This window comes from Adelges cooleyi, unplaced genomic scaffold (genome assembly GCF_023614345.1).
Source record: "Adelges cooleyi isolate 19-005CV unplaced genomic scaffold, UGA_ACOO_1.1 ACOO_flye_CR_arks_rails_tigmint_CR_PRNA_23, whole genome shotgun sequence".
Classification (NCBI taxonomy): Eukaryota; Metazoa; Arthropoda; class Insecta; order Hemiptera; family Adelgidae; genus Adelges; species Adelges cooleyi.
The window spans coordinates 3,021,855-3,166,033 of NW_026095893.1; the positions used below are offsets into that span (position 1 = coordinate 3,021,855).

At 34.0% G+C, this 144,179-nt stretch overlaps 3 protein-coding genes across 5 annotated transcripts in view; 1 reads left to right on the plus strand and 2 right to left on the minus strand.

Annotated features, from left to right (window-relative positions):
• Window positions 1-44,566: 44,566 nt before the first annotated feature.
• LOC126835963 (uncharacterized) lies at window positions 44,567-46,762 on the minus strand. Of its 2 annotated transcripts, XM_050568868.1 has the most exons (6): window positions 46,576-46,762; window positions 46,375-46,410; window positions 45,866-45,910; window positions 45,560-45,652; window positions 44,937-45,005; window positions 44,567-44,750 (listed from the first exon to the last, which is right to left on the minus strand). In XM_050568868.1, exons 1-6 carry the CDS (start codon window positions 46,669-46,671, stop codon window positions 44,637-44,639), a joined length of 453 nt encoding a protein of 150 aa, XP_050424825.1. In that variant the 5' UTR covers window positions 46,672-46,762; the 3' UTR covers window positions 44,567-44,636. The 2 variants fall into 2 exon arrangements, with proteins under 2 accessions (XP_050424825.1, XP_050424826.1); XM_050568869.1 differs by lacking the exon at window positions 44,937-45,005.
• Window positions 46,763-56,464: 9,702 nt separating this feature from the next.
• Window positions 56,465-120,295, minus strand: LOC126835397 (histone-lysine N-methyltransferase PRDM16-like). Of its 2 annotated transcripts, none has more exons than XM_050567965.1 (7): window positions 120,233-120,295; window positions 75,911-76,254; window positions 66,160-66,285; window positions 65,926-66,058; window positions 60,198-60,327; window positions 59,060-59,381; window positions 56,465-58,720 (listed from the first exon to the last, which is right to left on the minus strand). In XM_050567965.1, exons 1-7 carry the CDS (start codon window positions 120,267-120,269, stop codon window positions 57,194-57,196), a joined length of 2,619 nt encoding a protein of 872 aa, XP_050423922.1. In that variant the 5' UTR covers window positions 120,270-120,295; the 3' UTR covers window positions 56,465-57,193. The 2 variants fall into 2 exon arrangements, with proteins under 2 accessions (XP_050423922.1, XP_050423923.1); XM_050567966.1 differs by lacking the exon at window positions 120,233-120,295 and adding an exon at window positions 81,361-81,801.
• A 22,968-nt stretch (window positions 120,296-143,263) lies between these two features.
• The window catches only part of LOC126836169 (chromosome transmission fidelity protein 8 homolog), a 26,883-nt gene continuing 25,967 nt past the window's right edge, over window positions 143,264-144,179 (plus strand). Inside the window, exon 1 of the mRNA XM_050569343.1 lies at window positions 143,264-143,713. The gene's annotated coding sequence lies outside the window, so the exon portion shown is untranslated. The remainder of the gene's footprint in view (window positions 143,714-144,179) is intronic.

The window sequence follows — 144,179 nt, forward strand, 5'->3', positions numbered from 1 at the left end:
CAGGTCACCGAGTATTGGGCATGCGTTTATAATCATTAAATAATAATTTTAATAATGTTTAGAAAAGTCAATTGATGATTCTAATAATATTTTTAAACAATAGACAATATTTTCATAAAATTATCTGGATAATAATCATATCTAATTTTGTATATGCAAAGTAAGTTTACATTTTTATTATTACTATTTTTAAGAACTTATTATAGTAGTCATTACAATATTTATAAAATGTATGTCTAGTGTTGCTGTCAAACGACAAACGTGTCATCCACGTATCTTAACCATTTCTTTGGTTTGTGTGTTAATGTTAAGACAGCTTCTTGTTCAAACCACTGCATAGCGATGTTTGCAAAGACTGATGCCTACCTTGATCCCATCGCCATGCCATCCGTCTGTTCGTACGCTTGCGATTTGTAAGTAAATATTGTTGATTTTGTACACTGGGCAAGTAGGTCCATAAGATCGTCCTCTAACCAACCTTTTGATTTAATAATGTCCAACGTTTTGGACACTGGCACCATTGTGAATAGCGAGACTACGTCGAAACTCACCAACATTTCTCCATCAAACCATCGCATTGTTCTCGGCTTATTCACAAAACTCGCCGAATCCTTAACAAACGTGTCTGTTTTCCCAATCTCGTTCTGAAGCTTACTTGACAAATACCCTTCTAAATTGTACGTGCGACTATTGATTGCACTTACTATTGGTCTTAGCGGCACCTCCTTCTTTGTGTATCTTCGGAACGCGAAAATAAAGTTTTTAAGGTGCCTATTAATGGGTTCTCCGCCCGTGTTTAAAGTGGTAATGCCGATACTAATCACTATGTACCGGCCCTCGTAGACACATGCTATAATAATATAATATGAGTGTATATTATAGTGAACGTATTATAGAAAATACCGGTAGCGGAATATTTACAGGAGTAAGTAGACATTCACCGCCGACGTCTTAGCTTGAGTTTATTAACGACAAAAAAAAAATCGCAACGATAATAATTATATATAATGAAGTAAGGAAACCTATAGCTAAATAATATGTGCCGTTATAGTATTAGCATAATAAACCAATAATTACTTTAAAAAACTGGAGTTTAATTCATAGTGAAATATTAAAATTGAAGAATAATTATACAGCAGCCAGGAATTATCTATAAAAGTTGCCACATCAATTTTACCCTTGACACGCTGGTGGCGTGCTGATAGACTCATTGCCACGGCAAATGTTTCATTATTTATATATATGTATGTGTGTATTTAGTATATCATATATATATAGATTTATATATGTATATCAGTATATACATGACTTTAAATGATTTCCGACAGGATTTTAAGTTTTAATAGCTTTCAGTAGAGTATTGAATATTTTAATGCCCCGGGGGATATTTTTAGCATTCCTTTTTCAAAATTAGACTGCAAAAAGATAAAAATCCTACATAGAAAAAATATAGGTATACACATGTTATAAAAGATCAGCATAGAATCAGATAAACTATCACCTATAATTGTTCAAAGTTGTTGTAGTGAAATTTATTTTTTTCATGTAGTACCACTATATTTCACCAAGCACCATAGTTTTTTTTCGCTTTATTTGAACCTCATTATAAGCAAACAAGTATAGCTCACCACGAAAAGCCTAAGTTAAGATATAGTACATTCAATAACAAAATATTAAGAGCAGGTTTTTGGGCCTGGTTTCGACGTAGAAAAGGAAAACTGGCGAAGATTTAAAATATCTTATCGGCGATATTAGATCAACTCCTGCTATTTTGAATTTGTTATTAGATACGACATCATTTCACATTTTTTCACAATTAAATGAAATTTGTTTTTAAATTGTTTAACTTACGTCTAAGACTGAGTAGTGAAATCACTTATTGAACAGTATCATATATTATATTTAATATCACTCGTCTTTAATATAATATATTCTAAACTTGTTAAAGGTTCGAAAAATGCTGATTATTAAATAAATATGCTTTTCATAACTTAGTAATTGTTTTATAACACGATAAATATTTTAATCATTCATAACAATATAATGAATGACTTTTGAACAAGCATTTGCTGCTAAGGATGCAGTCTTAATGATGATCAGATAGTCGAAATGATGGAGAGGGGAGCTTCCTGCTTCTCCACTAGAAAAATAGAACCAAATGGATTCACTAAACTAAACTACTTTACTATACAGTACAGTATAGTATACTACTTAATTTAATTGGTCTGTTTTCATACGATTAGCTAATAAAATACTTTTATACTTGACTATTTCCATTATTTAACGGAATGGTAACTTTCTAAATGGAACATTAATATATTTTTGTCATTCAAGTATTTTTAACATTTTCGCTTCCCAGCGGTTCCCTGGATAATTGTTTTATTAAAATATAATATATATTGGAATAGAAATATAAGACCAATGTGTATTGCAATCGAAAATGGAACACTTTTGCATTCTGTCCGTGAATGTGTGTTCCTTCTCGTCTGTACAATTCGTATGTCCTTCAATAGCTACTTTGCAAGTTAAAATGTTCCCCTAAAATTTTACTAGCATATTTGTCCGGTTTTCTAGATCAACTGATTACAATTTAGTGGTGATTGGAAATTTTTTTTTTGTGACATTCTGAACATAGATAATTGAAATTTGCAGAGTTTATATAGTTGATTGAACTCGACATAATATGTTAAAAATGTCGGCTTAAACTTTTAGACCTTTTAAAGAGATTTTTTTGTTGGTTATGTTACTCTGGCAACCTGTTTTTTCGTTTGGTTTTATTGTGATTTAATTTCTAATATATGTAGAATTCGCTTTTGAGGAAGTTATTTTCCAATGATTTTTTTTTGGAAGTCTGCTTTTTTACATTTTAAACGGCGATTATGTGCATTATTTAAACATTGTTGAGTTTTCGATATTAAATAATTATTAAACATGTATATTAGTCAAGTGTTTAATCAAGACAAGTATTTTATCATTAGTTATAAATTTTACTAATAATATTTTACAACTTTTTAATCTAATCAATATTACTATTAAAAACAAAAAGGCGAAGCTTAGTATAAATAATAATGTACATTTATTTGTACAAAATAATACAAATTTCTTGTTGTGTGCAGCATACTATTATCATCCCTATACTCGATGTTTGTAGATAAAATACCGATTATAAAAATATATAATGCGCACAGCTGAAGCCGTGTCCGTATATCTGTATTTAATTATTGTTTACAAATAGTACCAAATAATTATACTTTTATTATTTCATATACTGTCGCGGTAATATTTTTGGTAGGTCTATATAATTATTATAGAATATAGTTTTCGCCGAATCGAGTGCTCGGAGGTATTTGTAGCGGCAAATTTAATTACTATACGGTTGATACATAAGTACCTCGATTTCGGGTGGTCCATGTATGTATATATGTATTTGGTAATACATTTGAAATGATAAATCACGTATACGTTACGGACGATTTACGGTTAATGTATACATTAACAAACTTTGCGATTATAATTTATTCACCGAAAATTTGTTAACAAATTAGTTACATAAAATTGCTTCCGGACATTATGAGTGTAATTAGTGTTCAATCACTTTCATATTTCTATGATTCATATTAACCTTCAAATAAGCGACTACCTGAAGTCTCCGTCGGCTGTAACTTTGGCGTGTACTAATATAATTATACAAGTAGTAATTGTTAAGTATTTTTTTTTTTTTTTTTTGTAATCATATCAATGTACCTATTTGTTTTTTTTTTATGCTATGGATTCTAATTGAATAATATATGTTTGTCGATCGTGAGTGTTGTGTAAACTTTTATAAGCACGTGCGGTAAAGAGACGTTGTCCGCGTTCGTCGACTAGACTTGGTTATTATTTTATTTTGTTCATTCGACTTCTTGGCTGTCATCGGTACCGCAATAATTAATCGGCGTTACCATCGACATTCTTAGTACGACAATCGAGATTTTCCACACACAAACACACACGCCAGCTGTTGACCAAGGGACAACACGGCACCATGACTAACGTACAACGGTACAGTATAGAAGAGATTAGGTCACGACGACTCCGGGGAGCGATCATAAATCATTTCAATACTCCTGTAATTGAGCCGATTGCTCGGAAACGATATTGACAGAACTGTCACATCGACCTTTTGCACCGTCGCCGCGAATATCCTTGATACGCAATACCAATGGCCTCCGGACGAAACGAAAAAAACCTAAATAAATACCTACATACATTAAATTGAGAGATAGTGATATCCCCTGAGAGTTCTGTCAGGCGCTGGACACTGATAAAAATTAACACGGGGGCATACTTATCACACAAAAACGCGGCGGCCATCATCTTAAGGCTACACACTATAATATTATATTAGTGATGGGAAATGAATCCGGATTTTCTTAAAATCCGGTTTTCGGTTTTCGAAGTTCAATGAAAAAAATCCGGATTTTACGAAGAATCCGGATTTCACGCAGAATACGGGTTTAATGACAAATCCGGATTTCAAAATTTGAACTTAAGAAACCGTAACCTGGGTTTAAATAAAAAGCCAAATTACCGATTTTAAAATTCATAAAGCCATTTTGTAATTACTAATTCAAGAGTACAAGATGACCATACTGTTCAAATTAGTTGACTTTTAATCCTCTATGAAATGCTATTATCGGACCCCTTCTACTAAATTACCCTAAGTTATATGTTTCTAATGAACTTTAAGTTTCATATATGTAATCTAGCTTAAATACGAAGTAAGTATGCTATATTATTTGTGATATATTGAAAACAATTACCTATTTAAAAATTGTAAGCTATATTTGAGTAGTTTTTACATGCTTTTCTTTAACTCGCTAACACGTACGTACGTCTGTACGTTTGTACGGATATTTTTCAAATCTTGCAAAATTAATTTAACCCATTTCCCGATGTCGTAGAAGGCTGAAACTCGGCACAGACACTTATCTCGGATGACACTATAATATAATGTTATCATGTTGTGAATGTGGGGGTCATTTCACTAAAATTTCATGTTTTTTTCAAATCTTCTAAAATTAATTTAAGCCACTTCCTGATATCATATAGGCTGAAATATAACCTAGCCACTCATTTTGGATGACAGTACAATGTTCCGTCAAAATATTGGGACCTAGACATCCAGGTCGCAAATGCCGGGGGGTCAAATATGGCGGTCATTTCACTAAAATTTAATTTTTTTTTTCAAATCTTCTAAAATGAATTTAGTAATCTATTCACCAATTATTAAGTACCTTTAATAGGACTAAAAAGTAAAAAATAAAATAAATTAATTAATAAAACTTTGTTTTTAAAAACATGCTTTTCTAAAAAATAGCAAAAAGTGAACTAAAAAGTAAAAAATAATTTTATTACAAGAACAATTTACCAATCAACTGTAGCACATTTTATTTAAAATGGCAATTACTTTAAAAACAACTGAAAATAAACTACAATTTTATATAATGTAATTGGTTCTACTGCTTAACTATTTATATCAAAAAGTATTATTAGTATTATTATTATTTATTTAGATTTAAGACATATACAATTCCAGATTGACTTATTATTTTTCCTAATTTATATATATATATATATATATATTGTGTTGTGTATTTTTCATATAATTACAACTTATTGCTCTAATCTATTATAAAAGTGTCATTGACACTTGTAAATCGTGTTTATACATAATGTTCTTATAACTATAAAAACAGATACCTAATTTACCAATTCAATAATTAAATATTTTTTTGTACACTACATAAACGCGTTGTACATAATATAAAATAATTAACAAATATAATTTATTTATTATTGTAAAAAAATTGAAATCCAATCTACGAATTTATAATGAAAACTCCGAAATCCGGATTTATAACGAGAACTTCGAAATCCGGATTTCGAAGTTCGAATACTACAACTCCGGATTTCGAATTTCGAAGTTTAAAACTCCGGTTTTTTGAACTTCGCAAAATCCGGATTTTCCCATCACTATATTATATCCATACACATATTATTATTTGTTTTCTATATAGCTATGATATCTAATACTATAATACAGTCTGTCACAAAATGGCCGTCACTTTTTTGTTTACATTGATAGTGACCCTTCTGCTTTCATCTATTCTGTAGTTCTGCCTTGGACATAACTAGTATAATGTGCGTTTCTGTTATAAATACTGCAATAATATCAATATACGGGTGAACTCGTGTAATGTACCCTGAATACGTGAGTCGGTATAGTATAACAGGAGGACGGCAAATGAATCGACCGCGGCGTGACGAGACCCATGGCGCAAATATATACACACATAGGTGTGTACCGCGAGTTTATTGCCGCCTACCCGTCCCAAAGGCCCCGACGCCTATGGAATCTTTTTCATGATTTATCTGGTGCGTTTTACTCGGATTTACTTACAGCGGGTGCTCACGCACCACGACGCGTCTCGCAGCAAATTAATGGACGTTAAGTGCACGCGGCGCGACACGTTATAATATAATGTATGGACGGAAAACGCTACGACCTGTCTCTGACGAGAGGTTACAATATGTACATGAATAATATAAGTGTAAATACTCGACTTGTTATAATATTGTAACTATACAAATTATTATGTATTTATTTACAGCTTTTATTAGAAATATTACGGCTCAACGATTTCACAGATTAACGATAGTACGAGTATATACAAACTACAAGAAGAACTAAAAAATATACACAAAAATTATACATTGTTAAAATAGCTTTACTTAGATACCCAGCATTGAGGATGAATTTGAGGATAGATTGGACGATAGGAACTAAACGGGAGTTAAGAATATTAAAGGGGTTAGGGTCATTAATGCCCAAAGAAGATAGGAAGTTAAAGAGGATTATTCTATGGAGAGAGAGCGTGGGCAATGGGACAATAAAAAAGAAGATGAGAAAAATCACAAATGGCTGGTAAATCATGCAAGATGCAATGTGGAGAGGAGTTTAAAGAGACGAGGAAGAAGAAAGCGGGAAGAAGGTTGTTTCCAAATCATAAACGGCAAAAGGAAGAAATTTCTTTACGCGACAGATTGAGTCTATGAAACCAAGGCCGCGATGGATGATGGGGCAGGTTGAGTGATGTCAAGGGGAAAAGTTAGGAGGTAGAGAGGACCATTTGTCCTGCCAAGCCTGTAGTATAGTTTTATTAAAGCACGGTAGAAAGTCGGAAAAGGGGTGGTAAGTCCTTGAGGCAATATGAAAGAAGCGTTGGAGGTGGCTAGAGAATCGGCAGTATCTTTACCAATAATCCCAGAGTGCCATAGGAACCAAAATAACTGAACAGTTTTGCCAGAGAATGAGATACGGAACAGAAGAGATCTGATATTAAGAATAATGGTAGACATTATAGAGTTGAAGGGATTGGAGAAGAAAGCATGAAGGCAAGCTTGAGAATCGGCGCATATCAGGAAATTATTATAATTGGAAGAGGAGAGCATGGAAAATGGCAGAACATTCAGTGATAAAAGAAGAAGACAGAGGGTAGAGATTGGTATAAAAAGATATATTTAGGTCTGGAATGTAATAGGCGCAATCCGAAGCGGAAGCTAAATACGAACCATCAGTGAAAATCAAACGGGAGTCAGGGAAAAATGAGAAGAAATTGTTAGTTACTTGGGGTGGAAGAGATGTCAAATTAGAACGAAAGAAGCCTAACAAATTTGGGACTATATAAACAATTGAAGAGAAAATTAAGGCACTGTACGGACAATCATACATGGGAAACCAGGTATAAGATTGTAAAATAAGAAGGGATATGGAAGAGAGAGAATCACATATGGAGGCAAGGATGGGAAGAGTTATAGTGACATATCGCCATGAAGAATTGATTGAATAAAATAAATGAAAAATGGATGATGTAGGAGAGGACAAAGACTCGAGAAGAAATTTCCTAATTTCGATAGGCGGACATAAACATTAAACTTTCAGACTAGGAAGTAAAGTAGAAGGGAGAGCACCAATTATGCTACGTACACAGGATAAAAGCAGAGTTAAGTTTTTTGCGTTGACAATAGGACGTGGAAGAGTATAGAAGACCCATAGTCAACTTTTGGCACTTTGGAAGCATAGAGGACAATATCATCGGCGTAGAAAAGAGAGGAAAATCCGTGAGCTTCTTACGTTACACTGCAGGATGTTGAAGGGAGGTCTACAAGGTGAATTTTTTTTATCATGAGCCTCTCAATATGTCATAGGGTTTAATAAGAAATTGGAATTTTTTTTTCACATTGTATTTATACAACGTGATCTCAATTTTTCACAATTTTTTTTGCTTTTACCCCCCTCCCAACTTAGTTTTTTTGGTAGCAACTTTTGAAACTTAAATGGTAACGTATATATTTTATTAACTATTAAAATTGATAATAATTGACTAAAAAATTTTACTGGTCGATAACCAGTTTTGGATAACTATTTTTGAATTATTAAGGTTTCAATTTTAGGGCAGGAGGAAAGGTGGCGTGTAGCATTATTTTTATCTGCGCGCATTTCCCCTCCCATCCTAACTTTAAAACTCTTATAACTTTAAAAATAATTATCCGAAACTGGTTATCGTCAAAATTGTTAGTACATTATTATTAATTTAAAAAGTTAATAAAATGTATGCGTTACCATTTAAGTTTCAAAAGTTGCTTTTAAAAAACGTTGGGGGGGGAGGGGTAAAAACAAAAAAAATTATGAAAAATTGAGATCACATTGTATAAAAACAATATGAAAAAAAAATTGTAATTTCTTATTAAACCCTATGAGATATTGAGTGGCTCATAATAAAAAAATCACCTATTATTATAAAACTAAAAATTTCAAAGATTGAAATAGATTTCTTCTAAAACGCTGAACCGATTTCTTCATGTAGTAACTCTATAGATCAGAAATCGACCTAAAGGATACCTACTTTATAGGACCAAACATTTGGAAATGTCACTCTTTCCTCTTCAATAGTGAGAATAACACCAAAAAGAGTACATAGTTGCATCTTTCTAACGAAGAGCTACAATATTTAAAAAAAAAATCGAATTACTTACAAATTTGTATCGAATTTCTTTAAATACAGTACTATAGACTTGACAAACCAATAATATATCGAAAACTGTTTGCCCTCTTTTTTTGGTGTAGTCATGGGGGTTAAGGTCTTCAAATTAGACTGAAGGTATAAATATAAATAGATGTCCAGGAGTGAGGAGTCCAAAAATAATTGTATTATTACTACGATTGGGATTTATAAATGTACCTACATACCTAGAAAGTTATTATAATTTTTTACACAACACAATATTTGAATGCATGTTATTTATTTATTTTTTTATTAAACGTCGAACGCATTATATTAATATTATGACGGTTACGAGCAACCAAATGGCTCTTTTTGTGGCCATATCAGTGGATTTTTTTTCCGTGACCAGCGATATTCGCGTTGAGTATAAAATATTTTCTGAATTTAACGGATTATGTTTTTCCGGGTGCAGAAACGGTATTTTCTAAAAATTAACGGTGTGGCACCGCCGTCGGGCTTATTTGTTTATTTTTTTTTACAAGTCATCCCATGCACCGCCAATGTTAGATCCGTTAATACAGCTCTATTGACACACAACCGTACGATATTATAATATATAGTATAGACCCGTCGACGATGACAGACTGACTCCGAGGCTTAATTATTTATTATTGTTGTTACTAGCCGTAGTATATTAGACCACCAAATCCTTTGTGTCCGCAGTCTCCGTTGTTAATTAACTGGTCAGAGCCAAAAAAAAAAAATATGAAACCGTCATCGTAGTAGTCGCCAAAAAAAAAAAAAAAAACAAACGGCCGCATAGGTACGTAGGTATTGCCAATACCGTATTGGTTTATAGTATACCTGTATATATTATATAGTTTGGACAGTCGTACAAAAAATATGTAGCAGTGTAATATATATATATACCTATTAGTATATAGATAAATAGATAAATGAACTAATATAAAATATAAAACGTGTAAAAAAAAAAAAATTGTATGCGCGTCGCGTACACAACCTCGGGTTAAATTTCTCTGTCTTGCCGGTGAAAGTACGAGTAGGTACTCGAAATAGTTGCCAGTCTTTAATTACCCCGCGTGTAATATCTGGATCGGAATGCATTATAATACATACATAATATATATATATATATATTTATACATCATTCTATCCACTGATGCAGGATGCTGTTGCTGTCTATAATGCGACGGTGGCAAAGTTAAAATTATCCAAGTAGGTAATTATATTGGTTCGATCCGCAAAGATTGTGTACTTAAACATTCGTGTACGTTTTTGCACTTGAAGGTATACTTTAACAGTTCAACGCGATGAAAGTCGCCTCCTACGACAACCACGATTTGTATCGACGCGCTCGTGTTATTATTATTATTATTATTATTATTACTACTTATTTTATTATTATAGGTAAAGGTAATTACTATTTTTTCAACATCAGTTTTCTGTGCAAATACGTTATCGCACTGCTGATGTGTGTGGACGTAACGTGAGGTCCACATATGACGCTACACCTATACCCACGGGGTTAATGAGGCCATACGAGCGACGGTCAATATCATTATTTATAAAATTAACGATTATGTTGCACTCACCATTCGATTGTTAATATATTATATATATATATATATATATACCTACTTATTTAAAGATTAAAAAAGTCCTTATACAGCCTGGCAGTACTGGTTTAAAGTTACAGAGCAATTGTATAATCTTGTTTTTCTTTCTTTGCCGCACAAGTCGTTTAATGTGTGATCAAAATCAATTAACTCCTTCTAGAATGCGTCGTGATCACTGGAGTTAAAAAAAGTTATATTTTTGCTCCTAATATATTTTTTCTATGGATTTATCTTAGTATTAAGTACTTATAACTTATAAAAAACCAATTGAGTAAAGCATCAAACGCGTAATTTAAACAGTAATATATAACTCATACCACAAACAAATATTAATGTTTTCAAAATGTTGTCAAGTGCCAACGAGTTTGTTAACGTTTTACTAATCAGTAATCATGTTTTGGTAGGAGTTTAATTGTTTTAAAAATATTATTAACAAAATATTGTTAAGTATTATGAAAATAGAAGTTCTCTAACAGAAATTTAAAAGTTCTACGAAAAATCGTATTTTTAATTTCTCAACAAAACTGTTGAAAAAATTAAAGGTGAATCTACTAGACTTTGAATTTTTTTAAGGTTCTAACTTTAAAAAAAATAATAACTGTAGTATCATATTGTTATTATATTTTACGATACCACTCATTTTTTATTATCGAATGAAAAAAAAACTAATCTTAATTCTTAAATTGAATCCCTGATTTATTTACATAATTTAAATAAAAAACTCAACTGTGGTCAGTTGAAAATAAAATAATTAAAAAAAAGTATTCAAAAGTAATGTGACAGGAAAATAAAAATACACATTGTATAGAACTGTACGATATGTACATCGTGATAGAACTTACATTTATTACAGTTCTTAGATTTAACCATTTCTATGTACATATACACTTCTTTTTGTAAGCTACGTGTAGCGTTGACATATCTCAAATAAATTTGTGTGTAAAGTATAAATATAAACGAGAATTCTCCATCAAATGAAAAAAAATACATTATAGATGTTTTATGTTTAATAAAGAAATTGTCTGCTTTTCAATAATATATTTATCGAAAACACTAAGACATCGCGTGACTTGGAGCGCTTATAATTTTATTTCAGATTTATTTTTTAGGACTGATTGGGTTATCGGTTATTGGGTTATGTCTCTCAGCTCACTGCAGTTAATTACATATTTATGCGACGATCGTCGTGCAGACTATGATGAGATCAAATTATTAGTAAAAAATTTGAATATTGTAACTTTACTGCTAACATGTTTTGAACAGTTTTAACGAATACTATTAGTATAATTGTGCACGATTAACTAATTGCGTGTTTTTTTCAATAATAATTATAATAACAAAATATAACGCAAATTGTATTTTTAAATTTGCTAATTACCTATTAAAATTTAAAAAATATATAACCTATAAAAGTTTGATAATTATAAAATGTTTAGTTAACTTGTGTAAAAGTATTGTTTGAATTTATTTAAGTTTTTAAGTGAATATGTGTAAGATGGGTAAATAAAAAACTGGGCATGAGTGAAAAAACCACCTAGTCCTTTGTGTGCTGAGGTAGGTATATTATTTATAATGGTCAAGATATTTTTATTCAAGTATTTTATTCTTCATTATATAATTAAAATAGTGAAATGTCAGTTGGCGTCATAACACCATTTAGATGTAACGCGAAACGTGTCCTAGCATAAGCAAGTTTTTTGGATGGTTTATAGTATAAGTTAGGTATAACTTAACCGAAATCACAAATATATGTAAATACCCTTTATATTTATCTTTAATTTTTCTAATAGGCAAATATCCCTGAAACGTAAACAACCAGTGAAATATTTGGTACGGGAATAGGGGTTGACTGCATTATCAAAGTTGAAAAAAGTACTTTATACCAAAAACAATAGCGTGGAGTACCTGAAATGTTTTCAATAAGTACCCGGTAATTACATTTTTGATGCTGTTCTTATTTTCAAAAAAAAAAACGGTAAGCAAGAAAGTTTTTTGTGGAACAATAACAATGCTCGCTGTATAATAATATATAACATGCCGTCAATAGGCTCGGCGATCGCAACAGATACACTTGCATACGTGTGCCGTATATTATGTTACGCAACAGGCCTTTACGCCCACAACGCCCGTTGATAACGTGCCCGACAAATAGCAAATATAGTTATGTATATATGTATACGTTTATTATTTACATTTTTTATTTATTTTTTTTTTTGTCGCCGCGAACCAGTAAATCTCGACGATGCATGTTGCACACCGATATCATGTGATACGGAGTATAATATAAGACCTCCTCGGCCAGTTCGGAATCGTAGGAGGTTACAGCGAACCGCGCAAACCCTATTTGCCCCTTCGATCCGGTACACGGCTATATTATTATGCCAGTTTTTGTATGTGTGTGTATGTGTGCCCGGTCGCAGTAATAACATAATGTACGCAATAATAAAATACTCGTGTAAATGTGCGACCCGCACTGACCCGCCGACTCGGACCGTCGTGTTACAGTTGTTGTTTCGCCGGTTAAAAAGTCTACATACGTGTTATATACTTATATATACCTACATACATTTATATATAAATCGTCGCCAAACGCGCATAATTCAACCGGTCTGTAAGTTTTTCCCTATCCGCCACCGTCGCCACCTCTTCGCCTTTCCATAATTCCCTTGCGAGTATATTGTCATGACGTATAATATTATACTTGAAGCTGTACTGCCGCCACCGCCGTCGATGGCGGTGGTTCTTTTTTGCAACGATGTACTTATATATTATTATTATTATTATATGTACTGTAGTCTGTATGTATTACGGGCCGGAAAGTGCACAGTATAATAATAATATAATAATATACAGACTCGGTGTAATAAGCTTCTTTTTTTCTTTTTTGATAAATGTGTTGTTGATTAGAATTGGCAGTTAATCTTCGCAGTTTATAAGCGTATCCTCCTCGCGTCGTTTATTACACACTACACTATACTATATTATTACGTTGATACTAATATATATCATTATTGGCGGCAAATTTTATTTTTTTTTTTATTTTCATTCGATATCCTCGTCTAGACGCCATAGCAACATAAATGTTGTAATGATGTTTTAACCGGAATAACTCAATATAGAAGGTTCGCGAACGAAATCTTTGAAAAACTATACTACCGCACGGCAGACGATAGTCGACGAGACTTAACTACCGATTGTAATTTTATCTAAGGCCACCCGAGTACGCGTATAATAATACATTTACTGATAACTTAACCAAACGGTCACGTTCGTCCTAACGATTTTACTTATTCCAAATAATTTTTACTAAAAAATGGCCACGAAGAACTGGACGGGTTATTATAACGTACATCATTATATAAACGTAAGTTAGTAAATGATCCAGATGCTGATGGAGGAAAAGTTGTTTCTAGTTATGAATTGTAACGTGCAGTAATATTCGCAATAATCCAAGTTGTCCTGTACATAATACCTGGTACTAAAATACTGCAATCATAGCTAGATACTAGAATTATTTTCATTATATTCAAATTTCTATACATTTATAAGCCAAAAAATGTATGTTATTATTATTTTACACGCGTTAATTTGGTACTGTGCGCTGTTTACAAATCCCAAGATAAGTTGTATATTATAAACCACATTATATTATATGGTTTGGGAGCATAGTATAGCAGATTATACGATCTTGTCACCGTCGTTGTCTTTGTGTTATGCTTAGCTGCCGCCAGGTCGTCGACAACGTTAGTAATACTAACTCTTTCGCTGGTACCAACTGCAAGTGCAGAATTTAAATATAGGAAGATATATATATGCATACAAAAGTTTATAGAGTGCAAACCAGTAATGGTTTGACGTGTGGTGGTCTCGGCCACACTATATGGACGCCGGTAAATGCAAATAACGACATAGAGTATTAAAATTTATGTCGGTGTCGCTTACAAGATAGGTATGGTGGTACCTATGGACTTTGCTGCACGGGAATACTTATTGCTATGAAATTTCAAAACGTACTTGTACGCATTTCTGTAACTGCCATCAACCGCATGCAAATGGTTTTCGAAGTACATAAACTGGGCCGTTCAACACTAATAATCACTAATTTTTAATATCCAATAGAATTCAAGACAAAAGGACGTTGTAATGCCAATATTAAAGTTAAGTGTAGTGTTCCTATAGTATATGAGGTAATACAATATTCTATTAAGTCATCAAATATGACCATTTTTTACCGAGAATTATAAAATTAAAATAATGCTAATAATGTTAATACTAATATAGTAGCATATTAATGCAGTATTAGTCTTAATTTATTATATTCGTTTCGGTACTATTAACGCGGCACACATAACACATTTTACAAACTATACATTGACATTTATTTCTGACTTGGAAAAACGCAAGTACTAAGTTTAGTACAAAATCCTTTCTCGAGAGATTAACAATTCTGGGAAATTGGGTAGGTATAGTGTTTGACAGCTTTTACGCAATACCAAACGAAACAAGAAGATTTAAGTACACTTGACCAGCCCTCCCCCCTCCACTCTCTCCATACCGATAATAATCATTATTTTCATACCAATATTTAGTATGTAATTTGTATACATTTGAATGACAATTTTAAAAATGTGTACAACTTTGGTTTACAAGGAAAAACGAGAAAAATATTGGGGGAGCTGGAAAAACGTTTCTCTGCCCCCCTCCAATACAAATAACGAGATAATTACATTTCATTTATGCCGATAATTAGTACTCAATTTGTATAAATTTGTATGATAATTTTCAAATTTTTGTACGAATTTTGTTATTAAGTAAAAACGAGAAAATCATAGAAGGGCAGCAAAACCTATCTCCAGCCCCCTCCATAATATTCTCGTTTTTCCTTGTAAACGTCGTTACAAATTTTGAAAATTGTCTTACAAATGTATGCAAATTACATAGTAAACATTGGTATACAAATAATGGTTATTGTCGGTATCGGATGAGAGCTGTTGAAATGTACGTGGAAGATTTGATGTACTTAAAAATTAAGACGCCTAGTTATCGAAATTATTTTAGAACAATATTATTTTTGGAAAGCTGAGAACAAGTGTACAATTGGTTTAAAATAAACTATGCGGGATGAAGAAATATATAAGTAGACCTACATTTACCTATTTAACTATTTATAGTTTGATTTCAAATTTAGTTTCGGCTCATGTTATCTTTTAAATGCAATTTAATTTGTGTTTTTAGGCTGGGAGTCAATACAGAATTTGCGTCATCGTCACAAAAACTGTTACGTTTCTTATGTAACTTGGTAACCTGAATATTACTAGATTTCATTCGGTTATGCGTTGTATAGTATTTCTGTTTTTTGAAATAAAATGTTAAACTATAACTAAATGCTTACAGTTTGATAATATCATCATACAACATTGAATCGTGGTGGTCATGAAGGCTATCCATGATTGGACGTTTTACCGTAAGGCGGAGAAATTAGACGTTTTTCAATATTTGTTGTACAATGTTTTTTATTTAGTTGATATTGTGTTCCTCTGATTCTAGACCAACATCGTGTTGAACACAGTTATTATTTCTATACTTAAATAATGCGATACAAATTTTATGAGCTATTTAAAATAATTATCTTCAACAATTATAACTGACCCTCGAATTTGACTAACTCTTCGCTGCGTGTTTAGCTCAATTGATTTTCATACTATACTTATTTATACATACCATATCAGCGTTAATCATCTTTCTACATGTCTATCGTTTAAAGGGCGTACGTATAGTACAATATACATTTAAAATTTATCAGAGATTTGTCGGTGTGTGCTGTTCTCCCGAAAACCTGACCGCCGGCGATACGGAACGGCGTTAGATATCTCTTTGGCTTATTAGAAGACGATTGTGCGTACAGTTACGCGGGAATTATGACCAATAAGGGAACCTGTTATTTAGAGTAGATTAGGTGTATAATATGTAATACAATTTTAATCCTATTGATGATACCGCCGGGGCAATTGTATGATACGCACGGCGGCGACACCCAAATCCGAGCCACGCCGTTGTAATAATAAATATAGCGAAATGGGAGTACACTCACGTACACAGCACAATATTAATGTGAATATTTTATCCTATCTTGTAGCCACTGGCCGCCGCGTAATTACAAATGTGTTATTATAGTTATTTCATGTTCGTAGTGCCACCGCCACGGACTGAAGATCCGTTTAACAGTGTCAAAATATATAAATAATTTAAAAAAATGTTTATACGTCAAAACAGAACAGCGGCTATTTACGAGCTCTGCGAGAAATGACCAGTGCGCTGCTGTGTAATTTTTAATGCTTGGATTCAAATGGGAACGTATCGCAGGTGTAATTACTTATTTTCTCAATACGGAATTACAGTAATATTACCGAATCCTGCCTACTCACCATCGCGTTTTAAAATCTATGTTCGATATAACCATATTAAATTTATCAGGTTTTCAACTATGGTTGAACGTCCGGAGATCTTGAACAAGTTGTGGCCAAAATGTACGTTTACTCTTAAAAATTATAATTAATTTTTATAACAGTATAATGATGTGTTTTTCTTAATGGTTGGATCATTTATAAACAAACAAAAACAAATATTTGTACATTTTTAATCATTAGACCGATTTTTTTTTTTAAGTAAGTTTATATAACAGAAATCGTGCACTGAAAGTAATTTATGAAAACAAACAAAGTGTAATACTTTCCTTTTAAATTCGAGGAAAACTCCCTTTATAATTGACATATTTTTCTATTTTTAGTTACGACACACAATAACGTTTTAAAGTCTTAAGACCTATCTTCAGTAAAAAACATAAGCTACAACCTATGAGTGTGTCCTAAAGATGACCCTTTGTGTAATTAATATTATAGAGACTTGTAAGCAACGACATTTGGCAAGAAATTAGAATAGCACTAATTTATACATAATATAAATATATAAATTAACATCTTTCCCTTGAAGGAGAGACATTGTATCATGAACATAACATAGTTAAACAATAATCACTATTTAGGCAGGGAATATCAATTTCATCTTATTATCATCACCTTAATTATGTATTATATTCAAGATCATTATTGTCTATAATATAATATTATAATGGTTTTTATGTATATATTTTTCACAACCTACATTCCGCATCGAAGCGAATTTTATTATAAATATTTGAAGATAACTTTAACCATGAACATATCCTGTAACCCGAGAAGGCTATCGCTGCCTCCTCCAGTTATGAGGTTTTTTAGATGTATGCGTTTCCAGATCAGGTCTTTTTATACTTTAGTAAAAATACATTTTATTTATTTTCCATTGGCTTTGATCTCGAAACCCATAGTTTGTTGTGATGACCCTATATGGTCTTTAGCAACACTTTATTTGCTGTGTGTTGGTAGTGCACTACCAATCAACGGTAAATTAGGAGACACGTATGCGCCAAGTCAAGCAAACACTACCAATAACAATTTTAAGCAATAGTATTTTTCTGATTTTTGATAATTCGGTCCAAGATGGTCAAAAAAGACGATTAAAACTTATGGCCCTGGCTCTAATTAGTTACCGGTCATCGGCTTTTACTTTTTATACTTAATAATATTAAACAACACAATGTATACGTTTTATAGTTTTAATCGTGTTTTTAATTATACACATTACCCTATGTAAAATATTATTCGAATTAGATAAGCTAAAAATATTTGATTAAATTCAACTTTAAATGGAGTTTGTCATTAGTTTTAATTTGTCAATTACACATATATGGAACTACCAGCTAATTAAACTAGTCTCTCAATCTAACGATTCCCTTGTTTTTATAATATTAATATTTAATCTGTCAACACATCTTTCAGGTTTTTAATTTTTGTTTTAAGTAAATGTGTTCACCTGTTTTGACTACACTAACACGCTTACTCAACGGCCGTAGATCATAGTATAAAATGTATCTACCTTGTTGAATATATTATCACCTGTGAGCGTCACTAATAATCAATCAAGACGAAACACAGTTTAAAATATTCTTTACAAACGACAAAATTACCTGTTTCATATGCAAATCCTTGAACCATACAACTCAATCATACGAAATTAAATTTTAACAGATAAGAAAACACCTGTATACTTGATAATCAACCTAATAAAATCGAAACTATTTCACTCCCCGATAATGCATTAATTAAACAGCAAAATGTATATAATTATTTTGTAGTAATTATTAAAATATAGAAAACAGGATAGTCAATACTTCCGTATTAACGATGTTTGTCAATGTATTCTTTATTTTTGTTGTCAGTGAGGTCGACTACAAAAAGTAAGTCGGGTCGAACTACTTACATTGTAAGTCTTACGTGAAAACAAGACCGGTCATTAATGTGTTAACGCGTACGAGTTAAGTGAGGGAAAACTAATTTTAACTTTTAAACTATCAATTAAGTTTTTAAGTTAAAATGAATTTGACTTTATCTTATTTGGCTATTTCCACAAAACAGTTTTTCTCGAGTTACTTCTTAATCTTATACTGCTTACAAATTTTGAACTTATTATGTCTCATAGTATTATATTCTCATACTTATTATGGTCACTATACCTAACGCATTGTGATTTTCTCTATGTACGGTATATTTCGTTAGGAATTGAAGCCCGTATAATAGTTTGCAATAAATTCATTATACGTATAATACCAAAGCTAAAACTATACAAAATACCTAATAAGAAGTCTTCTATATTATATTTTATGACATTATTATTATTATTATGAGGCAATGCAGTTGATGACGGCCCGGGCATAAAATCACTGCGGGAACGCATACCTGCGGCTAGTGATTAATCGCAGGCGTGACGACAACCGAGTTCATGTTAGTGAAAACGTGAATCCCGCTAATACTATTATACCGTATGTGTAATTTATATTATTAAAAATGATTATAAAGTTGGCGGCGTAACACGCGGGGGTGTCTCGGTGCAGTGTCTCGGTGTAAATGCATTTTAATCGTCATCGCTATTATAACTGATTGCCGCGTTACGCGTTTGTCCTCCCCCCCCCTCGCCTTTCTCTACCTGTATTTATAATTTATAACACCTCAATGACGCTGTGCAAAAGGTACTTCCTAGGCACGATCGTCGCATAGTTAAACACAGCGTTATATAGTATGATAATAATTTTATATTGTTTTTGCTGTATTTCAGATGTACATGTATAATATGTGATTTATTATAAATATGGCGCAGAATCCTTTTGCCGAGAGATTTTATAAGAAATGCAAGTGACATATTTTCTCAATGGTGTACGCCATTATAGATCAGACGCTGACCGTTGTGCAGCAATGTCATTGTTTTTATTTTATTCATAAATGCAATAATTAATTGCCTTGTACCGCGTATAAAATCGTATGAAAAAGACTTGACTTTTTATTTGACCGGCCAGGGTAAAAACGTGCTTGTGGGTTTATTTTTAATACAGTGCCGACAATGATTTATAACACGACAATGTAGAATGTCGGTGCATTTAAGAGTATTCAGTATTGCACGTATGACTTAGGCAAAATTAAACGTAAAACCATATGATTAAACCAAACACGACCTCCTTGTTATTAATAATAATAACACCCAACATAATTGCTTCAAATTGGACGGGAAATTATCATTGTCCTGACCAAGAATGAACATACTATTGCCATGACGCTAATAATAATCGATGGTGTTCCCGGAACAAAGCTTTTTGGAAAGTTAACAATTATAACGTTTGCAACTATACTATTTTCAACTCGATTGCTTGCAACGCAGTGAATAGTAATTATGATTTTACATACACTTCGTAATAAGCCGCGACTGTTTTATAAATGATTTTGTATTTGTTTAGTTATTAGTTAGGCGGTTTATTAATGCTATCATTTAAAATACTAAACGTGGATTTCAATAATTCTTAATATCTCGAATTGGTTTTTTGACAAGAAATCTAGTAAGAGTTCTCTGGTCTGTAAACAGTTTAACACAGAATCTTATTGAAAATAAAAAACTTAAAAACCCGTTAGCCAAAAGTTAAACAAAGAGAAATGGTCCTGTGAGAATGAATGTATACATTAAAGAGAAAATATAATATGGTTAGTATAAATACTAAAGCGACAACCTTAGGTATTCATCGTACATTATATTTTACAATAATATATAATAACAGGAACTGATCAGACACTATCGCCGACTTGCGGGCCAGACACTTAATGTTAAACTTATTTCTCCGGACAGTACCAATAAGGTCGTTGACATGCGATTAGGAGGTATGTACCTACAACGGTGCCACCGTTTATTACGCCTAGGACATTTTGGATACTATGTACTATATTTGGTACGGGTCTGGCCGGAATAACGACTTCAACGCGATTGGTCTTGGGGTGATTTCCGTTTACGGGTTTATAGTATACTACACTTTGAATCGCTAATGGCTAATAATTATCGTGTCCCGTATATATAATATTACAATGAACGAGGCGAGGAAGCCGCCTATTGGGATACAATATTTTGTATTGTTGTTGTTGTTTTTTTTTTTTTTTTTAAATAATGTATATATATATATATTTTTTTTTTTCTGAGCATTTATGTGTGTTAACGACCGAATGTCTGTTTGCGATTCGCATCGGGTATTGCGTAAACGAATATTACGCGTCGCTATGCGTGGAAGGCGGTTTGGACAGCGGCAAGATCGAGCTACTATGTTGTAGCGGCTGTGTTGGGAATTTGATTTGGCGATTAGAAGGCTCTCCGACCTTGCCTGCTGTTTGGATACGGCCGGACATTATGGGCCCAGTTGCAGTCGACGACAATGGAGTTTCGCAAACACGCCTGCCTGTCAGATTCTGGTCGTTTTCCCAACTTTTTTTTTCCCCCCGAGATAATTCGAGGTTTTTCCGTTCTGCAGTGTCCGACACGGGTGTTTCGGATTACGTTAAGCGATGACGCCACGATCACAACCGAACGCACGTTTGTTCGGACACAATTATATTCTTTTCAATTTTTTTTTATCCTCATATTTTTGTCTTATCCTGTTACGGTACTGGACGACCCATTTAACGGAACTCGATCGTTTTCTCCAGATATAATTGTAATTTTGCAGTTTTTCTCTTCGGACACATTCAAGTCGACGCTATTTTGCCATATTAAACAATGTTTGAATTTTATATCAGTACTTTGAACTGTTGAAACTTGAACAGCGTATATTTGTTATTTCAACTGTTTAAATTAAGAAAGATTAATGAAAAATGTTGACTGGTCGATGACCATCTTTAAGTAATTATTTTTAAAGTTATTTATGTTTAAAATTTAGGACGGGAAAAAGCAAACAAGTGTGGAGTATAGTATTATTTTTATACGCGCACATTACCACCACACCTCTCGTTTTTCATTTTAATAACTTTAAAAGTATTTCAACAAATTATCCTTGTTTTATAAAGTTAATTTAATATAGTATACGTTACCTTTAAGTTCTAAAAGTTGATAAACGTTAGGAAAATACTAAACAAATATTTTTTTTTAAAGAGGAACTAAAAAACTTGCAAATTTAGAGAAAATGTGTTAAGCCCCAAAACCGCTTAACCCACAAAAAATTTAATTTCGTTTTGTTTTATTGCATTAAACATTGTAGAATAGTTTAATATTTCAAAGCTAAACTGACCCAACTCTAAAAAAAAATTATCCCGTAAATCACAGAACTTGATATGTTTGGAGCTGGCATTTAAATAATGGCATTCAAAAAATTTGAATAGGCTTTGTTTCGAAATAATGGATTTGTGGGTTAAATTAAACTGTTCACCGGGTTTGTAGCTGTTAACGATCAAAATCCGAAATGTACCTATGCGTGTTCTTGTATCACTCGGTGCGGATTATTGTGTTTTGAAGGCTGTTATAGTATCTACTATTATTATGCAGCCTATTTCATATAATACTATTAATAACAACGAATGCAGTAAACTTTATAATATCAATTAAACGCCCAACGATTATTTCTTCGACTATTTTGACTAATAATGTATAAGACATCAAAATAACATTCTTTCATTCTAGAAATAGTTTTTATCGAAGCATAGTATCGCGTTTTATCCTGAATAAACTCATAATAATTATAATTAGAAGAAAAAAATAATATTATGATCTTGTCAATACTGTCGACACACGGTTGAATTATGCATTATTAACATGTTCTTACTTGTATGGCGTTCATCGGTGGGTACTTGGTAATACTTTTATAGAACTGTGGTATCACGGAGTCGCGTCGGATGCTCGTGGGATATATTAAAAGGCGTTTTATGCATTTGACGTGTGCACGCGAATTAACATAGTGCCCATCGTATAAAATTATGTATAAATACTCTTCTATGCGTATGTGTATCGTGACAAATAAATAAATTAAAAAAAAAAAAATGAATAAACGTTATTTACGACTGCATGCAGACATTCAGTATTGAAATAAACCATTTAAATCAAATACACATGGTAATTTGTTTTATAGCTCATATACATATTGAATTAATTGCAAAATAGTGTATCAGAACAACTTTAATATACTCTAGTTTGTTAAGACCCCGTATTTATTGTAATTCTGATTTATAATTCGTTGGCACGTCTTGGCAGAGTAAAAAATAAACTATTTTTATGTATTTTTTTTTGTAAATTCTTGGTAAAAATTCATACGTACAATTTGGATAATGCGTGTATAGTGTATATTACACTTTATTATTTCGACTATTATAATATTGTAAATTAACTAGAGAGACTAGAAAACTTTATGTTATGTTAGACCGACATGACATAAACGATGGCTATGTAGACGAATTATAATATGATTCTCAACACGTCGCGGGCGTGCCTTGTTGTTTTTTCCTTCGTAACTTAAACGCTGAAAACTGTGCTCGATCTCCAAAGATAATACGGATAGACACCGTATATTAGACACGAATAAGCTCAGAGAGAAACCGCATAGGTAGAAATATTTTTGTTCAAACTCGGAGAGCTGTATTGCCTATGATTGGTCAGTTAATATACGTCTGCTAAGTGTATATTATATGTTGTAAAACTATAATACCATGTGGATTCGTGAATTGCTGTTTTTGTAAACCAGTTTTCAACATAATCTTTCGATCGTGAGATTGTAGTGTATTGATAGAATATATAATACATAGTAGGTATTCTAGTAGAGCAATACTATTTGTTAAGTTGTACGAAGCCCTGTCCAGAGTTCAAAAGATACAGTCCAATCTACATACAATTTATTAAATTACTATAATTATAATTTAAAAAATATATATAATTGTGTGTCATCGACAACGTTTCTTTAAGATAGTAAAAGAATACCATTTACTTTATGCGATGTTAGGTATTGTAATTTGATTAGCTATATTTTATAAGGGAAAAAATCTGTTTCTTAAATCAGTGGTATAATGTGTACCTATAATTATAGGTATACAAAAATAAAAGATCAGACCATAATGTAGTTTCGTCCTGGATAATTCAGTATTTGTCTTTATCTCATTTATGCAGTTAACACGAGTAAAACAATTTATTTTACTGTAAAATTATTCAGTTATTCACTGAAAAAATACTTGGTTGGGCCAACTAAAACTATGGTTAATATAGAGACACATTAAAAATGCCAATGTTAGTTGGAATAAAACTAAATAAATAATCGAGCCAACTAAATGTTTAGTTAAAGCATAATTTTAGTTGGTCCAACTATGTATTTTTTCTCGTGTTATTTTATTAAATTTGAATCATGATTGAGAATTGACTTTTTAAGTGTTTATACAATAGACCTATAAAGAAATGGACTTATAGTAGAGAGAGAGGTCCGAGGGTCGATATCGTTAAACAGAGATAGAGAGATTTGTTAGGTATCCCATGAAAAAAAAATAATATCAAGAAAAAATGGTATAATAATACCTACATAATTCGTTCTTGCAAAAATATGCAAACATATATAGTGTATTAGACCCTGGTTGCGAATCTGAAAAGGCATAACGGATATTAACTGTTGCACGAAAGATGGTGTCTGTAGCAAACGTACCCAGCTGCACTACTCCAAGAAACTAAAAGAGGAGAAGATGGTTATTCAAAATATTGAAGACGTTCGACTGACGATGGAGGTTTTAAAGTGAAAATCAAGTCAATTGACTTATTGTTAATTGACAATAGATGGGTAATTTCCTATAACCCTGTCTTATTACGTACTTTTAATGTTCATGTCATCAGCAAAACGGTAGCCAGAGAAAAAAAAAGCTGAAAAAAAACAGTTTTTTGCCCATTTCAACCCCTTAAAATCCAAAATGTTTCAAATCCTTTCTTATTGCATGCCTAGATTATAATTCAATCATACCCTGAAATTGTCAAGTCACTAGCTATCATAGTTTAGGCTGTTAGCTGATTATGAATCAGTCAGACAGGACTTCTTATTATATATAATATATATATATATATATATATATATATATATAGATAAACAACTTTATTATTCCATATCTTGTCAATTTGTATCCATGGGAAACCTAACAAATCGATCTATCTCTTTCTAACCATATTGACCCCGTGGCAGTATAGGAGAGGTGTGTGGTAGGCGCAGTCCATTTCTTTATAGGTCTATGGTTTATACCGACAATGTTATATAATTTTTGCTGTTACATAGAGACTTAAACGAATTGTGTAAACTAAAATATTGATTTAGGCGATCTGATTGTAAAAAAAAATAAATATCAATATTATATATTTATCCGAAACGATAAAAACATAAGATCTATTGAGGTTTTTTTTTGCGTGGGCAAACCGCTACAGTTTTGGATATTCAACCGTTGCAAGAAAATAGCGATCAAAGTTCAAGCACAAAAATTTGAGGCCGTAAACAAGAGTAATACATAATTTTCGCTTTTATATCTTATTTAACTGATCGCACGCATAATTGTTTGAGCCTCTGGCGGATTTCCGGCCACCCGAAAAATACTGTCTGCTTCTTGTAATAATTATATCGCTTGTCGTGATGTACATATTTAAACGAACCGCTCACAGTATAATGGCCAAAGAAATAATACGCAACCTGTGCCGTAACAGGGCAAAGATTCGTCGTATATACCAACTATATAAGACGTTGCTTCACGTTCACTGCTGTGTTTAAGTTAGCTATAACTTGTTTTCTCGCGCCTAAAAGGCTCTTTTAGTGAGACATTATAATAGTGCTGTTCAAGTACATAACATAATAATATAGTGTTTCAAGAAAAAAATAAACGATAAAGCGGTACTACAAACATCTGAAACGACCCTTTGCGGTAGCGGTGACAGCTTCGGCTATAATAACGTTTTGTTATTTATTTTTATTATTAAATAATTTTTTTTTCACTGACTGGTACAATAAAGCGTACAAGAAGTTGTCGGTTAATTTGCTCGGCCCACGCGGTCAATAGCCGCCGGAAGGTGCCAAAAACGACTGCGAAGGCGTTTTTTTCTGTATCTTCTAACCATGATATTATTGCCGTACCGCCACGATATCGGTCGTCTTTAAGCCGGCGACTATCGCACTCTGCCATCTTATCCGGTGCGAATTTCGTCTAATGTTAACGTCGGGTTCGTTTCTATTTTTTTTATTTACTTTATTTTTTTTTGCACGTATGCACATTAACTTCTTTGTCGGCCGCGTCGTTATGATACACCTCTGCGATTACTGATGTGCGACAATTATTGACGGCCGTCTCTCAAGTACAATAATATTATTTTACACCGCGCCGCTGCAACGGTCGTTACCACCACCAAAGTATATAGGCTGTGCGTGCTCGCGAGACGACCTCGGTAACACTGTAACACGACGTATCAAACCCACCCAGGGGTTTTTTTTTTTTTTAAAGAAGAACTTTCCACGTCCATTTACGGTCAAGTCTTGTCATTGGAGGCGTGCGCGCACACTCACACGGAGACAGCGCACTTCCTATACGGCGTGGGTGACACTGATCTATTTACGGGAGTGCGCGGCTTTTTATTTTTTAAACGGAATTCGCCGCTATAAGGTAAACGGCTGTGTTTGATTTATGTTCAGATCGCCTTTTCCTTCTCTCTTTTAGCTGTTGCCGTTCGGCAAACGACAGCGGCAATTAATTAACATTTGGCGTCCGATTCGTTGCTGCATCTCAAGGAGAATTACCTTGAGCGCCACCGCTGTGTTCTGGTATTCGCAGTACCCGTGGCTGAACCTATCCTTGGCATGCACACGTCGCCCCGTGTTACGCAGATATGCTAATAACCACGCGTTGTACTTGCAGTTTACAAAAAAAAATTCCTCTCGGTTCCGTCTTCGTCGACTTTCTACGGTTAAAGGTGGTGTTCATTTGTTTTCATGAGTATCCCAATGAAAAATATTAAAAAACCATTCGTTATAAAGCTTCTAAGTTAACCGCTCCGCTGGATAACGTTTAATCGTAGATATATATTTTCGCAGCAATGTACGGGCTCGCATAACCACCGCGATTCATTAAAAAAAAAATGATTATTATGGTAAAATGATATGATACGATTTGAATTCAGCCCCTAGGCTAAAACATATACACGTTAACGAGAACTGGTAGAAAAAGTTATCTGAAAAAACCGACAGCACAATTATTTTGTAGTTGAGTTTACTCAGTATAATAATAATTAATAAAGTAGTTTTAATGGAAAATTTAGTCAACATATCGCCACCCCGGTAGAACAATGACACAGCTGCAAAATTTGGTAAAATGTACTGTACTTAAATTAATGTTCGGTAGGGTCAACTATAAGGATATATAGATATCAGGACACACCCGTGTATTGATGTGAGTATCTGCATGAAGTGTAGATACTCTTAACTGATTTGTTGTTTATTTCATGATTACAATTGAATGATGAACGTAATCACGTGTTCGATGATTAATGATTACAATAATTGGAATCGTAATTACTGATTACTTTTACAAAATGATTAAATAGTTAATGATTAATTTAATCATGGTTACATTGTTTCAATCGATTACGTAATTTAATCATAAAGTAATCAATCCCGTCCAACATTGCTAAAATTCAACTAAAAAAATTAATTTAGTTCGTCATAATTTGCTTTATAATTGCATTCATAACATTATACAGTCAACAAAAATATAATTTTTTTAGCTTCGGTGTTGTTTTTACAATGATGTGATTTTTTTTTAGTTTTGTGTCTGGACCCACGATATCTCGTAAACCGCTGAACCAATTTCTTCATGTAGCAACTCTATAGATCAGATATCATACCTGAAAGGTACTTAAGAGGCCAACATTTTTAAAAAAAGTCACCCATTCCCCATCAAAATCGAGAAAAATACCCAAAAAAATTACAAATTTTTCAACCTAAAATTGCCATGCTCTATAACTTTTTAAAAATAGTCGAGATAGTTTCAAATTTATATGAATTGTTCTTCAAACATAGTACTGTCGATAAACATTAACAAACCAATAAAATATCATAAACCCTTTCCAAACAGTTTTAAGAATATTTACATTTGCGCATTTTTTAAAAATTAAAAAAATAAGTTTGACGGTTAATTAGGTTTTTACACCCGTCGCGAATTCGAGCTGATTTTTGTCGTGCAGTTCTCTTATTGACTCCCATAGCTGCTCTGTCTGCTGCTTCATTTCCTGCAATTCTAACATGCGACGGGATTCACATTAAATATATTTGTTAATTTTCTTGAATATTGCTTTGTATAATTACAAGTTAGTTACAGCTGTGTTTACTGTTGGATTGTAGGATATTGGTTTGTTTATACCTTGTATTGTCTACATATTATATCAGGTAAAAACTAAATTTAAAGTCTTCGTGTGAGGGAAAATTTAACAAACATAGACAAAATATTATTATGCATGCTGATAGACCTTCGAATTAATGAATACGGTTGTTTTTTTTTTTTTTGGTACGTCATTTTATAGCGCTATGTTGAAATCAAAATGAAAACAGTTCAAAAAGTTCATTATAATTGAAAAAACGCATTAGAAGTATCAAGTCTACTCCTCAGCTGTCCATTAGGTAGGTTAGGTATACGCGTCAAATTCAACATAGTAAGTAGTATCATTAGTCAAATAACGTATAAAATAATATAATAGCTATACTTACACACATTAAATCAGAATGTACACTGTAATGTTCGTAGGCGTTCTCTGTATAAACCGATGTCAGAGTTTATACTAAAAAGTAAACTAACACCATTGAAAGTTTACCGGCACATGTCTTAACCTAATTTTCTTTTTTTAAATGGTCCATTGTTTTACATCATTGTTCTGTTACGGGGTATCTACAGCTCGAGATTACACGCATGTTTACACAAGCATGTCGGTAATACCATCATACAGCGGCCTTGAATTTTAGAGGTCTACTAAACCAACACCATAATAATATAGTCTAATAAACCACTTATGTGTGTATATACGTACAGAAATTGTGGCAACACTAATTGTGTCTGCCGAAAGGTTAGCTGATTCCGTCATTTAGCCACTTGCATTGTACAATTGTACCTATTCATTAAAACTGTATCCCATTTCGTCGTTTAATTTATTAATGTTAGGTAACATTTAAATGTCTTACGCGGTACAATATTATATAGTAATACATCATAGTGATATTTGTTAAAATTATCTTTGAATAACATACACCTACAGTTTTGTGAATATTAAATAGATAAGCAATATAAAGTAAATTGTATGGTTCATATGCGATATCGATTGATGTAAAAAAATTACACTGAAGGTACCACTTATATAGCATTATAATTTCCATTTGGTTGATCGAATATTTAATTTTGAACAACTTGAAGAGTATTTTAATCAACGCCATCTATTGTATATTTGTGTTATTACTATGAAAACACCTACAGCTCTACAGGTAATCTTTTTAATATTAAGCATTTTCTAAAACACTTCATCAAAAAAACAATATATATATTTATAAAAATTATTTACTTATTAATCGTAATATAATTTACTTAATATTTATGTTTTTATTCAAGATATATAATGAGAGTCCACACCTAGAGTCCTACTCGATACCTAACACAGCAAAAAAAAAAATACGTAAATGCATTTAAATTAATGTATTTTGATTTTTTTTTTTAAATTTCATATAAAATACTTTCCCACGCCGATGATTTTGAAAACTTCGCATGAATATTATACTAACCGTTAATATTTTAAGTTTGTCTGGCATAAATTAAAACTGCACATAAATAGTTAGAAAACTACTTTAATGTGTTTTATTATACACTGCCACGATGAATAAAATATTAACATAATTTTGTATTTTTCAAGATTTCGATCGATGAAATGTGTGCAACGGATATGAATCTTAAACGCGCAATTTTGAATTTGTCAACAACCTAACGGCATAGAGCTTTTAATCGTTTTCACGGTGTTAAATGTTTCAATTAAATAACCGAAGATATTCATATTTTATTTATTCATTGAAAACAGCCGATTGACTAACTTCATTAAAGCGTCATATGAGTCACTATAGATATAAATATACGAAGTCAAATTAATGTAGCTTTTCGATTACTTCGGTTCAGCAACCGTTTTTAAAATGCAGGCAATAATAACAACTTGTATCGTTAGCCGTGGTTAGCATAATATGAAATGTGTACAAAACACAACAAGTACATAACCGAGACGTCGTGTTACATGGAACATAAAATTAATACGGGCGCGAAATAATTCGTCGCGCGATCGCGTTTGCTGTAGGTCGTGGACCGTTTTGCAATGGCTCACCTCACACACACACACTACACAGCTTGTAACAGCTGATGTTTTATACTTTATTATATTATTATTATTATTATCGTTATTATCGATGAGCGACACCGGCGACTGATCCTGCGGTCCGTGAAATCCGGCACTCGCATTCGCCTTACCTACTTACACGTCTACTTCTTACAATACAATAACAACAACAAAAATATTGGCAATCGGGATTTCGAATGATTTGGCGACCGTGTCAATGTAACGGCGGCGATTCGTCATGGACGCGTAATAATATGGAGAGAAAAAAATCAAAACCGATAGCTGCACAAGTCGAGCCTATTGCCCGCGATTTTCTTCCTCTGCCGCACCGTCTCGGTCCGCGACTCCCGACGGCGGGATGTCGACATCGACTATGTTTTCTTCGAGTACAAGAAGAATGAAAAAAAAAAAAACCTCCAGAATCACCACAGAGTACATACGGCGTTTTACCCAAACGAATGCTATCGATATACAATATTGTTATACTCGGCAGCGGCGCACACACATTATTATTGTGTAAAAAATACACAGACCTCTGTAATATCTACTACGGTCATAATAATAATAATATATATATAGCTGCAGGAGTAGTAGTAGCTGTAGTAGTAGTAGTAGCTGTCTATATTATTATAATTATACCTGGGTACGTGCGTGCGATAGGTATATGCCTATCTATACACCATAATATTCAGGCACTGTCGCTTTCCGTCGACAGCGTGACGATGGAAACGACGGCAGAGACGGTGGAGAAGGAGCGACGGGTTCAGTTTTTCTTTTCTTATTTTTTTTTTTTTTTTGGCGGAATCGCGATTATGACGCAATTCTCGTGGACCGAACAATGCGCGCCCGTCCAATAATTATTTACGGCGGCATGCGCTTATATTTTATAATAATAGGATGACCCAGATCGAAGAGCGGTAGCCGCGCGCCTCGGCCTCCGTTAGTACAAGCGATTGAAATTGGCCGGAAAATTCGATATTGGCTATTACGAAACGACTGTATCAATTTTTTTTTTTCATGGAAAAATCTCAGACCAGCCGCCACTGCGTTGGCAACTGGTTGCTACTGTCCGTGCAAATAAAACGAAAATTACCAATTCGTAAAGTTATGATCCTAACCGCTAGGCGCAAATATAAAATAAAAAAAGAGGGGCGCTCGGGGAATTTAGATCCTATTTGAAACGTTCTAACTAAAATTCGGATACCGAGAATATTTATAGCTTGAGTTTGCAATATGGAGCATATTTCGACACGATAAATCAACAACCGTAAAATCATTTAAAGCCAGCTATCCGGATGGATAAGAAAAACCTAACAAAAGCTGAGTGTACCGGAGATGAGAATATAAGTAGAATGTACTGCTGTAATGAGTAAAATTTAAAAATGTACAGTTAGCATATAGGACATAGATAGGTTAGTAGAGTAGACCTAGTGTATGTTGTGAAGATACAGAGCAACGAAGAACGAAATGTAATAGTGAAAACAAAGAAATAAAATTAGAGAAAGGCTTCGCCAAATGTGACTAATGGTGGTTGATAAATATTCGTTCGAATCAATCATTAAATATTCAGATTATCAATTAAAAACCAAAAGTTAAGTGTTGGTTATGCCACAATAGCCGGTTATGTCACGTAACTAATGTGTAACTTTAGGGTGTAATTACATTGTTTTCATCCGGTGTTAGGTTATTGTGCCACTATTGAGTTACGAACTAAGACCTACACTTAAGCCTTAACTGACTTAACTGAACTGTAAGTGCCAGTCAGTTATACTCGACACCCTGTGCATCTAGTCACCAGTTGTTGTAATTCGTCGTTTACTGCATAAGGCATTCAGGTCACTAGGTCGTCCATAAATGCGTCGATGTTGCTAGTACCTCTGGATTGGCACATAATTCCTGCTCAGTTCCTGTCAGCGTAAAACACAAGATCTTTTACTTATTAAATAATCGTTGTATTATTAAATCCTACACATCGGTAGAATAAAACAGTTGATAATACTATGCAATCATTTTACTCTTAGGTAGTCGAGACCATCCGAGTTCTCGAAGAGTAAATACAGTAAACATAGTAGTATAAATACTGTTACTAAATAAAGTAATATACCCAAGCAGACATTTACGAAGGGCGCAGTACTGGCAGAGTACTTGTAGTCTATACTGCGCCCGTTCTGGCATAACTGACAAATGATAACGCTTTTCTTATTGACTGCCAGTACTGGACCAGAATAATTGATCCAGATTTTATGCTGGTAGAATAATGGCACAGTAATGCTATAAAATAGCACTTTTTACAGTACTTTTAGTAACTTTTATAGTCCTGCCAGTATTCAATAGTACTGTACCTGTCGTTGATACTGGCATAGTCCAGACATTTCTGTTTGGGTACTGAAACAATGAATGTTTTGATTGTGTAATACCGTTTGTTATACAAGTGTGACATATTATGGATAACAACCGATTGGCATGCTTATGTTTTTTTTTTAAGTCCACCTACAAATTTTGCACTTACAAACATTTTAGTAAAAGCTTCGCTTTTCCAAAAAATATATATTATTACTCGGCGTCGAGTCGTTGACTAAACACCTTACTAATAACGTATAGGTATTACATGTATACGTCTGCACGGTGGAATCAAAGCCATTGTTCATCGACCAATCTAGGTCGAACGGTACTTATGTAAAATCAATTTAGATTATCTAAAACCCGCCGATAGGAAAAAAACCCAGCAAAATAGTACTAATGGAATAATAAATGGGAAAGTGCAGTAATTTATGCGCTTTTGAGATTAATGAACAAAAATCAATGATTGGTAGCATTCGAACAGACTTGGGCACACGTTAAAAAAACAATAACGGAAGAACGTGACTAACGTTACCGCATGTAAACCGGCATTACTTAGGTCTATCAATATATCGCGACCGATCGGCGACGGCGGCACAGTATCATTATGCATAATAAACGGTAGATGGCATTTCTATGGACGAAAGACGGCGAAGGAGAAAGCCTCAGCTAATCACATATAAACATCACGTTGTGAAGCATTTGACCGCTAAACAGTCTCGATCGTAATCTAAATCGATTATTATTGCTAGGGGGCTACAATAAGGCATTTGTAACGCGTGTGAGTGTCACTATATTATGTGCGTGTGTGTGTGTGTGTGATCGGCAACGACAAAAGAGCGCCTACAGAAAAATGTACCTATTTCTCGCGTTACGCGCTTTCAGGTGGTGATTTTTATTTATTGCTGTAAATGTTTGTAGAGAAAAAAAACTCACAATATCAGATACCTGCATACTTATTCGTTTTCGAAGTAGTTGTTGATTTGTGAAAAATCAAAAATTGACAATAATAATAATAATACATGACGTATAAGAAATCAATCCGAATAATATGTAATAATAAGTATAAATATCAGAGAGGTGCATACAAAATATGTATGATAACTTGAGAAAAATTACAATTTTCTACCTAAGATTATTCACTTATCTACAGAAAGAGCAACTAGCAAAAAGCATTTATAGAACTTATGATATGTACTAAGATAATTATTAGATAAAATGTCCGTGGTTTAATAACGAAGTTTTTCATTATTACCGTATAAAAATGGTAATGTTTCGTCGTTTATTTAGGCATTGATAATAGTATCATCATAATAAAATAAACAAAATTGCATTAAAACCAACGACGAATCTCGGCCACTGGCGGTTTGTTCCTCCGGGCGGGCAACTGTCTAGGGGAAGAAATGGCCACCTGCACCTCTCTATGAGGCCAACTTGTTTGAAAGCGTTAGGTCGGCAACCAGCTTTAAACCCAAAATTGCCAAAACTAAACCATCTGTGCTCCGATCGGTGGGAATACCGGACGTTAAACGTAAGAGAGTAGCATTAGCATAATATGTGATATGATTTTAGAAACCACCATTCGACGAAACTTGACGGGAATTTTATTTTATTTCCGATAATGCCAAGTTTCTAGACTTCTGTCTATTTGAATGATTAGATAGAGTTATGGTAGGTATCTGATATATGACTGTATACAGCGCATTCACATACTACGTACAGATCGTTGTGTGGGGTTTTGTTTGATAGATAGCAAGGAGAGCTATTAAGCTGAAAGTTTTGTTTTGGACCGTTTGTATGTTGTTAAGACGGATTAATTTTTTTTTTAAATCCGGATACCACTACCAACCCCTTGTAACAGCTATCCCTGAACCTCTTTATCATGTTTAACACTACCTGGGACCATACGATTGTTGCAGTTAAGAGTCGCACCGGTGATTTTCAGTGGTAAAAACATGTTTACACCAGCTGAAAATAACTCGCTTAATTTTAGTTTTACAGTTAAAGCACCCATTATAAAATTAAAAGAAAACAATGTTCCGGAGGGCAAGACGGTGCGTATTTTTAAAAAAAATCATTTTTTGAAAAGTTACAGTCATTTCAAAATGTTAAAATAGTCGTTATTTCTAATTTATGTATTGAGCGTTATACTTGGAATAATGAAACCGTCTTGCCCTCTGGAATATTGTTTTCTTTTAATTTTTAACAGGCGCTTTTACTCTAAAACCAAAATTGAAGACGTAGATGCAACAACCAGACATCTTCATTTTCTCAAAAATTTTTATTTTTTTTTTTAACATTTTAAATTCCAAAAAAAAATGTTTAGAAGTTCTTGAAAAAATTTGTTTTAAAATTAAAATTGTTTAAAAAAAAAAATGAAGAATTATTTTAAACATTTTTTTTGGATATTAAAACTTTAAAAAAAAATGTTTGAAAAAATGGAGATATCTGGTTATTGCACCCACGTCTTCAATTAAGCGAGTTATTTTCAGTCTGCGTGTACACGTGTAGAGATGAAAAAACATTTTTAAATCGCTTTCAAAGATGCTGTGATGTCCAAAAAATAAACCAACTACCAAAATATAGTCCTAGCTATTAAATTAATAATTACACTTCACAGTTTAACCTTTACATTAAATTTTTGTAAAAAAATTGCCTATACTTTACTTCTTAAAAATGGGCGGTGCGACGCCCTCTTAATGAAAATTAAATAAATTGACCCTTATATTATGATTTCGTTAATCTTGAATCTAAAGATAAACCTAACACGTGACATATTATCACGTGGTTTCATGATTCGTATTTTTACTATGTTACTAACTATACGTATACCCTAGTAAGTACGCAACAGGCCAATACATTGATGTGATGTAACTTTCTCGAGGAAAACAGCGGGAATTTACACATACCACGACGAATGTCCTACTATTATTATAACGGAGGGAAGAAAACTGTGTTCGCTTGTGTCGGTAAGACTGTCTACGATATGCCGTCCACCGAACCACGGCGGTCAGATCACGTGCCGTCTGTTGAGAGCATATTATTATTATAATAATATCAGAACACGAACATCTCGACGTTGAACTTTAATAAATTCTCGGTTACGAATCGATGACAACGGACGGTATATCAATAACAAAAACAACAGGTGCGAGGGGAGCGAGGTGGGCGAGGAAGACAGGTACGATAGTGGTAAAATGAAGATAAAATAAATAACAAAAATGAGAGAGAAAAGTCGATGGCTTGATGAACTCTTCTCCCGCGCGCGCGCCAGACAATAGAAAAACGGGTTGATGTATTATTTATGGTATTATTAGTTTTATATGAAACGAAATGAAAAAAAAGAAAAAACCGTTTTTTTTTTTCATTTACTATTTTATTATTTAGAATTTGTTACTATCCTGGCGTGTCTTACCGGCCGTCGTCGTCGGCCGTCGCATGTTTGATGATTATGTTATCTCAAAGATGTGCGGTCGACGTAGCGAGTGGAAGCATAATATATATATATATATAATATATTGCTCACCGATATAATATAGGACTGGGTAGATCGGCGCTACAGGGTGGTCTAATGTCATCCGCCAATTTATTGCAGTACGTCATATACTCACATACCGAACTATAACGGCCGTGCCAGTCACTCCGCAGCCTCGCCCTTTAAAGTTGAACACACACACCGCAGTCATTTCATAATGTCCGGTATAATTCCCTCAACGGACAACGGTTACCGTCAGCCGGACTCACGGTGACCCACGCTTGTTGTATATGTCCGCCAACTGATTAACCATTGTCGCCACCATTATAATATAGATACATTTAGTGTCGACAGTAGGTACTCAATATATTGCATCAGATGTATTAATTAGCTACAGTATAAAGTACCCAAATGGTTTTAAAAATTACTCTATAAATAAAAAAATTAATTCCCTCTTACTTTATTCCTAGACGGTGTATACCAAGTTATGGACACTAGAATATTAAAATTGATCACGCGACAATTTAATTTAAAAAAAAATCTAATTAAATTGCTGAGATTGTGACGATATTTTAATTAACCGTACATTGTGTACGTACGTACGTATGCATGGAATATAATTATTAATTACGACGAAAAGTCATATCAGACTTCAAAATTTACTACTTTCATTACACCGTAAGCACTTTAGAAATTACCTAGCAACAGTTGTCGTCCACGCCAGTCTCGACCAGATTATTGGATAAAAACTATATGACCCTTTTCACTTTTATCACTCGGCTCGTCTGATCTTCAAAATACAAACTCATTTTAAGTATTCGTATTTTAATCTGAAGTCGAGAAATAATTCCGGTCAAAATGTACTTTTTATCACTATATCAATGTTGAACTAATCCTCTTTTATCAGATAGTGGATTAGGCATATCAAATATATTTTTTGATGCCACAGACTTTTGCACGTGCACATACTTTATGCATTGTTCATTAACTAGTAAAATTTGATTTAGAATTTTAGTTTTCCTTTTCATACTTGGATTTTTTAAAATCATTAAGGTATAATAATTTGCATGACAAATTATTTTCGTAGCTAATGTCAGTATATCAGGGTGTTAACTTGTAAAGGTCCCGCCTCAAACCGTCGATTATGCTTGTCTCGTGTGAGTTATGTCACGCATATGAAAGAGAGTTTACAATATGATTGAAGTGAACGTATCAAAGAAGTGACCAAGATAAACTATTTTTATAAATCTAAACAATTCAATGCATAATTAAATTGTATTTATTAAAAGTATTACGCCTCCTTACAATCTCTATTTATTAAGGGATATAAAGGTAAGTGAATTTTGAAAATCAATTTATATTTTTTAGTCGAGTTGTTTTACGCTTGTCGAATGTAGTAGCAAAAAATATTGTATTTTTGTTATTCCATCAATTTGTGTTGCAATTTGTTTGCAAATATCAAAAGTTAGATCAAAATAACTCATGCACTTATCTTCTATAACTTATCACTAGCATGTTTTTATAATTGCGTTGCCCATAGTACACCACCGATGAACAAACACAACTAAGTTTAAAGATCTATTTCTACACATATGGTAACCCACTCAAGTCGATAACGCGTAAACGATTCTACGTGGACGGGCATTACACGCCAGCAGACAGTATGTTGTACTTGTATAAAGTATAAATTATGTATATACTAGAAGAAACTATATTGGTTTCTATAATAAAACACCGTTATTGGAGTACACAATTTCCTCTCCCACATGTTCATCTAGAAGTATTTTTTTTTTTTTTTACAACTCCCGTAAATCAGTTCATCGAAAGTCGTTGAACACAGTAATAGAGGAAGAGAGAGAGAGAACATCTTGTTGGGGACAGCGATGCTATATAATATAGTTTTACGCCTCAACTCCGAAGCGTTATATACATATATATATATATATATAATATATAATATGCACCTGACCGAGGAATGATTCATTTACCCTGCGGGCGTTTATCGGCCGGCCACATCGCTGTTGTGTATAACTCATATTGTGTCGCCTTACATATTATTATTATTATACATTCGGCCTATATAAGTAGCAGCTGCGGCCACCGGAAGTCGAGAGTCTCTACAGAGTCGTGCGGTGGCAGCAGTGGCCACACTACATAACTCACAAGGAATGAAATAATTTACGACTGTCTCCTTTTGCATCTTGCCCGACAATACAAATCGGTTACCCCTTGTTCCCGTTTAGTGTTTCTAAAGTCTTATTTATACAGTGCGTTCAATATTATTCAAGTCCCTGGAAAATAAACAATGCTGTTGTATTGACTTATAAAATACACAAGTAGAAGTTTTGAACTTAATTTCAATTTGGGTAACATTTGTTCAAATTAAGCGGCATAGATTAAAAATACAAAATAATTAAAATTTAAAAAAAAACTCCTGCATTTAACTTAAATATTTTTTAGTCCATGTTTTTCGTTCCAAAAATCACAACCAATGTATTAATATAGGTGCAATTGTATTGTGATAGTAATTTATATTTTAATTAATTATGTTGAATTTAAATTATGAAAAATATATAAGAAAATCAAAGCTGAGCAAGTTACTCCATTTAAGTAACTCGTTATAAGTTAGGTACTAATGGAGAAAAAGTAACATGCAAATTTACATAACTTTTGTAAATTGCAACAAATAAGTAAATATAATTTTTTAGTATGGACTTCCGGGTGTTAGCGTACATAAAATCACTTTCAGACCATCTTACCGCGAAAATCGCTTCCGCCGATGACTATAATGACGTTGGTCAGTCGATAATCGTTTAACTATACTGGTTACGGCACAATAATATGGTGTTTTTTAACCACTATTCTTTATTTACGGTCTGTGTAGTTTACCGAAGCGGCTCATTGCTGATATAATAAACCTAACTAACTGTCTAGTCTAGCCGGTAGAGGGTGCTTTAATAAAATAATATCGAATTAGATACACTTAGAAAAATAAGGACTCCGGCTGTAATATTATTATGACAAATACAATATGTGTATTTCATCATGACCATATAATATGTGTTATATTGAAAATTATTTTTGGCAGTGCTGAATGCGTCAGTTTGGATGTTTGGTATTTTATATAGACAAAGGATTGTTTTTTTTTATTAGTATGTACACTACAGTTTATGAATTCTTAAGTAAACATTAAACACGTAAATGTCAATGATTGTTATAATAATTGTACATAAAAAATTAAAAAACACGTAGCCAAGCTAATATGTCTTTATAATAGTAGGAAGTTGATTAATTAGTAATTAAAGTGCGTTGAATGACTCCACAAATACTTTATGCAAATTAATTATTAGCTTTGATGCGGATGTGATTTTACAAAAAAGTCTTTTTATTTTACTCTTTACTCCTTCTATAACGTTCTTTAAATTATTGAGCTAATTTCTTGATTTAGCAAGTCTGTTTTTAATTACATGAATCGCATTGTGTGGGAACGAGTGTTGACCAATATTTGGTCACATCAGTCATCACTATTCTTAGGTTCTATTTCGATGTGGTGACTTAGTCGGCGGTGTTTTGGTCTACTAATAATTGTTCCTCAATGTACTATGGCAGTGTGATCCCAATATCTAATATATCTAACTCATTGTGCTATTTCACTGTCTTTCCTTGTTTCGCAATGCTTAAACCGCTCCTCCAATGGGGTTTTTATTTTGTCGCTGAAAACACTTTCAAAGGCGATTAAAAGCGTCCGAGTGTAAGCGCGTACACCTCGGATGTATCGGGCGACGCGTGTGCGCGCAAGTATCGGCCGCCGTCGATATGCACACGGTCGCGTTTGGCCAGTGACCCCCTGCGGGTATCGCGACGACCGCGCGCATTCCGCCACGCGATTTCCGCGTGAACCGGAGCTCGCGGCACCACGCGCCATCAGGCCGATCAATCGGCCGCTCGCACACACGACCGTCGTTTTGTCACGCCCGACGCCGTGCTCGTACACCTCCGTCTGCGGCCGGGCCGCAGCCGTGTAATAATAATATGGTAATTAGCCGGTTGTCGGCCGTACACGGGAGAGCTCTACACAGGTAAGTTGACAGAGACAGACAGAGAGTGAGAGAGAGAGAGAGAGAGAAAACACCGCAGAGACCACGATGCTAATGAGGACCACGACGCGCGCGGAGATGAGGCCACTGTGATGGGTAAACACGGCAAGCCGGCCCGTTGCGGAAGCGGTTTCGTGTCGTCACGGTAGCGGCTCGACCGACACAATCGAGGGACGCAGATCTAAAAGTCGCGGGACGAACGGGCGACGCGACGACGACACGCAATTAACGATTATTCACACAAGCTTAAACGTCGCAGCAACGGCGTACACACGTTCCGTACATGATAACGTATAGGTACACACTCGGTACTTGGCAAGCTTGCGCATCGCGTCCACTCGCAGTTTATTGTCTGCATAGTTGACCTCGAATTATTGCACCCCGTCAAGAAGGATACTGTAATTCGGCAACTCACAACATTTAACTAGTGGTTGAAAATTATTAAAAACATGTTGATTAAAAAAGTCAGCTTTTTTGAAAATTTGAAAAAAATCGTAAAACACAAAATATTAACTTATGGTTCAGAACTTCAATGACCTAATATGTAAAAATACAATTTGTTTTCATTATTTATTATCACTACAGTTGTCTTCTTTACAATTCACAAATCTTTACAAGTCTTAAAAGTCTTTACAAGTCTTGTAATTATTTTTCCGAAATAAATTAAACCTACAACGACTGAAAATAATGTAATAATAATAATACTTCCTAAAAAATATATCTGAAGTCGATAAGAATTTTTTCGTTGCGATTTTATGTTTTTCCAATTTAAAACTGGCAATTTAACATCACAGAATTATAAAGGAAGAAAGAGTGAAGCTATTTTTATCCTAGCGCATTACTCCACCTCTCGTATTAAATTTAACAGTATTTCTTTTTAGGTGTATATTGAATGGCCATAAACGAACATTTTCTTAAAAAATTGTATACACGTTTGGCTAACATTATATATGCTAGCTAAACTAATATAACGTCAACGGTTAAAACGGTTCGGTGGGTAATCATCCCTAGAGCGGCGAATGTTGAGGTAGGTTAACGGCTGGCGACCATATTTTGATACACTCATCCGAAACACAATAGGATGGTTGGGTACTCATCCCACTTCTTTTCACTTCTCCCACCCTTATTGACAGCGGTGTGCGGTCGGATAGGTTAGATTAGGTCTAAAATACAATTTTAAGCACATTTATGTCTTCTCAATCCTTTTATCAATACCAATTTATATTTTACCATTTACAGTTATACAGACTGAGATGGTTAAAGCATTTCATGAGGAGAGAGTAATCGGAAGCAGTAAGAATGGCAATGAAAATAAACGCAGGAGAAAAGAGGGGAAGAGGAAGACGGAAAATGAGGTGGTTGGATGCAATGATATGAATGATAAGTCCTCCTATGCTTGAGTATAACGAGGATGATGTGGGAGATCGCATTAAGTGAAAGTTTCGGGCAAGGGTGTCCGACAGGCGACAGTTCACATCGAAGCGTTTATTTGAATGTAATTTTATCAGCCAATCATTAGTTTGCACTAATTTTTGTTTTAGATATGTGAATGAGATTGGTCAACGCTTTAGTGACTGTAATAATGTTATTGTCTTATTTTATTCCGTTTTTCATTTCTCTAACCCTAATTATTTTAATCACAATCGTTCCTATTTAAATACATTACTTAAAAACTATCGACATTTTAATTGAATAGTGTGTTCTATTGCTGCAATCTGAATTTTTTAAATCCGTTACAATCTTCATACCAAATCGTAATTTAAACCAAAGTGGTGAGTTACTTATTTTTTCTATTTCCAAAACTTTAAATTAAATTCCTTATGCTTTTCCAAAAACTAAAAATAATTACAGTAACCAACATCCAGTTATCGCTTGACAAAAGAGACATATACATATATATAATATATTTGTTGATTTTAATGGAAAAATGTAATGATGTTTTTTTTTTTTACTTATTTATTTAATATTTTGTTGTATTTTGTATACATACTGAAGTGCATTATTTTTTGCATCCCTCTTTCAAAAACTGAAATGGCACCACTGCTCGTAGGTTCTCATAACAGTAATCGTCGACTGTCGAGTTGGCTTACAACTTTAACTCTGCTTCTCAATTAGCCAACTATTAAATTATAATATCTTTTAGTGAATACATATTTTTAATTTTACATCAAAATATTTTTAACAAAGTGTGGCTATTATTATTACTCTGGTAAACATTTTGTTTTCAATTTTTCTTTTTCTCTAATTTGTTAATGTACTATATGCCACGGATAGATCGAAACAGTACGCCGAGTGAACTTGTTAATATGATAGAGGTACTCTGTACACGTTGTTATAATATACGTGGACGCATATATATATATATATATATATATATCATCGAAGTATATTATAGTGTACATGCAGTGTAGCTGTTTAGGTAGGTATGTGCACAGTGCACTTCAGGTACGACGCGCGGTTGTTGTGGGTTTTGCGTTGCAGCAAGCCGCAGCAGCTGTCGAGCGCGTGTCATTCCGCCGCTGTCGGGTCTGTGTTTTCCGTTCAAACAAATTATTATAATCCGTGTCGCCCCGGTTACATCGGAATCGTGATTGCATGCACACGCGAGCCTGCATTCGCCGTATATAGTACACACACACACACACAAGCAAGGCGCGCGCGCTTAGCTTAAGACGATGATGGGACCTCTCAGAGTTATGGTCGGGTCATGACGTCTGTTTATATATATATATATGTGTGTGTGATAATAATATAATGTCGTCCGTTCGTGCGTCGTCTCGTTGCGGTTCGCAACGACATTTACACGGTTGGGTATATTTATATATAATAATAATACGGACGTTTAATATATTATATTATAATATTATATATACTTATACAACATTTATGTTATATTATTATTGTATTTACAAAGTGGACGCCGAACATTCCACATGTAGCACGCGCGATCCGCCAACGAGACGGATGATACTTGGCCCCGATATTAACGCGCGCATTAGGTATACCGCTGAACCTCAAACATTGTGAACAAACTAAATAAGATGAAATGCATCAAGCCTCTATAATATTATTTCATTAATACGAAAAATACAAGTAAAATGTTTAACGAAATTTGATAATGTTCCATTCATAAAAGCTAGTCGGGTACTCAATCAAATTTCTTGTTTTACCAACCTATCGTTTTTTTTTTTATTGAAATGTTAACAAATTGTACTGTTTTTACTTACAATTTCATCGTATAAACAATGATGTTACAAAATGTATTAAATACATTTATTTAAGTGTTTTTATCAAAATAGGTATACATAATTAGGTAGTTTAAAAAATGACAAAAAATATTAGAGGGCACCAATATAATATACATTATATATAAAATAGATTGTGGTTTTTGGTAGAACGAGAGACATATTCGCGAATCAGTAAAACATATCATATCATGCTACGATGACTATAAATAGTTGACAAAAATTGACGTGATGGTATAGTGTCTTTTCATCATATTTGGATTAAATATGCCACAATATTAAATGTATTAATTATCTTTAATAGCACCGGCAATTTGGGAAGCTAATTGCAACTTCCCATTATTTTCCTTACAATAAGCTATCCCGCATAAGTTGAATAAGCTATCCTAAATATCACTGATGTCCATACTTTGGTTACGAGGAGTAGTGCTAACGCCGGGAAGACACCGGGAACTTTGAATTATCTACCCAACTTCCTTGTCTAATAATGTACATGATGTTTACCCGTCGTCGGTGGCCCTAAATACGCATAATAAAATATAGTCGGCTAGGGCCTATGAGAGAGAATATACATTCACAGAGAATACTTCTGTGTGTCACTTTCGAAAATAATATTATAATGAGCAATTACATGAAATACATTTTTGATTTATGGTGTTATCGAAACATTACTAACCAAATTACAGAGCTCCCCGGACAAAAAAGTTGTGACTAAAGGGAGAAAATAACAATTAGCACACAGGTTCTTTATATCATTATAGATTGTAGTTTGTTGCAGTATGCCTTGAGCGCCCCAAGTTTTTCATATCGTCATTTTTTAATTGCAGCACCATTATTAATTTGAATAACTGCAGTAATAAATTAGTTAATATAAGAAATGAAAACACATTTTATGTAATTATATATAACCATTGATTTTATTCAATTATATTCGTTAACGACTACAAATACTCAAGAAATTAAAGGTTTTTTGAAAATATTGTATTTATATTTCAACAAAAATCTGTCTGTGTGCCATACAACAACTGTTGCTCCGAATCGTTCTTATGAAATTCTTCTTCTGCCCCATTGTAGACCTCCTGTGTGACTTTCTTTTGGTAAAATGTCTGTAATAAAAATAAACCACTTCAACGTAAAATTTTTAAATGTTTTTATAAAGGTCAGCTATAATTAGCTGCATATGTATTGGTTTATAATTATTACAAGCTACGGTTATACTCTGACGAAATATCTGTAAACCATTATGACTGAACAATAATTCAAATTTAGTAACTTATACACTTTAATATCACCTGGTTTTCTTCAAACATTTGTACGTCATATGAACTCATTTTTTTAGATTCATTTTCTAAATATTGTGTCTACAAACAAAAATAATTAATAAACAGTTGGGACTCATATTCCTTATGTTTTTTTGGAAGACTGGATTACATACAAAATATAGTTAAACGTTATACTATAAAGTGATATTCAAATGCCATGACGATTTATCTAACTAAAATTGATTTTGAATAATAATAAAATGTTAAACTAGACTATTTTGTGTCTAGACTATAATACATGGATATGTATGTATTAGGTAATGTTAGTAGAATATCAGTATCAGTATGAGTTGTCGATTGTCGTCAGTAATACTGATATGGACTGTGTTTGATTCCATTTTTATGAGTTATAAACACTCTCGAAATTATAATTGAAATAATTAAGTGATACATTATGATGGAGGGATGGGTGGCTCTTTTTCACCGGACGACTGCTCGCCCAGCAAACGGAGCGCCCGTAACCGAGTGTCGAGCCAGCGGCAGTGAGCGCTAACACACTGCCGCCTTACCCACTCGGCCACTCCTCCTCCCTTATCACTTTTAAAATAATAACTGTAATTACTAAAATTAAATCTACTTGTTGTAATTATTACCGGTTGCTCCTCGACTGGTGCGTATTTATTTGACTCCGTAGTCAAGAAAAGGTTATTTCCTGTTTTTACATCTGTTAAGTCTTGACATTGTTCCTAAAAACAAAACAAAAATAGCAAGACCCAAGATTTTAGCATTTAATGTTGCATAATATAACATTAGCGTAATACAAATAATAGATGATTAACTCATAATTATCTTGCCAAATATTAAAAAAAAAAAAAGACATTAAAAGTCAACTGAAAAGGAGACATAAATTTAAATCTCTCTAATTTATATAGAAATTGATGTAAATATGTAATACTTACTATAAATGGTCCATGGTCTTGATTCTCGCTAATTTGTTCATTGGTCTAAAAAAAATGTACCTATTGATTTAACATGTGAAATTTCTTAAAGGATTCTATTGCTATTATTTCTTTATTAGTAGGCTTATTAGACAGACTATCGCCATAAATAGCTAATGTTTTTTTTTACAAAAACTTAAATATTTTATTCTTTATTGATATAAATAATATATTTATAATTTTTAATTAATAATCTAAAATTCGTATTATTATATTTGTAATGTTAAACTAATTTGTACTGGTTATGTTATTTCTATAAGTAAAACATGTTTGTAAAAATTATACTAATAAAATAAAAGCAACTGTTTATGACGTTGTGATGATGTAAATAAGAAAAAACAATTATTTTGAAACAGGTATATCTGATATTTTGATTATCTTACAAATAATATACTAATGTATTAGCGTCTCTTATGTTATTAAAAATAACATTATAACGGGTTTTCTACAGGATTATATTTTTTCCTTACCTGAACGTGTGCCTCCTCTTCAAATATATTGTTACCCTAGAAATAAATATTAACACTTTGACGACTAAGATATGTTAAAAAAAGGTGACATTTCTTTTTCTCAAAACTATAGTTTAATAAGACTATAATAATATGATTTGAATTCGTTTTTCTTGATTATTAAAAAAAAAAAAATTAATTATAATACACGTAAGCAGTTACCTTGATGGAATCTTCAATTTCATCAGGAACTTCTTTTTTAGTCTCACCAACGATTATACAAAATAACAAAAAAAATACTTTAATTTTTCCAGTCATAATTTCGTGGTTCGTTCCAAAATGTATAATATGTAGAAGTATAAGAAAGGAAAAAATTGTTTTTTTTAGTTTTACAGTTAAAGCTCTTGACTTAAAGGCGAGCACAAAATATAAAAGATGTCTGTTATGCACAAAAATATTTAATTATTTAAACAACTACTGAACAATCACAGAACATATTTTTATGTGAGGTATTACAAATATTTGTATTGAATGATAGCTAACTCCACGGTCGTATTGTAATCATTTTTAACAAAGGTACAAAAAAACTTGTTTCCGTATTATTCGTTTATTATTCTAGTGTACTGACTCATTTCGTTATCCATAGAATCGCACCAATGCGAATTAAAAGCATAAGCTCATTTTAATATATAAGAATGTCGAATCCAATAACTGCCGAATCCCCTATTTGTATTTGCTAGTTTTTTTTTTAAATTATCATAATAATACATTCTATAGTACAATTATTGAATAGTACATCGTTAAACAAATAAGTTATGCTGTTTTTGAACTGTTGACAATATTGTACTATATTTTCTGATCGAGAAAATCAAAACTGGTTGATCATGCGGTCAGTTTACACTCTATGCAGCTAAATTAGTTGTTCAGTTTTTATTTTTTAATCTAGTTAATTAAAAGTAATCTGTATTGTGTATAGATTATAAACCCTATAGGTATATATTGTCGATAGGCCATATTGTCGATATGACCTAGATGTGTATAGAAAAACAATAACATATTTTATGCAGTGTACGTAGATTTTTTAAATCAGACTTAATAAATGTATGTTTACGACAAACTCAAACATAAAAGAGTTTCTATAATATGGCGAATCGAATATTTTCCTCATTCGTTTAAATCATTGTGGTACCAGTGATATGATCTATCATATTACCAATAAATGTATGTCCATTACTAAAAAAAAACACAGTTGTTTTATGTCGAATGTTCAACGTTTATAAATATTTTATGTACCTACAAACTAATAAAAACCAAACATGTTCCAAGTTCAAAGTACTCTCCGGGTAATGCATTTAAACTTAAACGTTTAACATGTTCGTTACCTATTCGAGTCCACCTGTGGAGTAGGTACGATTAAAAAAAAAAGGTTGGCAATAAACTAGCCAGGCATATTGTTATTATATTTTACACCCGGTTGCCTTCTGTAGAGTATAGACTGTATAGTTGAATAGATTTGCATCTCACGCCTACGCTATTCATATTGATGTACTTTTAATCACGCGTTACGTTTAAATCATTTTGTTAAACACACGGTCACCTACTTTTCATTAATTATCCTATTATCATATTGTGATGTTGTTGAGTACACGCATCGCACGGGCAGATTATCCTATTTGTATTGTAAATAATGACGGTCGACTGTAATTGATATTTCCTTGTGAATTTATATTATATAAGCCCGCAGAACTATTGCGAAAACACAATAGTAGGTTAACATTAATAACGTTCGGTAGGTGTCTTTATTATTTTGTCCGCGACAAGGAGTGCAAACGCATCGTACCAATTATTATATACCAAGTTGAATCCACATGAGTATAATGTCTTATTTCTGGCTACACGCGCTTTTATCACAAAACCCATCTTTGCACACATTTTCACGGATAAATCAATAATATAGGTATAAGGTACCTTTATATTATCTGTCTGGTAATCTAAAATTTATAATGACATACACTTGAAATAAATGTAGATTGTATTAATTTCATATTAAATTGTAAATTACTCTCAGTTCTAAAAATCCGTTTTATGTAAATTAGCATTTTTGCGGTAAATAATTTTTTTTTAAATTGCCACCACCATATAACAAATTAATCTTACTGGCGCTTATTTTCAGTTTAAAATAATAAATCTGTTGTAATTATCATAAAACCCATACTAAAATACTATTTTTCTTCGAAGATTATATCGATGGTTTTGGAATTTGCTATTCAAAGATAATACTAAAGAAAAGAAATTTCAAATAAAAATGTTCACAACGATGTAACAAACAAAAAGAAGGATTCCCTTTCAACATACAATATTTAAGTGCATACATAATACTATATAAATTAACCTTTTGAGTGCGCTATTAACTTTAATTTAAAAAATTAATCTAACAGTTTTTTAAAAACTGAAATATAGTAGTTTGACCGGAAAAATCTTATTTTGTCACCTATCACTTCATACATATATAGGTATTACAAACATACTAAAACTGAAATTGATATATTTGTTTCTAAACACCTAACTATGTTAATTTGTTAATTGTTTAAAAGACTCTTCTTTTTTTTTTTTTGTGATGTATTACAGCGCTACGAAGAAATTGTTTACAAGACTAGAATCAGGAATACAGGCGACGTTATACCACGTCACCATATCTAGTCTAGATTTGTTTCACCTATGTATTATGTATAAAGTTCTGAGTGAAATACAAACAAAAATGTCGACTAAAATATGTAACCATTCACACGTGGTTTTTCTTTTCTTTGGGAAACAAAAGAAATGGACAGGCTTATTGAATGCCATATGAATATGGCAATAAAATATATCGATATGTGTGAATAGTTATACTTAAAACTAAAAATCGTTTAAAAATCATACTGAAGTACTAACATGAATGGAACTTATGTAAATCGATTGGTCAAAAACGATTATTTTCAGACTTCAAAAAACATTTCTATTAAGGTACGTATAATATTATTTTGCGTACAAAGTATTAAGAACACATGCAGACGACGTGGCGGTAATACATAGATTTTAATCGTTCGCAGTGACGAACACTTTAGTTTTTATAGCTGTTGACTACATAAATGCTGGTGTTATTATAATATAGGTACTACGCTGGGTTACCGTGTGTTTAAGTGCTCATTGCTGTAAATAATTAATATTGTCTAAACTATAATGTTATTACATTATTAAATTACCGTGTATCGATTCACGGTTGCTTTCGATTTTCGAACGTCACACGCGTTCCTTTTCGAAATCGAATTTCCAACAGAACGTTGCGGTTTTTTTTTTTTTTGTTTATGCGTCGGTCAGACAGTATTCGTACCGCGAGTGTGAGCGCACGCATAAACGAGCAGGACACACAAAATAAACAGTGTAAAATATCGAAAAGAATGGGGCGGAAAAAAATGACATTATCCGATACACATGAGTGTTTATTGTCGGGACACTAAGGTACAGATAGTTGGTTGCATCACACATTTTCGCTGTGCTGCTCCATTTGTCGCGCCTCGCTCTGTAACGTCGGTGACAACGTCATTATGGCGTGACGTTACAGTAATAATATTATAATAACAATAATAATAATAATAATCTATAACAAAAATATAATAACGTTGTTTACAACAATGTTTGTGCGTTTTAAGCCTTCACACACTTGACAAAAAAGTTTAGCCACAAAACTTGTAATCAGTGTAAATACAATAGTAATATTATATTATTATAATATTACCACCGATTAAATAAAACCAGATAGTGCACCCTAAAAACAAACTTTAATAATCTCAGGTCAGTGTGACTAAACAAAGGACAAAATTATCCTTCCGTTGTACAGTGAGAGTAGTCTAAGCAATTTAATCAAACATCTGTAATGTTATCATCGCTTATCACCAACCATCGTTGATCCATAGACCATATATTACTAGACGCAGCATGCGTGTACGAGGGACGTCCGGAAAGTAAAGATAGAAGCCCCCCCCCCCCACGACCGTAGGAAATATTTTTTGCTATGTTGGCCACATTGCCGTGTAGCTTAACTTCTCCCTTCAAAACAAGACCAAAATGACTTCAGTACATTGAAAACTTTGGTTACAGGAATTTTTCTCGTGAAACATGTCGATCGAGTCTCCCGCCACCCCCTTCGTCCAAGTTCGAAATCCGTGAAATCGAGTGCAGACCTCCAAAGAGTTTTTAAAACGCTATGAACTGTAGGGTGATGATTTTCTCAAGTGTATTGCTACTGGAGATGAAACTTGGGTTGCACACTATACGCCTGAAACCAAGAGACAGTCCGAATAGTGGCGTCACACCACTTCACCATCAGCCAAAAAGTTCAAACCTCCATTTCTGTCAAACAAATCATGGCATCAGTGTTTTGGAACCACAAAGGCATCATATTGGTCGAATATTTGCCTCAGGAGGTGACCATCAACGCAGCAGGGTATTGGGAGACCCTAAAAAATTGAGAAGGGCTATTCAGAATAAAAGGGGGGGGGGTCTGCTGACAAAGGGAGTCTGCCTGCTGCACGACAACGCATGGCCCCACACGGCCAACGTCACGAAATAACTGTTGGACTCCTTTGGATGGGATGTTTTGAACCAACCCTCGCATTCCCCCGACCTGGCGCCTTCAGATTACCATCTGTTCACTTCCCTGAAGATGCACATGGGTGGGAAAAAATTTGCAACAGATGAGGAGGCGAAGGGGGTGGTCGACAAGTGGACGAAGGAAGTGACGGGAGACTCGATCGACATGTTTCACGAGAAAAATTCATGTGACCAAAGTTTTCAATGTACTGAACTCATTTTGGTTTTTTTTTTTAAAGGAAGAAGTTAAGTGGCCAACAAAGCAAAAAAATATTTCCTGCGGCCGTGGGTGGGGGGGGGCTTGTATCTTTACTATCCAGACGACCCTCGTAATTCCAGCGAGCCAATGTGCTGCGCTGACAGTGGCACTCGATGACGTCAAGAGGCGATCTGCTCATGCGCGTTTGAGTTCCCAACTTAAAAAATATGGTACACGGTTTAAAAATGATTGTATGATATGTCGCGACTTGTGACTGATAATACAATTTTCAATGCCGACAAAATCAAATTTCGAGTCGACAGCTATTTTTCGGTCATTAAAAATTTAACTTGTTAGTTTACTTTTGAATATATATATATCATTTTTTTAAATGGATACAATTCATTAAACAATAATTTATACTTCTCACAGTTGTATCACTGCTACGACAATAGTCGTGCTGGCACCACCTGCCCGCGTCCTACCCGGATGTCTAGTAGTATAAGGTTTATGCGTTGATCAACTACTTGTTATCAGTATTTCTTATCAGTTTACGTTGTTATTGTAAATAGTAGGTACAATATTTTCGCCATTATAATTTGGCTAATCAATGATCGTTATTTGAAAAACGATCGTTTTACTACTATGAAGTACGCTATCTGGTTTTATTTAACCTGTGATATTACTACGACGATGAGAATGATGACGACGGATTACGAATTATCACAACCTAACCGCCAGTGGTGTAGGTAGGCCCACGACCCACTTAAGTATAATAATAATAATAATATGTTAATTTGCAAGAGAGTTAAAGAATCGCCGCTGTTAGGTTTGTCAGCGCGAAGTGTGCGCAACATTTGTTATTCAGCGATTCCAATTTGGAAATTAAAATAATTACACACACGCAGAGTATGCTGTATGTTAGTACTATTAGGTATCTATTACATTAATTTATATGTATATAAATAATATTATGAAATTAATGGTATTGTATGGACGGGTAAGTGATTGATGGAAGCAGCGGTAATCGTCGTCGCGTCTATCATTTAATTATTACAAAACGCTCGGCTAGCTGGTCTACTGTTTTTCGCCGGACACGCATTTCCTAAGTGAAAGTATCTTATAATAATATAATGATAATACAGCGAAGAGACGATGAGAGCACACCACCATCCCGCAGGGGTCTTAGTAGCTATTTATCATTATAAAGAAGAATGATACATTTATATATATATATATATATATATAAATACAACGGGAGTGTGCAGGACAAAAGGAATTGCATCACTTTTTATTATTTTATTTTTTATTTTTTTGTTATAGTTTCGGACAACCGTTGCCGTCACAGCCCGCGGCCCCGTTACAATAGAGAAATCTGATATGTACATGTATATAGGCAAACGTGTGTAGGTATAAACAATATTTTAGCTTCTAATTAAATGATTCGCTAATGAATCGGAGATTAAACTTTGTTGTCTAAACAAACATATTGAACGCGGCTTTCTTATTAACCTCGTTTTTACCGGCGATTGTTCTCCGCCGGCGCCCTCGTATACAACAAATATATATCCTACTATTATTATTGTTATTATTATTATTATTATTATTATTATTATACTCTGCAAAGTACCAGCAACAGCTATTATTATTATAATCACGCCGCAGACCATCGGTTTATTGTAGTATAATATAGGTCCATAGTCGCGGCTAGCATAAAGTTGAGCCATTATTTGGATAACAAATAAATTCCGTCAACGGTTGTTGTTTACCTTTAAAATTAATTAACGAAGCCTAAAATGAACTCGATGACGATCTTTCGAACAATACCCTATAATTCAGTGTCATCTACAAGCAATAATAAATATGAAAAGTAGGTCAACGATTGAATCGATCGATTATAATATAATATTATATTAGAGCTGGGCCAGGCCTGTGGATGAACAGAGAAAGTGACTTTAACGTAATATTTCCTCAACTCGAAAATACAATTACAACAAATATTTTAAATTGTTCACTTTTGTAGAAAAATTATAGGACTTTTAATAATTTGTATCAAACGATATCACACACTCAACTAATAAATTCAATTATCTATTTTTTTTATACATTTTTGGACTTTTTGGTAGACTCTCTTCTTTTCTCAAAACATACTCAAAACCACTAAATTTACTCTCTCTTGCCTTATTTACGATCGGTACACCTAATCCTTTTTCTCTATATTTATCCACCCACAAGTTATCCTATATATATTATTATACTTCGCCTTTTTCGGCAGACCCCATGTAGTTGGGAGTGTAAGGCGAAGATAAAGAAGTTTATTAGTATACATCGCATTTCTCAAATTAATCATTATTCTGCTTTTTAGATCTTAAATACTTGTACTTATCAACTAAATTGTTACGACTCTCTTTGGACGTGACGCTTTTTGTCCGGTTTTCATAAAAGATGGTCTAGTTATCGACTATCTAGTCAAAGTATTGGCCATTAGGACTAATATAGCAATACTTATTTATATTAATTTGGACTACATAAACGTGAAGGCAATAGTAAAATTCAGAATTGAGAATTTTATGCTAACTAATCAAACAAAATAGCTATTCAAAAATTTATTTTAAAATAATAAATTCTACAAATTTTGGGTATCGAAAAGTATGACTTTCTTTCTGGAAAACATGGAAAAGTCGGCAAATTTTCAAATCTAAAAAGAAGGGTAACCTTGTTAAATGATGCCCAAGCAGTGGCAATTTTACTGAAAAACATGTAATATACTTCTTGAACTACACATACATATTATATCAAAAAAACTAACTAGAATGTTAGTAATGAACTAAAAAAAATATTTTAAAATGTAGTTATTAAATTTACACTTACACCTAGCTGTCTATTTTGTTGATTTTTTGTATTTTAGAAGAACCTATACTTTGTTCAAATTGTTCAAAACCTACTTTCTGTAAAATGATTTGAGTTCTAAAATTACACCTAAAAATTAAAACAACTTTCTCCTCCTAAAAATGAGTTACTATCATATATATGAACTAAAAAAATTCGTTATCGGGCTATTTTTAGATAGGACCATGCTTAATATATTAAGTCACACTTGGTTTCAAAAGAGGGGGTGCTACGCACACCCAGCCCCCTCAAAATGCGCCTATGTATATTTAACTTGTCAAATGGCAAATTAAAATTAATAATTTTTCCGCTAATTTGTAAATTAAAAATAGTAGGTACATTTCAACTGTAAAGTGTACATTATTACACCAAACGACATTTTTTCCAAGTAAACAGTAAAACAAGGATGATTGCAGTTCACTATGACTAACCTACACTAATTATTAGACTGTGTTCCCTTTAAAAACACAAGTAGTATAAACTGTAGTTAAATTCGTATTTCATCAGTGTTGTTATAAGCATATTAATGATGAATCAAATGTGATATAATTATTTTTATTCCCCATGCATAATTTTATAAAAAGAAGTACCTATGTATAAAGTAGTGCTATCTAACGGCTACATGCGTAACCTTTCTTGTATGAACGTTAAGAGGACGCCACTCCGGCTATTTCTAAGGAGTAAAGTATAGGCAATTTTTCGAAAAATCTTAATTTAGAGTTTGAACTATAATGTATACTTATTAATACAGTATTGAGGATACTATGTTGATTGCCATTTTTTTTTGTCAGACTATCACAGTCATTTCTATAGGAATTAGTTTGCCATCAAAACTGCTTTGCGCTGATTAATTTTTCTCAGGCCTTCATACATAGTTAAGGAAAGAAATTCATACATATTATTTATGACAAAATTATCTGTGTTCCATCATCCGTATTTTTTCGATATACCTAATACAGCCAACGCTATATCATTTTTAAAAAAGTCCTTTCTTAGTTAATAATTTTTCGTTATCTGGTTGAAATATTAAAAAAAGGTCGATGATTGAACACAGATAATGTTGTTGTCTATATTATGTGAAAATTTGGTTTCTTAGTTTTGATTACAGCCTTTGTAAGAAAATAACGGGTGTGTGGCGCCCTCTTAACAAAAGAAGTAATTGTTTGACACAACTATGTATAATAAGTTGCTTTACTAAACACTCTAAGGCGCTATAAGAAAAATGATTAGATTATTATATAGATTGTACTTTAATTATAAAGTACCTAAGCTTAGTAAGGTGCTTCACAGCAGTTATACAAAATAACCAATATTATAATATTAACACCAAAATTGAACCAATATTATTACTATTATTATAATCATATTTTTTCCATTTCATTATTTTATTCGTATTTTAAAAACATATGTATCCAACATGTATAAAAAATACATTGTTAGAAGACCTTGTTTCTCTGAATAACAATATTAATTATAAAGGCTTATCAGGTTGTAAATGGTCGACGGCGTACAACTGGTCCTCTCTTGAAACCAAGACTATGGAATATCTACAACTAAGATGATCAGAGTACCAAAATCATAAATTAAAGAGTAATTAATGATTTTCTTAGAGGTTACTTGCATATTGCAATTTATTTTTCAAATTTAAAAAGAATAAATCATTATTATATTTTGTTTCAATGACCCAAGTACTAATGACATAACAACATGGCAAGTTCAATAAAACAGGAATACTAAGTCAGAAACGAAGTCAAGGTAAACTTACTAACTATACTACGTAATAACATAAGGAAATATAGTCAGATTTTTAATAGTATTGGACAATTAATATTTTAATGTTTTACTATAATAATAATAATAATTATTATTAGAAAAAAAAACGGCAATAATAATACTTATATTTTTTAGTTTGCGGGCAATCGCAATATTATGTAATATCACCAATATAAAAAAAAATTATATCTTATAATTTTTATATTCTTTTTTCTCTGCAAAACATGTGTCAAATAAATGAAACACGTACATGCATGCGTTCGTATTATGACCAGAAATGTAAAAACAAACTACCAAAAATAAAAAATAGTAATAATAAAAATAATATATTAAATTTTTTTTATTTTCAAATTATATTAATTATACTGTATACACAATATTCTAGGTATCTGACCAAATTTTGTTAATTATTGAATTAGCGTTACTATAAGTAATATTAAATTTAAATTAAAAAATACATAACGAATAAATACACACAATACGTTTTAAAGATAATAGTATTAAGACACTGTTTTATTTCGAAAAGACATCTTTACATTTCCAATTCAACATCCATTTTTGCAATTTGAAAAAAAATTATTACTAAAATTAGATTAAAAGAAGTACGATGAAGCATCGAATATTAACATTGTTTTTGGGTTCGTTTAACTTAAAACGTTAAGATACTTTTGGTAAGCTTAGTTAAAATGTATACATTTGACATAATACCTAATTAGTAATTACAATTAAATATAGGTACATTATATGCTAATTTTGCTTTGAAAAAAATGTTTTATAGTAGTATAATATAACTAGACTCTATCCTCGTGATGACTAATAATTAACGTGATATTTTTGGTCTTAAGTTTAATAATAAAAATAATAATTATAACAAAACAAATGTACAATGGTATTAGCCGCCTAATAAAGTTAAAAAAAAAACTAGGACATTTTATCACAACATTATAATTGAGTTAGATATTATATAATTACAGACTAACATAAAATACAACATAGTTAAAAATTCATATATATATTAAATAAAAAAATCGTTTAAGTTTTGTATCTACTTTGGTGCGAGCATCATGTTTTATTATAGTATAGGTATGTATAGTCGGCCTTTGGTGATTTATAGCGATTTAATTATATAGTATATATATATTATGTATAAAACAAATATATTATTTAAAATAATAATCTAATAAAGAATGTGTGAATATCGTTAACTAATATGTAATTATACAGCAACGTGAGTAATAATAATAATAATAATAATATTATGTGGGTTATGTTTAGGAATAACCGAATTTGAATTGAAAATTGTATTCAAAATCAATGAGCCCAATTTAAGTATAAGGGTGGGGGCACGGGTCATAATGGCGACGCGTACATAACACCGTCGTCGGGTAAGCACGGGTCGATGTTGTTGTTCTGCATCTCGGCCGAACCGTCCGAGACTTTTTTCATAAAACTTCTAATCTCGAACAGCCGCGGGTCTTCTTTGTCGTCCACGCTGCTCGCCGAACTGCTGGTCACCGTGCCGATCACAGTGCCGTCGTCGGACTCGTGCTTTTTCACGTGTCTGTCCAAATTGGTCTGTTGCGAGAACCTTCTGTTGCAAAGGTTGCACTTGAAATTCCGCTCTTGCCGGTGGATGTTGCGCACGTGCCGCTGCAGGTTCGAGGATATGCTGAACGACCGTTCGCAGTGCGCGCACCTGTACGGCTGTTCGCCCGTGTGCGTCCGGACGTGCCTGGTGAGGTTGGCGGATCTTGGAAACACCTTGCCGCAATACTTGCACGCGTATCTGTCCTTGGACTTGGCCGCGTTCTGTTGACCGTGCTGAATGATGTCTTGGTAGGTCTTCGGGTAGTTGGGTATGGGCTGCCGGAGGAAATGCTCGATGGCCGGCGACGGGCTGGTCATCATGAAAGGAAACGGTCTGGCCTGACCGAACGACGGCGGAGTCTGCATGAGCTGACTCTCGGCCGTGAAGTTCGGCAACGACGACGGGTACATCGAGTCCAGGTACAAAGGTTTCGGGTGCGCCACAAGACTGGACACCGAGTACGACGAAGGCGTCGCGGGGGGCGACCACTTGCGTTCGCTTTCCTCGTCTTCCTTAGGGTCGGCCAACCGTAACTCGGCACTTTTCGGAGATCTGTCTTCCTTGGTGACTGAAAGGTCCAACGGCTGGTCGTGGTACGCCTTCTCTTTCGGCGACTCGGTACGCCTAGTTTCTCGGACGACACTTATGTCGGTGTTCACGGTCAAATCGCAAGGACCGTCTTCGTCCGCCGACGCCTCGCGCTTGATGACTTTCGGGTCGGAGTACGTGACGTTCGGCCTGGCCGGCGACGGTCTTTGATTAGACGACGCCTCTTCGCCGACCAACGGTGATTTCTTACTGGACCCCATCATTAGGCTGTTGGACGGTGGAGTTTTTTGATTTGCATTCGATATCTTTTTGACGGGCGTCTCGATATTTTCGGAGTCGCCGGACCGTTTAAACCGGTTTATTTCTAATCCGCTCGGTAAGGATAACAGGTCCATATTTATTTTGGGCGCGAACTGACCGAACGGACCGAACGGCGTGGGGAATAACGGCGGCGGCAGCGATCCGTTTGCCGACGGGAAATAAAACGGATGGACCAGCGGATGTGGCGGATACAGTGGAAATCTCGGATAGACCGAGAACGGCGACGTGCCTTGTTGCGACATGTTTGGCGCAGGGGTGCTGCTGGACGTGGGCAATGAATTGGATTCACAGAACCTTTTGTGTTTAGAAAGAGACGTTCCCGTGCTGAAAGACTGATCGCAGCGGTCGCATTTCACTTGCATACGGCAATCGGCGTGCATCCTCTTGTGACGGCAGAGATTAGAAAACTGAGTGTACGCCTGTAAAATAATAGCATGTTCGATTAAAACTCAACGCGAACAACGGCAAGTGCAAAAATGGAGATCGACTATAGACTATACCGAGGTGTTATCAACGAGGAAAAAAATCGGCTACCGCGACAACAAGCATCTTTGTCCATCGCACGTATTACGAGCCAACGATAATCCGCATTATCAGGGAAACCTCGTTTACGTGACGACCGGCCTGACGATAGTCGATTACCACCGCCGTTCAGTATTTAGCGCTATCATTGCGGAAGCCGGATTTTCATTTAACGCGCATATCGTATAAGAGTGAAAAACCCGATAAATTAATAATACCGCTTGGCAAATACGCACCTTAAAACACACTTCGCACTGGAATGGTTTTACGCTCGAATGGATGTGAGTATGTTGTTTGAGTCCGCTAGACGTTGCGAACGTTTTGCCGCATTCCGAACAGGCGTGCGATCTTGCGCCCGCGTGGTTGGTTCTTATGTGTCTCTGCAAGTTGCTCGGGTCGCTGAACACTTTAGAACAAGTCTCGCAAGTGAATTTTCTACTGTGAGCAAGCGCCAAGTGTCTAATCAAACAGGGTTTCCAACTGTACGACTGTGGACACAGCTCGCAACCATACTGGTGGGATTTGTAATGATGTCCGGAAACTAAATGATCGTCGAGTCTGCAAAACAAACGCGAACAGTTAACACTTTATCATATTATATTGAGCTCTATGTAGAGTGTACATGTAAAATAAACGAGTGAAAGATGTCTTACGAGCCACGGAATTGATGCAAGATACTAAATCTTGGTACGTCATTAAATCTGCCCCCATAAAATTACTTCTTGGTACACCTTGATATATTTGTAAGCTACAATGTCTATTAATTATTTGGCTAATCAACAGATCTTAAGTAATTTTGACTTATTGATACGTTGATTTTTCTTAAGTCGATGCATCGTACTACTATTAACGATATCAGTTTTTTTATTTAATATGTCACTCAAAAAGTCGTTTCAGAGACTGTTAGAAAAATTTAAGACGAAGAATATAATAGGTATAATAAAATATTATATATTTATATACGTGCTATTCTATCAAAATTGGTATTTTTTTTCAAAAATCGATATTATATATAATAATATATATATATATATAGGTATAATATGTTTTATTACTGCGATCGGTCACGTCTTCCTCATCGCTCTACTAGAGGGATGTAACCAATGATTGTCGGATGAGAACGAGAAAAAAAGGGCGTCTTGAAAAATGAAGTGCCGGACCAGCGGGTGGTCTCCGGACCGTGACCGCCGTTACACGTTTAAGCACTTAGGCGTTCACACCCTCCTATCTCTCTGAGCTTGGTTATCTGTATAGACCCGTGGATATAATAGTATAGCGGTTTTTTGTGAGCGAAAAAGAATTATTTTGAAAACGAAAGAAAGCGTCTGTACGAGTAACGATAATACAATGATAGGTTCATTAAAAATCACTTACTGTTCAATGTCGGGAAAGCACTTTTCGCACAAGATGCATCGGTTCTGATCGTCTTCGTCGGGTTCCTCTGCGTCGCCGTCGACGTCTCCGTCGCCGTCAATGGAGCCCAATGAGTTCTGAGAGGCGACAACTATAGAACACAAGACAACACGATCCCGTTAATGATACAGCACGCATAAATCAACGTAGGTACGCCTGTACTGTGTACGCTTGGGGTGTCGCTGCGTGATTGAGGTAAAAACAACAACCCGTTTCTAGACAAGTTTACCCTATACTGTGTGGTGTTGGCTATCTACGCGCTCCGCGTGTGTGAGTGTGTGTTTGTTCGAGGGATGAAAGCTACCTTCCGGAACGGAAACCGAACGGTGGAGGGCCGCGTGTATTGGTTGATAGCATAATTAATTCACCATAAGTTTGTACTCTGACCGACCAAAGGCGGAAGGGGAATTCAATGTGCTATCTCATTAGAACAATTGTGTCAGGTGCGATTTGGATTTCCAACTGACGTTTTACAACAGCACCTGTTATGTATTATACGTGTAATATGTGAAACTGTAACTGAAAACGAGATCAGCCGACCTATACAGGGGTAAAATATATAGTCTGGCCTACTGAATGTTTTGTTAAAGCAACTATGTATTTAGTTATTTCAACTATACCTATATTAACCATAATTTAACAGCTGAATGGAAAAGAGGTAATTTTCCTCAACATTCAACTTGCGGAAAATTAAAGAAAACTGTTTAATTCCTATCATAATTTTATAAACGAAGTTTCAATGGCATATTTTCCTTTATACTCTTATAATCTCTGTTTATTTTTTGAATTTGGTCCTTTTTCCCCTCATGTGTTCAATTTTAGTTGATCCGACTATATATTTGTTTCATGTAGAACCCACGCATGTTAATTGTTGTAAGTTACAAAATATTGTTGCTGGCATTTAACCGTAATGATATTTATTATTATTATCCCCTAATACATGTGTAACGTTATTTTACACGACATATAAAAAACCATGTGAAAACCTCAAGTTGAAACGGCTAAAATAATCCTAAACGACGTTGCAGAGAATAAAAATAAAAGCATATTGTTTACAAAAAAAAACGATTTGAGTTGTAGTGAGATGAAACGGGGGACGTTTGGCGCGTGTAATCGAATATCCGCCCACTAATACTCGGTTTTCGTTTGAGTTCACACGACGAACCCCTTTTTTTTGTGGACCCTATAACTTGTAAACATATGCTTTTGTCACCCTTTTACGTTAAAAACTCAAAGTCAAAAGCTTTTTACACGTAAATAGACTATGTAATTAACTATAGACAATAAAAAACAGTTGTCGCAAACCATGAAATAATTCATTTTCTAAAATGCCATATCGGCATATGATGATTTTTATTACTATTGTACTCACATCCAGGCAACATTAGAATATTATTTAGTAACTACCTATAGTATCATAAACCCTGTTTAAATATCACATATCGGTCATTTGTATAAAACATCTAGTCATTGTGGTGTATAATCTTATTTCTAAAATACAGTTCTATTTTCTTAATTTCACTGGTTCAAATGCTTAATTCAACACTTTTATCGATTACAGGATACATTAGTATTATGTAAAAAATCGTTATTCGATAATTCTATCTTTTTTTTAAAAAAAAACGCAGCCACCTGCTTCCTGTGTTTCTGCATAATTCTGTAACGGACTCCAGATGGGCTAATTGTCGTGGATGGCGTAGGTACACAGTTCTTTTGTAAGCGGACAGACTCCGATGATTTTCGTGAGAAACCCCCGGACACGAGGTGGACCAGGCGGGCAGAGAAGTTACCCTTTAGCCCCCCGTGGGTACAAATTCGCTGATGCAAGACAAACACTAGACAACTGGTTCGGAATAACGCACTGTTGGAGACGACCCGTAATGAGTGCGATGTTGCGAAACATGGTTCAATGCGACGTCAACAGTTAGTAAAAAAGAAACAAAAAAAAAAACAAATAATAACAATAATAATGATACTAAAAAAAAAAAACACTGTGCGGTACGCGGTTCATCGCGCCAAAAACGGTTTCGAAATGCAGTTTTCGATAATAACAATAATAATTACAACAATTCACTTATACATTGTATGTGTCCATGACAACGTGTACGATTCGAATAAAACTAATACACCCGAAACGTATAATGGGGGTTAAGTCACAGTGATTGTAGGGGCAAGCGGTCGACCAGGTGTCTACGACTTGCACCAGGAAGTGGGAGTTTGAATCTCTTCCGGTCACGTTAAAACCGTTAAAACAACAATAAGGGCGATCGGCATAATGAAATTGGAGATTTCGAAAGTGCTCGCACTAGATTGTTCATCCGCGTCTGAACGCAATAATACGTTTTCAATAGACTTTCGGTTGTTGAGGTCTTAACTCTTTTGACGACCACCTCGGTTAGGTACTAAATAGGCTGCTGGGAACGCCGGGGGTATAATACATAATAATATATGACGTCGGCGGCGGCCGTTAATTTGGCCATGACCGAGGAGTATACCGTAGAACAATCGACCTTTATTTGTTTTTTTTTTTTGTTGTTTTGTACGTGACACGTGAACACGACTTACCACCGACCCCAATTTGATTTGATCCGAAAAATCTCGCGTGACCTATGGGAAGTCACAAATAATAATAACATCTGCGCGCACGTACCTACTACACATATCGGCGAACCGGTTAGCGCAATCGCGTGACATGGTCTCGTGTCGACCGTAAAAAAACCAAAAGTCAGATTTCCATCAAACATTAATCATTAACGACCGCGGGCCGGTGTCTAAAAATATAATTGAAATGGCGACTAACGGCGTTATTTTATAACACTATGCCGGCAATATTATAAGCAAAACAGTAATAGCAATTATCATATCGAAACGTCTCCGGATCAGCTGCTGCGGACGGTTTATGATTATAGCGCAAAACGGCTGAGGAGGAAAGGGCGGCGGCGGCGGCGGCGTGTGATACTGCAACATCATCAAGTAGTAATTTTTACGACTGCCAAGTCGCCGGCGGCCCGGCTATGATAGCTACTATGTACGGTGACTGATACGAAAGCGAGAAATTTAATTAAGACTTGTATCAGATGTAGCTAACGGTCGTCCCCGGGACTGGCGCGCCTTCGAATAGTAATCGCTAATTATAAACACCCTGTTGATTTCCTTCTTTTTTTTTTTTTTTCACTTCTCGAGTCTCGTTGCAATTATTAAAATTATGTAAGCGGCGATGGTAATCCGAGGCCGTGGCGCTTGGCTGTGATATGTTTACGATGGCGTTTGGCCGCGTAGATTTTACATTTTTTATAAAGATTATAATATTATTGTTCTTGCAGAACGTGACTAACGCCGCACTACATTAATTGTTATTACACAAATCGTTCGTCGTGTACACTTCGCCTACGCCGCCGCCGCCGCCGATAAACATTATTTAAACACACCGATACGTTTCCCTTATCGAATGTACAATATTGTTATGTATCGATAAACGAACCGAGTAATTTATATCCGCGGTTAATTTCTAACTAATACACCTATGCAGTTCCAAGAACGATCTCTGCATAGTTCATTAGCACGCGGCTGCATTATATATTTTGTTTTATTGCTATCGTGAAGTGCGGTGGCCTATTAATAATATTGTACACAAAAATATAAGCAAGTGGCAGTGGGATGTTTAAAAAAATATTTTTTTTTTTTTTAAAGTTGCAAAAAATCATTCAATCTCTAGCAATATATGTCAACGCATCGCCTTGTGTTTATTCACGCGTTCAAGCAAATCGTTAAAAATCAAATCCCACATAGGTACTTTATTGACCATTAATCTTAACTAGACTTTACAATCAATACAACTCAGTAACTACTGATATAAATATTATAGGCAAAATCAATTGGGATTTAAAAAAAAGTTCCAATAAAAACGTCGTAAGAGAAAGTAAATGGCAACTTTTATACATTTAAATCGATTGTCTACTTACCGTACATTTGTACGGTAATTTTTTTCGGAAACGCGTCTGTTTGGTTAAATACCTAGGTTAATACTTAAAAGAGAGCCACAGGAAAAACCATCATGCCTATATGTTTTTAGTGAGATATTTTTGTTTTTTTTTTTTATTGGGATTACTAAACTCTAAAGCCCTTCCGGCTGTACTTTGGCCTGATCTATAATAGAAATAGGTATCTAGTTTTGCCTATCGTTATAATTATTACTGCACTTGACTGTATGAGCTTTGCCGCGAGCTTGACTGTTGGATCACAACGCCCAATTAATATTTGTTAGAATCTCACAAATCCGTTTAAGCGCGCCGTATCAGTGTTGTTTGCGGAATCAATATAATAATATACAATAAAAAAAAATACAGCGTGTTAAACGTGCGCGTACACAGATTCGGTTTTGCGGTACAACAAAAAAAAAATCCCATTTAATCAATTCAGGACTATTAGGTCTTTATTACTCGTACAGGCGGAAGACAAATTATCTACCCTAATTTCTTTTATGTGTTCCCGCTTGTTTTCTATAGCCCCTCGCGTGCACCCGGTCACCGCGCCACCGCCGCCGCCGCCGACATCTCTATTATTATTATGTCGGGCGCGATTAAAGTTAGGAGAGGACGCAGATAATCTAGGCGTTTGTCACCGCTCCGGCTTTACAGTGTGTTCGGGATATTATTGTTCGAATACACACAGGGTGCAAAAAAAAAAAAAAAAAATAAGGTAAGTTATGATATAAACCGCCCAGAAATATGATTCATAATAATGAATAGCAACAACCCTAATATGTGTTCGGGAGGGGTTGCCGATCAGTAGCGTGTATCCCATACGTGTTGTAAACAGTGGCAGACGCCAAATATATATATATATATATATATATTTATATGACAAATATATCGAATACAATGCAACGGACATGCGTACAGATCATTAACGTACACATTATTGGAAGTGTGTGCGGGGGTCGAGGAGCGAGATAGGGGGGGGGGGAGCGTACCCCTTTCCCGCACGCGTGTATACACCGACGACGACTGTATATATGTTTTTGTTTGAACAGTTCTATTATCAGTTAGGGCTCAGGCCTTTTAATATCACAACACGTTGACTGATATTAGTAAGCTGCTGCTGCAGCAGCAGCAAACACCCTAAGGGGATTTTCGGGGGAGGTGTGCCAGAAAAAAAAAAACGTCTGCCCCCGATAATAAAGTTGTTTTTACACACATTATATTGCGGTGACCCCCTCCCAGTGTCGGGGCGTAAATGATGGCAATAAAAAATAATATACAAAATAGTATTGTATAGTGCGTGTGTCGCATAAAAAAGCAGCCACCGTGACGACTGGAAGCGATTAATTGTGAATTAATTCCTCTCACTCCGAATGTCTTCCATTGTTGACGTCCGTTATGCTACGGGGCTCTTACACAGATATGGGCTTAAAGCGTGTGATTGAGATTAAAGAAGCGCGCGCCCGCCAGCGAGGGATAGTTGTAACGTTTTGATGAATTTTAAGCAGACCGACCATTGTGAACCGTTATAGGGTCATTGTGACCGAAGCGCGTTGGTAGAGTTTTAATTGAATAGTACACAAAAATAAGCATAATATCATATTGATGTTGAAAGAAATCGAAGCGTAAATGCTACTGAGGAAGACCTTATCGATTCCGTTCTAAATATCGATAAGAAAATCAAAATGATTAATAAACACTCGAATTACCTGAATCTCTCTCGCTGCGATCTTCCGATGTGGCCATCAGTTCTCCGAAAGCTGCGTCTAAGTTGAGGGGTTCCCTCTTGCCCAACAAGAGTTCGTCCGAAGCTCTAACGGTTTGTGTCAGTTCGTAAAATATCTATTTTAATAACAACAAATATTATTTAGGTATGAACAAAAAAATTGCCATAATACGTCCACTAGGCACACGTTGAAAACAAACATCTTTTCTTCACTTACTTGACCGGCCAACAAGAAAGCCCTGACGTTTTGCCTGTTGCTGTCGTTGGTGGATCGAATGAATTTCAACCAATTACAAACTTCAATCGTGCCGTCTAAAAAACCAGAAAACCCGGCAACGCGAACCTATAAACAAAATACAAAAAAAACTTTTAGTTAACTGATTCTCGTTGTGGTTTTATTCGCAATAGCCCATAAAGAGCCACGCCGGCGGGGGTTCATTTTAAACGCGTTACTCTTGCACTCAGTTAGAGATTGTAATTAATTACAGGGAAATACTCAAGCTGTAGGACAACTTGGCCATTAAATGTACGAAATCTGCGGTCGTTAAAGGTCTTCCGTCCCTTTCTCTCGCTCATTCTCGGCCCCATTCTCATCTAGACATAAATCACCATCAAAGGGAGCTGAAAAGAATCGTATAAAGGAAACCGAGGTCTCGCACCCTTCATTCAAGAAAAAGATGAACCCTTTTGGGGATAATTGATGATTGCTCCAAAAAAAGATTCATCGGCCCGGGTTAGGTGGGCCTTATTAATTAAACGTGACACATTTGGAGGTCCTTTTTTTCGTACACTTTACAATTAGTTCAAGTTGAGACGATAAAAGTCAAAACTCCAACTGCTGATCCTAAACAATGTTAAATTTGTATTAGTTTACAAAGTAAGGGGCGCGCGACGGCAACCCTTCAACACATAAATTAACAACTAGTAGCAACAACAAGTTTTTTCAGGCGCATATTTTTTATGTTGCAAAACGTATAGCGTATTCAATGTATTAAATCGTTTTATTTTGTTATTTTGATATTATCTATTTTGTTAATTAATTAAACGCAAACGCGGTCATCATAATAATATATTATTATAAAATAATTGTTTTACCTTAAATGTCAACTTAAAAGATTGATTTATAATAAGAAATTTATGATTTTCTTTTAGATGGTGATAACATAAATTTCATTTTTTATATAAATAAATATTATAACACGTTATATTATGTTAAAGTAATAATTTATTACTTCTAATAGGTCGCTTATGGGTTTTACTATTAAAACAAACATTTTAAGAGGAAGAGGAAGTTCAGTTCCTCAAGAACGTCAAAAATTCTCTTTTTGTGTTTAGTGTCGGGCATTAATTATTTTTGGGTTTTTTATAGCGTTTTTCATAAATTAATCGATAACGCTCTTGGTCGTTAATTACTGTGTACTGTAATTTTAGTAAATACACCACCATAAGCATACGTTTCTAATAACAGCCAATGTATTTCACGTGACATTAATAATTATTATTATACCATTAAGACGCATTGTACTTTTTTAATCATAAAAACGGTTATCGGCTTTTATACCTATTCCGTTTTGTTAAAACGCCAGCAAGTAGCTTAAGACTGAAACACATACTGTTTTGTGGAAATTATAAGTACACGTATTGCGCATTTACAGCATATAATAACACTGAATTCGCGTAACGCCTATTCCGTATGACACACTAGGTTTTTTTTATTTTTTTGAACGCTCATAATAAAAATGTAGAATAATGTTTAGAATTTGCATTTCTCGTGGCTGGTTTTTTTGCTCGCAATTAGCCGTTTATTCACAGTGACCGTGGGATATTGATCGATGGCTATCAGTGGTGTCGGGCTTTAAGGGAGCGATGTGGTTTTTTAGCATACGACAAAAAATATAGTACACAGTGACATAAGAAGGGAAGAAAAAAAAATTACCAATTCTATTATGTGTCACAGCGCTAAACGGACATCGGCGTAAATCCGCACATAGCCAGTAGCCGTATGTCCGGGTATTATTATTATGTATTCATTGTCCCTCGTTTGACACCTCTCCGGGTTTTCTCCCCAAAAACACAATGCCATACTCGCATGTGGATGACATTATTGGCGTGCACCGGGCCAGATGTCCGAGGACTGAGGAGGTTATAATGTTATATGTAGCTGCTTTGATCGCTGTCTGTCCGCCACCGCCAATGACAACGTAATAAAGAAGATTTCTCAGTTCAATTCGCATTCGGGTATCGTCTTTTGACATTCGAAATTCTAAGACATGTGCATTGAACGCTTTCGGAAATCACATACGTCGTCTCGCGTTATACGAGTTGTAAAACGGTTATTTTAACCACTATGAGTGTAAAAAATTAGGTACATCGTTATGATAAAAATAATATAATTTCGTCCACGTAAAACGCACAGGTAGCGTACGCTCGAAGAGCTATAACGCGGTAATTAAAGTTTGAATAGCCCAACAACAGCTGTTATATTCGATAAGCAAAATATTACGTACGTATTCAACCTACAGAGGATTTCAAAATAGCTTACAGTCCTCTAATAGGTAATTATTGATCGAGTGTAACAACGTCTATGCGGCTTTTGTGTTTCTTAGTTTATACTATAAGCGCATTTCCAATTAGGAGGCATGCATAGTATATTTTGTCGTACTCGTTTTGGAAATCAAATTGTTTTTAGCAGAACACAACAGCTGAAACATGTACACGGAAAACCGGAAAAGTTCTCTCTGTGCACAGTATTCCAAATTAAATTCGTCGTCGACCCGTGGTCGCGTTTTCACTTGGTCTTTTTCGGAATAACAAAAAGTCGTAATTAAATTTTTAGTCCACCTTTGGCGGTTTTGGACTTTTCCCGTAGTCCCAACCGGCAACCAGTGCCTGAGCCCACGCCAAAGGCTTAATATTTTATAACGGCAACGGCGACAGACGACTGCGATCTTCCCGCGGCTGTTTGCCAGCGACCGATGAATTTTTAAAAGGCCTCTGTCCGCGCGTTTCATATTAAATCTTGCTCCTCCCCTAGCGCAAACACCGCAATGTTTGCCGTTTTATCAAAACTCACCGCACTTGTGAATAATTGCGTTGTATTCCCGCACACAACCGCCGCCCTTACAATATGTTTTTTTGTTTGCTGTACGCGGCGAATTTCACCTCACCTCCACCACCGTCGCCCACGTACATAATAATATTGTGTCTGCAGCCGAAACTACTACTATCTCTTATTCCTCCGATTGCTACAACGGTGGCTATTCGAACATAAAACAGCGGCTTATATATATGACATTTGGCTCAACTGAAAAATACAATGACATTACCACAGGACATCCACGGAGAATGAACCTTGTTTGTTCTTTATTTTTCGTATAATCGGTTGCGTTGTACCAATATAAAATTACAGGGTCAACGACTTGTCCATGTATACGTTTTTGGTCCAATAAATTATGATGGTAATGAAAATATTAACAGTACAGAGTTACGCATATAATAATGTGTGCCGTCCGCGTCGTCCACCAATAGGATTCCAGAGAAAACATAACCGATCATTACCATTCGACTCCATAGTCGATATTATGTGGTCGATGATTGCCGGTTAAAAATCAATTATAATAGATTACAAGACAAGCCATGTTATATATAAACTTTCTTGTATTTCTATACCACGAAATTTATACGATAACAATTTTCTACTAGAATTCTCAGTAAAACGTCTATTATAGGGTTCTTCGCGACAACACACAACAATGATAAAGTCATATTTTTGACCGCTAAGTATAATAATAATTGTTATTATATTGATCACACCAAATCGTTGTATAGAAAAGTTCTATAAAACGTGCTTCTTTTCGATTTATAGTTTTATAATTATTGTACTCCACGTAAACAGTCTATTTATAAGGAAAGTACCTATAGGTATAAAGTATTATCGAAACTTTTACAGCGCACAGTCATATTTGGCACCATCAATTCCACGAAATTTTTAAGATTATCGAACAAGCCATTGCTACGCCTTTTAGGCCCTTCTTACTCGAATTGCATGTACAACAATAAACATTGACGATGTATAACATGTATACGTTTTTAAGTAACATATTCTATTTAAAGAAAAACACGATCAGGTTCTCGAGCATACTTAATTATCAGTGATTGTATATCGTTATACTATACAAACAGAAAACACTAAAGTCAAGCATCAAGGAATACTTTATAATATCTAGTCTGCCGAATTGTGTATAATATGTAATAATAATATATTGTTTTTTTTTTACTTCTGTTTAGTTATTTTCAAACACGTGCGAACTCGGCCGGTAAAGGGAGACGACCTTTGGGACAATCGATCATCTATTATGTAACAACAACCAACATGTGTTATTATTGTGTATATCATTATATTATAGTGTGCGACCGTTTTAATTTGATCTCCTCCGGTCAGTGGATGGCGGGGGCGATGCGGCTTATTAGTATTTCTGTTTGGCATCGCAGCGACGTTTTAAAGGACAACCGCGACAGCAGCAGCAACAGCAACAGCAGCTGACGGCAGACGGGCATTTATAATAGTAATAACAATATAATGTTATACTCGTAATTTGCACGATATAACTCATTAATGCGACCATCAAACGCATCGGATGCTTGACCCTCTCAATCACGGCAAACGTCGGTCTCTCTCGCTCCGATGCTGGGACACACAACAAATTGGTTTAATATACCTTCGATGGTTCAAAATATGCAATGCACCGATCACGGGTCAGTTATATTATGACGTTTATGATATCACTGTAGGACGCCAAGTGATCAATACCGCTCTCTATATTCGCGTCCTTCTAATCGGCCGATATAAGTAATAATAAATAATTTACACGTTCTATATTAGTGCGTATTATGATATTATTATAATATAATAGCCCACGATGATGGTGATAATACTATAATCGAATACGCTACTCTTAGATGTTCACGCGACCGTAACCCGACAAACAATAACACGGCAGAGATAAATAATGTGCTCGTACGCAAGGGATACAGAGGTACACACACATAATAATAATATATCGGATGAGCATATTATACAACAACCCTTGATTTCGCCGCCTGGTCGGGGTGACAATGAGAAGAAGAGACCTTTTTTTTTTTTTTATTACGACCCTCTTTCCACGTGTATGCGCGCAGCAGTCACCATATTATATTATACAGCTCTATATGCGTTTTACAGTGGTATATACACACACACTACACAGACAACATGTGTCAATGATGCGGGAAATTAAATAATTTCGAGCGTGTGCGAGTAAAGGGCAGAAAATTGCCCGTTAATAAATCATATGTTGTACTCCCTCACTATTCTTTTTCGCTTTCGCCGGTATACTTTTGCGGATTTTTTTTTCTGGAGAATTGTACATAGTACCTATTAGCAAAGTACGCCGAACCCACCTCAGAGTGTAATACAAAAAGTTAACTCAGTTTTCCGCCGCTCTCTACAGTCCTATATATATATATATATATAAATAAAAAGCCGTACCGGCTTATTGTCGATGCATATTATTATTATTATTATTATTACTAAGCGAAAGAGACCGCCGTGGTATATATTTTTTTATTAATCAATACGATAGTAAAGTTTAACGGTGTTTTTTTTTTTTTTTTTACTTCGGCAAAGCAATCATATTTATACTTTGTTCGGTGAAACTTGTTATTTTCTTCTGGTAACGCGATCGTTCGTATTCCGCCGTGTACATCGGGGGATTTGGGTAAAAAAAAAAAAAACAGCCAACATGAAATAAAAAAAAGTTGCATGAAAAATAAACACAATATACTGAAGACGAAGGCCGTCGCCATAAATAAAAAATGGAAAATCGAAATTTAATTTGTGCATCGCAGCCCAAGGGTGTCACGTGCTGTACAGTTTGTTAACATGCACAACGACGATACCCCTGTTCCCTTTTGTCTTTTCTGTCGGACGGACCCCCTTTTGTAGTAATTGGCAACATGATAAACACACGTACCGCACTGCAGTGGGACGCCGTTTAGCCGTGTGTAATTTTTGTATAATTTTGTTTATTTTCGTAGCTCGTTTGTTGTCACAACGTCCAAAGGGAATTCCGACAGTCTCCGACGCTATCACAGCAGTCCGACAAACGACTAGTTGCCGAGCAAGAAAAAAAAAAGAAGAAAAACGCTCCCTATTATTATTATAATAATAATATCTTTGACAGCTCAACGTCTTTTTTGATTCTTTTCGGCGCAAAGTCACGGTTTAGCGAGCACTAGACGGTTTGTATACAACCATTGCGGAATATACATCTGTTCGCGAATACATTATATTATAATATGGCAAAAAAATAAAAAATTTGAATACGGCGGTTTTTACCTGTTTCTCGTGCGCGCATATACACGTATATATATACATAAAAACATTACCTACATCAAATATATATATATCGTTATTATTATAAATATATGTACAATACTATAATAATATTATACAAGAGAGTCGGTTTGCGTGCGCGCATTTTATTTTTTTCGCGTTGCCGTTTTTCATTACACATAAATAAATGTACGGCAATTTATAGAATACCGACCTGATTACGGGTCTCCCTATGGAGGAATAATTATAATAATAATATTATTCACTCGCACAGAGAAACGCTCGAATTATCAGGCGACCCCAAATTTCTCCCTGTTCTCCCTGTTTGTCGGCTTCAACCGTTTTTCCGGTTGCCGGACTGCAAAAAAAAAATTCAACGACCTATAAAATGCTCTCTCCAAGACCACTTCAGACGGAAAAACGAATCGTTTTTCCGCTCGGTTAAAGTTGAAAAGGCGGAGCTTGCTCGGCGGGCCTTGTCCAATTAGCCCAGACGCCGGCCCCGGATCTTTCCGTACGCCGGTGGTCACATAGGCGTGGTTACTACGGACTACAACTATAATAAAATACCGACAGTCCACACTGTGGTTATAATAATATGGTCAGCATTTGCTGCAACGCTGTCCACGTCCAATTTCCGGATATCAACTGTGTTGCGTTATAGACAAGTAACGCGACAAACGAAAAGTAATTTTATTTTACATTCACTAGAGTAGTTAACAAAATTACAATTGACTGATTGAAATATTTTGTAAAAAATTGGAATAGTTTTTTTCAGTGCTGCCGAATTATGCTTTAAAACCATTTTGTCTATAGTGGTAAACATTATTGAAATATTTCAGAAGTATACGCAATAATGGCTTTACGAAAGGAATAATATCTGTTTTCAGTATAATAACTCTAGTTTTTTAAAACATTTTTTTGCTGTCATCATATTTTTCGTATCGTCCGTGATCGTTTTACGACGGCGCTTTTGGGATATTATTATTAGTCGGGCCGGGTCGTCGGCGAGGGGTGGCTTGAGTATTATTAAAACGATATTTTCACTTTGGCGTTACCGTGGAAAAAATATATATGCCAAAGAAAATAAATATAAAGAAAAACTATAATATATATATATATATATGTATTATAATATGGCAAAAACGCGGCGTGGCGCTAAATCGGCGTGTCGAGTTTTTCCGTTACGTTTAACTGACAAATCAGCGCAACAGCCTCCATCACGGTATAAGTTCGTCCGCGGAAATGATTGAGATGAATGGTACCACGTCGCCTCCACAAATGGAGTAAGAACACAAGCGATTTTAATAAAATATATACACACACACACACACACAAGCTGAGTTTAGCGCGATTTTTCACAAAATCATTCCGGACCCGCGGATAGCACATCACACGCTTCAAATGGTCTTACAGATGTGTGATTGCTGATAACAGATGACGCTCGAAACAACATCAGCCGCGCCGAATACAATATTGTGTGTATGATTGATGAAAAACCATTATTGCCTGACGCTCGCATTGCATGGCGCTCACCCTCCCCCCCCTCGCCCCCCCCCCGACCCGTAAGGACGACATCTCACCGGGAAAACTCAAGACCGACGTTTTTTGAAATCACTATTTGGAAAACCGCACCTTCTAAATGTCAACTCGAAAAACACAACCAAATTGTATCGGCCCGTCGCCTATGTATGTAATATGTTTATCAACTTTAAATTATTCTCTAAAACCAAAATTATAGGCGGTTTTAAGTCGTTGTTCGCAAACAAATGTGAAACAAATGAAAAACTTGTAATACAGGGAATATATTTGACGTTTATGCAATTACTTTTTGTAACTTTCGAGATGTTGCCATAAGGGTTAAATACACGTGCTCTTAACTCGGGAGTGCTTAAATTCATTATAAGTTTAGACATCACACACATATATGAAGTCGCAATTCTATAAGATTTAGCATTTTTAATTTTACTTTACACTAATAATGAACGTTGGTTTTAGCACAAATATATATATATATAATAACTAGAACTAGCCTAGAAATTCCTATTGAAGTTAGGAAAAATTCCATGGGCGCAAATCGCAATTTCCCTGAAAAAAGTTAACCATGTAACATACAAGTTTACCGCTATAACACGGCTGGATCCACTTTTCAGTTTTTTAGTTATTTTAAACAATATAATATTATGTTGTACAAGGGGATCTGCGAAAAAGGTGTAAAAAATTTAACTCGAGTGTTTGCGCGTGAATAAGAAAAGGTAGTTCAATTGTAATAAATCGTTCGTGCGACAGTGTTATTTATCCTTTTAATGCGTTTACGCCCGTCCGAACTTTAAGACGGATCAGGATAATCTATCGGGCCGTGTAATATTATGTTGTCGATGATATAATAATAATTATCATTTTATAATAAACGCTTTTCGACCGAACGACGGCGTAACACTCGAGGTTTAATGTCTGGACGGGCCTAAACGACCGTATAAAATAATCGCGTTAACAATTTTTTCGACGTTCTCGTGATAGTTATTGGCCGTATTAAGACGGTAGGCTCGAATTCAACGGCAGCCACGGTTGTCTTTGCATAGCAGGCCAACAGGTGAGAACATAATATTATACACGTGTATAACATGTCAATTATGTGCGTTATCTGGTCGCCGGGCACATTCCTGGCAGATTACACTGCCACAGCATCGCCTTAATACGGACTTTGTATAGGTACAACGCGGTGTATATTGTAGGCGCGTCCGAGTGGCATGAAATTCGGACGACCTCCCGTCGGGAGCAGATGATACCGACCATGAAAAATTCGATCAGTTCACACCTCGTCAGTATACACACACAGGGATCAATCGCTAGACGGGGGATGGGGCAATGCGCGGACATTAGACGGTCGGATTAAGCTGCGCTGTTTCTACGGCCACTGCATGAGCCCGCTGTTACTACGCATATAGCCACGGCCTGCATATGTAATAATAATAACGGTACGAATGTACGGAAAATTTTCCACACCGCCGAGCAAATATCAAAATTTTAATGATGAGCGCATGTGCACAGAGAGACTACGTTATTATTTATTATAGTGGATTTCTGTAAGGGCAGCATAGTAAACGCATCGCCGTTGTCTATATTATATTATACTATTATTATCGGGGGCGGTCGTTCGTATACGTTTGGACTAGGCATTTCGCGGCTGCGGTGCACGTATGTGTGTTTTTGTGTGTGAATCTGAGAGCGGCTAATCCTCGGCGTGGATCCCCTGCGGGGTCATCCGACACCTCGCGGGGATATTATATCCGTCATCGATTCGTCCCTACACGACTGTCAAAATGACATTTTATTTTTATTTCACTTGGCTCTCGCGCCTTTTGTTCGCGGCTTTCCGTTAGCGTTTCCGAAATCTTGATACGTACGTGTTGGGTGTAATATATATATATATATAAATATATTTTTTAGTTATCCCCATATAATATTATGTGATATGCTATGTTTACTGTTATCCGTAACTCGTCGCCCCCTTTGCGAAAATAATAACGCACATATTATTATTGAAGAAAACATCAAATAAATACAATATAGCTAAAAAGGTGTTCTCGCTCACCTCCCAGGCGAATCTCGAGTCCATCGGCTTAGGCGCCCATTTGCCCAGGAACGGTCCGTATTTGACGCCTTTGAGCAACTGCGTTTTGGTCCAGACGCCACCGGACCCGGCGTTGCGCACTTCGAGGTTGTACGGCAAAGCCGCCGCGTCCGCCGGCATTTCGAAAAAACTAAAACCGTTGTCGCCGCCACTCATCTCTATATCCTTTTTGCCGCCGCTACTGTTATTGTTGTTGTTTCCGCCACTGCTACTGTCCGCCACTGACGACGTCGAACTGTCCGACATAGACCGCTCGTCGTCACTCCGACCCGCGTCCGTATCACCGCCGCCGTCATCACTACTGCCTGTAAAATAATACGTCCCAGTTTTATAACAAGCGGTGATAAGTAATCTATACACACACATATATATATATAATGGAATCCACGTTAAAAGCTCACAGCTTTAATGGAAATGTCCTTAGACCGAGGACACGTTATTTTTGGCACGTTTATATACTTCAAAAGAACCTAACCGCCGAATCGTTATGAGAAAAACTCATATTACAGGCTACTTTCAATCGCTTACACTCGCTCGGCATTACGCTGCTTATCATTCACTATTACTACCGTTTCTTGTATGTATACACACGACGGATGTGTAAGTAGGTACGTGCAACTGCAGCAATACTGGTACAACGATATCCAATAATATTGTAATTGAAATCAACCGAATGAGACATCCGAATATAATATTTTATTTATAGTTTGGTATGAGAGGCATGTCGACATTACACCGCAATATTATCGAAATCTTCTCCTTTTGATATCTTTATACATTTATAATTAATTACAAGTAAGTACTTGCGTATCGTATTCAAAAATGATTGCTTAGCAGCAATGTCACGTGTAAGCAACGTAAACTAGAGGGCGTTCGAATAATTGAATACAGCATATTATCGAAGCGTCGAATAACAAAATGTGTATCAGTGATGAAATATCATTAAACCATTAATTGGAAACACGGTTACGGGCAAAGGCATTTCCTAGGAATAAATCCTTCTCCTTTTGATATCTTTATATATTTTTAATTAATTACAAGTAAGTACTTGTGTGTCGTATTCAAAATTGATTACTTAGCAGCAATGTCACGTGTAAGCAACGTAAACTAGAGAGCGTTCGAATTGAATACAGCATATTATCGAAGCGTCGAATAACAAAATGTGTATCAGTGATGAAATTACATTAAATTATTAATTTGAAACACGGTTACGGGCAAAGGCATTTCCTAGGAATAAATCAACGTGCCGCCAAAAGTAAAACGCGGGTACCGCGCACGGCTGTTGTTTTTGTGTTAACCGTCCGTGCACCGACGAAATATCACACAACGTGAAATCAGTATCTCACATGGGTCGTTCGTGTGGCGTATGACATAATAACGTACGACAAACATCCCCTATCTCGGTTTTAGGTCTTTATCGCGCGCAAGCCTCAAGGTCGGCGCACAAATATTTGTACAAAATCGTCTGCCGCCGCAGAATTTATTGCTCAACATACGAACATAACTCGCCGATGTCATTGTTTACTGCTTTTCGAGTTCTGGCCCCATAACAGATAATCGAGTCCGAAAAAGGGATTTTCGTTTTTACAAGCCAAATCCCCCGGCCGGCACGCAAGGTGTTTGGCCGCGTTTCGAGATTAAGCGAGGTGTATACAGAGGGCAAACAAACAGCAAGCAAACTTTCATTCCCTTAATGCAACGCCTGCCGACCGCGACCGGTACACGATGGACATTAATTCCCATTCGAACACGCCGCATGACGATGTAGATAGCTAATGTGTTCACATCCCACCACCTCTAGTAGCGTAACCGATGAGAGGGGAAGTAACCCAGCGATACTTGCCCACCTCTGCCGAAGTCCTTTATATTTCTATTCGCATATAAAGATAGAAATGATACACCGTATGTAAATATAGGTACGGGTATTCAAAATTGTGTGTCGCGTGAGTTGGAGTAGTATATAACTTCTGTTGGTCAAGGGGGCCGTGGAGGTTATGGATTTACTTATACCGTAGTGGGGAATTAGTAATTCGGGAGCAGTGGGATGAAAAGTTTGAAGACCACTTATAGATATAGGATCATTAACATAATATTTTATCAGAAAAAATGCGTTATAATATTGCTGGGAAGAAGAATGTTCAAGATATTACCTCTCTCTTCCCTCCCCCTTACCGCCAAAATAAATTGCTGACTACCATATTAATTTGTTTTAACGATATATGTTATTATTTAACAATAACATTAAGTTTTAATAATTTTAAAAGTTTGAATACATAATCGGTGGATCAGCTTGCTTCGTTTCCATCACCACCACCGTATATTATGTAAGCGCATTAATGTAATATTACGCACCAAGCATTATATTATATGCGCGTTGCACCCCGTGAAGTTAACCCTTTTACAATAGTTTTTTTTTTACGATGATAGGTATGTTATAATACTATTAGTAAACACATTGCGACCGAGTAGAACAATAAGAAAACAAACAAACGACAGTCAGTGTACGACGCACGCGTTATCAACTATAATTATTGTTATTATTAATTATTATTATTAATAAGCGTTTATCAGAATTGACACAACATTCAATTACCGCGAACTTTGAGATGCTGAACACACGGTTCGTATAAACATGTATACAACACAAATCACAATGTATAGTAATAGTACAACTTACAATAGGTATGGTATCTAATATGTATGATATTTTTATTATTACTACAATATAATATTATACAGTGACTATTGTCCTGCGCGATGACTAATTTATACCGTGCCGTCGTCGCAATGTTATGCGTGTATTTGTGTTTATCTGAACCTGCGGTTACCGAGTACTACAACAATAACAATAACCGTACACTAATGGTATAATAAATGGTTGCTTAGGCGTGCGGGTGCGAATGATTCTACTTATTTTATCCTATATACGTTATTATTGTAGCCGCTGTTTAATGGGAAGCAAATATAATGGTACGCGCGACACCGTATATACCTGTGTAAAAGTACAATATTACCAATGTGATATCGGCCGTATGAATGGAAATTCTTTGAAGAAAATCACATGTAATCGATAGATTGTGCTTAATGATAAGTATAGGTATATTTTTTATCGACCGCGAGTAATCGAATAACCCGTTCATGTTGAAATTATTATTGTTGTTTTCAATCACCGGCGGAGCATTCTGTATAATTTACATTACTAATTTATAGTCATTGATAATTGACATCGACGATCAATGAGTTTTACAGTGCGGAGTAAAATACTTGTCATATTTATTATATTTATATATACAGCGTAAAGCCCCTAGTATATTTCTGATGTTCGAGCCGCTGACGCCGCGATACCGCATTACGTCGATGTGTGCAATCATTTTCACTTGGGATTTTTATTTGTTATAATTTTTTTTTCTGCATCGACCGTTATCGGTTTACGCACTCTTACTTGAGCAAATCGGCAACTACGAGGTTTTCAACAATAATAATAATATAATATGATTAGGTATGTAAATTTGTATACATAGTATCTAACAATGATATTATAGCAGCAGTCTGCTACACCGTACTAGAAGACCAGAGTAGGGCCGCATCTGTGTGTGTGTGTGTGTCAACAAAGTCATTGTTTATAGATAGATTACACAACGGATAAGGATCGTTTTATTGGCTCTTATCGCAAATGACACCCCCACGGTGAAAAGGCAAAGGTATTTGGTGAGAACAAAAATGCTTACTTATAGTAATTGTGTGTACCTAATGCCTTTAGTCATTGAATGTATACATGACATTAAGTACATACTATATAGATAGATAGGTAGAGTAATTAGGCGTACAAGGTATTGTGGGCAAACAGATGAAATTGTAAGTGTAAAAAAAGTAATGTGAACACATCGATTGGCGTGAAATGTTGTTTTCAATATTTTGACGGATATACTTAAACGGTATTCGAGTCCGTTACGCGTTCGAGGGGTGCGATACTATGACACGAACGAGAGGATTTTTGTGTTCTAACCTGTTCAGTTTATAAGAATACCCTAAGACACATTGTGACGGGGAGAACGGCGAAATCGTATCGACTATTGTTACAGTCACAAATATAGATGGTGGTTTCATGGTAGGTATTCTTCAGGTATCAAGGGAGAAAAAATTAAATTTTAACAAAAAAAAATGGGCAATTTTCGTTAAAAAAAACCCCCAAAACGGACAAAAAGTAACACCTCCTGTTATGAAACACTAAAACGAGTTTCATAAGATCATTGATTTAATAAATATCCGACCAAGTATAGAAAAATTCAAATATATATCTTTTCAATTTGAATGTTAAGTATAAATAGTTGATGGCTTATTATCTATGTAATTAGTAATGCAATTAGAAAGAGAACGATCAACAAATAATGTTTGTCACACTATAATATAGTATTTTTAGGGTGGTTGTTATAATATAACAACCACCCTAAAATATGAATCGGATAAAATAGGAAACATAATATACATTTTTATCATTTATTACTATTTGATAACTATAAAAGTGCCATTTTATATTTGAGAATTTTAAAATATTATTCTTATAATTTAATTTTACTTGTATCGAGGAAATACTATATACCTACCTATCCTAACCCTACTTAACCTACGTATGCCGCCCAAGAAGAATAAATTGTCATCGTATCATTGCTTCTTAATGTAATTAGATTACAATAAAATGACATTGATTAATAATCTATTACATTCATGATGACAATGATTCCTTATTGATTTATATCAATGAGGATCAGTTTATTCTTTTCAATAAAAACAAATAATATATTGTAGGTTCTATAATTAGTATTCCACAGGTAATTATACCAGATATTAACATATTTTAAGACTTGTGTTTGGTTTTAAAATGTAAGTATGTTACAAAACAATTTTATGATAAATCGTATTGTTCGAATGATAAATTATCGCTGTTTGGATGTGACCGCAACTATAGAATTTTATTGCGCGTAAAATTAAACATATTAATATTACGAGAAGTTAACTAGGTACGTATTAACGGTACGGCTAACTTGTGGAAAAATAACCGATTTTCAAACAATAATAATTAAATAACAATTTCACTTTCCTTATACAACGTAAGTAAGAATAAATTAAAAAAATTAATCGACGAAGATTTTTAGAGTACCTAATTTATAAAAAAAGAAAATGAAAAGTCGAAGAAAACGTGCAAAATAATAATATAATATTATATGTATACCCAAACCGTTTATCAAACGTTTAAATCTAGGTCACGCGCGTTTAATGGATTAAGTAGTTTTTCACAAACAGTATAAAAAATGGTATAGGTATACATTAAGAAAATAAAAACCGCATAATAACAGAAATAATAATAATAATAGTATTTTTTTTTTTTTGTAATAATGACTTAGATAACTCACCTCGACTCATGTTCCGGACGGTTGGGCATGCACACTCGAGCACACGCGCACGCGACCTAATGTGTAATGTACTGGCGCGGGCTGGTTTATGTATTGCTATACGTTTGTGTATAGGTGTTTTATAGTCGGGTTTTTTTTTTTTTGGCGATGGATGTGCGGACACGAAATGGCGCCAACCGAGTTATGTCAAAAATTACATAAACTTGTATAAAAAAAAAAAAAAACAATTCCGAATCGAATAGACGCGTCTGATATGTGATGTTCGCGGTGACCACTATACTACAGTTTATCTATTCGAGTCGTGTGACAAGTACAAGTACACGAGATGATAATAAAAAAAAATTAGCGAGTGGCGGTGACGGGCACCGACCGAAGAATGAGATGTCGTCGTATCAGTAGACCGCGAACCGGATCGGAATGTCGACTGCGGCCGGCACGAGATCGTCGGCGGATGCTGCCCGGAGTGTGTGTGCGCGAGTGAGCGCGGGCTACACGGTTGTCCCGGCGCGGGGGTCTTCGGTCATGGGCGGAGCCGGGGGCCTGTGTACGATGGGCGGAGCGTCCACCCTGCGGCCGCATGTCGTTCCCCACCACCGCGTCCGTTGCCGCAGCCGCTGCCGCCGCTCATCCGCAGCGCTCATCGACTCATCACCGAACGCGGTCATCCGCAGCGGCCGCCGCCCTTGTCCCCGCGAGCGAATAGACTCTCCCTCCCTCCCACCCCCGCTCTGCCGCTTATCTCCCCTCCGTTAAAAAATCACAGCCAAGTATAAGAAAAGAACAAAACGCCTCTTCCGTAAAAAAAAACATGACCGAAGACGCAGAAGGTACATACGCGCGCAGGGTCACTGTAAATTCGGACGCTAGGGCGGAGTGCGGCAACCGAGTTCAGACCGGGAAATTACATAGGTATACCTATCATGCAGGCGACTTAAAAATATTTGGTTGACGGAATCACGGAAAATTTGTTCGGAAAGTTTTATAACGATTTGTTGAAAAAACAAATAATAATATAGACGGAAAAAAACATAACTTCCAAATATTTTTCTTCAAAAAACCAAAATATATTGATTTAATAGGATTTACCTCGCCAAATCGTAATTCGGCGTTTTAAGTTTGTGAACGAGTCAAGGTTTATAAAGACAACCCTTAACTGTAAAAATAGGGTTTTGCTATTTTCAATGGGTTTTATTATTATTTATTTTTAAATATATAAACGTAAGAGGAATTTTAAAAAAATCAGTTGCGCAATTAGCTACAAAATGTTCAGACTAGCCACTGTGCCCTTGAACTCGAACCACTTGGCCGCGTGCATACATTCTGGTAAATGATTTTCGCGGTGAGCAATGCCACCGTTAAGATTAATAGCAGGAAAGGCAATTTTTGGACCATCTTACTTACCTAATATAGGACCTCGCACTATTATCACTTATGTAAAAAAAATTGTTCAACAATAATTATTACAATATCAACTAAAAAATTATATAATCCAACAATAAGTATTATATATAATAAATGTGGTAAATTAACACACATATGATAAATTATAACAGAAATACATTTATATAATTTTAAAATGCGATGCTATATTTAACTTATCCAAATAGACTCAACAAATTAAGTTTGCAGCAACCATTAAATGTACCTATATAGGTATTCCTAAAATCACAAGTCACTTGGTACCTTTTTTTTTTTCTTTTCCACATGCATCCATGCATCAATTCACTGGTACCTACCTCCGTCAAAATCATAAACGTTGAACCATAATGTAAAACCAATATATTATTATTTATTAGCTAAGTATTATATACATATCATAAATATTTAGTGACAATAATAGCATTGTTGTAATTTTTCTTTTTTTTTAGAAAATAGCTTAAATAATAAAGCTACAAACATTTTTCTAAAAATGTAAATAAAAACAGATCAACCATGATAAATTTTATAAAAGTTATATAACTAAATAAAAGCTTCTTTGACCAATATAAAGTAGAAATTGCCATAAAAACTGTAAAACGACGCTGTGGGCATAAGTATACCTATTTCATAAGTTGGCTACTTTACTTCGGCCGATTATTATGTTTTAAAAATAAGATCGATGAAGAGATCTATCGATCATTCATCTCCTCGCATCGTACATTCAGATAATGATTATAATGCATCCCGTCGGTTGCCGTGGGATGTGGGTCCGTGAACTGACGACCATATAGGGTGTGGTGTCAACATCATAATGATAATATAATAACATAATAATAATTTTATAATACTGTTATAAACCGCCACGTAAAGGGTCATCGACTGATCTCGCGATAATACAACCCTACCCGAATCACATTGTATTCGCAAACAAATTTAAAAGAATAATGAATATATACAACGTATCACATACTGACAGTTATAATCATTTGCCCCGAGGTTCCTATAGGTAGTCTATAGACATATTTGTCATTTGTAAACTGGTGATCAAACGCAGTGAGCTTTTAAAGTTCAACATTCAAAGCCCACCTAAAAAATTTTTTTAAAAAAATATAAACCTAGGTGCTGTATTAAAATATAATAATCTGGAAATCGTATAAAAAATATCTCGTTGAAATCACATAAACTTATAATTTTTATATTTTTAAAGTTTTTATAATATGGGGTATATAAAAAACTTGTTCTATATCCTAACATATTATCTTCTAATGTTTATAAACATTTCATTTTTTCCTGTAAAAAATTACTAATCATACAAACCATACACAAGTATCATGTTTGTTATCTTGACTACCTCGATTTTGATCCAATAACATGTGTATTATAATACAACTGATTTCTAAGCTATAATTTAACACGTTATAGTTTCTCGTAAAATAGTCTGATCGAGTTAAAATTTTCAATTAGAATGAGAAAATTTTAATTATTATTATAACTTCTATCAATGGTATAAGTTTGTCAACAATTTACTAAATAGTAATAAATATCTTAAAAAAACATTTACATTTGATAAACTGCAACACAGTACCTACCCCGCGTTCTAATGAGCTTTTCCTTATTATTTAACACATAAATATTTTGTACGGCGAAACCTTTCGATTTGTTTGTTACAAATAAAACGTCAAACGTTAATAATAACATATCTATATATAACATTAAATACTAATAATACCCCTTATTCCTTGTACCAATTAGTATTCTGCATATATCTACGTAGCGTTTAAAGTTACATCTGGTTAATTATACTTGTCGTGGGCAGGACGACGTTCGGAGCGGTGCTATATTAACATTAAGTGAGCATACTCACTACCCACTTTACGCAGCCTTTCGAGGCTGCGCATTTTTCCCACGAATTGGCCGTAATAATTATTATTATTATTGCTATATAATATAATGTCCTACTTATTGTGCAGTATGCATTTATACATTGTTATGGCGGTCTGAGATCGCCACTTCGCGCGCTTTCGGCTGTACAATATGACCCGTGTCCCTGTACAAGTTATCACCGCCACCGTGAGTACATACACAACAGCGAAAATCCGTTAAGGTCGCCGGATGCCGGGCGCAACTACCGGAAGTCATTGGCGCAGTAATAACACATACACACCGGTTCCGACTCCTGGGCGGCGATGACATGAAGGCAATTGTTATCTGGGGACCGCCCGGCGCTTTCATACGTCAATCCGATTGCCGCCGCCGCACACATAACATTAGGTACAGACACGACGACTTTTCCCCATTCTTTTCATCCCGTTCGTACGAGTGCAAATTCATCGCTTTCGGTCCACTGACGCCCTGCGAGTGGCCTCGCACTCGCTTGCCGACTTTCGATGTAATATACGCTGTAGCCTCCCCTTTGGCTCCTTTTTAAAATACCCGAACGCGATCGTATTACATCATAATAGTAGAACAACGCAAAAACACCGTTAAGCGTTCCGGAAATCTAGCAGTGTGCAGGTATACTCGTAATTATAAGTTTTACCGTCATGGCTTATAATTTTTACATTTTTTTTTTTTTCGTTTTTGAGATTATCACGCTTAAAATCTTAAAACCAAATTATATAATATATTAAGCAAGCTTTTCCAAAACTATAAAACAAGACATATCAACTTCTGTCATACAATGAGACAAATAAAGTTAGTTGAAAACATGCTAGTATCGTTATTACACCTTAAAAATGTTTGGCGACTAGCGTCCTCTTATGATCTTGATAATACCCAATCTCGGCGGTGAATGTGTGTAAAGTATTAACTGAAGTCCAGTATAGCTATTTTTCAAAAAAATTACTAGTTTTGTTTTGCACTGTTCGAGATAACGTGTTTACAAACAGTATACTTGTATTAGAACTCTATTTCTCCGTTTAGTAGTTATTCGGGACTTTAGTAAAAATTAAATTGAATAAAATCTGTTTATTTTCAAAAATCTCTTCTTTTTATTTTCGCAGATCTTCAAAAACAAGGTTAACACGTTCGTCTCATATCGCGTTTTCCAATTCTGTTCGGTACGTTGAACACATAATACATAACGCTTCGGTGTACTTGGAGAGAGAGAGAGAGAAAGGGAAAGAAATGAGAGAGCTAGAGAGAGAGAGAGATTCTATTTCTACTTAGAATTGAATCGCGAGACGTGACTTTTTGTATCGAGTTTTTCAAACAGTCTGCAAAGTGTATAGCAGGGGTACGTTTCGCGGTATTGCACGGTGATGTAACTGAAATCCGAGTATATAAAATAGTTTCTTTCCGGCGCGGCCTGACCCAATTGAATAAAATATTATACACATATATACATACACACACACACACACACACATACATCCACAATCACTGTTGTTGAGGGCGTTTACGTTCGTTATAAAGCAAACAGTGAATCACGCTGGTTTTGCGCCGGACTTTAAAGTCGTCCCTCCGAGATAAGATCCTTTAAATCCGTCGAATGTATCCGAAACATGCATGCTGGTCCTGGGCACGAGACGAGGGGTCATTTATTGCCCGTGCTTCTTTACAAAAGCCGCTGACCTTATCGGTTGGTACAACACCAAAGTGCCCGGGATTTTTCAATCGTAAAAGCCAATTCCGTGCGAATTGAAAAAAAAAGGTGTCCCCTGTGACGCACACCGCCACACGATCGTTTCACACCGAGAGAAGAAATGAAAGCAAAAAAAAAAAAAAAACAACATACATGTATAAAAAGAAAACTTTTCTCCCTCCGCACAATGACACGTGTCCACCGCCTCTTCCTCGTCGAAACGCGCTTCTCCTCCTCCGGCGCTTACCTACACCGCTCTGGGCTCACACGTTATTATAAAAACTGTTTTATATGTATACACCCTATACAGGGCGATTTATTAAGGATAACACACTCATTTTCTCTTGAGATTAATGCAGTGTTGTGGTTTTTCTTTTAGTGGAGACACTAAAGTAATTAAGTTTATGTTATTTTACGATGGTAAATGGTATTCAAATATTTATCTTTCTCGTTTCCTTCCTAAGCTCTATCAATTTTGAAAACTTAAATGGTAACGTATATATATATATATATAAAATATTCAATTAACTTTTCAAATTTAAAATAATTTGCTGAAAGTGTTGATTGGTCGATAACCAGTAAAACAGTACGGGTATAAATATTACACTTTAATAACTAAAATGTAAGTAACCACAAGTGGTTATCGACTAGTCAACATTTCCAGCAAGTTATTCATTTAAAAAATTAATTAAACATATTTATGCGTTATCATACAAGTTTCAAAAAGACGATAGAGCCTAGAAAATACTAAAAGAGAGAAATTTTTAGTTATTTTATAATATTGTAAAATAACATAAACAAAAATATTTAAAAAAAAACTACCTCCAAAATTGAAATTATTTTAAGAAATAAACGAGTGTCGCTTATCCTTAATTAATCGCCTTCTGTATTAATAACTGTGGGCAATATAATTCTAATAAAAATTCTAACGACTTTATATTATTGTAAATAACCGCGATAATGATCCACTCGAATTTATTAAAAATCCGTTATGTCCCGACCCGGTTGATGTTACAGCCGCGGCGGGGGGGGGGGATGCAAGTTAAATGCTCCATTATGTCGTGGCGTGCGGATAGGTCTATATATGAGTGTGTGTGTGTGTTTTTTTTTGCGCAGCTTGCCGCCGCCAATTCAATAATAATTATTATTGTTATTCGAGGGACGTTTCCTTTGCGCGTTTGTGTGCACAATGCCCGCGTTTCAAACATACACTAGGCCAGCGCTTCCGATCTGTTTCACAAGCACAATACACCACGGCCACGGTACTTATCTCCGTGTTGACGTTATACACAAACGCATATGTCGACCGGCGAAAATACGACTGCACTACGCAAACCCTCGGCCAGCAAGTATATACACTACTCTATTATATGTAGGTACGCCTATAGTAATACGTGTACTTGTTATGTAGTACAGAGAAATGACTCCATGAGAAAAACTACTCTCCGTCTTTATTATTCACTTCAATCCTTCGTCAACGCATCAACGTCTGTGTAACACTCACTCGGTCTATTTTATTTTCTATATGTGTGCGTATTGTGTATAGCAAACGACTCCTAGACGGACGACTGTCAGGTATCGTGTTACGGCGATGTGTTATGTCGCATCTTCGCACGCATATATAAGTAAATGTGTACACACGAATAATGTACACTATTTGAATGGCTTTTTGATTAACGCCGATTGTTTGTTTACACTACAACTGGCGTATGGGGCCGAGAGATGTGTGCCTCAGGTACCGTATACGTGTTGTATGTGTCCGTTACACGAAGTCTCTTTATGAAATGGGGATGTTGACAATTATTTGTATTATATTATAATACGATGATGTCGGGGTGACCGCATTGCTGCGGTGCACCGAAGGGAAACAGGTAACTCACGGTCGTTGGTATCGCGCGGGGGAAGAAACGGAAAACGAAAGCAAAATCGAAACGCGACGAGCACACACAATCTTATAATCACATATCAATTGTAAATATGTGTGTGTGTGTGTGTGTGTAAGACTTAACCAGGGCGGAGCGAAAAGGTCGCCGCTAAATCGATCGGTTAGCGATTTACCGCCTAACGCCCGTTTTCGTCGTCACCGTCGCTTCCAACTGAATCTTGGTCGTCTCACGCTTTGTGGACCACCACGCCTGCATAAAATAACTACATAATTTTTTTAATTTATACGATTGGATTATTGGACAATATGTCCCACAAAATGAGCGTACACAAGTATAGTGTGTACTAATAATCGTAGTTTTGTTTTATATTTCCTCGCAGAAACATTCATACGAGATGCAGAAACATACTTGTTGTGTATTTTATCAATCACGTTTGAATTTAATAGTAGCCAATACGCACTAACAGTTTGGATAAAGCAATTATCTAATACTATCGATTATGATTAGGTACTATTTACAAAGTTGGTTGAGTCTCAAGTGCAATGTAAAATTTAAAATATTTTTCTTTATACTATATATATATATACCTAATAATCTTATTTAACCGATAAGGATAATGTCATAATACAAATAATGTGTGGTCGACTACGTCTACCCGTTTTAAATATGTAAATACTTAATAAATTATTAGCGTTGAAAGGTGCGGTGTTATTTGTATCCACGCACACAATTCAACGCACTCCTCACCCCACTTAAAACTACTACTATACCATAGAATACTATACTTACAATACTCTGTAAGTATTTATAACTTTACTGTGATCATGATAGCAACGTTGACGAGCAAAACACGATTTAACCCGTTTTTAATTTCGTCGTAATGAAGAGTTATGTAAGTCCAACACGAATTTAGCGTGACTCCTGTATTATCTACGCCCCAAAAAGTTTATACGGTAGGCGCAAACGGTGCACATAATATACTATGCGTACGCCAGAGGAGACTTGTTGATATTCTTCGCAAACAATAACAAACCCGCACAATGAATAAGTAAATTAATTGTGGAGTATATCCGGCGTGCGGTTAATCCACAACTTATAAACGGTAACGACGAATTAAACGCATGGAAAAGCCGTCAGAAGTCAATTTCACCGACTACCGAGTACGAATTGTTATTGGAATACAACAGTCATGTTATAACAAATGCTTAGTTATTAAAAAAACGTACTAAAAAGAGATTATTTGTGCGTGTAAGGCTATACCAATTTTTGGCTTTTCTGTCTGAATTTGTACAACACTATAGTCATACCACTTTGTGCACGAGTCTCTTGATGGAATGTACATATTCTTAAGCAGAAATTTCTGTGCTATAGTTGGCTGGTCCGTACTGGCGTAATACTGGCTGAAGCATTGTCTTAGTACCGATCCAGTACCGGTTGGCCAGTATTGGTTGCCAACGTTATGCCAGTGCGGGCGCAGTACAGACTACAAGTACTCTGCGCCAGTGCTGCGCCCTTGTGAAATTTCTGCTTGGGTTCTGTGCGTATTCACCCCAAAGTTTTTTCACTCAAACTGGGTCAACAGCGGCCGTATCCCGTTCACGTACTCAACAGTGATTATATAACATACATATATATATATATATATAAATGCATAGCATGTTGCGATGTGTTAGCGTATGTCTTAGAAACACGATACGCCCCCGTGAGCGCGTGCCACACCGCACTTCTGCGGACGAGTGTCTTTTTATTTGATTTTCTATGGACATGTTCATTATTTGACGCATCACAATAAAAATAATTCCGAGATAGGCGGAAGAGGAGCTCGACAGCACAATAAGCAAGCACCGGTGCGGGGTTGTGTAACGGTATGTATAATACCTACCCATACGACTTCCGATGACCGTTACAATGGCATGTACCGTGCACGCGCGATAACGCGGCATAAAAGAAAAGACCTCCGTCGAGAAGAGTGTACAATAATAATACACACAACGTAAGACGACGAAGAAAACAAAACAAAAAAATCTAGCACCGAAGACTAGTTTTTCACGTCCCATTTCCGGCGCAGCTGCGACGGCACACATCACATACCGCACATAAGTGGAATAAAAAACAAAATAAAATATTGGTACGCCCATCGCGCAATGAGCTGTCGAGAAGAGATCGGCGGGCACGCGCCTCCTCGCCAAACGTTTGGTGTGCGAACAATGATATTTTTTATAATATGCAAATACCTGTTTGTACGACCTAAGACCGGCTGCGCGTTACCGTTTCTTTTTATATAGCCTATAGTAGGGGAGGGTTCGTCCGCAAATGCACATAAGGCCAAGAACTGTCGACTTCCGGAATTACAAGCCAAACATCTTTTAACGGTAACCCGACCAACAAAAGGACCACACCGAACGTCTGACGTCTCGATAGTGAATCTTTCATTTTCAATTCGAATAAAATATTTCGGATCTAATAACCTAGGATATACAAAAATGCGATTATTAGGAGTTGTGCATCTAGGATATATTATGCCTATCGTTAATGGAAGATCCACTGTCGACTTTTATTAATTGTTGACGATTAGTTTGTATAATATAAGCAGATTTTACATAATTTAACAATAGCGAAAGCATTATCAACGTTTAACTGATTACTCCGTCTCGGAGGTCGCATAAAAAGTTTTAAAAAATAATTAATAACGTCAGGTAACGATTAACCGTTAATATTGTTTTGTATCAAGTGGGATTAGCAGAAACAAAAAATAACGAAATAGCAATTTTATTTATCACAAATTAGGTAATTTGCTGAGGAAATATTGAATTAAAATACTGCGAGTAAAGTACTGATAGAAAATTTAAATATTTTTTAGTTAGAGCAAGTCCGTCTACATACTACAAGATGTTTTCTCTCTTGGTATGTCACTGTTCCGTAAGAGCTAATGATAAACAATAAACACCCGTTTTATTTTCGTGTAAAAAATTGAATTTTATACATTTGTTCGTACTAGGGCAGATAACAGTGGTTTAAACCCATAAGTAGGTACTGCAACACTTTTTTTTATTTCGTTGACACTGGTAAAAGAATGGTCGGTGTGTAACTGTACTTTTCCCCTATTTTTATGCCAGCGGCGTTCTTCTCGTAACACATCTTCGGGGGATAATCGAATTTCATTATTGTGTGCGATCAAGGCGCAGGTGATGCGAAAGGGAAAACGTCGAATTGGCACTCGTCTCCCCGTTTGTTGTAAAAAACGAATAAATGGGATTTGAGAGATTTTCGAGTTATGTGCTTGTAAATAATATACGTTGGCGTGATTAACAGTCTCGTAATTTTTAAATATTATGTACAAGATTTTACATTAGATCTTTGCATCGAAGTTCTAAACGATAAAACACAAGTCAATTAACGGATCTAACAGGAGCTTGAACTTGAATGATGGTTTTGTATAGTTTCCCAATTATTTTCATTTTATTAGTAGTATTACATTTTAAAAATATGATTATAGAAATTAGAGATATTAACGTTAACTTTGAATATCTATAGTGCGACTGATAGGCAATAAAACTAAACGGCGTTCAAGTGGTCGTAATATTTATTTACATCGCTTGTCGCCGTAACGCGAGTCAAACCAAGTATAATCAATATGACTGTTATTAATCGCTAGTTATAACCTAATTAATTATCAAACTTTGTTAATATAGGAGGTGGACTTTTTTTTCTATTACCTACACATTTTCTTAAAAACATATTCACATAGGCGTAACTAAGTAGTAAGTACCGTGGAAGGACTCGAGGAAAGACTCAATACCGTTCACCATTATTTTAAGGTGGATAGAAACTCAAGGGAAGACAATTTCAAATCGCCATTGACCGGTCACTTTGAGATGTCGAAACCGTTACCAAAGTGTCAGGTAAGTTAGTTTTTCCTCTATATAGACACTCCCCCCCCCCACCCATATACACAAGTAAGAGAGTCGTCGCGGTGTGGCGGGGGACATAAAGTTCTCAAAATATTTAAAACATCACCGCGTCCGCCCCCATAGTGTGTGTGTGTGTGTGTGTTTTTGCTAAAGCGTACCAAAGTATAAACGGCGAAAGCCCGGGCGTGTCTGCGGCTCCACGGGGTGGGCACGAGGTGCCGGCGACAATTCTGTCATTTGCAAACGCGCGAGGGCCGCAGGAAAACTTTGGCCAAGCAAAATTAGAAAATCAGACGTCAAACTGAGTCGCAGCAGCTCGGTAAAGCGCCGCGCCGGCCTTTTGAACACTTGCATACACCTCAGTCTCGCCGCCAGTTTTGAATTACCGCAGCGACACTGCCATTATCAACGACGACAGCGCGTTTCCATATTATCAGTTTCTGCGAAATTAATAATAACTCGGCTAACCCTCTTTCTTCACTCATATACGCGAATAATAATATCTGCCTCCAATAATCCAATCTTTTCATAACAAAACCACATCTCTTCGCTTACACGTACATACATAGTAGGTACTCTATATACATCGCACACTACGACGTGCGCGTTTAAAAAATATAATAAAAACAAACCTATATCCGACGCAACCGCGTCTCCGACACTAAACTACCATAGGCAAATATTCGTGTAATATTTTAGCTTTTCAAATAGCTTAGGATTTCCGTTAGAGCCGCGATAGACGATACCTCACTAGAAATGGACAAAAAATAAATAATAGATACGAGCATCAATAGGCCTCGATTATAAGTAATTGATAAATTATCAAAACTTATTTATTGGTCATTGACCAATAAATGTAAATTATAAACATTAAACGTATATTGTAATAGGGTATACATTTGTATACCCTATTACACCTTTAGTTATTAGACATTTTTCTGACACTCCTCGTTTTAAACAATTTTTTGAATACTTTTTTTTTACAAGGGACCGACGTTTTAATTGTTTTCACTTTTACGAATAACGTAAATGGATTTTAAGGTAGTAATCGTAAATCGTTCGTATAGCTCACCGCCATTAACCCTTCGCGTTGCGCTTTTAGAGATCGATGGTAAATCACTCAAAACCGCCCTCGAAAGACTATAAACGTTAAACAGTAACAGCGCATTCATCCTCGGTATAAGGCTTTTTGTCCGATAGCGCATAGTAAATGATACTTACCATCACTGAAATCGAAAGATTTTTTTTAAATCGTCCATAGAAAGTAAGATACTAAAATAATATGTTGCGTATCGGAGTAACATATTTACCACGTACCACACGCATTTAACCTATAAATTATTTCAAAACTTAAAATTATACATAATTTATTTGTATAATTATACAAATTATTATTCTACGTATTATTATACAATGTATAAAAATTCCTATAGGCAATAGTCACAGAACTAAGAGATTAATAAGGGCGACAATAGCCTTTTTCAGTCATAGGCGCAATTTAAATTTTTAACTCGGGGGCTGGACATTTTTAAAAAAAAAATATATATATATATATAAGTAAATATATTTTTGTATTTTAAAATTGTATGCATAACCTAATTTTTTTGGGGGGCTAAGCCCACCCTAGTCCCCCCGTATTTGCGCCTATGAATTCAGTTTTATTTATTTATTCAATACTATAACCACGCTTATCGCTTAAAATACAGATATTCTTAATGCTACGGACACAATTATGTGTGAATTAGTTAATACATTTTGTTTTCCTTAAACATGCATTTATTAAAACGGTCTCCTAAATTTTAATGTCATAAAAGAAGCAAATCTAATAGTTAACTCGCTTATGAACATTTTGGAAACCAATATCAGTTAAATTATATTATCATTCTGTGTCTATGCCATTTGTATTGATTTCTTTAATTTATATCGAAATATTTACATTATGCGAGCTGTACCTAAGTACATATTAATTTTATACGAATGAATATTAAATACACGAATTACAAGATAACAAATATAATAGTTTTAGCCGTAATAGACATTTTTTCTTGATTGTAACTTGGCGCTAAGGGTGTTCGGTGTTTTTTGGCGGTTTTTGCAATAAACGTCAACGAATTAGTGCATACAAACATTTACAGTCAGATGCATAGATAGTATGCTACTATTAGTATAATTCAATTCAATACATTGTATAACAATATGTACCTATATCGTAAAATTAGCAGTAGGTACAGCGCTAAACCGCGGTATTATTGTAGTTTCGCCACAAGGTGCTATACCTTATAATCTCGATAGCGATCTTCGATTGCCTGATGAAAAAACTGCTATTGCCTATTACCGTTGTCGTGGAACCCACAACCGGTACAGTCGCAGATACAATTAGAGGGACACTACTACATCTGCACGTCATCACCCTACACGCACACGCACAGCCCATAGTTAGTTACAGTATATAGACATTTTATGGCAATTTTTAAAAACCCTTTTTCTGGAGTGTTGAACATACGAAACGGTTAGGTTCCCAAGAAAATCACGCATTTTCGGGTCATTCGCAGCATCGCGTGGGTATAATTGAATCGTTTTGCGGCTACCTACGGCGAAAGAGTTACCCTCGCCGTCCGGGGTTCACCCCTTTGAGTAGAGAGGACGTGCGCCAAATAAATCTCGGGTGAAGGGAGGTACTTGACTGTCGGCGAAGACCTTAAAAAATAAAAAAATTAACAAACCGTTTGTCGCGCGGCGCAACCGGCGACGCAGAATAATAGATAAAGGTTTATAATATAATAAGGCAAATTAACCTAACCATAGTATACCTAATCTAAACGTATTCGTTATGATGTGTATCACAATTCTTTTATTTTTTTCTCCAGAAAAGGGTGAATAGTTGTCATTCGCTGCGCAAAACCGCAGTAACAAAACCGCGGCCGGCAAACCCATCCTAGGATAACGTCGACCGCCGCACCGCACCACCGCGAAGGTTTGTTGTGCTGGACACGCGAATTTTTAAATATGTATTATGTATTTATGAATTTATGTTTTGTAACATTATGCATTTAACATTTTAAATATGTACACTGAAGAAGGACAATATATTCCCGTTTGTGTACTCGTACTTACCGTCGTGTATAAGATGAACTAGGGGAAATAATAATAAAATAAATGTAATATAGAGAGACAACCATTCTCAGATTAGGTTTGTCGCGGTCGACAAACGTTCTTTCGAACTACAACGGTTAGTTAAGTAAATTATTAAGTAAATGTATTCATTTCAAACACGGAAACAGAACTGTGTCTGTTATTTTGTTTTTAAATAGGTGATAGGTCGTATGCAATATAAACCACTAGAGTCGAAATAGCCGTCGAGTAGGTACGTCTAACGGTTATAATAATAATAATTGTCAGGCATTATAAAAGCGGTCCAAGACGATTATTATTATTTAATCCTTGGTCATAATAATATTGTTGTTTTAGTAGCGTGATATCGTTTTTTATGATCGAATTCGTTTAGGGAAATTAACACCGCATATACGTATACCGGCCAGTTAAGTAGCCAACGTGATACGGTACATTACATTTTAACAAACCGTTACATTTTTGTTTTTATTAATTGTGTACCCTGGAACTAAAAAAATCTGAGAAAATATTGCCACTGGCAAACAATTTGGCTATCATTTCATTCATAATACGTATTTTCGTTTATTATTTTTTTTAAAAACGACCATTTTTTTGATAACTGCCCTCGGCAATTGCATAGAACGTTTATAATTAACTTTTATTTCAATAAAGTTTATTACACCCTGCAAACTGCGTGGACGGTTTTTTTGAGTAAAACGTTTTCAATATTATCATTATTGCATATTTTTCATTTTAAAATATAATATACATAATAATATATTATAACGCTGTACATTGTACATATCAGTACATTATTTTGATTATTATATAGAAACACGTTACAGACGAGCGGTAGTTTATAATAACGTTATACAAATGTGTATACAACCGCACACTTACATATTATTATAATATATATATATATATATAGCATACGTCTTATATGTTATCTAAACGTCATGCGGCGAATTTAAAGCCGTATGTCACCGCGCAACGCGCATAATGTCAAAATAGTAATAATATGTATGCGGTATATTATATTATTATTAATAACCAGTAGCGATAAATGCCGTCGTATGTGCATAATATATATTATGTACGTACATAACCCGTTTGCTCAGTTTTAACCGACCGGCGACGGCGCGGCGGCGGAATCGTAAATACAGAGGAATAAAATTTCATTATAATAATATACATATATATACATATATATATATACATATATATACATTCGACTGCATGTATGTGTCGCTGTTCCGTGGGTTGGTGTTGCGCAAATTGATACAAATGACACGGGGAGGTTTTTTAGCGTGATCGGCGAGGCTTAAGCGGCAAACGTTAATAGCTGTTATAACGCAGTCATAAGTTTTTTTTTTCTTTGCGCGCGCCAATGTCATTGCGACGACCGAGGGTAGAAGCCGTCCATTTCTCTTTTTCTCTATACATCGTCATACATGTACATGTATATATTTGTGATATACACAGACGGGTATGAGGTCGTAATTTGAAAAACTGCAGGAACAACCACCGCCTCCGCCATCGTGTGTACGGCATGTATACATATACATATAGAACATAACCGTGTAACGGTTCAAAGCCTTTAAAAAGCTTTTAAAGGATAGATATATTAAAAAATGCCGTCGTCGGCGGCCTAACTCCGCCCGCATAACTTCGTGTCTGCGCGTTGCTTTTTACGCCCCGGAAATCTCGCAGTGACAATGTCGCAGAGGTTAGAAAAAACAAAAACTCCTCACCACATCTTTACCACAGCTACTCCCTCCCCCCCCCCCCAAATTCCACCATCGATCTATCCAACGCAACTTGCGTACTAACAGTTTGCTATATGTGGGTATATTAGCCCTATCGAATACAAAACGGCCATAATGGTGTCGAATAAAAACCGTTTGCCCGTGTGCGCTCCTAAATCGCTAATCTAAATTAATTAATTGTTCAAAGTAAACTTAACCGGCTATGACCGCCCACCGATGAACGAATTTCATGGTTTATCTATAAAAAAAAAAAACAATGACAAGCTCTTGGTGTAACGGAAAACTAGCTTCCGTACAATATGTATGAACGTATAAGGAACACGAATTCATTAATTTATTATTCTCTGATTATTTTTCGGTTTAGTTTACCGATGTGCATTATACTTATTTAATAATAATATATAATAATTAATAAAATAATATGTGTAACGTTTTAAAACATCATTCTAATATCTTCAAATGGTTATTAAAAATGGTAGTTTTCCTTTGAGAATTGTAATCAAATAATTTCAAATTAATATTTTATATAGGACGAAAGTAACTTGTGCCAAAATAAAAAAACGAAAAAGCGATCTTGCCCATCATACGAGTTGCTTGTAGTGGAGTGTGGACACAGTGCAGATATTATCACACCTATTTTAGTTATACTCATAAAATACCCAAAAAAAAAAAAAAAATGAATTACTCTTATTAATTTGTAATATTATCTATATAAATAAAAGTTAAATAAAAATAGTTCGAAGTAACTACTCCGTGGGAATAGAAGACAGATGTCCTGTGAAATATCTTATAATGCACCAAAAGGGTACTGGTTCAATATAATAATTATCAGACAATTGCGGCGAAGGTTTTACGCGTTTGTGGAAACGGTTGAACGGATTACGCTTACACTCGTTTCAAGGGGTTAAAATCAAACTGAAGGTATGTTAAAAAACCATTTATTTTCCCTCGTTAAGTTTTTTTCTCGGTATTCTTTTGATTTGATATTTCAAATTCGCGGAGGATATATTATATCATAATAAACACATCGATTGTAAGAATAGGTAGTATAATAATATAGTTATAATAATATAAGGCTTACAAAGTAAACCTTTATCGGCAACACTGCCGAAAGGGTGTACAAATCAACACAAATGCACAATATAATATATATTATGCACGTTTTACGGGATATCCGTCGACGAATGTCACAAAAAAAGGGCTTCTCTCCCCAGAAAAATTATTAGCCCTGCACAGTTCGGTCGTATGTCTCTATGCAATATACCGCGGTGTCCCGTTCAACAGCTTAGTTCGTAGCACTGACAGTCAGAGGTACCATAATATAATATCAGCACATTCGTGAGAAAATATTTTTTAACCGATATAAGATAAATGTTATACCTAGTATATGTTTTTGTTTACGTATTATTAAGTTTTGGCTAAAATCAAATTTAAGCAAATTGATTAAATTTCAGTAAATTTAATACGTATAAACGCAATTGTATATTAAATATTACATTAAAAACATGGTTTAAATAATATATTTTGAAAAGTTTAACAATTAAATATATTTATAACCCGGTGTGTATTAATAGTTTATTAATTTTTTGTTTCTATTTCATTATTAAGACTTTTTTTTTTTACTTTCAGAATAAGAATATTGACCACAAGATGCGTTTATTTAAAATTATTCGTCTATATTATCAAGCGGGTAGAAGTGCATGTATATTATATATATACATGCACTATGTGCATATATGTATATATATATATATATATATATAAATATAAGCGATTGAGATAGAACAATTATACATAGGTACTTGGGTAAAAGAATAAAAAAAGAAAACAATCAGCTACCGACTGTTATTTATACACGTGAAGACATTAATGCCAAAGCCTACTTTTATGTTTTCAATAACGACAAGAAGCCACAGAATAGTATCACGAACATTGCATGTCGTAATGACCCCATAAGTAGTAGTGTACACAAAAAAACGGAAGTAGTGAAAACGCATTATATTTGCATTTCCATAACGGGTCCTCGTTAAAAAAAATTTCTGTATATATATATCGTGCTCTCCAACCATTGCAGATGTGTGCAGTTATTGTTCTTTGGATAACAACTGTATATTAATATACCCATTCTTATAGTTTGTACTTAGGGTTTAAAAAAATAAATCGGCGTACTGTAAGGATTCTGTGAAACAAGACGTCGGCGCAGTGTTATCAGTGCGGAGCTTCTGAGCTTTTCGATGTCGGACAAAGGAACAGCGTGTGCTGGTCTCACCCCACCCCACCAAAATGACTGGCACTTTTAATAGCGTTTGCACGTGTTACAGTCTCATGTCATACAGTTCGGCCTTTTGTCGCCGAAGCCTTTTTGGCTTTTGATGGGTTTGTCCTGTTGACCCCTCTCGTATTCTAACCCCGGGTAATTACCGCTGTTACCATACGACCCAGGAGCACAAGGACAACAACTGTTACGCCGCCACTGCCACTACCGTCGTCGAGCACGGGACACAGCAAACCGTTCTTATTGTGTTTCTCGAGTGGAGCACATAAATTTCCGGTTCCCGTCGTTTATAACACTTTTCCTATATCGAAAAAGGAAAACTACCGAAGACACGACATAGCTTTTATTGTTAAGTGCCAACGCCCAACTATTATTGTTATTATTGTCCGGCTGCACGTGGCCATCGATGGCTCCAAACGTGCTCTGTCCGTTACACCGTTGCAAATAATTTATATACCTCTAACCGAATCTTAGACTAAATTAGCACGATTTATTAAAATATTTGATTACAAACGGGCGATCGTGCTTTGGGCACGTTAGAAATAAGGTATACACCTACTAACATAACGATCATTAGATATCCGCGCACTTTATACACAATAATACAACAAGTAACGATCTAAAATGAGAAAACCAAATGTGGGCGTGGCTTCGAAATCTTTATAACTGATCGTTCACATCTATATACCTATATACATTATACGTACAAAACCAAAGAGGAAAGACTATTAATGGCATGGCATCCCCTCATTAACCGTAATTTATTTACATATTATAATATACAAATATGTCTTTTAAAAAATTTCCTTTGATAGTAAAATGTTATGATTTCTGTTAAACAACTATAATAGATAATAGTAAATGATACCTTTTTAGTTTTGCGTCTTAGCTAAAAAATGTTTAGTGTTTACATTAGATCCTTTCAAGAAAGTGATACGAAATACTATGTAGTTTTGTAAACTAGCAGGGATTACTATACTGTACTAATTGTACACATTAAACTCCAAATATTGTACATTTTTAACATAATAATAATGTTGTACTTTCGAATGTTATTTGTTTAAAAAATAATATTTACAAACATGTTTTTTAAAAAAGTATTTATTGTAGAATATGATTTTATATTCTGTGTGAAGTTGTAATAGCATTATAAATATTTTGTTAGAACGTTGCATTTTTTTTCATGTAATGCTGATGTGGATTTAGTGAGAAATGACACAATACTTACGGTATACCCCTCAATTAATATTCGACAGCATTTTCCTGTGTACGCCCATAAATTGCAGGGTACTCAGGAAGTTATACAACAAATCAAGCTGATTTTGGATGGGGGACATTATTGGGCCAAGACTTCCCAGACACGCCTGCAAGTGACACTATTTTTAATCGCAGACAATTTTTTTTCGCAAACACGGAACGTATAATTATTTTATTGTATACATATGTAACATATATAATATAATCCTCCATAAATGATCACGATTTTAAAGAAAAATAAACAATTATTACGTTTAATCTCATTTAAATCAGTGGTTTAAAGCGGCGAAAATTATCGGTAGTATTTTTGTGACCAGGAAAGTTAAAATAAAAAAAATTTTAATTTTGACTGAAACGCGTTCGACCTTCCTTGATTTAAATGGTTATTTACATACAACGCGCGGTAAAGAGTTAGTAAAATAAGTCAGCCAGTGTACTTAATTCCGTTTTTTTTTTTTTACAATTTTGAATTTAGCAAAATAAAAAATAAGCAGTCGTATTAATTGTTATTGTAAGTGTTATTAATAAATCAAAAAGAAAAACGTGATGGTTTCGCAAACTCGTAAACTGTAGCTTATGGTTTCCAATTATTATGTTAGAATACAAAACGCGCAAAACTAAGTCAAAAGTCATTTACGATTTATATTAACACGCAGAAATCTCGTTAACATAACGGCGGACTCTAGAACCTTTGAAATTACTTGGGCCGCTAAGAGGGAAAAAAAAGGCAGACATAAATAAACTAGAAAGAGGTTATGCAAAACGGAGTTAAGGAAATTGCGCGGGAGTCGTGGGGAGCATGGGGTGCCAGGCCGGAGGGTTTAAAGGCGTCGAGAAGCTGTATAGTGTCAGCACCAGATGCCGCGACCCGGCGACCGGGGTTATGATTTATCTGTTGCTATCATGGACTTATTACATTGTCTCGGTGTAGCATTGCCTCTGTTCTTGTCATGTTTACAACCGCGTTACCGCCACCGTCTTTTTGCGGCTCATCTGACTGTGACTTCTTAAGCAGTTAATCATTTTCCTTACCCTCATACTTCAACTTTCCCGAAAGAAACCCGTCTCGAGATGCTTTTGTCCGTGTAATCCGTTTTAACGCTTCGAAAGACAATGTACTCGAGAAAACCTCTATTTTTTATCGCGCAATACGGATTGATGTCTGATTCTGATAAGCAATTTGGGCATTTTTAAAGTTAAGACACAAACAGCTGTCGAGCCAGCTCAAATCATATCTCCGTCTAACTATATGTATTCGCTCGTTACTTTTATTAGTCAACTAGACCCCAATTACGGAACACTGATTAAAAATAATAATTGCAATGTACGCACGCTATATTACTATATTTTAAATAAACAGAAAGAGTTAAACTCTCTAAGAAATTGTGAATTAGATGTAGTTTGATGAAGGTATTCTATACATTTAAACAAATGTGTAGATTGATGGAAGTTATTAAGGAGCAATATATAGATGGACAATTTTTCTCTATAATACAATGAGCTTTTAAAAAAATTAAATTACACGAGACAATAGGTTATCAACGAAAATAAGACATTTTAATTTTACGTGTCACATTAAATATAAGTAATGACAAATGGGTATCATATTTTATCTTTCTATACAAAATTCAATATTGGAATATTTGAGGTCAATCTTTCCGAAACGTATCTAAAGAAGTTGTGTATTTTTATGGTTTATTTAAAATTAAACGATTATATAAGATAATGTATTTTAAAAATTCAACTAATCCGCTAAGAGTAAATTTTAAAGAACGGTAGAATAGTAAATTATTTATGAACTTAAGGAATAATTTCATGTTTTCATGATTAACTAATATGATACACTAACGGTCATGCAACAACTGTTGCATGTTTTTAAATTTGTAATTTGAAATTGTCTATAGGTGTTAGGTTATAGATATTAGTTATTTGGGCGTAGCTGTTAAATCCCTAATAACTTGGGTCGTAAAATTAAACACCGAGTTTATTACCGGAAATTAATTTTCGAGTATATTTTTCATGCGAGTATAGATAAATAATATCGGGAGTTATGTGGAGTACCATAATGTCTCTCGCCCCGTGGCTTTTACAGTTTAATTATATTAGTTTTAGCGACCGGCCGTAATAAAAACCGGTGACGTTTTTACGCCGAGGCCGAAAATATGATTTAAAAACAAAATAAAATTTAAAAAAAGTCGTCGAGGAAAACCAGTGGAAGACACGTATTTTTGAAACCGGAGAACCTCTTACGGCCAAACGTGCCAAAGCGGCTGACGTTCGGGTTGGCTCTTCGCTCATCCGAATCCGTCGCGGTTTATTTTCGGCCCATAAAAAAAAAAAAAAAGAGTATCGACCAGCACAATATTTTTCCTCCCTCTTAGAGTAACGTTTACAGCGTCCGAGGAGAAGGTGGCCGGGGTACCGAAAGGTCAACGCGGTTGATAATAATGATTTTACGATCCGTCGTCGTCGTCTCTTGTCACACAGCTGCGCCCAATGGGCCGCTGCATTTAGCTCTCGGCGACCTGTCATTCGACGGGCAACGACGGCGGCGGCCCCCGTTTATGTATAATACAATATGTATGTGTGTAAACAACGTGCCCCGCGTATAACGTCACGTATTTCAATTACAGATAGCCTTTAACAAGTCTAGACCGTAAAAAATTGCCACCATCACATAGTCGACAGATATTGCTGACATACAGACGTTTTTGAACGGTAGTACAGAAGTGCGGACTGCCTAGAATCTACTACTCGATTGTTTTATTTTTAGGATTATTATCGTTTATTAAGTTTATTTTTTTGCACGAGTAGCTCCTTAAACGTGTTTAGTCATTTTTTTTTTTTTATGAGTACCAAATATATATCAGTGATGGACAAAAAGAATCAAAATATCTATACGTCTTAATCAATTAGATTCATTCGGTATTATCCAAATAATTTATTCATAATATAGTCATTGTAAATTTAGTTTATAACCACATCAAACTGCATTAAGAAGATAACGTAATAGTGTATCACGACTTACGATTCTAGCAAGAATGTCTATATTGTTTCAGTAACTTGCAGAAGGATTACATCTTTAGGAAATATTTTATAGGCATGGTTTTATTAAACGGTCTAGTGTGTTGTTACCATTATAATAATAGTGAAATACAAAAAAATACTTGAGAATATTTCGACATATTTTGATAATTGGAAAATACTGTTAACCCCAATTCTAACACTATAAAAGTAGTAATACTTGGGACGGTTTAAAGCTTGGAAAATAGTGATGCTACCTTATAGATTGAAATTTTTAAACGTTAAATTTAACATTCTCGACTTATCAGGAACTAGACATTTACTGTTACTGACAATACTATTTAAAATACTTCATTTCACATTTTATGACATATTAACTAACTATGGTAAAACACGTCATAAGTAACAGTAATCAGTAACCACAGTAAAAAAAAAAAACAAATACAACATAATAATGCATGAAATTAATTTAACTTTAAGTTTTAAACCACGCATTCTCTTTAAATTAAAATGTTCCATTTAGATTTAAGATCTTGAGCACTTCTTGGGCTCTGCTTGTATATAAAAACAATAAAGAAGTTTTTATTAAAAACATCATAACACTTCAAAATACTAATTGATACTTGCTTTAATTATTTAATGATTCGTTGGATGCACTTGGGCTTAATAGCATAGGCTACCGTGGAAGTCTATTGAAGCGCATCTATAGTAATAAACGTTAACAACTCAACAGAATTTATTTTATGCGTATGGGAATGTATTAGGCGCGTTAAGTATACATTAAAATATCAACCCCGAGTGTAAAATGCATAACAAATTAATATCCGCTGTCTATAAACATTCTTAAGTAATAATATTTGAACTCGAGACGAGAAAATGTAGTAAACTCTATACAGTGATAGAACAGAGGACATAAACAAAAACAAATTAATATTTATTAAGAAAAAAATGACTTTTTCCAACATTACTGAATAACAAACATGGCATTCCCTTCAAAATGTCATAATCTTTCGACTTTATAATAATTATTGATGCTTTTGTTCTAACATAGACCGAGTGAAACGCACTCTGCCTAGCTGTTTAAATGAAAAAAAATGCTCAATATGCTGTAATATGCTGTATATTGTTATGTAAATATTATTCTAATAATAATTATGAGGTTAGGTTTAATTTGGATCGCATATTTTTTTTCATAGTATTTTATCATTTATTATTCTACAGTTGGCGTTCAGCGGCAACACACGTTTTCTTTATATTTTCATTTTATTGGATTCTGATACCGATTCTTGCAATTCCAATGCGCAAATACTACGTAGGTACATTAGGCGAGTAATATTATAGTATACACCGTACTCGTTCTAATTATGTAGGTACTATATACATAGATGTTAATTCTAATCACACGTTATGTACATGTATATGTACCTACTAATCTCGATCGAGTTCACACGGAAATCTGTGCGTTCAAGTAGGTATTTAATGGTCTAAAACAAAATTAAAAAAATGTCACGACACAACGTGGGATAACTTCGTCGGTCGATAGGCCACTTAATGGCGTATAATATGTACGCGATAATATACCACAACGTTATAATAATACCTCGAGTCGCGCATTCAATATAATAATAATAATAATAATAATAATAATATCCCATGTCCTCCATAAACGAATCGACGGGAGTCGACGGCGGTAAGAGGACTGTTGACGGCTTCCGGAGCATTAAAAAAAAAAAGACCCTTGCCGGCTACTGCAGCGTTTCCATTACATTCCATTACACGATGACTTTATAGCGACCGTGCTTTGTGTAAGACCGCACAGGAGTCATATCGGTACACAAATCTGTCACCGCTGGCACTCGACGACAACAACAATTAAATCACGTTGTTTTACACTTATACACAACAATAATAAATATAATATATAGGTACCTACAACACACGGTTGTGTATTATTATTATATTTTATACAGCTATATAATATACATGTCCTTTTTTTTTATTACTATTATAATTATAAATAAACAATAATAGAATTACTATAATATAATACATAATTATTGAGACACGCCAACAATGGCCACAATATTATTATATCGTCGGACGTCTCCGCCGACGCGACGTCGAGGACTTCAACATAATATTTTATACCTACCAAATACGCTTGGCTGTTGCCTGTTGTGGGAAATGTTGATCAAGTTAGGTCTCTGGACTAGCGTTCAGAGTAGCTAATATGTCCAACTAACATGCCTACACGAGTCCCGAGAACCTACTTCCTTCTACGCAAGTCCAGGAAAGGGGAAAATAACACCTTTTTTCCATTAGCATAAATCCTTTTAGTATGATGATTTAACGGTCAGGTGGTGTATTTTTAAAAACATTTTAAACTATTGAACAATTTAATCATTTAATGGTTTTTGATCAACAATGTAAACCTGTATTTTGGAACCATAATCTAATGAAGATGATCAAACGATTAGTACTATCACTATTACTAACGATTAGCAATTTGAACTCGAATTGAACCCAACCAAAATATTATTTCTGTTTTAACCGTAGCCGAAATAATCCTATCCCATATAAATAATTTGAGTACCAAAGCCATAAATAAAGCACCTAGAGCTGCAAAACTGTACTTTTAAACATTTTTAAATTGCGAGAAGCCTCTAAAAATAGTAAGACAATTTTGGGACTGAATTCAAAAATATTAATATTTGTACTAAATCTTATAGGAGAGCGAAAATAAACGTATCAGATCATTAATACTATTCGATAAGTTCAAAAATTCCCTTCTAGATATGTAAGGACTAAAGTTATAATACATTTAAAATTTTGAATATATATATATATATTCCAGGTATTCATAGGTATATATATATACCTTTGTGTAAATAAACAAATCATAAGCATGGAATAGTTGTATCTACCTGTCCCCTATAAAAGACGCTCATGATAGGACTTACATTGCAGTGTTTTCCGAGAGACCCGTATAAAATATAAATAACAATTGTTTTGCGGTTACGAAGCTCAACAATATCATATAATAACACATGTATAATATATTATATATCTAATATTATATTATATGCTACTTTGGCCGACGACAGCGTGCGTATTTAATTTTTATTATCTCCTAGTTTCGATTTACACAGTCACACACACTCATATTATTATACCAATGCGCGGATTCGATGGAGAAAAAACAACATAACCGGTAATATAATGGTGTGTATTATTATTTCGGTGGTTATATTATGTGTTTGGTCGCCAAAACGCATCACAATGCTAACCCGTTGTTTTGTTGGATGTGGAGAATATTTTATCTGCCCGTTCTCACGGCGCGCCGCTTCTGCAGATAAAAACGCGGGTGTTTTTGTTTTACATGCGCGTATCATTTTTGGTGTTTATACTTTAAAATATTTCCATAACAATTCAGCTGATAACGGACGCGCCAGCGATAATCGATGGCACAGCGTCATCGTCGAACGCCAACACCGTATTCACGTTCCTTAGAGGTAGGTAAGTTTCAGAATTTTTATAAACAATGTGTCACGTGTGTTTGACCAATACATTTCCGGATTGGTTTGGCTTCAGCAAAAAAGATTGTTTGATTTTCTTATAGTGTAATTGTGATAATACATGGTAACTATGTTTAATGATTAATATATGATGAATCTTAATAATAATGTAAAATATTATAACATATAATGGTTGAAACTTATATAATATTACATACTTTAGGTATTTATTTGATTTAACTTGGATTAAAAGTAATACATAAACTTTAGATGAATAATCATTTTTAAACACAAAAACATTGGACAAAAATGATAGATTCTGTAATTTTTATAAAAAAAAAAATAATAGTAATAAAAATAGTTAATTACTAAAAGGCTAGAAATAGTATATAAATGCACAAAAAATAATTATAACAAAGTTTTATTATCATGATAAATAAAATATTCGCCTAAATATAGAATCCAACTTTTGTAATAGTTTGTTAACGATATTTAACATTTTAAGGCAGACTTATTAGTTCTCATGGTGTTTTCATAAATAAATATTATTATAACTGCATTATTTTGTATGGTCATTCGTGTGGAATATAGACGTCACAATTTCACCCCTTGTGCGCGTTTCATGGTCACGTCAGTAATTTTTGGTATTTAAATCGCATGAAGGTGTTATGTGTACAAATTTCATTTGGTCCCAAAGGAGGGACTGAATGAAGTTCTAATAGAATTATAAAATATTATATTGGGCGATACACCGAACATGGCATTGTGATTTGTATGATGCATCCGATTCATCTTCTTCCTGGCCCGTCTTTATTTTTTTTTTTCAATATAAAAACTGCACGCATCCCATTGTGCAAATCATCGGTTTTGTGATGTATATCCTTGTTGGATAATAATCCAACATGGATACAATAATCTTTTATACATAGAAGTTGAATTTTCACGAAACACATCAATGTTCTTTTACCCGGCCATCGATCAACGAGCATACCCACAACGAGGGTTCTTTTGAACTAATTGTCAACAGGTGATTTAGAAAAACACCTTATATTCCAGTACATGCACACATCCATTTATGCATTTACACGACAGATGACGGGTAAACGTTTCCAACAGACTAGCCACGCTAAATTTTATATTTATAAGACCCGAAAAACTGTATAGGAGGAGACCCATAGGGGCCATTGTGCCTATCTATTATCTCCGACTCGGCTGGTCACTATGGTACTCACGACGATAATTATCTCGTTTCTCTTGTCTTTTGGTGCTTTTGTGTGTCATAGCATCCGGTTCGTATCGGTTTACATATCTCTTTGCGGCTCTTTATACATTATATACATACACTGGCCCATAATAAAACAAATCAAGAAAAGGTCTCCAACTGTTTTATACTAAAAAATAATAAATATATTTGTATGTATAAAAACCCTTTTATTTATGATAATATTTCATGGAATCCTTGATGAAATTGTCCGTGTGCGGACGAATATATTATGGATAAACGTGTTATAAAATATGTGGTCACTAGTCTGTGAACCGGCACTGTTTGTTTATATATTATGATTGATAACGATTTTGCGCATCGCAGACAAACATGGATGTATATTAACGGCATTGTTTTGTTGTGCCAGTAATAGAAAGACAATACTCACCCACACACAGACGCACACATATTTAATATAATATGTTTACACTACCTCTTGTTAATGTCTGTAATATTGATGGGCTTGCGATAATACTACATTATTTGGAGACGGGACATTTTAGCAAATTGTGCAAAATAACCGAGTTTAAATATGTTTGACATGAGTCATGACATAAATAAATAATAGAGTATCATTTGGTGTACTAACAGGCCTATTAAAACAATTCTATTCAAATTTCAAAACAATGACTATTTATATTGTGAAAGCTAAAGTTTATTAAGTATAGAATTTTTTGTATTTAGAAATAATTAATTGATGATTAATATACGCATTAGCGTACAAGACCAATGACCATTATATTTAATAATAATCTATTAGACCTATGATTAGTTCGCTTAAAATATAACTTGTAATTTATTTTCAGTTATTTGTAAAGTTAATGATAAAATGCGATTAAAGCGTTTATTAGGTACACTGCAGTACAGTTTTAAATAACTATCACCATTCACCGAACAAAGTGTGAATGCGTCAATCGATTATTCACAGTACAATTATTGATTACCTCATTAGTTGTTTAGTATTATAATATGTTAATAGGTATTTAAACAGCGACGATGATGCAGTACCCTTTTTGGAGATGCCACTTTGTTCTGAGTATCAATATGTATTTAGAAAAATAACTATGGGGCATCTGGTCCAAGTCAATGCGACTCGTTCCCCCCTACCCAAATCACACTCCACGGTGTGGATATATATTTTTATTTAATTTTTATTGCCACCGTTTGTTATGTCTCAACTCAATGTCTCCCCGTTGGTCTACTATCCGTTCTATATGGTCCCGTGAACGGAAAACGATCCAAAGACACGTACGGGCGATAACAATATTAAAAAAACACACACACATACGCGTACATCGATGGTCGTTTAGTCGTAAATCGCGTGGCAGTAAAGTTGTCTGGAAACTTATCTCATATTGGAAAATTGTATTTAAAAAAATGGTTCAATACCGCTGACATGTATAGGCTGGGGATTATATTATATAGTCTGATTTATTCTTCCAACCATACGTTATGGCGCATGTATACATTAAACGTTATCGTCATAAAACCATAACAAGTAGATAACACGGTCGGTGCAAATCGCCTACAGTAGTCGGTTGTACCGGGTAATTGTAAAACAAAACAAAAAAGTGCTGGACAAAAACATAATAGGTTTGCGCAATCATATTATATTTTAACCTACTTATAATTGAACTGATAATATTTCATTTAGATACATTTGCTAAACAACATTAACAAATCCAATAAGAGACTTACTTCAAGGAAAAATTCGCATTTAAATGTAAACAAATATAAACAGTGTTGTTTATATTTTTTAATACATTTAAAAAAAAAGGTTTTATATAATCAAACAATTTATAATAGTTGCATTTCTCTCAATTCTATATTGTGTTATCATTTACGACGCGTATAAAAACGATTCGGTGAGTTTCTCATTATTGGGGATACTGCTTAGTTTTTTTAATTTACATTGTTTATATATTTAAAATAAATAACTTGAACTTAACATAAGATTAAAAAAAATAGGTTAAATAGTTTTTGTAGAAAAATAAATTGGTTTTGTAATCCCATGCCAGATCAAAACCCGTATTAAAGGTGAATACAAAATACAGATAGATTAGGTTGTATTATTATAGATACTTGATCTATCATACGTGGGGTTAAGAAAAATAAAAAAACGCGCTCGAAAAATTCTAATCTATTGTATTTAAAAAGTAAATTAAATGTGTAAGGGTGCAACGCGTTACGCTACAAACCGTTACACATTCGACAGGAGAGGTACTCGTGGCTCAAATAATATTATTTAATCTACAGGGTTACAGACAAGGCTGAGTGCGGCGACGGCAATTTATCGATCTTTCCGATGTGCAGCGATGGGAAAAATGAACACAACAATTATTATATCGACGTATAAGTTCAGGCGTGTGTGCTTTATAGTGGTTTTTTCTTATTATTCTATCGCCATCACTTACTCCTCGACTTCCACTGCCACGGTCGTTGTTTGCATATTATACATATTGGAAGTATATACACCGGCAACACGCGGCGGCAATAAATTAAGTGGCGGAAGCCAACGAAATTAATTGAAAACAGGAACAACGGGACGAAGCCTTTAATAAATCCATTTTGGCCTTATTCCGTGTCACTTTTGTTTGCTTCGTGCAAACTATTACAGGCACGTAGTCGTGTCCTCCCTTCTCCGCTCTCCGACTTTTGTCTGCACAGTTCTCCGGATAACCCGCGGCGCCCGAGAATCGCATCAAACAACACACACCTCCCATCACTGCCGTTGAAAACGTTTTTCGACCCCTTCCCTTGTTTTTCCATCGCCACGATAATAATATCGCCACCGCATCCGAACAAACGTACCTAATACACCCCTTTCGCCGCATTGTACCTACACTATTTCTCTTCGGCTTATGTCGTCCTAAGCTCTTCATTCCTAGCCCACGTTTAAATATCCTCGTTTAAGTCCCAATTAAAACACCCACGTGTACCGTAATTGACACATCACGCTATCTAGCATGACACGCCGAACAGCTCGTCACGAAACCGCAAAAAAGATTCCACCGACCGCCTGTTTAATATATACGTCTCATCGACACCGCTCCAACTAATCGTGACCGACAGGAAATTACCCGAGAACCTTTAATTTCCTTTGCGGAAACCTAAGTTTTGATTGTTTTTTTTCCTATCAACGCCGCCCCCGTTGTTTCCCCCGATCGCTGTACTAAATATAAGACGTGTTCGCGTCTTGTGGCTTGCCGTTACTGGGTTCAATAGCACCTATACAAGCGCATCGATAGTTTAGCTTGGCATTATTGTTCAATCGAACCAAACGATTTCCTCGACAATATAAGTATAGTTAATATTATTATATTATAGTATGGATGTAGTTGAGTTCTAATGTAAATATTGCAGACCTACTGTGTTGGCGGACTAATGACGTCGGTTTTGCAGTGTGTGAAAATTGCGACGCGTTTATATGCATGCAATCCATACCTGTCTCCGCAACACACGTTTTGAATTCATCCATGGCTCTAGTCTTCGAAATACTTTCTTATCACATTATTTTAAAATAAGAAATTGTTTTTTATTTATTAGAAAACGGAAGTTAAAACACGGATTTTCAATAATTTGGTAACTTCTATTTTATAAAATATTTTATTCTGGTTATAAATAAAAAAAGCCAGCGCAGTGGATCGGGGCATAGTGGTGACGCATCATATTATAGGTCGGGGGACGTCACATCAGTCTTCAGGAATTATTATAACTGAAAGTGATAATCTGATAATCTAATAGTGCGAATCTGTAGATGGTAGAAGTATTAAACATCGATTAAAATACTGTAAATAAAATACTGCGTTAGGTTTTTCAATACGAGAATTAAGACATTAATACATAAAAAATAAATTGCACAGTGTGGCACTTTTAATCTGTGAAAATTTAAAATGTATATTCTTTTAGGCTCCATATCTTTAAATACATTAGCGCTCTTTTCGACTATGCTCGAAATTCACCTCCGATAAAAATCTTGTACACTCTATTGATGAAATATGTACTCGTGAGTACAAATGATTTCACTTAAACCGCATTTTTAAATTGTTAAAAATTTGATGTATTCATATCTTTAGACTTTAACAAAGTACATAAGAAGAAGTATTAAAAATAGAAGCGTTTCGCGAAATGTATGCCACTGATTTTTAAATTTTCTGAAATTATTATTGGAGTATTAAAGTAATTTGTACTATAAAATTCTGTTGAACATTTTATAGGATAAAATACTAAAATATAGGGCGATCGACTATATGTGAACTGCGAAGACTCCGACTGCCGCGCCGACAAGAACTCGAATGAATTTATGTAAATATCTATATTGGCCACTATTCAAAAGGGATAGGTATATACATAGTTGTACATGCATGAATATATATGTACACTACACATTTATAATCAATACGTCGTGTACAGATAGAACTCGTATAAGGTATACCCACTGTGTTTTTCTTACCCAATACTATTGTATTTATTCGGAGCTATTGTTTTCTTCCATCTGGCATTTAGCTCAGTTGAAAAAAACCGTTTGATGCATTGCAATTAGTATTATGTACTATGGATTCCGATTGATTTATAAAGTCATACGATATAATGTGCGTTTAAAAGAAAAGGGGATGAATTTCGTTACAATAATGGTGACATATTATATCTACCCCATTTTCAGGTGCAAACCCCCCTCGATTCACCCTCGATGTACTTTTAACATTGTCTTATGTACCAGTTACCACACTAACAAGTCGCCGGGGAGATGATCATTGTTAAGTAGAATACATCATAACACCATGACATACACAAGAATATACTGTATGTATTTTCGTTGTCAATTAAAATCATATTCATAAGCCTTGCTATTTAACCGTCTGCGAGAATCCATTTATATAATCCGTCTTGTTTATAATTATTAAAATGTACGATGGGAATTCGTTTCCGTGTCACGGAGCAAAGACAACAGTCCCCTCTCAACTCATTGTCGGTATTGTTTGGACAGGTATAGCTCAAAACAATTTGAATATAAACCGTAACAGATCGCCGAATGTAGGTATGTAAGATATTATAATCTACATATTCGCGCGGAATCCAGTATTATATAGTATTGGTACGGGTGGTGCTGCAGGATGTATAACCTCTTCAGTCTTCACCGTAATTAAAAATCGATATACATGAATTATGCATGCGGAGAATCGTTATAATAATAAATTATTATTAGCATTTTATTCACGACCATAATGATAACGGTCGCTAAAAACTAAAAAAAAAAAAAAATTCATCGGCCAAATAATTTTATGGTTTTTCCACGTGAGTTTTACTGCGCGCAATATGATGGAGACTATTATGATATTGATGGGATAGTGTTGTCAGGGACAGTGTGTCGTCCGTATAATGATAAATGACTGCAGGGGAGGAGAAAATAGAAGGGAAAAATACACGCTCGTTAACTATATCGAGAGGGTCAAAAAGTTCCTTTTCATTGTCGATATACAACTGTTTTTCTATGTCCCGCCGTCAATTACACGGTGTAGCTGAAAGTATACGGACACTATAATATAACCGAGTTACACAGCGCGTGCCACATAATAATACAATACAACAATATGATGTGCATTATCTAACACGCATGTAGATAATGACTGAGTCGCCTTTATCTATTGGTATACCTATATGCCGTTCAACAACATTTCTTACTTTAAGTTTACCCATAATATGCACAAAGCAAACCTATTTCAAGCTGTGCTGGTTCATTTTTAAAGAGCAATGTTATTTCTATAGGATAATTTCATAATTTTAACGCAGACTGTTTAAAATAACAATATGTTAATCGTATGTATTTTTGTTAAAATTAAAAATGTGTAACAATAATATTGTTAAGTGACATTTGAAGAATGTTTTTTTATTATTATTAAAATGGGTATATTACAACATTTAGCAACATATTATAACAGTAGAATTTGTGTTAAGCTTAAAAATTAAATAAGTTAGATACCTAACATATTTTTTTAAAATACTTTCGAAGATGTCAGTTAACGCTTTTATCCACTCCACCTTTCAATTATAATAGATACGTTTGTACCTCAACAAATATATTATAATAGTATTTCATGTATTTAAAAAAAAAATAAAGTTAAAATTGTGAGTTTGATTGTAAATAAATAAGACTCAACAAATTAATTTATAATTTAGATATTTTTAGGTACCCAAGTATCAACTCGATATCATTTTTGAATTAATTCAAACCGTTAATGGTTTCAATACGTTTAATCTGTTTAAAGACTTAACTAATATACAATAATCTCAATTGACCCTATGTGTCCCTCCCCTATGTATAAATGCGATTGTGGAAGTCGGCTGGTTAGGTTTTATAATGTGCGGTATACACACAGAAGTGTACATAGCGTGTGCTACGATTTGAGTGGTCGCACTTATGATACCAAAACGAAAACGATTTTTTTTTTTACATTCTAATCCATCACGAAACAAAAACACATTTTGAAAATCCGTCTGTTATTCGAAATACAAAACAAAAAAAACGAGTATAATAAATTACACTATTACCGTACCACGCGCCCCTGATTATTACATAACGAGAGGCCTCTTCAGTTTGGCCACATGTCGCACACGGTTGCAAAACGTTCACCGGCGTTAATCACCCGTTACAGTTCAAAAAGAAAAACGAAATCGACCCTCCAAGTCCCTTTAAACGATCCACTCTGATATCGGTAAAATGGATTTCTAAAGAAATAAAAAAAAAACTAAAACCGTAATAAAAAAACTAATCGCGCCTCGATTATAATATAATAATTTGCGTTAAACAATGATACTAACATTTTTATATTTAAAGGTTTAAATAAGAAAACGAACTTTTGCGTTATAATAATATTATATTATGTTATGTATTAGATTTTTTGTATTGTTTTATCGAGGTCAAATTTCTGTTTCGCCGCGGGACAAGGCACACCAACCAAGATTTGGTCGTTTGATAAATTTTTCATTTTTTTTTTATGCATTATACGATACATAACATTATGTTTTCCTTTAGACCCCCACGTCATAAACTCGCACGTGAACTGTCGTGTCGCGACTGTGTTATCTCCTCAGGAAAGCCAGTTCCTTCCGGACGGTCGTACACTAATGATTGGCCGACGACACAAGCAAACACCGCACAGCGCACTGCTGGACACCACACTTCCACCCTTAGCGTGGCTTTTGCACGACCAAATATTATATGACCGAGGTACTGAGTGTCACGCACCCACGTGTTTCTTGCCCACCGCAGTTATTAAAGTATTATTATTATGATTTTTGCTATTATTATTTATTTAAGGCCCCGTCTCGGTTGAAATAATGTCGTATAAACGAGACACGGGCGTGTGTACAACGTAAGGGAAGTGACTGCCCGAACCAAGGCGTAAACGTCTTAAACATGAAACAATAGTTAGGGAAATTCGACAAAAATTATGTGTTTTGTTCTTTTTGATCGGTTTCAAAGTGGGCAGAAAACAGGCTCTCAGTGATAAACGTTTCTTTTATCAGTAGGTATACCTGTTTGATAATCTACTGAAGAAATACAATTAAGAAATATTTTAAATGTACTCAACATTGCTGCCGAAATACGCCTATACACTTAAGTGTATTATTATTTGTGGTTAATTTTTTAAATATTTCATTACTGTACATAACTAGTACTGCATAATTTTTTTCTAGAATTTGATAATCTGTTCCATGGTAAGGCTTATTTTCTATTTTAATTTAATTTAATTTAATTATAGGCTGAATAATTATCTACTAATTTCAAAAAATTAATTCTCACCCAAAAGTTAAAAAACGGCATTATCAATTGATAATTTGTATAAACTAGATTACGGCGTACGGTCAGATTTACTATATCATGAAACATGGTAGAGTAAATGATTTTTTTTTTTTTAATGCTATTTGTAATGTTTAGTTAAGTAATTTGTTTTATTCTTTAGATCTTGTAAATCAACGGTAGACACTAGATGCCCTTCGATCCGAAACGGTGCTAGCCCCATCGGGTCTGTTTTCAGTACACTCTAATTTCTAGCCCGCTCAAGTATTAAATTCAAACTACGTCTACGACTATTATAGTATTAAAATAACAAATACAATTATTTTAATGTTTGTGCTATAAGTTTTTTTTTTTTTTTATCTAGTTATCATAGTTATCTTAGTATATGCCTAGACTAGTTCGTATACCAGTTCAATATTTTACAGATTAAACAACGGTATCGATGTTAATTCGGTTAAATCAAATAGTCATCATCATACATTTGTCATGCTATTATTATTTGTTTGCAGTACACAAACATAGAATATCATACACCGTGGAAGTATTTTCAAAAATAAAAATGGCCATAGGGTTGTGGCAAGGAACGAAGAATAACATGATAGATGACGTTGAAGTACGAATACGGCGAGCGGATACCATAGACCACGAGTCGGACAAAGCTGGCGATAATTACCGACACGGAACCGTTTCAATAAGTAGTATACGAGCACCCGGCACTGCTCGTTAATTACCATTAGTACGTGCGGTCATTTGGTCAGCAGACGTCTTTCGGTCTATTGCGGGTCACCTATATCCGAGCAGAGCAGCTGAATCCGCCATGGAACTGCACGTGACTGTGTGTCTATTTTAGGCGTTAAAATTGCAACAGCGAAGACGCAGACGGACATCGCACGTTATTGACAATATTTCCTGGTTAGGTTCGTTTGACACTCAGTGACGCAAATACACGAAGGACAAGGAGGGGGGAAGGGGATATAGATGATGTTATGACAGTTTTCCGTTAAGCTGCGTGAAAGCCCTTAAAAGTTTTTATCAATTTTGTCTTATTAAAAAAGTCGTTTATCAATTCAACGACCGCTCTGATATATAATTATAATACACAATTATTATCCTGTACTATTTATATAACACTTTTTAGGGATTTTAAAGGTATTTAAGGATATTAGTTAACTTTCATACAGAAAGTATCATTTATTAACCTAATTTATATTTTTAAACGTAATAAACGTATTAACGTAAAACCTTTTGTCAAATTGGTTAAGAATATAGCTTAGGGTATGTAAATATCTAAGCCACGACCGACGAGGTTTTGGAATAAAATAGTTTCCATTTTAATGTTTTTTGTCATGTTTTATACATAAAACGTTTTAAGCTAAAGTAAAATTGGATATAATGTGAGAGTATATCAAACATTTTATTACATTTGTGGAATAGTCCCCTGTTCCTCAAGATGTAGAAACTACAATTGCGCCACAGTTTACGCCTAAAGATGTTTTTATATTTCTTAATTGTCCCGACCGCTTCGGCTTAGATAACCACTTTCAATCCCAAAATTGGCATAACATACTTAATTGACTTTTGTTAGTTATTGTAATATGATATTTCATAATAATATAAATTATGATACTATAATGAAATTTGACCATGTGACGGGTTAGGTTTTACGGAATACGGGACTACGTTTTAAATGGACGATCGACCCATTTCACTTCTCTTACATATTTTTAATAAATGTATCGAGTAAACATAAAATGTTTAATAAAGGCGTTATCTAACAATAAAGTTTCGTATGAAAATACGAGGTGTTTAATTTTGTTAACAAGAAGCAATATTAAGTAAAAATAATAAAAACAGCATCAGCATCAGCCCTGTGTGTTATATTTTTAACACTACTCATTAAAAATCATTGTTAACGTTTCTAGTTAATATTTGGACACAAAAAACATTGTTTTATCACGGCCGAGTACAGTGCAAGATCCCACGTCCTTTTTTTTCTCGTATATACCTAATTGATTCAAATGTCTTCGACTAGACACACACGTGTGCTAGGCTCGTCCCTTAGGTACATATTTACGATATATCGTGATGTGTTCTTGGAATTTTGGCGCAAACGAAGAATCCCATCGTACATATTATCCTGCATCCAGGGACGATGAATGATTAATAATATCCATCAGGTTGTGAAATTGGACACATCCGCCGGACACCATTGTCCACGCCCTGTCCGAAAACAGTGTCTGTCCCAACACGTGTGTGTCTCTGTGTCTACGAACATGGGATATAGAAGAGATATTAAAAAGACCGGCTTGCCGATAGACATGATATTGCATACTTTTAACGTGTCCGAAAGGCATCGTGTCTTCTTAGAAACAAAGCGTTCGTCTCGAAACAAAAAGACAATGAGTTAAGCTATAAAATAATACGAAAGTAACAGCAAATAGCTATTTTTAATGTGTATTAATTTAATATTTTACCCATATTATTCAATGCCTTTTTACAAATATTTTTGTAATAATAATACATTTTTGGATATCACTATGTTGGTAATTATTCATACATCAAGTTTTTTTGTCGCAAAATTTGCATCGAAAAATTTGCAAAAAATGCACACAAGTGTATTTCATGTGTATTTATGCAAATAAGCGCCATGAATTTTCTCAGATTTTTCGTATGTTTAGTTTTTCTAAAAAAAAAATGCAAAAAACGAACTTTGCAAAATCCGCAATTACTCATCCAACATTGCGACTATCGAGTTTAGAATTTTGCAAAAACGTTCTAAGGTTAGGTGCTTTTGAACAGCTGGTAAGAAATTTAATTTAGTTTGACGGGATTTTTCACATAAAAACCCGGCTATGCTCTTTCAGTAAAAATCACTGTATAGTCAATTTACGTGTTTAAAAGAAGAATTGAATTTTCGTAGGACACACTCGGAAAATAATTACCTACAAGCAGAGTTGTGCAAATTATTATTCGAATAAAAAGCTGTCTTCCTTTATACGGGTTTTATATATTTTTTAGATGTGGTATTTATATTATATTTAGGCAAAACGATGTTTTCAATTATAATTACTTGAAAAAACACTTTCAAACTACTTAAATAATATTTTTAAAAATTATTTGAATCATTTTTTTTTCGAATAATTTAATTTGAAATTATTCGAATAACTTTTACTTGAATAATGTTTTATCTAGATGACTATTTAGATAAAGTCTTATTCAAATGATGCACAACTCTGCCTACGAGCTTATATTTTTCCTTTTAAAACATATTTGAGTATATCCATTATATATATATACTAATATAAAATATAAAATATTTTTCTTTATTAAATTACTTAGAGACTTAACAGATTTTAAAACTTTAATGGTATTGAATGTATTTCGTTAAAATAAGGTACACCTAAAAATTTAAATGTAAAAAAAGTTTCTACTCAATCTACGAGAAAGGTTTGACGATATATTTTTGGTATCGGTAGTGTTATATCTAAAGTAAATCTCACACAAACCTGAGAATACATAGATGGTTTTTTTCTTAATTATGGCGTATCATAGTTTTAAGTTAAAAATGTATACATTTGTACGGTGTTTTCCTCACTTTTAAAAAGGAAAGGATGACGTTTTCTGATCTATATAGATTTTCTTCATAATGAAATCGGTTCGTTGGTTTACAAATTATTGTTGATTTAGACACAGAAAAAAACATGTTGTAAAAATAATACCTTCTCAGCTCCACATCGAGACGAATATTATCATTGAACTAATATATAAGATTATAATGTTTATACATATTCGACTTTTATGGATAGAATAAGACCTACAACTGTAAGTATTGTGATTGATTTATTTCGGTAGATAATTAAGCTTTATTTTGTCGCTTTCAGACTACACAAGCGCAAGGCAATTCATTATTTTATACTTACATAGGTCTAATAGGGTCACTCTCAATCATGTTTTTCTGAATTTTTTTGTAAGATGAGTAATTTTTTTCTTCGGGTACTTAGTGATAATGACTATTATGCGCGTTAATTAGCACCAAAGTTTAAATGTGTGGACTTACCTTGAGCTAGGCGCCTTGCCACAGATTTTGATCTCATTAGCGCTATTGTAGTGTGTCGCCGTGGTCGCGTGGCATCAACTGGCGTGTTAGCCGTTCACGTTTCTTCGCACAGGGTCTTTCACCTGAAACGATCCCGTGGCGCACCTGTGTGCGTCCTCGAAATATTAATCGTCAAAACATCGCCTAGACAACCACGTCGGGCTGTTAACACACGTGATATCATTTCAAATCTATCGAGAAGGAATTCTGTATACGAATTTCCCCATCCAACCAAAAAGTTGTGAGTTTAGTTAATTGAAGCGCACGGAAAACAATACATACCTAGTAGGACAAACTAAAATTATAGATGATATATAGGGACACAATACATTTTTATATATTAAATGCATATTAAATGTTGTAATTATTACCGTAGCCCAGTATTGTTTAAATATAATAATATCGTTTAATTTCAGAAAGTGTAAATTGTCTAGTGTAAACCCTATTTCTGTTGTATTGATACCAGGGGGGAAAGGGGTGTACATCTTAATCAAACCTTTGAGTTTAAGGGCTACACACATTTTTGAGTTTATTAAAAAAAATCATATTTTAGCATACTAAGTATAATTTCCAGTAAAACTTTATAATAGTTCATTTTGGAGTGAACCCAGAGGCATAAAGTTATAATAAAGAATATATAGGGTTGCAAATGCACACTCATGCTCCTTTAATTCTTGAGACTACGCCGCTAGTAATTTATTTTACACTAACGAAATTATAAACTAAGGTTAAAATATCGAAATAAATATATTTTCAAACTGTTCCCTCTTAGCTTTTACCTCAATTTTCTAATGAACGCTTTACATAAAAAAAAATGAAAAAATATTTTATAATATTAATATATAGAATTTATATACTATTTTTATTTATGGAATGAGATATATTAATAATTAAATTTTGTATAATATTGTTTCTATACTTTTCTTAACCTAAAAGTTTATCATACCTCTTTCAGCTTTTCCAAAAATTGGTAGAATTTCAAACCTATAATTTCTCTAAATCTGTATGGCTACCACAGTTATCCCTCTATTATCACCAGATTAGCCCCTTAAATATTTTATATTATTCCTATTTACGCAAAACCAAAACATTTGTAAACCCTGTGTAATAATAATAAAATATGTTGACCGCAAAAATTGTTATATTACAGTTCGCGCAATACCATTTAACCCTTATATTCCGAGCACAATCATTTAACTGATGACGTAGTGTTATAGTTTTAACACTGCATAGAAAAAATTAAAAATAAATTGTTGTTAATGATGATGAGCTAGTGAGTGAGTGAGTGAGTAACAAAAATGAAAATTTTGAAATTCTCCCCTTTTGAAAAGACTTACTATTATAATCTCAATTGTGTACAGTTTTCTAAGCTACTCGAGCTTAATCTATGTTTAAAATTTCAAAAGCTTATCTTAAGAGGAAACAGAAATATGTGGGTTAGAAAAACTGAGCGAATTGGTTCGTAAACTATAAAGATTCACTGGCATTGCTGGAACTTGGCCTGGAGCACTGCCGTGCGCTCAGATTTTTTATTTCATTTTCCACTTGTTTCCGATTGGGGACATTAAAATTCATCTATATTTTACATAAATGTACAATATATTTTGCGATGATGTATAATAGATCTGGACAAACTTACAAACTAATGGTTCTTATATTACGGTACAGAGTATAGGTTTAAAAAAAAAATTGGAATTGAAACTTCATGATAAGTTATCGTCTGGTTCGTTTTATAGTTTCCTTGCCGATACAACTTTTCGAGTTATAAAGCGAACAGACGATAAACCATCATTTAAAGGGTCCTACTATGATTTTTTTTCAGCTAGTGATCGTGAAACGAGAGGGACTGTTTGGGACAATTTTTCCAGAGCATTAAAAACGACCCCACCTTGAGTCCGGTCGATTCTCTTGCGTATTGTTTTGGGAACGTTAAAAAACAATAAAATCGGACATAAAATATAAAATCAGTAACCCGGTACTGTTGTCCACTGAAATAAAATATTATATACACTATAATTATATGTGAATACAACCATCAGCATGGGCCACAGAACCTACAAAAATATGTTAAATTATAAAAAAAAATGTTAAAAATATGCTTAATTATTATGAGAGTTGTATTATTTACTTACACATAATAAGAATATTCTTGGGCGTTTGAGTACACCTTTAACTGATAAATAAATTGTCCAAGTTAGCTACTATAGGCATAATGAATACAAATGGGTATATTATAGTCATAAATTAATAATCATTTTCCGTTGGGTCTATTTTAGTATAGGTATAAATACATTCCTCACAGATTGCACACAAATGTTTTACTCTCTTCTATTATAACTTTTTCAAGCTTATCTTCTTCTCCTTCGATAGTTCGATTCTCACGTCATGACCGTTTAGCAAGCGTGTAATTATTAATATTTCTCCTATCTTCCCGGTTTTTTATGTATGACATGATTTCTGCTACTATAACCTGATTACTGTTAGATCTTTGATTTGGTCAATACATTGAGTAGGATGGCGTTCTCTATTCCTATTGCCTTGTACTTTTCTTCGGTTAATTATTTTTTGTAGGCCAACCCTTCATATATGACAGAAAAATTTAAGTATTTGACGCTATATTGAAGGGATGGATTCATCTGTTTTCTCGGATGTTCAATTGTTCTAATATTGATGCATTTGTTCTATGACCGGTCCATGGAATTCGCAGCATTTTTCTATACGATGTCATTTCAAAAGATACTATTTCAACAGCAGGATGCATTAATAGTCTGTGCTGTAAATCTGTTATGATACGTCTTTGTTTCTTTCCTTATGTTATGGTCTTTCCATATCCTAGACAGTTTAGTAATTGCTGTCTTGGCCACTCTCAGTCTACGTTTTATTTCCTCCACAGAACCACCTTTGTTTGATTAGCGTGCTCCTAAGTAAATTATATTATCTTAACGTTCTATATCTGGTGTTAATTCGCAGTTTCCGGTGGTTCAGCTCTATCGTCCATCATTATTGAGCACTTCGTTTTATTTAGTTTGAGACCAGCATCCGCGCTAGATTTCTCTACTTTTCAAGGAAACTGGCAATTTCACTTTCAGTGCTAGCTAATAGATGACACATCAGCATAACATAAGTTAGAAATTTTACTCCTTCGTTCTAGTTTCCTGTGGCTTTTCTCATAACCACCATAATCTAAATTAAATAGGAGAGGCGATAGTTCCAGCCTTTTCTAACACCTTGTTCCACCCGAAAACTCTCCGATTGTTCTGATTCTGAATAGCTATTTTGTATCTATATTATATATTTTTTACTTAATATTTTCTTTAATTTAAAATAGGAATCGAGTATACTTTAATGTTAACCCATTAAGAATTTACTAAACATTTTTATTTCTACATTAAGCTGTTTATACAAAGCTGTCTAGAGATTATAATAATTGTTTATCGTAAAACTTCATTGGCTATTTATCCAAATTGCCATGACTCCGCGACAAACGGTAAACGCATTTATAATTTTGAAATTGAAATCTTCTTATTTTATCGTTTTTTTATTAGTTTATTTAGAAATATATTTATTAGTGTTAATCTGACATAGTTTTTGCGCCAATTTATTATATATGGCAGTCCAAGTAAATTTAGAGGGTTTTAAAGCTACAGGTCCTCAACTACAATGGCAGAATCAGTTAAAAGTAACCATTTCATTGGGAAATCGATACTGTCAGCGAGGTGAAATCAAAAAGGCAGTAGATTGTTACGAAGTCGTCTTGTACTATGATCCGAGCGACACCAAAACCCGCGTTAAGCTTAGCCAATGTTATCAAAAGTTATTAATGCTCGAAAATGCTATTTATCACCAAAACGAAGTACAAAAATTTAATACCGACGCATACGAGACGAAAATTAATTCGGCAGATGTTGATTTTGAATTGGGCAAATTTGAAAAAAGCCTTATATCATACTTGAAGTATAATAATAAAAAAAAGCCACTTTCTCATTGCAATCAAAGAATATTGAAAGTAATTAATTAACTTATTGTGTAAAGAGTTAAAAGCAATAAAACACAAATATTGTACCATACTTAAGTATTTAGAAGAAATATTATTTATTTAGGAATTGATTTAGTAATTCTTAGTTTTAATTTTATAATTTTTCAATTTCTTTAATATATCAACATAGTTATTTTATCTTGATGATTCTAATAATAAAATCAAGTATAATTACGTTTAATTCGTTGTATAAAACATGCCATGGAGTATTTGACTAATTTCACTTAATAATCTCAGATAGATGAAATAATTGAAAACTCATTACCTAAAAGCGGAATCATGGGTTGTTTTGGAAGTACAGTATTAAATATGACAGAAAATAACAAATTGCGAAAATACCTTGAAGCATGTCAAGCGTCAACAAAACCTACGGGGAAGCATCAATTACGACAAAAGCACGACGATGCTTACTACTTTCGAGGGATGACTGAAACCATAAAATTTTTCAAAAAACAGTTGGAAATTTTACCTAAAGCCAAGGGTAACAATATTCCTATCCAAGAAAGAATTCGATCAATTTTAAAGGCAATAGAGATAACAAAAGTAATTATTCAATTGTTACATTGATTTTACTTTAGATATAATTAAATAGATATACTATATCTAAACTAAAATAAATCCTATATTTTGTATTTGCACATGTATATTTGAACAACTAAAGCTTGTTTTCAATTATAATTATTACCTATTTGAATTCAAAAAAATATTTATAGCATGATTGTGATTCACTAATTAAAATAATTCATCAAATAAAAAAAAAAAGACTTATCTTATACTATATTATTAATGATATTTATTATTATTGTTAAGTTTAATAGAAAATATTTTACCAATCTAAATTTTCCGATCTTATTTTTTCTCAATACGTTTTTATCAAATAATTGTATAGTTCTTTTCTGAGTTTTTTTTATTTCTGGATAAGAAAGCACACAAATATTAGGCTGTCGTAATTGGGGATGCTATCTGTCGACAAAACGCTATCTACCTACTCTGTCTTACAAGAGAATGGTACTGCATAGAAACAAAAACGCATTACTCTCGTATACGCTAACGCAGACAAAAGTAAACAGGAGTAACGCGTTTTAGTTTCTGCGCAGTGCCGTTCTCTCATGGTACAAAGTATACAAAATTAATTATTGTACTTAGTATTTTATCTAGTATCTACCCATATTAATTTACGTTTACGTTAAAGAGATAAAAACAACTATTTACTTTGAGTATTAGATAATCTTAAAAATATCGTGGTACATGAATAGTGTAGCCTTGGGATTTTAGTATTAATTGTTGTAACCACAAATTATACATTTAAAATGCACTTATTATATATTTTATATTTGTAATAGGTTGGATGTATAAATGTATACATAAAACTATAGTACAAATGTTAAAAACTGTGAATAAAAACCAAATTCTTATACTTATTATAAGTAAAGGATTACCATCCAGCCATTAACGTATATTATATTTTCACCCAGTGATTGACATGTAAAGTCCTATATTATCGCATGACTGATTTTATTTATACAACATTATTATATATTATTTACATTAATTAAAATTTGAATTTATTTAAATTATATGAAACATTTTTCTTTATTTCATTTCGCTTATTAAATATTTTCCATTTACCATTGGCTGGTCCTTATTTGTAGTATTAGTGTAAAAAATGAAACAAATAACTAGTTGTCCCTTTATGCATTTTTTATTTAACTTTTAGGGAAAATTTAGCTTATATTTAACATTTTTGACTTGATTTTAAGGCACTAATATTTGTTTGCCACTAAACATAGTCGTCGGTTGTAAATCATTCCTATATAATTAATAATATATAGTTACACTGTATAGTATTTTTACAATTTATTGACTATAATTTTAAGTGTTTTTTAACTCTCGATGTACAACGCACTAAATATTGTAAGGTACTTATGTCCATAAATGAGGGGGGGGGATAGTACTTGTTTTTAGAATAATAGTGATACATTTTTTTAATTTTCGAAAAAAGACAGATTTGTACAAACAAAAGCCATCTTACATAATGCAATGTGGACAATCCAGAAAACGGTCAGCTAGTGACATTCAAAGACAAAAAGACATTAAAACATTGCAAATAGCTAAGTACATAAATGCAGTTTTTGATCATTGTATGGCTGGTAATATTGAACAAGCACAACGGCAAGCTGATTTGGTTACCGATTACATGTATACAAACCAATGCACGCACATAGAAGCGTTTAACACTATTTATTTGTTGTTCGGGTTGACATTTTTGCTTGTCTATCGAGATATTCCAGAATGGTCAAATGAACTAAACGAGAAAAGAATGTTAGACATGCTCGGATCGACAAACGAGAAAAAACAATTGTACTCACATGTTTTTCAAAATTCATACTTCGGTCCTCATGATCACGATACGGGGTAAATATCATAAACAGTGGCCGTTATATATTTGGAATATAATTTATAAATCAATAGACAAGCGTATCTCATCCTACAGGAACACTTTGAGGAAATTGACAAAAAAATTACGAGAGACCGACTTCTCGATGTACAAACTATATTTGCAATACGAACGCATCAAATGCTATATAAAAATAGACGAGTTGAAAACGGCAAGGAATCTGGCAAAACAATTGTGCAGCGATTCCATATCCGTGGGCAGTATCGCGTGGCAAATTAACGCTTTGATGATGTTCGTCATTACCGAGTCCAGGCTAGGTAATGCGTCGGAATGTGCGAAAACACTGGAATTCGTGGTGGTCCTTAGCAGAACCCTCGGGAACGACGAGGTCACACAATTTCTAAGAAAGGTACAAGACTTGATTTCTGACTACTGCAATGACAATCTTTAGAGGTGTCCAACTTGTCGTCGATTTTATATTATGTATGCAATCACTTGCAGATGTGGCAATTGTTCGCCGAAAGTAAAGTGCATGTCCGGATGAGGAGTGAAATGGACAAACGAAAAGCAGACATTGTAGACATTATGCCCGATTCCGAAGCCAAGACGACTGCACAAAATCTGCTCTGGCGTATAGAACAGTTGCCTCCCGACCGTCGTATGCCGTTGTTAGCCGGAGAACCTGTTGTGGTCACAACTTCGGCTGCAAAAATACGCGGCGCTACCCGTACATCGTTGATAATCGGGGATCAACCCAAACGATTAGGAGAGCTGACACTAGCCAAACGGACACAACTCGCCATACCTTTACCTTTATCTGATATGTACTAAATGATGTATTTAAAATTGGTCCAAAGTGTATGTTTAACTATTAATTAGTCGATTGAATTTAAAATTCCAATAATCCATTTACAATTTAGTGAACATTTAAAAAAACGTACCTACTGTTTTATGGTGACTTATCACAATCGAAATTAATTTTCTTACTAAACATTTGTCCTATTAGTAATTCCGTTGAGTTGTGTTCTCTACAATGATAATATCATGTACTTTGTTTTACTTTCATTGATAATTAAACCCATCTTTACTGTCTTCTAAAAGATTCATTACTTTTGACTGCTGCAATCATAATGTGTATTTCAGTGCTTTCTCTAAGTTTGTCCACAGACTCTCAGCATTGCGAGAGGTTGTTGTTGTATGTTATTTATGAGGCTTTCCCTGTAGCTTTTTCTGGGTTTGTTGTTTATTTGGCTGTATGTAAACTGCGCCAAAAATGACCCTTTTTCTATAAGCTGATATGTAAACTGCGGCAAAAAAAATGTAAACATTATACAAACTGCGGCAATTTATTTCATATACCTACTATATAGTATATAATATACTATAATACATACCGAATACCGATAAGAATGCTATCTTGTACCATACATTATTATAGGTCTATGGTGTGCACATAGTCAATAGGAGTAAAGATGTAAAAATTAAAATTAAAAAACAATTTAAAAAAATACATATTAAATTGAAAAATATTATTATTTAACTAACATTAAATTATACATCTAATAATAGTAATACGTTTTATAGACTACTGTAATATAATACTGTCTAAGAAAATAAAAAATTGAAATAATAATACATTTTTTTTTTTTTGTTCGTTTATAAATTTGTATTTTTGAGTAGTAATTTTGTTTCGTTGTTGTATTGTACCTTCTTCTGCACTCCTAACTTTTATGTATGTATCAACTTGAATATATTGTAGAACTACGTATAAATGTATATAGTGACGGATGATAATGATGATAAAAATATGCATTAAATTTTGAAGGGAAAGATTCACTTTCACATTATTTGTTAAAACTTCTGATGATGATGCCCACAAAAAAGGAGGGAATATACCTTCCATACAAGTTTCTATTAAATAATCGCAAAATTGTACTACACGAGTATATATTACCGTATCAGTATGTATTATTGTACATAGCTAATATAAGTATAATATATACTATATAGTATGTATATAAAATAAATTGTCGCAGTTTGTAGAATGCGCCTTATCATTTTTGTCGCAGTTTGTATAATATTTAAAACAATTTTGCCGCAGTTTACATATCAGCTTATAGAAAAAGGGTCATTTTTGGCGCAGTTTACCATCTTCCGTTTATTTTTTCATCACTCCATTAAGGGACATCTAGGTTTCATTATGTATATTTTTATGTATAAAACATATGCTGCTGTCCATCATGCCTGTTGCCATGATTACCTACTTACCTGAGACGACTGACATCTCTCAGGCTACCTAACCACGTAACTGAAGTCCGCGGGATTGTCACACCCGTTACTCAAAAGTAAAAAACGTATTTCTTTATAAAATAACAATTTAAACCAAATGGCAATATAAAGGATTGAACTTGATTACAAATAAGTTGATCGAAGGTAAACAATACGTGTGTATTGATCAAATTTCGATATACCACCAAAATGATTATACTCAGCAGCTTCTCCTGTGAACAATCGGTCGGTATAACGTCATTTGGACATATATCTGTGTATTATCAATGTCGAACAATTTATAGGTGAAACCAAGACGGTACGTCAACTCACAACACTCATAAGCTGTATAGTGTACACCGAGGAACCGCAACGGAATTCACACGAATATTGGCCACCACGAAGCAAAAATGCTAATAGCGAAATTAACGCGGTCGCCCTTTGTAATTGACGGTTTCAAATTTTGTTAAGTACCGTAAAATATTTTACCGGACACAGTTCGTGTGATAAAAAAAATATACACCTACATATATAGCACACAACTCGTTGGCCGCGACATGTTATTATTTACGCTCAAACATATCATATATCAGTGCGTCTTTTGTATAGAATAGGATCATCGTTTTCGCTCACTGCTCTCTCCCTCTTTCACACACACACACACAGACTAACTCGGTACAGAGAGGATAAATCATGGTGTGTAAAATAAATGAATGACGAGGCAGACTGCACGTCGCCACAGCCGCTTAAAAATGATTACATATATATATGTATAATTTCTTCGTACACACTTCTGGCGACTCCGACCACACATTGATGCGTAATATGCACTTCACGGTTATCGGATGGCTCCGGTAATTATGGTGGCGTTTTAAATACGCGTGAAACACGTTGTCGCACACGCATCCTCGAGTCACCTGCTGCCACCACAACTCCAACACGCACTCCCACATGACGGCCGCATCGCACACATCCGCCACGATAATTAAATTAAAAATCATAAATCGGGAAGAGAAGACAAAAAAAAAAAAACACCACAGCCAAGGCGCACGGGGAACGACCAACGACAGAATAATAAATAAAAAACAATTTAAAAAAAAAAGGATAAGAAAATGAATATATATCGTTTACTAATCATTATTCTTGGGCACACCGTGTAACCCGTGGCCTTTCGGGGAAATGCGAACAATGCACGCGGGGGGGCTGTCGACAGGTCTCAGACCCGTGTAAAATTGTTTGTACCGAAGCGACCGTGAAACCGCGCGTGAGAAGGTATACGAGACCCAAAGTAGACGTGAGGTACAAAAAAAAAAAAAAGACGATACTAGAGTTTTGGTTCGCTTATTGTTTTTTAGAACAAGTATTTTACTACAGGATACTATTTATACATCTAGCTCGATAGGCCCAATTGATAGATGCTCCTCTGGAATTAAAAACAAACGGATGAAACTATTTAGGCGTGTTTTCAAGTCGTTGTTCCAAACTTTTTTTTTTTTAAACCACAGGTGCCTGTATAATTGTATTTTAAGTAGAATTGTGATTTAATTTACATTCCATTTGCAAGTTTGTAAAGTTATAATAAAAGAAATAACACCAAGTACAATAGTTATAAATAGTTAATTAAAATTATTGCAAAAACTAAAATATGTATGCTGAGATGTTCAAGCTTAATCACCAGACATTATATGATAATATATATTAATAATATAATATAGATATATCTTAATATAGATATATTAAGCATTAAATATTAGCCCGTGATTAATTTATTTAATTTGAATGAACCGTTAAAATGACACATTTTTTATACAATCTGATATCAATATAAAACAAATTTGAAACGAGAAAAAATTCTAAAATAAATATATTTTTATAATGAAAACTTACAAAAAAATAGTCAGGAATATTTTGTTCCTTAAACTTGTTTTATTTTATTGGTTTATGTTGTGTAATATTAGATTTAATCTGTGAAATGGGTTATATATTTGGGTTATATTATGTTTCATTAAACGCTTTCGTTTAATTTTTTGAATTGCTAAACTTTAAGAAAAATATGAAGCAAGGATGGAAGCTAGAACCATATTTTAGTTTACTCTATCTTTCATCTGTAATTCGGGTTAATCAAACTAAAACTTATATAAAAGTTTTAAAAAAGAAAGCGGTTGATTTTTTTTTTAAGGGATGAAACTAACACTACCCGACCTAATATATGTTGTGATTATTACAAAAACGTACTGTCATCCGTTTTCGTAAGAAAAATGTAGATCAGTGTTTTTTCATACAATGGCGTTGGTATTGACATGGAGCGCTGTGCATTGGGAATTGACTGTAAGCATATATAGTAATACATTTTGCCTTGCGAAAGAAAGTATGTTTGTCTTTGTCGCAACGTTTTGTTTATTTTTCCACGAAGTTCGAACATTTCCGGCGTTCATTATGTCGAAAACTACCGCCACGAAAACTTACGTTTCACAAAATGTAATACAGCTTCGCCTATTAAATCTGAAACATACTACTTTTCGCTGGAAAAAAATTAACTTGTTAGTTTTTCGTCGAAATAGTCTCGAATATACTAGTTTTCGTGGGTATTGAATGTCCGCATGATACCAGTTTTTACAGTAGAGTTTAAAGTTTTTCATAAGGTAAATGAAACATACGTGCAACCATATTACATGCTTATTGTGTATTGACTGTTGCGAACAAATTCCTGAAACGGTTCAATTATTTAGCTATATACCTTTGTACATATGTACTTATTTTAATTGTTTTTTATTTTACTGTCACATGATAAGAACCGTCGAGGCGTTCTGTGCTCCATGGATATTAATTGAGATGTCCTATATGCATATAAGCTGAACTTATGTTGGATTGTAAAAACCAAATGTTATACTAGCGTGGTGAATGGTAAAGTTTCGAAAGCGGTGTTAAACTCACGGGGCGAGGTATTTGTCGGTAGTCGACTTGTGTGGGCGGGACGATACTCGGGGTTTATCTGTTAGTGCGAATCCTCGGTGCGTCCTCGACAACGGGCGCTTGCGCGCGTATCATCCCTCGTTGCCGCCACCGCCACCACCTTAAGGAAAATACAAAAAGCGACAAAACCGCAAAATGGACGACCACGCACGTACTATCTATCGGAACGCTCCGCCCAAACAAAGCACTTCAACGACTATATTAAATACCGCAAATAAATAACACGGTGTACGTAGTATAGTTTTGCCCCCGCAGAAAACAATATTATATTATAGTGTTAGCGACAGTTTTATTTAAATCGTGCTACTACTACTATTATTATTATTATCATGATCGCCGTGACTGTATAATATAATACATACTATTTGTAATACGATGGCGGTTGTTTAAGAACATTGATTTGTGTGGGTTGTGGCCGCCGCAGTCAGCACAAGCGCGCAAACGTCTATCGCAGTCCCAGACGTTCTTTTGCTCCGGGTGTGTCCCTTCCTTTTGCCTTTCCACCCTCTCTGCGTTAGGCAGACAATCTTTGAATCGATATCGTCGTGCCACCGAGTCACCGCAGGGGTTGTGTATGGTCTAAACTTTTACATTTTATGTAGAACAAAAAGTACATAGTAAAAACCTGTCCGTCTAAATCAAATAGAGCCGCCAATACATTTGTGTGTTAAAAGAAGCTGAATACTTATTATTGTGGCGCGCTCTAACTTGTTTTGTTATATTTCCCACGAAAAAACTATTCAATCATTATTATCCTCTTAATTTGATTACGCAAATGCAAATTTGCTTTTCAAACTTTGTTAAGGTTTATAAAAAAAAATTCCCAACAATAACGATAAATATAATTATAAGTTGATAATACAAGACCGTTATAACCGTGTGACTAGGAAATTATTAATTAATAATATTTATGAATGCGTTAAAGCTTTCGTGGATTGTTATATGATTTGGATGATTTTCGGATATATTATTGACGTGGATAAATCCGAAAATCATCCAAATAATAATATTTAGTTTACACATTAAATAGAAAACAATATAATCACACGGCTAGAAATTAAGTATTATTTAGGCTACATATTAAATGGAAACATAAAGTATTGTAGAAATCGGATGCGCCAAAGATATCACAAACCATTATTTGAGAATTAGGGTTTGATTGGAGTAGTTCCAAACCAAATGCATAAATTCATGCTAGTTCTATGTTTATTATTGATACATATAGAAGTGCAAGTTATGACTTATGTCACTATTGTGGGAAGAGAGTAAAAACGTTTTGGGAACGGTATATTGCGCCAATTGATTTTGTCATGTGTCAATTAAAATTAAGGTGGTCAACTATGCCGAAAATGTTATTGCATAAATATAGAACTATCGGTAGTAAATTGCGCCATCAATATTATTAATATGGCCGTTCGTTAATTTTGGTCTGGCAGTATTTAAGTTTTATGTTATGAGAAAAATCTGTTACAAATAATTTAAAAAAAAAAACCTGAATTTTTATCTTTATCTGAGCTCTTAAGTTGCATGTGGTTTAACCATAAAAAGTCTTCTCTATTCTTCGGCGGCTTTATATTCCTAAAAAACTTCATTATTCCTAAATGTTTTTTTCTTTACAGAACTCAAAACTCTACCAGTCCTAAAATAACACATGCCTTAGTTTATATAGAAGTGAAAGAAATTATGTTTTGTAATCTTTCAAAATGTCTTTTCTTACATACCCCAGTGGCCAGTTTAAAAAAAAAATGAAAATTTAACACAATTTAAAAAATAGTTCGATTAGTCATTTACGAATTAGTAACAAAATAGTCATATAGTTTTAATTAGTTTATCTATTTTAATACTCAAGCTTTGGGCATTAAAAAGTACATTATAGAAAAATTCACAAAAAAAAACCCTCTAGAGTAGAATACTCAACGCTATATTGTCGTCAACTGTTTATCATTAAAATGTGCGCGGTACATAAAAAATTATTATTTCTTGTACCCTGATTGATCATTTATGCCGTCCCTCCCATTCACAAGCATATAATTATAATCGCGTCAAAACGATCGGTTAAGCTAAGAGAGAATTCAGCACCATTAAATAATAATAATAATAATTGGTAGCCGACTCGGTAACGGCCACAATAGAGACCACTCTGAAAACCAAGACCATCTCGAGTGGTGGAGTGATTGGTGGCTTGCTTCAAGGGCCTTTTTTTTTATGCAGCAATAAAAAAAAACATGAAATGCGAATATGTCGTGTGCCCTTACTGTATGTGGATAAAGGCGCACACGACCTGCATGTTGCATATCCAACACCGATAAAAAAAAGTAAATATAATATTATATTTTATAAGAAAATACATTAATATTTTTACAGAATTGGTATACATTTTATTTTATTTTTTTATGAAGTTTCTGTTTATTTTAGGCACCAGTGGCTACTTCAATATTTTATTGCATTTTGTTTTTCGGTATAATACAACAAATGGTATCACAAGTCCAATATTGTGAAATGCGGACCAATTTTAAAATTAAATTCTGTTTAAACGATAATTTAATCATCAAAACAAATTGTAAAAACTAAAAATAGTCTAAGTATGGTAATTTTCTGATAGGGCTTTTTATATTACAGTTATACAAATGTATATTATAAGATATCCGGCTAAATTATAAGGAGAAAGAGGATATATAGAACGGTATTCAAATATCTAAAAACATTTTTAACTCGTTTATAGAGAAAGATCTCAAAAACTCAAACACTCTTAATAAAAATTTTAGAATTTTGGTTTCCTAACGAAAATTGATAAAATATATTCTGCGTACGTTAAATTAAAGTATTATTCAATGCAATATTATATGACTTATAATATTATTATAAAACTAATTTATTGACGACTCTGCAGCCAAGGAGAAACATTAAGGAATGATATAATAAAAATGAGTAGTTTAGCAATGAAATCCCGAAATGGCCACAGCTGTCATGATATGTTCAACAGTCGTAAAAGTTAATTAGTTTCTTTAAGAACTTTTATAATGAAGCCGTTGGAATTCGAGGGACGAGACCATTCTGTTTCACATTGCCATCAAACTTTCCGATCACGCGCCAAAAACTGTTTTTATGTTTGGCCCATGGACATTTGAAAGCGCGAATCGAAGAGAGGGGACAAGGCAAAGAAGTGGGTTGGTGCGGCCAAGAAAAACTACTTTTGTTTTGGTTAATTGTCTTTCCGACTTTCGCAGCGCAAATGTGTTGCCTTCATTTCTTCAAACTTCAGACGATTGCTTACACATGGTGTCCAAGGAGCCCTCGTCCGTTGTGCGTTTGCTTTATTTGTTGAAATACCGTTAAAAACACATAAAAGTAAGCTAAAATAGAAAGGCCACGAATAGAAAGTTGTTTTTTTATTTCAGTACAATGTCTTCTAAGAATACTTTGTTTCATTTCACGTACAACGTGTATTCCTGCAGATCAAATTACGTAAAACGGTTCATTTGTTTAAACGTACAACAATGTTTGTATATGCATATAACTTGATTGAAATTCAATAGATATATTTAATACAAGAAGCCGTCGAAAACGCATAAATTACAAAAACAGCTAAGATTTGTAAAAAAAAACAACGCCTTTTGAAACTATTATTTGATCAGGTATTTCCGCATGAAAAAATGGCGTACAATTATTATAGCCGTAACGGACAGACGTCTGTTGTTATTGCCCTAAACATTACTATAAAAAGGTCACCACCACCTCCTTCGTTGTAGCTTGAACGGTTTGCCAATAGGTTTCGAACAAACGAACATGAAAGCCGCACGTAACGCGTGTGAGCGTTTGTCATTAGCCGTTGGCCGGCGTTACATCAAGATACGATCGGGGTCGAACGACGTTAGCCAAAGCAAAAAAAAAAAAGCAAAAATAATAATTATAACGAAACTTAGTGGTAAAAAATGGAAATATATTATCCCGCGCATTAACATAATTCGCCCATGAATCATACACGCCGATGTTTCGCATATGATAAGACTAGGAGACTCTTTTCTTTGCGGATATAGCGTGACTCATTAAAACGTCCACTCAATTATTACTGTCCGGAAAGCCCGGAATTATTAGCCGACGATTATGATTTTTATTGGCCTTAATTTCGTTTTTCGTATGTCATTTATTTTACATAATCACGTTAGTGAACATTATTTTCGGACACGAACCTACCCCGGTAATGGTGTATTCAGGAAACAATAATATAGCCAAGCGTATAAAGGCAGCCGCCGCGCCGCGCCACGCCGTCGGGACTACTGCGGCCAAAGGTAATTAATATTGTTATTTGAAGTTTTTATATCTTAATTATAAATAAGCGCTTCGTAACTTTTACCGACTAAAGTAAATGTTTCTTGTTTTTTTTTTTTTAATAAAATAAAACTTTATAAAAATTGAAATTCCTAATAAACGTGTTTATTCTACTAATTGTTTTATCTACAACATGTTGTAGATGGACATATTTTCACGTGATGTTTTAAAGTAAGTGTATAAAATTATTCAAGTCGAAAGCTTAACAATTTAGGTAGACATAAAACAATAATAAAAACAAAATCTGCTACACGACTATTTATTAATGTTCCGGTATATGCAGTTTTTCGCAAAACTACAATTAAAAATTTTAACTCAAGTGTACACATATTTACCACTACAGCAATTTCGATTCTTTTTATTGGTAATTCAATTTTTCATCAGATTATCACAGCGACCATAACGTTTTAAAAGATATACCCTAAGCAAATCACATTTTGCTTAAGTCATAGTGGTTTTAGAGAAAAAACATCAATTTTCAAATTCATATTGTAATATAATTTTGATAAATTGAAAGGGTTTCCTAATATTCCATGAACAAAAATCTACTTTTTAAATAACTATTACATTTTTACAAAAATAAAAATACAATTTTGAAAATACGCACACGTAGGTACAGCCTTTAGAAATATTATGTTCTGCAAGTTAAATGATTGGTGATTTTACTTTAAAACTCAACATTTGTTTATAAAAACCTATACCTATTTGTGACCATGTTTTTTATTATATAAATGATCATCTGTATGCCTCTTAAAAATGTTTACATTTTCATTATTTATATAAATTAATAATGATCACCTGTTAATCAATATACTTTATTTTTTTTAAATTTATATGGTAAGGCTTCAACAATAAAGGTAATTAACCTAAGGCTTTTTAATTTTCCATTTATGAAGTATTTTAAGCTGGTGGACCAGTAAATTTTTTCTATCTATTTGTAACCCTTTTCCTTCAATAATATACTCTGCGTTAATAATCATATCTACATTTTTTATTTAACACTGTCGACAGTTTTAGATTCTAATACACTCAGTTGGAATAACTAAATAAATAATTGATTTAACTAAACATTTAGTTGGTAGAACTATAATTTTTTTGTGTACCTAATATAGGTAATATAACCATAATTTTAGTTGGTCCAACTATGTATTTTTTTTCCGTATTGTCTTGGACGTAAGTACAAAATACTTTTAAAATTATGTGAGTGTATCGTGTGGTTGATGATGCCAAGATACTCTATTTAATGAGTATCTAACGTAGACACCAGATAATATGCATACAATGTTTTTAACACTAGTTATTATGTTATTCAAACTTTAAAATTAATTGAATTCTTTAGTGTTTAAAACTTATAACTGTAGTTAATTTGGACTTTTGATACGCATGATTGGCTTGACATAATACATAGGTAAGTGGTAGCAAAGGGAAAACCTATACTAGTTGATATGAGTTTCGTGTCAGTTGGTAATAAAATCTCAATTGCCTTGGTCAAAAAGGTAGAAAACTGCTTATGCACATGATGTCACGCTATGAATATATAATATTTTATATATTATAATATTTGAGCCTTTTGTCGAAACGAGGTTGATGAAAAAACTACCATGGTAAAATTACAGGTATTTGGTTCATCATATTAGCATATATATTGAATACGGGGCGAAAAACTATTAAGAGATCATTTTATTGTGATATTGTAACTTTAATTCTAGCGATGGTTATTTAAAGCTAAAACACGCAATATTATTTGCTCAATATATAATTAACTAAGCGCTTAGACAGCATATTTTCAATGAGTTCTAGATCCTACTTGTAGTCATTCGGTTAACTATACAAACTAGTGATAGGAATCCGAAAATCCGTATTTTTAAAAAAAAAACGCTATTCAAGCCACTTGAAAATCCTATAAATATTAAATACTATTACAATATAAAGATTTGTACCTAAGTAAAATTTTTTGATAAAAAAAAAAAAAAATACTCTTAACTTTGTCTATAAAATGCTTTCGGATTTCGGATTTTCGGACTTCAATAAATCCGAGTTATACCATAATTATGTAATTATTATTAAATTATCTTTTTGGTGTTTTGTTTTACATTTGCATATTTATCAAAAAATATATACTTAGGTACGCAGCTTTATATTGTAAAATTATTTAATATTTATATGATTTTTAAGTAGCTTAAATAGCGTTTTTTTTTGTGAAAATCCGGATTTTCGGATTCCCAACTCTAATAGAAACAAGGTACAGTTCCCAAACAACATGGGTTAGATGAGTGATAATAATGATGTGAAAAAAGTGATTGTTATACAATTTGTTTTTATTCCAATCAAAAAAGATTTTATTAAATATTTTTTAAATAATAATTAGTAACCATGATTTTAAAATAAATGAAATTCGATTTAGTTCTAATAATATTATTATTACTTTATAAAATATTTAATTTTATAAAGTAAAACTTAAAGTATAATAGTTAATATTATTTTAAATACATAATAGTTTAATAACAGCTATTCATTCAACGAAATACCTACATATTAATTTAATTAATTATAACAGGTTATATTATTTCAGCTACAGCCTACAATACATAATTAAGATTCTGGTTTAACAATGATATGTTTTTAACTACTGGTTAAAGTGACTGGACCAATACCTTCAACAGCCAGTTAATAGACCACGCATAAGTACGGTTAGATTAAAAAACTTTCCGAAAAATAATCGAATAACTTCTAAATATGTTTAGAGTATTCTCTAAAAAAAGTAACAGCAATATGCCAATATACAGCCAATACAGTCAAGAAAATATCATTAACTTTTGAGGCCTTCAAGTAGAAGGGATGGACATCTTTCTTCATTTCGCTTTTATAAGTGTTGTTTTGGGGCATTATTGTGTAAATTTTTTTTTAACTTTATACAGATTTTTTTTGTTACTTAATTTTTTTTGCGGAAATCCCAAAAACTTATTGACGTAGTTATTAACACATTTATAACCTACATTGTATCTAATAATTATTAAAAATATTTAATATTTTTACGATCTATAGATGCCAGATTTTTGCATTTAATTCAAATAATTTTTAAAGACCTGTGGCCACCCTAATTTCACTGATTTTATCATCCAGCCATTTTTCTTATGATTATAATAATTATGAAAAAAAAAACCGTTAAAATAAAATTAAACTCTAATCACTAGCGCGCTCTATTAGTTTAAGATTTCATATTACAAAATAGTCGCAGTGTTATAAACATTAGTTGTTTTGTTTTACTTCACTTGAATGTAATCGTATAATCTGACAATTTTGAAAAATCCATATAGTAATAGAAGAAATATTTTCTACTAAGAGAATAAAACAATAATAATTAAATCAGTTTTTGGAGATTTTCTAAAAATAAAAAAATGTTGAAGTATTCTAAGGCGTCTCATATAGGCAATAAAAACACATATAAGATTAAATTTTAATATTCACCACTAGATAGCGTTAACATGAACGGTTTTACGTTACTTGTGATTTTTTCATACTTTAATTGAAATTATTATTTTTAACTTAAATTTTAGTACCTACAAAATATTAACTAAAACAGTAACATAATTAAGAGATTATAAATTATAGTATAAAAAAAAATTAGCTTGCATTAAAATAAAATGCATTCAAACAACTTCAGCAAAAATCAGCGCAGCCTATTTCAAGGAGTAAAGCATAGGCAATATTTTTTACAAAATCTTAACTTAAATGTGATTTGTAAATATTAGTTCAGTAGTTAGGACTTTTTTTGGTAGTTAAATTATTTTCCGGACTATCACAGCATCCGCAACAGCGAAAAAAAAATTTCCATAAAAACTTAAGTTTTTTAGATCCAAAAATACGGCTTACTAAGTGATTTTAGAGCAAATAACCTTATAATCAAAATTAAAGAAAACAGCATTATTGAGGGCACCTAGAAGCCCTTCTTTTGCTATTTCAAATAGGACATTTATTAATTTATTTTTAAAATAATACAATTTTTGTCAATTTAAAACCCTGCAACTTCTAAAAAAAGTGTGTTTTTCAAAAAAATGGCTTCGAGATGCCTTTTAAATATTGTTTTTTTTAAATAATCTAATTGGTATTTTTGCATTAATATCCATTAAGAGCCACTAATTTTCAATTAAAGTAAACATGTTTTAGTGCCGGAAAATCGCTGCACTGACATCCTCTTAAAAACTAAACAATTCAAAATATATATTAACTGACTTGTATAATAATTATATTTTTCTATTGATGATATTTCAATATATTAAATACATATAGTTCTATAAACTTTTTTAAAACTGCTTTTATTTGTGATTACACTACACTTTATTTTAAGATTATTAAAGCATAAATTATACTATAAGGTTTGTCGTATCGCAAAAGATATACTATGGTTATATAAATACATTATTTATGCTAAACCAATATTCAAAACTAACTAGTTGTAATTTTTATAAAGATATTTGATTATTGTTTGAAGACATTTATAGGTAATAACACATAAAAAAAGCTGCCCTTAACACGTTAACTGTCAAGGGCAGTGCTGGCGATCCCAGTTCAGTTATTTATCTTGAGCCTTGTGACCTCCGGCACTAACCATGGCAGTTAACGTGAACTTTTCTGGATATGGCGGTTTACTTAACATTAAATGGATAGTTATTAGTTACCATATTTTAGTAATAGGAAAAAAAAAACAGTAACTTTAGGTAATCTAGTTATACAATTATTATTGCCATTTTAATTGTTTGATGCAGACAGTAAGCAATTTAAGGAAGTCTACAACCATTATTAATGTTTATAAATATTTTTATAATTTATATAAAATAAAAAAGAACACATAGTTAAATAAAACAGACTTGTAGTTGCATCCATATAAATATAGTATACATATCTGTTATTAAATGTATGGCAGGTGAAAGTCAAATCATGAGTCCAACATATGTGCAAGAGACAAAACTAGTTTGATCACGTATTTTAACCTCATTAATTTGCCAAATTAGTTTTGTTTCCATCCCATATCATATTGATGTCTGTTACGAAAACTAATATGTTTCATTTGCTTTATGAAGAGTAATACATTACATTTTTTGCCACAAAAAGTAATATTTGATCTCCATTAAAAAAAGAGACGTTATTGTAAAGATTTTTTTCACTGCATAACAACATTACATAATTTTTCATACATACGTGGGAGGTTTAGCCCCTCTGTTTTTAATATTTCACAACATTATAAAAGCATACATTTTATTTTATTTATTCTATATTTTCTTTAGATATTTTAGATACATTTAAAAATAATAAATGATTTTCTTTTTAAATTTTACAAAACCTAAAAAAATTAATACATGATGAAAAATAATTGTAAGTATTAAAAAAAAGAAGTTATTTAAAAAAAAAAATACTACTACTAATAGTAATTTATTTCTGTTAAAAACCTAAGAAAGGAATAATTTGATTAAAAAGTTTATAGTAAACCAATAAAATTGGTGTACGATTTAGTTTAAAAACTCCAATGTATATATGGCTTGTTCCTCGAGTTATAAGAACCAATGTTAACTTTTGACAAATATGAGACGGACTACTAAAATGTAAATAAGGTTTGGGGCTCAAATCCAGATTTCTTATGCATCAGTATTTAATATAAATAAAAAAACAAAATTATCTTTATAAAACATAATTTTATACTTCTATATTAATTATTGAAAACAATAATTTTCTTAGTAAATTTAGAGAAAAAATTCAAACCTACAAAACTGATAATCACACAGATAATTTGTTACGTTGAATGATTGTTAAACTGATGAATTCTGATATTCCCAACACTAGTGTATATTAAAACACTTAAGTTTTATTTAATAATATTATATTTATTTTTCATTTTATTGTCATATAGAATGGCACTCATATGACAAAAAATATGAAAGTTTTTAACACATTTAAAATAGATGAAGTCATTAAATAAACATTGACGTACAAAATAAAAACATATTATGATATTTCTAGAAACCCTTATAAGAATGTGTTAAAACCAACCTAGAAAAAGTCACCTAAAAATAAAGGCAGATTTAAAGCCAATGAGGGGCCAAACTAATATTACTTTTTGTGGCCAAAAGTGAAACATATTAATTTTTGTCATTTAAGATGCAAAGTGAAAGATTAGTAATATCCTAATATAATGAATAGATTTGTATAATGAATATACATAGAAATATACTAGATTTCAGGGCTTAACAAATATCCTACTTTTGTAAGGCAAATGAAATGTATTCCTTTTCATAATGGGCGATATGTTTGATTTATTGTTTACATTGTCATCATTAATAATAAACGCAGACGATTAAGAATAAGTCGATAGGTTCACATTGATTCTGACATGACAAGGAATTAGAGGTTGCACACACCTATAAAATAAAACAAAAATGTAAACAAATTGAAACATAAAAGAAGTTCATAAGCAAAATACCACTCAACTGATGTTACCTATATATTATGTTTATTTAATTCAGCACAACGCCTAGCTTGTATTATTTATATCCTATTCTCTACGGAAAACTACTTTTACTTGCGTAATCGTTTTCAGTAATAGTTGAAAAATGAATAGCAGGCAATACTGTGTTGATTAAATTTTAGTCCACAGGTATTTCAATGTAATAAAAAACGATATTTTATATAAAAACATGAATGTTTAATTTGTAATCATTGGACATCTGAGAAGATTCGAAAATCGAGAATAGGTACAACGACTGTGACTATAGCTGTTATTTTCTAGAAATATTTTGTTTTCGTTACAAAATAACAAGAAACGTTATCAGTAAATTGTGGCATGCGGCGCCGTGCGTGATAATCTGTTTTTCTTCAATTTGAACAGTTAAACGCAATGAGTATAATATTACAGGATACCTAATCTCTTTGACGTCACTATAATCGATATGGCGCGCGTTTTCGATAACGTCGACAGGTGGCGCCCGCAGCAACCGGCCATTTCCTTTGTCGTCTTCCGAATTTTTGGTGCGTTTTGAGGTTTAGACGTTTTTATCTCGGACTTTTATAATTACTTTTTTATGTTTACGCCAAAGTCCAAACGCCGTTTCAAAATTCAAGCCAAGTACCGTAGTACGCAACAACGTGTTTTTTCTCCGTTTATTGCTCCGAGACTTAGGAATTGGCCTACAGTTGGCCAATTATTGTGCACCTCTACGGTTTTGTGTACTATTTGTAAATCACGTCAGTTAGAGTCTGGTTCTTAAGGCAGTTTTAAATATCAATATATCGTTTTTGCTGAATGCCTGAATCTATCGTACGACAATACAACAAACTACTCCATAAACTATGTTGATGTCGTCCAACCATAATTAGCCGGAGGTAAAGTTGACCAACAACCTTAAAACGCCGACCGAATCAACCTGGATCCTCTACTTTCAAAAAGGTAAGAACTCGAGTAATTTGTGATTATCGTAGTTTTTCAAACATAAAATATCTTCTTAGCCTTATATTTTGAGTCTTCTACATTCTACGCGACAATATTTTGAAGATTCCACTTAGGTCTCCTCAGTTTGGTGATTTCCATATTTTAAATTATAATACTCCTATGATAAAATTTTTATGAAGAATATTATATAATATACATTAGGATGTTATTTACGGTTTTTCCTTATCATTAATTAATGTCTAACCATTATTTCTTATCAATACCATTCGTAGATTTGACTTTTTTTATTTGCAATGTTCACCTTTGTAAAATGCTGAGTAAATTTTAATTAAAGTTTATGTTTTTATTGATACTATCTATTGCTACTACACGCGCAATAATGTTGAGTGGTTTAAACATATGTATTGTTGTTCAGACTTATTGAAACTTGAAAATAGCTGAAATGTAATTTAGGTATTATAAC

Bases quoted from the DNA above. Each gene is read 5' to 3' on its own strand.
- LOC126835963 (XM_050568868.1), bottom strand. From the start codon at position 46,671: ATGACTGGAAAAATTAAAGTATTTTTTTTGTTATTTTGTATAATCGTT. The intron at 45,911-46,374 runs GTAAGGAAAAAA...CATTTTTTTTAG, and splicing joins AAGAGGAGGCACACGTTCAG to ACCAATGAACAAATTAGCGA. The intron at 45,006-45,559 runs GTAATAATTACA...TTTTGTTTGTAG, and splicing joins CACCAGTCGAGGAGCAACCG to ACACAATATTTAGAAAATGA.
- LOC126835397 (XM_050567965.1), bottom strand. From the start codon at position 120,269: ATGAGATCAAAATCTGTGGCAAGGCGCCTAGCTCAAG. The intron at 76,255-120,232 runs GTAAGTCCACAC...ATTATTTTACAG, and splicing joins GGCAAGGCGCCTAGCTCAAG to GCAGTAGTGATGACGGCGGC. The intron at 59,382-60,197 runs GTAAGTGATTTT...TTTGTTTTGCAG, and splicing joins TGCTTTCCCGACATTGAACA to ACTCGACGATCATTTAGTTT.